This window comes from Giraffa tippelskirchi, chromosome 7, assembly GCF_054371585.1.
Source record: "Giraffa tippelskirchi isolate mGirTip1 chromosome 7, T2T-mGirTip1v1.2.pri, whole genome shotgun sequence".
Classification (NCBI taxonomy): domain Eukaryota; kingdom Metazoa; phylum Chordata; class Mammalia; order Artiodactyla; family Giraffidae; genus Giraffa; species Giraffa tippelskirchi.
Genome location: NC_137281.1, coordinates 82,788,050 through 82,932,228, shown reverse-complemented (window position 1 = coordinate 82,932,228; position 144,179 = coordinate 82,788,050). Strand labels below are relative to the sequence as shown.

Below are 144,179 nucleotides of genomic sequence, written 5' to 3'. Positions count from 1 at the left end.
TGAGGATGCAGTGAGAACATGTGTCTTGCACATAGAACATTCTCAGCAAATGTGACTCTTGCCAGCACCTACCTCAGTATCAGCATTATTAACGTCAGTTAATATTTGAGCATACTGATATTTTTAAAAGCTAGAAATTCCAAAATTTGGCAGCCCAAGTATATACAAACCCTCAATACCTTTAAAACTTCTCAGCAACTTTAGATAACAAACAGCCAATCAGTACCACTCATAATTTTATTTTGCTTCCATAAAATAAAAAGCTTTTACATGTCACAACTTTCTAATGAGTACATGCAGTATCCCAGAAAGCATCTCTGTTTTCAGTTTAAAACACTGTATTAAAGTGAATCAAAGTCTTGGGAAGAAGAAATATTCTCATTTATCAGAACTCCTGTAGCTCTTCTGGTTGGTTCCACACACATAAGTCAGGCCCAAAATTTTATCCAGGATCTTGTCTTATTCTTCAAGTTTTTCTATGTCGAAGTCTTCCCACTTCAACTAAAACCTGAGCTCCAAGAAGCTGAGAGTGTATCTACGCTTACCCCAAGTCCCCCGAAACAGTCTTCCTGGGTGAATGTTCTGATTTGGCTGGCTGGCCCTGGTAGTCTGGTTGGCCGGCCCACTGTCTGGCCGTCCGGCTGACTGACAGTGAAGCCTGGATCCCGGTAGCTGGCAGAATTCCCATCTGTCTGCACAGCCCACACACCCCCAGCCCCCTGCCAACCAGGGCTTAGGCTCCGGCCTTTAGAGACTCCATTTGTGCCATTAACGGCAACTTCAGCGACAGCTGCCGGCAGCAGGTGCAAAGCCAAACAGAGCCCGGCTCTGGAGAGAAATCTTTTGCTCATCAAGCCAGCTGTAGAGACAGTGAAGAGAAGTGGGAGGGGGAACAGTTCTTCCTGAAAGCCAGCTCAGAGCAGGGAAAGTTTGGTCTGGGCCTTTTTCATCATTGAGTCAATCAGTCGGATGGGCCAGCTGGATGGACACCCAGCCACACCAGAGCCAAACGCCCCTCATCACGGGAACTAGGATCATCCCACCTGCTCCTCTCACTCCCAAGGAGCCCTTGTCCCACCTCCAAATCCAGATCACCCTCCTTCTAGAGAGAGGAGGGGACACCTGGGACAGAAGCAAAGAGACAAGAATTTAGAGCCTCCAGCCATCACCTGAAGCCTTGTACATGAGAACTGCAGAGTCCCAGTCTCCACCCCAGAACTCTTGAGTCAGAATCTGCAGTTTAACAATTTCCCCAGAGGATACATGTGCACATCCAAGTCTGAGAAGCGCTGATTTGGAGACTCAGGCAGTTATTTAATCCTTAAAAATTTTTTAAAGTATTTATTTATTTGGCTGCACTGAATCTTAGTTGCAGCCTTCAGGATCCTTCATTGTGGCATGCCAGGTGGCGCAAGTGGTAAAGAACCCACCTGCCAATGCAGGAGACATAAGAGACACGAGTTCAATCCCTGGCTCAGGAAGATCCCTGAAGGAGGGCATGGCAACCCACTCCAGTATTCTTGCCTGGAGAATCCCATGGACAGAGGAGCCTGGTGGGCTACAGTCCATGGGGTCACCACAGAGCACTAAGTTCCCTAAGATATATAGTAGGTTCTCATTAGTTACCCATTTTATACATGATATCAATAGTGTATGGACTTCCCTATAGTTAAGATGGTAAAGTATCTGCCTGCAATACAGGAGGCCTGCGTTCGATCCCTGGGTCAGAAAGATCCCCTGGAGATGGGAATGGCAATCCACTCCAGTAGTCTTGCCTGGAGAAAGAATCCCATGAACAGAGGAGCCTGGCGGGTTACAGTCTGTGAGTCTCAAAGAGTCAGATACAACTGAGCAACTAACACTACTATGAATAATGTATATGCGTCAATCTTAAAATCCTTGTCTCCCAATTCACCACTTCCCCCTCCCCCCCATTTATAAGAAGTCTAGAAATCTAGGACATAAAGCTCTTCTAGACTTTTTAAGGGACTTTGACACTTCTTTTGAGCTGGGAAACCATCACCCATGACATGAGTTGGCATTTAATAGGCTGCTAAGTTGAAAACAAATTGAGAGAGGAGGGGGACCAATTAAGAGGCCTGATTACAATCCAAGTGAACAAAGATGGCGACTGCTGGTTTCGGGCCGGTCACGATAGAGGTTGTGAAAGCAATCGGATTCTAAACATATTTTTAAAGGTGAGTGTGGGTTTAGGGTGTAGAAACCAAGTCCCTGAGGAGATAAGTACATGAGCTACTTTTCACAACGTGCTTTCTCTTACATTCACCTCCCTTGTATTTCTTGCAGTAACTTCCTTCCTTTGCCAACATTTGGCGGGGTTTGGGGAGAAGACTGGTTGCTGGAAGTCCCTGTGCTGCTGGAATGAGGCCAGGTCCATGTGATATGCTCTCTGGTGAAGAAAACCCCAGGGGCTCCAGGAGTCCAAGGGAAGAACCACTCAGTCTGGGTGGGGGTGGGGTTCAGGGAAATGTTCCCCCAAAGGACTTGTTCTCACAGCAAAGCTAAATCTCAAGGAACCTGAGGCGAAGGAGGTTGCAGATGCAGGAAGCAGCCCCTGTGAGTCCCCAAGGGCAGGAGAGAACATTCCCAGATGTGGGATCAATGGGGTCACTCTGGCCCTGGGTCCTCAAGTCCCCACAGCCTCCCCAGTGTCCATAGAAACAAACGTAATCTCTGTAGCCTGAAGTTCAGTGCCATCCTCATTCAAGCCTAAATATATTTTCAATTTTATTTCCCAGCTCTCCCTTCCAGATCTAACTTGCCCCTGTGACCCTACGTGGACATATCCACTCCTGGCTCCCCACCAGTACCAGCCCTCCACCTGGGCAAGAAGGCCACTACTCTGGGCTCGGCTGGCTCTTCCTGTGGCCCCTCTCTGCCCACACCCTTCTCCTTGGAGTGGACAGTCTATGGGGTCACAAGGAAGTGTCCACCTGAGCCCACTTAACCCCTCAATGCTGTTACCAACCCAGGTTCTTGGGCTCTTTAATCAATAGCAATTGATTAGAGTCCAGACAAGAAATTCAGGCTCGGCTTTACTGGGACTCGTGCTGCAGATGGGGGCAAAAACAGGTAACAGGTGACCTTGCTCGCTCTCCACTCTAAGGAGGGCGGCCTCCTTCCTTAAGTGGCATAAAGGTGGGGTGAATCAGTGGGTCTGGGTCGGGTGAAGGGGCAGCTTAGGTGGTCTGCCCACCCCCTTGGTGGTGCTGAGATCATACACAGGGATCATACGCAAGGATCATACACAGCACCCTGCTTTTGCTCCCAGCATCTCAGAAATGGGAGTTCATCTATGGCCTTTTCTTATCTTATTGTTCATAATTGCCTGGACTGCGCATGCGTGTAGTTATTTGTAGTCCCTTATAGATTCTTTTGTAGTGTTGCTTGAGGAGACATTTGTCCAGGTGAAAGCACATAAGTAGAGGGTTTCAGGTCTTAGCCTATCTCAGTGCCACATTTCAACATCTGGAGCCACAGAATTCACTGCTCAGACAGCCTCAGCCTCCTTCCACGGCCTGCACAGGCCTCTTTCCAGGCCAGTGCCCTGAAGGTGAACAGGAAGGGTCAGATGTGCACCCCAGGCCAGCCATTTGCAAAAATTCAGACTTTGGATGTATGTGTGCTGAGGTGTATACTCGATGTGGGAGGGACTCAGGTGTGAAAAGAGAAAGTGAAAGGCTACAGGCTTGCTCTGCTCCATCTCACTCCAGTGCAAAATTCCAAAGATGGTGAAAATTCTGAACAGGAACCTGCCTTCAGGTCATTATGAAAGTCCATGCGTCCAGATGAGCAGAGAAATATGTTTTATTTAACAGATTGACAGTGGGAGTTATGATTCTTTAATATTTAGCCATATGATCTGTGGCCTCCATCTGGGCTCTTGTCTTGGGCCCCACCAGAGAAGGCAATGGCACCCCATTCCAGTGCTCTTGCCTGGAAAATCCCATGGATGGAGGAGCCTGGTAGGCTGCAGTCCATGGGGTCGCTAGGAGTTGGACACAACTGAGCGACTTCACTTTCACTTTTCACTTTCATGCCTTGGAGAAGGAAATGGCAACCCACTCCAGTACTCTTGCCTGGAGAATCCCAGGGACGGCGGAGCCTGGTGGGCGGCCGTCTCTGGGGTCGCACAGAGTTGGACACTACTGAAGCGACTTAGCAGCAGCAGCAGCTTGAGCCCCACAAAGGTTCCAGTCAGGCCTGTGCCATAGCTACAACCCTGCAGTTCTCCTTGGAATGCTCCTCCCCTTCTCCACTTCTATCTGAACCTAAAATGCACTCAAGGCCCATGTGCAGATCATCTGTCACTTTAGACTGCCATGAATCCTATCTCCTTTCCACTCAGCTGGTACCTGAAACTTTCTCTTCTGGAAGAAACCCATTCACTTTGATTTAGATGGGGCTGAGCAACTAGGGGCTATCAAAAAAAGACCGTCTCCTTGTGATGGAGAGGCAAGCCAGCGCAGGGAGAAGAAAGCATAAACCATTGCGGAGCAGGAGGGAGACCGAGCTCAAGGAACCTTTGTCAGCTCCTGGATCCATCCATACCTGATCCTAGCACTCCCTTGGCCTTCATAATTACATCCAATAAATGCCCCCCTTTTTGATTAAGCTGGTTGGAGTTGGATTTCTGTTACTGGCAACTGAAAAGAGCCTTACTAATCATTCTAATTCATAGACTCGGGTGTCAGAGCCTGAAGGAGTCTTAGAAACCATCTGACCAACTTCCACTATTCAACATGTAACAAATCTGGGACTCAGAAAGGTGAAGTAGCTTGTCCCAGTTCACATAGCAAATCCAGGCCAGAATTGAGACAGGGATACAGATCTTATTTTTAAGCCATGACCCCGTGTTTCCTCTCCATGTCCCCTTCCTCAAGTGGCCCAAACCAGAGCTGTGCGACCTCCTTCCTCTCAGCTTGAGATGTGTTCCCATGTATCTCTGGATCTTGTCCTGCACTGGTATTATCACTTCATTGGTCCCAGTGAGTGCTGTATCCAAATTCAAACAGCAAATCCCTTAAGGGAGGAATCCCTACCTTCCCTCATTCTGAAACACCCCACTGGTCCAAGCATGCCTCCCAGCCCAGGGTAGACACTGAATGAGCCCTTGGTAATTTGCCAGTCAGAGGCCTTGATGCTTGATTGACCAAATCCAGCTTCCTTTTTCATCCAAGGCTCCATCTTTGAGTTAATGTTTCTCAGAGGCAAGACTTTCTCAGTTCAACAGGCTATTTCCCAGGCCATTAGGAGTGACTACAATCAGAGGTAGCAGTGCTCTGTGGCTTTTTTTCTCCGTTTCCTTTTGTTTTCAATTTTCTGCCTGTGGAGTCTTTTTTTTTTTTCTTTCTCCTTCTTTAACAGCCCAACTTGCTAAATTGCACATCGCCAGCAACTCCTGTGAGTTTAGTCCTTAAGTGTTACATTTCTGTAACAGATACTCCAAAAGCAGCACTTATTTTCAGGAGGGGGTTGGTGAGGCACGCTAAAATTACATTTCCATTTCTGTTCCTATGTTTTTAAGCTGTTATTTTAGCATTTCTGACTAGTTCACAGTTGACACCTACTGATGGAAAATTAAATGAAACTTGGCCAAGAAGGAGCCTTCTCTCTCCTCCCCAGGCTGAGAACTAGCTCCTTTTTATAACGAGAGGCAGCTGTGGAGGGGCCAAAAGACTCTTAGTTTTGAAAATGCAAGATCCTGCTGTCCTGTCCCAGCTCTGCTGCTCACTAGTTCTTGGACCTGGGTTGAGAACCAGGTGATTCAGAGGAATCACCTACACTCTCAGAATCTTATTGGTCTTCTCTGTCAAGTGGGAATCACACCTGCAGAAACTGGGTTATTGAGAAGCTTTCTGTTATGTGAAAATATCTGTCCAGACACTGACAACATGAGTCCGACACCATGAAGATTCTTGGCACACAGTAGGTGCTCAATGAATGTTAGTTTTTTGTAGGTCTTAGTTCTTTTTTCCTTAGCCATTTGATATCCTTTGAATTGGCTTATGCTCCAAACTGGCTACCCAGGTTGTGCTAGTGGTAAAGAACCCGCCTGCCAATGCAGGAGACATAAGAGACGTGGGTTCGACCCCTGGGTTGGGAAGATCCCCTGGAGGAAGGCATGGCAACCCACTCCATATTCTTGCCTGGAGAATCCTATGGACAGAGGAGCCTAGCAGCTACAGTCCATAGGGTCACAAAGAGTCTGACACAACTGAAACGACTTATCATGCACTAAACTGGCCAAGTGATTAAATATGGACATTAAAAAAATATATTTATTTATTTGGCTGCATTGTGTCTTAGTTGAGGCCTGTGGGATCTTTAGTTGTAGCTTATGAGATCTTTACTTGCAGCATGGGAACTCTTACTTACAGCATGTGGGATCTGGTTCCCTGACCAGGTATAGAACTTGGACACCCTGCATTGGGAGCATGGAGTCTTAGCCACTGGACCACCAGGGAAGTACCTCAATATGGGAATTATGGGATTCCTCTCCTTCTCGTTAAATTAGCAAACCATGCCCCTAAATATAGGCAACACTAAGGCCATGGGGTCAGGCTCAGTTAAAACCCTTCAGCCTCACCCTATCATTCTGGAGATCAAGCCTAGAATCTGTTAACACTACACACAGCAGAGGCAGCTCCCACCTTCCTCCTCCTCTCCTGCCACAGCCCCTCCTGGAATCTTAGTTCATACATTTCCACCTGCCCAATAGGCCCTTTCCCTGGCTAACTCCCCTTCAGACTGCAGGATAGTTTCATTACACCTTGTCTTTAGGGTTCCACCATGCCTTGCACCTCCCTTTTAGGACTAATATTGATGGTCTTGCCTGTCTGTGTCTCCCACTAGACTTTGAACCTAGCTGGAAAGAATTGTGTCCTGTTCATCTTTTATCTTTGGTGCCAGCAAAATGCTTGGCATACATAGGAGCTCAAAAAATAGTGAAGTATAAGCGGATTAATACATGAAAAATAAGTGAGGAAGCTTCCAGAAGTAAAGTCAGAAATTCTCCTGCAATTAATTTATGAATTCAATGTAACTCTAACCTATATTCTAATGGGGTTTTAATTCTGAAGTTTGTCTAAAGAGTAAATTCATAAGAAAAAGCAAAATAAACTCAAAAACCTATTCTGCAAAACATCAAAATATGTTATAAGGCTTTACCAATCAAAACAGTTGATTTTGGTAGAAGAGTAGGCAAGTGGATTGATGAATGTGACGCAAGAGTCCAGTTACTAACATATGTTAGTTGCTCAGTCATGTCCGACTCTTTGCAACCCCATGGACTAGTGCCCACCAAGCTCTTCTGTCCATGGGATTACCCAGGCAAGAACACTGGAGTGGGTTGCCATTCTCTTCTCCAGGGGATCTTCCTGACCCAGGGATTGAACCCAGGTCTCCTGTATTGCAGGCAAATTCTTTACCATCCAAGCCACCAGAGGGTTCATAGGTTCATAGGTATATACTAAAATATATACCTATGAATATGTGAGAATTGAGGAAGTGATAAGCATGGCATTTTATATCAGCGGGAAAAGATGGACTATTTTTAAAAAATAGAAAATAATCAGCTGTTCATATGGAAGAAAGCAAAGGTATCAGTCACAATAGGCTATACTATGCCATGGTGATAAACTGCCTCAAAACCTCAGTGACCTAACACACTAAAGGCTGAGTCATGGCTCAGGGCACATGTCTGTTTGCATGTTAGTAGGGTGGCTCTGCTCATTAAAATAACACAGGAACCAGCTGATGAAGCAGCCACCATCTCAAACATTGCCATGGAAGGGCTGGGCATGGATTGGAAGGTCTTGCATTAGCAATTAAGTGCTTGGTCATGAAGTGACCCCATCTGTTCTGCTTACAACTTGGGCTAGAGCTAGTCACACAGCCTCACCTGACCACAAGGAGTGCAGGAAGTGAAATTCTACCATATGCTGTGAAGAGAAGAGAACCAAAAGGGTGCTGTGGTGAAGAGCAAGATGACTATGTACTACCTTCCCCAGTTAATGCTTTGATCCCTCAAAAAAGTACTTTTAATTTTTTTAAAGCATTAGAAAATACGGGGTACATTTTTTTCTTTTAATCTTGGAGAGGAAGATGACTTCATGTTCAAAGCATTAAATTCAGAAGCCATAAAAAAATTGCAGATTTAATGGCATAAAAATGTAAAACTTTTGCATGTCAAAATATAAATGAAGATAAGGGATAAGTAATAGACCAAAGAAAACATTTGTACCATCATGCATAACTGACACAGTGTATATGTCCATAATATACAAAAAGTTCTTGAAAATCAATAAGAAGAATCAGTATGTAGAATAATAGGCACAGGGTAAATGGCCTTATTTAGAGGATTTGGAAAAATAGATATGTTCATATACTTGTTAGAAGTAAAGTGATTTTTTTTTTCTTTTTCAAGAGTAATTTGAAAGTACCTATGAACATGTTAAATGTACATACATTCAATGCAGTAATTCCTCCAAGAGGCTCTCTAGTTCTTCTTCACTTTCTGCCATAAGGGTGGTGTCATCCGCATATCTGAGGTTATTGATATTTCTCCCGGCAATCTTGATTCCAGCTTGTGTTTCTTCCAGCCCAGCGTTTCTCATGATGTACTCTGCATATAAGTTAAATAAGCAGGGTGACAATATACAGCCTTGACGTATTCCTTTTCCTATTTGGAACCAGTCTGTTGTTCCATGTCCAGTTCTAACTGTTGCTTCCTGACCTGCATACAGGTTTCTCAAGAGACAGGTCAGATGGTCTGGTATGGCCATCTCTTTCAGAATTTTCCACAGTTTATTGTGATCCACACAGTCAAAGGCTTTGGCATAGTCAATAAAGCAGAAATAGATGTTTTTCTGGAACTCTCTCACTTTTTCGATGATCCAGCGGATATTGGCAATTTGATCTCTGGTTCCTCTGCCTTTTCTAAAACCAGCTTGAACATCTGGAAGTTCATGGTTCACGTATTGCTGAAGCCTGACTTGGAGAATTTTGAGCATTACTTTACTAGCATGTGAGATGAGTGCAATTGTGCGGTAGTTTGAGCATTCTTTGGCATTGCCTTTCTTTGGGATTGGAACGAAAACTGACCTTTTCCAGTCCTGTGGCCACTGCTGAGTTTTCCAAATGGCATCTGGTCCCATCACTTCATAGGAAATAGATGGGGAAACAGTGGAAACAGTGTCAGACTTTATTTTTTTGGGCTCCAAAATCACTGCTGATGGTGATTGCAGCCATGAAATTAAAAGATGCTTACTCCTTGGAAGGAAGGTTATGGCCAACCTAGATGGCATATTTAAAAGCAGAGACATTACTTTGCCAACAAAAGTCCGTCTAGTCAAGGCTATGGTTTTTCCAGTGGTCATGTATGGATGTGAGAGTTGGACGGTGAAGAAAGCTGAGCGCCGAAGAATTGATGCTTTTGAACTGTGGTGTTGGAGAAGACTCTTGAGAGTCCCTTGGACTGCAAGGAGATCCAATCAATCCATCCTAAAAGAGATCAATCCTGGGTGTTCATTGGAAGGTCTGATGTTGAAGCTGAAACTCCAATACTTTGGGCACCTCATGCAAAGGGTTGACTCATTGGAAAAGACCCTAATGCTGGGTAGGATTGGGGGCAGGAGGAGAAGGGGATGACAGAGGATGAGGTGGTTGGATGGCATAACCGACTCGATGGACATGGGTTTGGGTGGACTCTGGGAGTTGGTGATGGACAGAGAGGCCTGGTGTGCTGCAATTCATGGGGTCGCAAAGAGTCGGACATGACTGAGCTACTGAACTGAACTGAACTGAATTCCTCCAAGTCCTCATACAAAATACTATCTGTAAATTTGTAGTGCACAATGTTATCATACAAAATATTATTTACAAATGTATTTAGACCCTGCTGATCATTACAGAATTACCAGTAATGGGGAAAAAGTATTACTTTTAAAACAAAATTTTTTAATTAACTAATTTATTGTTTTTGACTGTGCTGGGTCTTTGTTGCTGCATGGGCTTTTCTCTAGTTACAGTGATGTGGGTCTACTCCTGAGTTGCAATGTGAGGGCTTCTCATTGCAGTGGCTTCTCTTGTTGCAGAGCACAGGATCTAAAGCTCACAGGCTTAAGTAGTTGCAGCACATGGGCTCAGTAGCTGGGAAACATGGGCTTAGTTGCTCTGAGGCATATGGGATCTCCCCAGACCTGGGAGCGAACCCATGTCTCCTGCATTGACAGGTGGATTCTTTACCACTGACTCATCAGGGAAACCCCAAAAGTATTACCTTTAAAAGGACAAAAGGGCAAATATATTGCTTTTAAACAAATATAGTACCTGCATGCTTTGGAATACTATGCTGGCATTAAAAAGTGTGAGGTTGTGTTATAAGTATGGGTATGAGAAAATGTTCATGATACACTTATTGTGTGAGGTTTCTGGAACTCAATGATCACCCCTCCTACCCTCCAATTTCTTACATAGTTGTAAGGAATCCTAAGATCCAAGTAAGATCAGCTTTATCGACAATGATGTGGGATGAGAGGACTCAGTGAAGTGTCCAACCACATCCCATGAACCCAGACGTGACTCTTTACAAATGAGAAATCAATTTTGGCTTTTTCAAGAAGTCCCTATAATTATGATATTAGTTCTTCTGGAGTTTTTAAACATAGAAAGAAAAGGGCTCCAGGGGCCACTTAGCCTTGGTGTAACATGATATAATTAATTAGCTGACACAGGGTCACCCACCAGGTGAGTGGCAGACAGGGATTCAAATTCAGATCTGATAGTTGGACACCTCAAAGCACTTTCTCACTTCTAGGTTCCTTGTGTTAAGACAAATCACCAGGAAGCTGCACTCCTGGGGTCAAGTCTTTGATACCCTTGCTCCAAACCAAGTTCTGGCCTTAACAGTGTGATTTGACCTTTATGACTATTACCTCTGCTTTTGCTCTAAAAACTGAATCCCAACAGGTCCCTCCTGCTGGTCAGCTGCCCCTTGGGGAGATGGTGCTGGGTTCTTGGGGTTGTCCCTTTGTCTAGCAGTGAGAACTCCCTGGCCCTGCTGGTACCCCTCCCCTCCCCCACCAGCCTCCTCCCTTAGGAAGCACGGAATCATATTTTGCCTTTAACAGCAGAAGTCTCATCAGAGTTATGGGATGCAGTTTTCTACACCCAACTACCTCTTTTTTTCTCTATATTTTGTTCTTTCTTCTGTCTGGTGAGCTCCAAGCCCATGGTGCCTGTATTCTGTGACACTTCCTTGTGGCCCAGGTAGCCAGGGCTGAAGTCCAGCTCCGTGAGACCTAGGAAGGTTCAGTTCTTTATGCCTCAGTTTCCCTGTCTGTACAACAGGAGTGGTAGTCACAGTATCTCCCATAGAGGTCAAAATCACTATTTTATTCCACATGGTTGAATGTGGCAGTTTCATGTCACAAAAAACACCTAACTGCTTTTTGGACAAAAGTCAGCAGGCTATGAGGCTTCCCTGGTGGCTCAGCAGTAAGGAATCTGCCTGCCAGTGCAGGAGACATGGGTTCGGTCCCTGGGTCAGGAAGATCCCCTGGAGAAGGAAATGGCAACCCACTCCAGTATTCTTACCAGGGAAATCACATGGACAGAGGAGCCTGGTGGGCTACAGTCCAGGGGGTCGCAAACGAGTCAGACAACTTAACGACTAAAAATCAACAAACAACAGTAGGCTGTAAACAAAGGTGATGCACTTTCTCTTTTCTTGTGCAGTTTTTATTTTCTGTTGGAGTATAGTTGATTTACAGTGTTGTATTAGTTTTGGGTGTACAGAAAATTGATTCAGTTATATCTGTTCTTTTTCAGATTCTTTTCCTAGGCGGTTATTAGAGTATTGAGCAGAGTTCCCTGTGCTATATGGTAGGTCCTTATTGATTATCTATCTTATATATAGTAGTGTGGATATGTTAATCCCAACCTCCAATTTATTCCCCTCCACTTTTCCCCTTTGGTAACTGCAAGTCTGTTCTCTAAGTCTATGAGTCTAAATTTATCTGTATCATTTCTTAGATTTCATATATTTGATACCATGCTATTTGTCTCTGGCTTACTTAGTATGATCATCTCTAGGTCCATCCACGTTGCTGCAAATGGCATCATTTCATTATTTTTTATGTCTGAGTGATATTCCATTATATGTATGTACCACATCATCTTAATCCATTACTCTGTTGATGGACATTTAGCTTGTTTCCATGTCCTGGCTGTTGTAAAGAGTACTGCAATAAGCATCGGGGTGTATGTTTTCAAATTTTCATTTTCTCTGGGTATGTGCCCAGGCATGGGATTGCTAGGTCATGTAGTAGGTCTCTGTTTTTAGTTTTTTAACGGTCATGCAGTATTGCTATTTTAGTTTTTTAAAGAGCTTCATACTGTTCTCCATAGTGGCTGTACTAATTTATATTCCCATCGATAGTGTAGGAGGGTTCCCTTTTCTCCACACCCTTTCCAATATTTATTGTTTATAGCTTTTTTTAATGATGGCCCTTCTGACTGGTGTGAGGTGATACTTCAATATAGTTTTGATTTGCATTTCTCTAATAATTGGCAATGTTGAGCATCTTTTCATGTGCTTTTTGGCCATCTGTAAGTCTCCTTTGGAGAAATGTCAATTTAGATGTTTTTTCTCCCATTCTGTGGGTTGTCTTTTCATTTTCCTTATGGTTTCCTTTGCTTGCAAAAGCTTTTGAATTTAATTCGTTTCCATTTGCTTATTTTTGTTTTTGTTTTCATTACTCTAGAAAGTGGATCCAAAAAGATATTCCTGTGATTTGTGTCTAAGAGTGTTCTGCCTAAGTTCTCCTCTAAGACTTTTATAGTATCCAGTCTTACATTTAGGTCTTTAATCCATTTTGAGTTTATTTTTGTATATAGTGTTAGAAAATGTTCTAATTTCATTCTTTTACATATAGCTGTCCAGTTTCCTAGCATCATGTGTTGAAGAGACTCTTTTCTCCACTGTATATTCTTATCTCCTTTGTCATAGATTATTTGACCATAACTGTGTGGGTTTATTTCTGGGCTTTCTGTCCTGTTCGTTGATCTCTAAGTCTGTCTTTGTGCCAGGACCATACTGTTTTGTTTACTGTAGTTTTATAGCATAGTGTGAGGTCAGGGAGCCTGATTACTCCAGCTCCATTTTTCTTTCTCAAGATTGCTTTGGCTATTTGGCATCTTTTGTGTTTTCATAAAAATTTTAAGATTTTTTTATTCTACATCTGCAAAATTTGCCATTGGTAATTTTGTAGGGATTGCATTGAATCTGTAGATTTCCTTGGGCAGTATAGTCATTTTGACAATATTGATTCTTTCAGCCTAAGAACATGGTATATCTTTCATCTATTTGTGTCATCTTTGATTTCTTTCATCAGCATCTTAACAGTTTTCAGAGTATAGGTCTTTTGCTTGCTTAAATAGGTTTATTCCTAGCTATTTTATTCTTTTGAGGCAATGGTAAATGGGATTGTTTCCTTAATTTCTCTTTGTGATCTTTTGTTTTTAGTGTATGGAATTGCAACAGTTTTCTCTGTAGTGATTTTGTATCCTGCAACCTTACTAAAGTCATTAATGAGCTCTAGTAGTTTTCCACTGGCATCTTTAGGATTCTTTATGTATAGTATCATCCCATCTGCGAACAGGGACAGTTTTACTTCTTTTTCCATTTGGATCCCTTTTATTTTTCTTCTCTGATTACCATGTCTAGGACTTCTAAAACTATGTTGAATAAAAGTGGTGATTGTAGATATCCTTGCCTTATTCCTGATCGTAGAGGAAATGCTTTCAGCTTTTCACCATTGAGTATGATGTTATCTCTGGGCTTGTCATATATGGCCTTTGTTATTTTAAGGTATGGTCCCTCTTTGTCTAGTTTCCCTCTTTGTCTAGTATCATAAGCCAGTGTTGAACTTTGTCAAATGCGTTTTCTGCATCTATTGAGATGATCAAAGGATTTTTATTCTTCAGTTTGCTAATGTGGAGTACCACACTGATTGATTTGATGATACTGAAAAATCCTTGTATCTCGGGGATAAATCCCACTTGATCATGGTGTATGACTCTTTTAATGTATTGTTGGATTCAGTTTGCTCAAATTTTGTTGAGAATTTTTGCATCTATGTTCATCAGTGATATCGGTCTGTAATTTTCTTTTTGTGTGTGTGGTATCTTTGCCTGGTTTTGGTGTCAGGGTGATAGTGGCCTCACCGAATGAGTTTGGGAAGGTGATTCACTTCCTATCCCATGGGTCATGTTAGACATAGATGGTTTTCTATTTGGTAACTTTGGAGGCCTGGCCCACCTTGCAGTGACCTGGGGGTGGGAAGGAGGGGCAGCCAGGGGGCAGCTGAGAACCTGAGGACAGGAGATAGGCGTCTCTGGAGGGACCCTGGGAAGCAGCAAAGAAAAACTTTCTCAGCTCAGATGTTGTCCCAACACATCCCAAACCCTGAGCCTCTTCTGCTCCAGTTGTTCCCAAAGCCTGCCCAAATCCCAGCTGGTCTTCAAAAGGCAATTTACCAGGCCAGACTCACCCTTGCCACCCACTGGATGTATGCCTCACTCCCCACACCCCCATAGCATGGCTTTGCAAGGACCCAGGATCTCTGCCCCCTGACAAATGTGCCCGCCTCCCCATGGATGGTGTACTAGGACATGCAGACCCCTGTACCACCTGTGTATCCCTCTAAGGCTTAGCTTGGTGACTGGAACAGAGCAAGGACTTAGAAAAGAAAACGGTTGCTGAAATGAAACTTCACTGAGCTCACAGTTTTCCCTGGGGGCCAGTCCTATCGTCCGAGTGAGATATTAATCTTATAAAGATGTTCCACTTGGGAGGAAGGGAGGGAGCAGGGAAGGAGATAAAAGAACTCCTGTAGGCAGGCACCAGAGGCAGCTCAGAAATCTCTATCCAGAGAACTGAGGGGCATTCCCAGTTGGGAAGGGGTTTGCTTAGAACTTGTCTCAAAGCCGCATGGACATAGCAAGCTGACTGCTTTAACTTAGATGGCTTGTTTATTTGGGGTGGCTTGGAGGGCAGCTGATAGAAACTGCAGCTGAAGCCACCAACCCTTTCCCCAGCCATCCAGGCTCACAACCTGAAATGCATTCTTTAACGGTGGCTAAATGTTAATGCAATCCTTTCCCTGGCAGGAACCCTCCAGTGATTTTAGATAACAAACGCCAGCCTCTGATGGTAAACCAGGCTTCATCTTGGCCCCATCCATGCCAGGTGACCTTGGCAAACCCACTTAACCCCTGGGACCTCAATTTCCCCAGCTGTAAATTGAGCTCAGATTCTGTGGCCCTCCTTCTCTGCATCTTGAGCCAAGCCCAAGAATCCTGCAACCCACCTCCTTGGAAACCTCAGCACAAAAGGGAGCGATTTAGAACTGGAGCCCTGGTCTATGGTATCATGGATCTGAGACAGCATTCCACCCCTGTGAGAGGCATAGGCTGCAGCTGGGGGATTACAGAGACGCCTCCGGAGGCCACCACCGGTGGCACCGCCAGCCCAAGAGGCCCCACTCTTGTCAGAATATTAACACCCTGGATGCATTTGTGTGTTACTCATGATTGCGACCACGGTTCCAAAAGGATTATGCAGCATGCATATTTATGAGACAAGCCCAGACAAAGACTACCACATTTTAAAAGATGCAATTATCTCTAAAAAGTTCAGCTTTATTTTCATGCTAATGAATACAATATTTTTAAGCAAACCTAATTGGTTTGCCTGGGCTCCCATAAAAGCTCTCAACTCATTAGAGCTCCAAGGTCCCCTTCAAAGGGGGCTTTAGAGGGAGCTGGGGGGCCGAGGAGGGGGCTGGCACCCAGGCAGCGTGTTTTCAGAACATCTCAGCCCATGCATGCTGCAGACCGCCGCCTCCTCCCCTTCCCAAACCCTCCCGCTGGATGGATGGCTGGTGAGGCCTTTCAGTAGGGGCCACCCCAGGGGTCTGGACCCTGGGAATGTGGAGAGCCTGGGGGCAAAGGGAAATGTCCTCCCTTCTCTCTGCAGAGGGAGCAAAGCTGCTGTCCCCATTCTACCCGGCCACCCCCTCAACACTCACCACTGTCACAAAACCTCTGGCTCCCTGGTGAATGCTGGAATTCCACCCAGAGACTGGGTCTTCTACCCAGCCATCGGTTCAGTCCTCGGGCTCGGAGCGAGGCAGAAGGAGTGCTCCTCAGACCCTAAGCCTCCATCCCATCCCAGATACCCCTGTGCTGTGACATCAGATCATTAGCTTTGACATCCCTGGCTTTAGCCTTCTATTAGATTGGCCAAAATGCTCATTCGGGTTTTTCCCTAAGATTGTACAAAAGACCAGAAGGGTCTGAAAGAAAGGCTGTCTTGTCTTATTTCCTGCCTGAGTTCTTGTCCAGCTTCTTTCCTTGTCTTAGCTACCTCCCTGCACTTGGGTTGGGTCTTTTCTTTACATGCTTATGTATCCCCACTGGTTTGCAGGGCACAGTGTACAACTGTGTGGGCTGTGCAGTGTGTAATGCCAGGGGCAGAAGAGTCTATGAGTGGTGCCCCCTGGAGTTGTGTGGCACTATGTCCTCCCTGAAATGCAGCCATGAAATTAAAAGACGCCTGCTCCTTGGAAGGAAAGCTATGACCAACCTAAACAGCATATTTAAAAGCAGAGACATTACTTTGCCGACAAAGGTCCATCTAGTCAAAGCTATGGTTTTTCCAGTAGTCATGTATGGATGTGAGAGATGGACCATAAAGAAAGCTGAGCACCAAAGAATTGATACTTATGAACTGTGTTGGAGAAGACTCTTGAGAGTCCCTTGGACTGCCAGGAGACCCAACCAGTCAATCCTAAAGGAAATCAGTCCTGAATATTCATTGGAAGGACTGATGCTGAAGTTGAAGCTGCCATACTTTGGCCACCTGATGCAAAGAACTGACTCATTAGAAAAGACCCTGATGCTGGGAAAGACTGAAGGCAGGAGAAGGGGATGGCAGAGGATGAGATGGTTGGATGGCATCACCAACTCGATGGACATGAGTTTGAGCAAGCTCCAGGAGTTGGTGATGGACAGGGAAGCCTGGGGTGCTGCAGTCCATGGGGTTGCAAAGAGTTGGACACGACTGAGCGACTGAACTGAACTGGACTGAATGTCCTCCCTACTCAGAGTCCTTACCTTCCACTGGCTTCCTGCTGGGCCATTTGGGGATCTTGGGCCTGTGAGTTGAACAGGAAATCCAGGCAGCTGGATTTCAGAGTATTGTTTAAGCAATGACCAGCAGGCTCAGCAAAGAGCAAGGAAGAATTGGAACAGAACAGAAACAATGGAAAATACAGGTTGGGATAAATTCTGGCCCAGAAGTGAAGAGATAAGGGAGCCAGGCCTGACCCCACCACTAAGTGGCTTCATGACTCCATTTCCTCCTCCATGAATGAGAACATTGGGCCTGCTGATATCTGAGAGCCCATCCGAAGGAAACATCTTTTTTTTTTTTAATATTTATTTATTTGGCTGTGTCGGGTCTTAGTTGAGCCACACAGGATCTTTTATTGCAGCCCAAGGGCTTAGTTGCTCCATGCAATGTGAGATCTTAGTTCCCTAAACCAGGGATCGAACCTGCATTCCCTGCCTTAGAAGACAAATTCTTAACTACTGGACCACCAGGGAAGTCCCTAGAAGAGACATCTTTTGATTCTACAGCAGATTTTCCAGAGAATCCCTGAAAGAAACAATGAAATAAAACTAGAATGTTTTGTGTCTTATAAATTAACCACATGGAGTGTGATTCCATATACCCATCCCCACTCCTGGCTGGGAACACAATTCCAAGGTCAGGCTCAAGGTGCTCAGGGAGGTGGCCCAGGGGCCAGCAGAGCAAGTAGGAGAAGCATCTAGGAAGGTGGGCACTGACTGAGCCTGAAAGCCTAAGCCAGTTTACCCGAGAGGAGCAGGTAGGATGTTCCAGAGAGGGCTGCACAGCCCCAGCAACAAGGGGGATCCAGAAATGGTGGTAAGCTGAGGGACCAGGCCAGGAAAGCTGACCAGCTGCTAAGAAAGGGGGAGAGAGCAGCAAGGAAGTCTCAACGGGGGAGCTGTGGTTTCTAAAGCTCCATAGTCATAAACTCCTGTGATCCTCACAACTGTCTGAGAAGGGAACTACTGTGTTTCTCATTTTATAAGAGAGTAAATGGAAGCCCATGGGTCGCAAAAAGTCAGACACAGCTGATCTCCTAACACGCACATGAATGGAAGGGCAAAGAGGTGAAAGGGCCTGAGAGGACTCAGCAAGCGCTGATCCCCAATTTTGTTATCATTTTCCCTACATTACCAGGAGACCAGATTCGAACGGTCTTGAATAATAAGATCAAGGTCTGGTATACAATAGAAGCTTATGGTGGAGAAGGTAAATGGCACCCCACTCCAGTACTCTTGCCTGGAAAATCCCATGGACGGAGGAGCCTGGTAGGCTGCAGTCCACGGGGTCGCTAAGAGTCGGACACGACTGAGCAACTTCACGTTCACTTTTCCCTTTCATGCACTGGAGAAGGAAATGGCAACCCACTCCAGTGTTCTTGCATGGAGAATCCCAGGGATGGGAGAGCCTGGTGGGCTGCCGTCTCTGGGGTCGCACAGAGTCGGACACGACTGAAGCGACTTAGCAGCAGCAGCAGAGGCTTATGGGCAATAGGGAGACCCTGAAAGTCTTGGAGGAGAGAAGTGACCTGGTAACCCAGAGTTTAGGAATGAGCGTGAATGGCTGGAAGGGTAGCAAGAAAAACGGAGGCAAGCCTACTTAGGAGGAAAGTTGTTTCAGATTTAGTGAGAGATCTGTCCAAGTCCCTGTACGGTTTTGCCTTGAAGAAGCTGAGTTACGTGCTCTCCATTGGGCCTTCAAGAGGTTCCCAGGGGCATGGCCCAAAGGGCTTAGAAACTGAATTCTGGACCCAGGATGTCACTGTAGGGACCCAACCTAAGCTCAGAGCCAAACCCCACACCCTAGTTGCTATGCCGCCTAATTGGCTTAGATTTATCAAAGTAATTTTTAAGGGAGAATTTTATATGAAGGTAATTACGCTCAGCTGAACTAATTTTATTAAACAATGCTGCCTTAATGACAAACAAATCTGTTATTAATTTGTAACCAAGCAGCTATTTCATTCAATTTGTAGCATCAGTAATGAGCCCTGTGGCCAGAACAGCCCATAAACACCCCTTTCGAAACAAGGCAGCATGACCTAGAGGCCAGAAGCACAGCCCGGCCCCAGCTCAGCTGTGGCCTTGGTGTAGCTCTCCCTGGCCCTCTTCTCTCTGGGCTGTCTCTCTGTAAAATCAGGGCTTGGAAAAGTTCCCAGAAGAAATTCCCACTTAGCTGCTTCAGGGCCTGAGAGTCTGTTTGGATGGCCAGGACTTTCTGAGTGCCTCAGTCTCCTCATTGGTAAAGTGGGGAGAATAATAGTGCCCATCTAATTGTGAGGATTGATTTAGTCCATGTAAAGCATTTCAGCCAGTGCCCAGGCTTGTTGTTTTGTTACTGTTTAGTCGATAAGTAGTGTCCAACTCTTTGCGATCCCATAGACTGTAGCCTGCCAGGCTCTTCTGTCCCTTAAATTCTCCAGGCAAGAATACTGGAGTGGGTTGCCATTTCCTTCTCCAGAGGATCTTCCCGACCCAGGGATTAAAACTGCATCTCTTGTGTCTCCTGCATTGGCAGGCAGATTCTTTACCCCTGAACCACCTGGAAAGCCTAGACTCGTTATATAAACACTTCTTATTTTTATTAATATTCCCAGAAGCAGGAATGTGGCCTGGGAAAGGCCCAGAGCCCACTGCCATAGATGGCATGAGTGAGTGCTCCTGCTTCTCCTAATAGCTATCATCCCTTGACTCTGGGCTTTCTTAGCTCCAAGGCCTCCCACCTGCTCCTAGGAGGGTGAGGAGCCTCACTACGGCCAGTGGAAAGAGGTGAGGGAGTGAGGTTCCAGACTCCACCCTGCCCTCTGGTGACCCTGGGCATTGCCTTGGCCTCTTTAGCTGGTCCATGTGGGTTAACCACCCTGCATGCCCAATTGCTGAACCATCCCAGAGTATGACAGACTCTTCAGGTGGCACTTGAATGTGCAGAGTGGGTCAGGATAACCTGGAGCACTTACAGGAAAATGTGGATTCCTAGGCCTTGTCTCAAGAGACTTGATGACATGGAGGTACCCCAGATCTATGCACCTGGTATACCTTCTTCTTGAGAACCACTGCACTTCTGACACCCTCCTGTAGGTCTGCAGGGCACTCCATACCCACTGCCTTGGGGTCTTACTGCCCACATTCAGTTGAGGAAAGAGTAGTTTCTTGGAGTTAACTAACTTGCATAGAAAAGGGTCGGGGGGGTGCAATACCCATCACCAGATCCATGGGTTCCCCATCCTTCAGAAAGCATTGGAGTGGGAAATGGGCAGGAAGGTTGTGCAGATGTCAGTCACCTTGGGGCCATGCTAACATGACACCTCTGAGTCCACCTGCCTTACAGACTCGTCGTCTTGGTGGCTGCAGAGCATGAACCACTTGAAAGTCAGCCTTTCAGTGAGTGGCTATTTCCATACCATCCATGGGCTGACACACAGTCTCCTATCCAGGGTCCCAAGAGCCCCCAGGCCATCATAGTGCCTGACCTTCTGCAGTTAGGGGAGGAGTATTATATCTCTATTCCATCCCAAGATATAAATGCACATATAACATTTAGCCCCGTAGCAAAATCTCAGTTTTGTCCAGAAAATTCTTCCTGAAGTTCATTGCCTAGAGCCGCACGGAGATGTAGAGCCAGCTTCACACAGCACCCTTTACCCAAATGCAAAGTGAATTCTGCTCAAGAGCATAGGCTGAGGTTGAGAGAACAATAGAGACTCCCATTGACCCCTCAGCACTGGGGACAAGAAGCAGACCATGAGAATTTGGGGGCATCTCACCTCAGCTGGGACCACTCTGTCATCAGAGAAGTTTTCCCGCAAGGCCCTGGCTGTCGTGTGCAATTGGCTGGAAATGAGGCAGGCAGACGCCTCCAGACCTGTCACTGGCAAAGGAAGACAGGAATTCTATGACTGGCTTGGACCAATCATGCATCTTCCAAAATCTGCCCTGAGAAAGGTGTTTGCTTACTTTGCTCTGAGTTTTGTCCCTTGGGGCAGCATGGTTTCAGATGCAGAGGATCTGGCATGGAGTCCCTGCTCTATTACATCGGCTACACGAGCTTGGACCATGGGGTTGCCTGTGCAACCCAGAACGAGTTCAGTTATCCTCTTTGTGAGAATTCCTACTTCACAGCATTCTGAGGACTAGTTGAATGTGCTTTATAATCTGTTGAGTGTTAGTCCCATGTACATTCTGATCACTGCCATTTGCCCTGGGTTTTGGGTGAGGGGCCAGATACCACCAGAGGTTGTTTTGTCTCCTCTTTCTTCTCATCTCTAATTTCCAACACAGAGCACTCAGCCAAAAAGAGGAGAATTGGGCACAGAGGCCAAATCCCCAGCATAGAAACAGTGGTGCCATTGTAAACGCCTCCAGCAACAGCACCCCACCCAGCTGAGGGAGCCTCGTTCCCAACCCCGCTTAACAACGCACAGCCTGATTTAATATGAGCAGCTGATCTCATTGCTTCCATAGCAAGTTTAATTTGCTGGGAAAGCGAGTTGGTGAAGTTCTAATAATGCAGAGCTGCAAATAATACCAAAGAGAGTTTGCATTATGATAACTTTCCAATTAAAATGGATTAATGGAGGAGAAACGGCAGCAGTAGTGTCTAGACAACATATTACTAAATCCTTGGAGAGGGAGATGGAAAGGAGTTGGGGGAACAGGAGAAATAAACAGGGGAACTTCATGAGTTGGAGGCACCCTTGTGTGATGTGACAAGAGGTACCAGGAGTGGCTGCCTTGTCCCTGGTACCCCATCTGTTACAGTGCCTAGAGTTGCCATCAGATGGGAGAATCAGCCTTTCAGGGCTCAAACAAAGGCCTTTGGTCTTTGGACATCCTTTATTAAAATGCAAATAGCACCTTTAGTTTCCTTGGCTGGGCTGTCACTGGGATTAGACAGCTGCAGTGACCTGACAGGGCCGTGTGCGACAGAGCAAAAGCCCTGACTGAGAGTCAGGGGGCCAGCCTAGACCAGAGGTGCACACCTGTGCTGGCAGATGTGTCTGGGCTTCACCGTAGCAACTCCTCCACCTCTGCTTTGTGATGCTGACCCCTGACCACTGCTGAGTGATCCCGGAGGGTCCATTCAGGACCTCTCTCCCAGGGACCTGTATCTTAAACCGGAGAGAAACAAGGCCTAGAAGGACCTAGAAGCAGGGCTTGGTCAGGTAGGGGCTTCCAGGAGACAAAGGGCCACAGCCACTACCTATGGTTCTTTTGCAGCCTTGGGCCCCAGCCTTCTGGGCCAAGCCAGTCAACTCTCTTGCCATTCTGTAATATGCCCCAGGATCCACCTTCCTCCCCTTTGTTTAAGCTAACTAGTCATTTCTGTTGTCTGCAAACAAAAGAAATGTAACTTCTTACCTGTGGGACCTAGGGAAAGTCACTTAACCTCTCTGAGTCTCCATTTTCTCTTCTGTAAAATGAGGATATACACACACCTGCCTTACCAGGTTGCTCGCCCCCTGCTTTGGTTAAAATGTATTAGGGTTAGATCTCCATCTAGGTTCCTCTCAGGTCTGAAACTGGGAGATTTTATAAGTGACTCCTTGAGGGACTGGAAAAGAGGTTGCCTGGAATCACAGGGACCAAGAAGCCCAGGAGCCCAATTTAATCAGCATCACTACCTTACAGGGCAGAATCATGAACGTCTCAACATTAGAACTGAGGTTCCTTCCAGAAATTTCCTTCCAGAAATCCTCAACATTCCCCTGTGCCTGGGGAGTCTCTGATTTCTTGCAAAGCCCATAGGCCCCTGAGCCAGTCCCTCATGCTGAAGTACTGGCCAGGTGCTGCCCCCTGCAGGCCTCCATTTCTCATCAAATAAGCAAAGAAAAGGCCTATTGGATTAAATACAGTTGCGTGTGTAGTGTTTGGCGTGCATTGTCATACCCCATTTTATCTCATTCTCCCAAGTCCTTCACTGTCCACAGGTGGATATGAAACTACCATTGGAAACAAATAATTCTGAGGATAAGAGAAAATCAGTTCAGTTGCTCAGTCATGTCCGACTCTTTGTGACCCCATGGACTACAGCACACCAGGCTTCCCTGTCCCTCACCAACTCCTGGTGCTTGCCCAAACTCATGTCCATCGAGTCAGTCCATCCATCGATGCCATCCAACCATCTCATCCTCTGTTGTCCTCTTCTCCTCCTGCCTTCAATCTTTCCCAGCATCAGGGTCTTTTCCAACGAATCATTTCTTTGAATCAGGTGGCCAAAGTACTAGAGTTTCAGCTTTAGCATCAGTCCTTCCAATGAATATTCAGGACTGATTTCCTTTATGATTGACTGGTTTGATCTCTTTGCAGTCCAAGGGACTCTCAAGAGTCTTCTCCAACACCACAGTTCAAAAACCTCAATTCTTCGGTGCTCAGCTTTCTTTCCAGCCCAAGTCTCACATTCATACATGACTACCAGAAAAGCCATAGCTTTGACTAGATGGACTTTTGTTAGCAAAGGTCTGCTTTTTAATATGCTGTCTAGGTTGGTCATAGCTTTTCTTCCAAGGAGCAAGCCTCTTTTAATTTCATGGCTGCAGTCACCATCCGCAGTGATTTTGGAGCCCCCCAAAATAAAGTCCCTTACTGTTTCCATTGTTTCCCTATCTATTTGCCATGAAGTGATGGGACTGGATGCTATGATCTTAGTTTTTTGAATATTGAGATTTAAGCCAACTTTTCCACTCTCCCCTTTCACTTGCATCAAGAAGCTCTTTAGTTTTTCTTTGCTTCCTGCCATAAGGGAGGTGTCATCTGCGTATCTGAGGTTATTAACATTTCTCCCAGCAATCTTGATTCCAGCTTGTGCTTCATCCAGCCCGGCACTTCGCATAATGTACTCTGCATAGAAGTTAAATAAGCAGGGTGACAATATACAGCCTTGACATACTCCTTTCCCGATTTGGAACAAGTCTGTTGTTCCATGTCCAGTTCTAACTATTCCTTCTTGACCTGCACACAGATTTCTCAGGAGGCAAGTAAGGTGATCTGGTATCCCCCTCTCTTTAAGAATTTTCCACAGTTTGTTGTGATCCACACAGTCAAGGGCTTTGGCTTTCTCATAAGGGAAAATATGAGACAAAAAATCCTGAGGGGACACAGATCACCACTTACTTCATATTTAAGTCACCCCACCATCCCACCTACATACACATATACACACGGAGTCAGAACTGGGTCCAGTGCAGCCTTGAGGGGGAGAGAGGGGTCACATTTATTGCACACTTGCTCTGAGCCATGCATGATATCCTCCATCATCTCATTGTTGGCATGATCTTTCAAGACAGGTAACACCAATCCCCATTTTACAGATGTTGAAACTGAGGCTCAGAGCATTGAACTTGCCCAAGGTCAAGCAGTTCACAAACACATGATATGTTTGAATTCAAAGACTTCCCTCTTCACCAAAGGTTTTCAACTTCTTAAATGTGGAGGCTGTGTTCTCAAATTAAATCTCAGGCCCAGCGCATAAAGAAATAATAAAAGCAGAACTTTCTAGTTGACTGGGTTGGTGGTTGTCTGCAAAAGTGAAGAGGAGAGCTTATCCACCCCACCTGTCTCTCAACCCTCCCCTTTCCTGTGTCGTTTGGGCTCATATGCTGGGACTCAGAGTTTAGGGGGAGAATGTCTGCTTCCCTGCCAGGCAGGTTTTGTTGGAGGTCCTAGATCAAACCAACAAGGTTTTCCAATTAACCGAAAAGAAAGAACTCCAGCTTTGGGTATCTAGGTTGAAATTCTGGTTCTGCCACTTACTAGCTACGCAAGTTTCTCAGCTAACCTGAGCTTCCTCAGAATACTGTACTATCAATAGAAAGATAATATGAGCCGTGTACATATAATATTAAATTTTCTAGTAGCTTGATTTTTAAAAAAGGCAAACAGGGATTTTTCCCTGACTGTCCAGTGGTTAGGGCTCTGTGCTTCCACTTTCATTGGGGCACAGGTTTGATCCCTGGTCTGGAAACTAAGATCCCACAAGCTGTACTCCAAGGCCAAAAAAACGGCAAAAAGGTGAAATCAAGATTAATAATATTTTTATTTAACCCAATATATTTAAAACATTACGTCAACATGTAATCAGTACATAAAATTATGAGTGAGCTATTTCACATTTTCACATATTAAGTCTTCAAAATTTGATACATGCTTTACCCAGTACATCTCAACTCAGACTCTAAATTGGCATTGGAAATCTTTGATCTGGACTTAGATTTTGTAAAATTTGTAGTGAAAGAAGTAAATTCAAGAAACAAAGTTGTTCCAAACATTTTTTAAAGTTTTTCAATAATTGGCAGAACTATTTGTTTTTAAATAGAAATTAAAATTAAAAAAAATTTGTTTGAGGCAAGAAACAGAGACCCTGTAAAAACGTCTTCCTACAATGGTCTGAGGGTGGGAAGGCTCTAGGAAGCTACCATGGGGACCCAGGATAGGAGCTGAAGTCCAGCTGAGCCTCCGATACCTCTGGAGAAGGTAGGGGCAGGTGAGGCCATGCCAAGTCAGCGCCTCTGACTCCAGGGGGGCCTCCAGCTCCTCACATGTCTTTGACCCATCCCCAGAGGTCTCTAGATACTGCCTCCAGATTGCCCAGTTTCCCCAGTAAGTACTGCTGTCCTGGTCAACCAGTATGTTCACAATACCTGAAGAATATGGCAGAAAAGGCTCCACTTTTGAAGAATGGGCTCCTCTTCTGCTTGTTTATTTGGTTTTTTTTCAGTTTTTAAAAATTGTGGTAAAGTATACATAAAACTGGGCTTCCCCAGTGGCTCAGCAGTAAAGAATCCGCAATGCAGGAGATGCAGGAGATGTGGGTTCAATCCCTACGTCAGGAAGATCCCCTGCAGGAGGGCATCTCAATCCACTCCAGTATTCTTGCCTGGAAAATCCCATGGACAGAGGAAACCGGAGGGCCATGGTCCATGGGTTGCAAAAAGTTGGACATGACTGAAGTGATTGGGCCCACACGGGCATACATAAGATTGACCATTTTAACCATTTTCAGGTGTACAGTTCTGTTTCATTAAGTACATTCACATTGTTGTGCAAACATCACCCTCTCCAAAACTCTTCCATCTTTCCCAATTGAAACGCCATATCCATTAAACTCAGATTCCCCCTTCCTCCTCCTCCTAGTCCTCAGCAACCATCCATCTATTTCCTGTTTCTATGGATTTGAGCATTCTAAGTACCTCATACAATGGAATCATACATTTGTCCTTATTTCACTTAGCATAATGTCTTGAAGATTCATCCATGGTGTAGTATGTGTCATAATTTCCTTCCTTTTAAAGGTTGAATAGTATTCCATTGTATACATATGTTACAATTTGTTTTTCCATTCACCCATCAGGGGATACTTGTATTTCTTCTACTTTTTGAGTAGTGTGAGAGTGCTCCTATAAATATGTGTGTTTGAGACCTTGTTTTCACTTCTTTGGGGTATATACCCAGAGTGAAATTGCTAGATCATGTGATAATTCCATGTTTAATTAATTGAGGACTTGCCATACTGCTTTTCACAATGGACACACCATTTTACACTCCCAAAAGCAATGCATAAGGATTCCTATTTCCCCATATTCTTGTCAACACTTATTTTCTGTTTCTGCTTCTTGATGAAAGTGAAAGAAGAGAGTGATAAAATTGGCTTAAAACTCAACATTCAAAAAGTATGATCATGGCATCCAGTCCCATCTCTTCATGGCAAATAGATAGGGAAGCAATGGAAACAGTAAGGGACTTATTTTCTTGGGCTCCAAAATCACTGCAGATGGTGACTGTAGCCATGAAATTAAAAGATGCTTGCTCCCTGGAAGAAAAGCTATGACCAACCTAGACAGTATATTGAAAAGCAGAGATGTTACTTTGCTAACAAAAGTCCATCTAGTCAAAGCTATGGTTTCTCCAGTAGTCATGTATGGATGTGAGAGTTGGACTATAAAGAAAGCTGAGCACCGAAGAATTGACACTTACGAACTGTGGTGTTGGAGAAGACTCTTGAGAGTCCCTTGGACTGCAAAGAGATCAAACCAGTCAATCCTAAAGGAAATCAGTCCTGAATATTCATTTGAAGGATTGATGCTGAACTGAAACTCTAATACTTTGGCCACCTGATGTGAAGAACTGACCCCTTAGAAAAGACCCTGATGCTGGGAAAGACTGAAGGCAGGAGAAGGGGACGACAGAGGATGATATGGTTGGATGGCATCACCAACTTGATGGACATGAGTTTGAGCAAGCTCCAGGTGTTGGTGATGGACAGGAAAGCCTGGCGTGCTGCAGTCCGTGAGATGTCAAAGTGTTGGACACGACTGAGCAACTGAACTGAATCGTCATTCTGATAGGTATGTAGCATTGTAGTTTTATTTTTGATTTGCATTTTCCTAATGACTAGGGATATTGAGTATCTTTTCATAAGTTTATTAGCCATTTGTGTGTTTTCTTTGAAGAAATCTCTATTAAAGTCTTTTGCCCATTTTGATCAAGTTGTTTTGCTATTGCTGAGTTGAAAGAATTGTTTATATATTCTGGATATAAATCCTTTTAAATATATGATTTGCAAACACTTTCTCCAATTCTGTGGTTCTCTTTTCACCCTGTTGATAGCATCCTTTGATGAACAAAAAATTTGAATTTTGATGAAGTTCACCTTATGTTTATCTTTTATTGCCTGTGCTTTTGATGTCATATCAAAGAAATCTTTGCCAAATGCAATGTCTTGAAGATTTTTTAATTTTTTTCTAAGAGTTTTATAGTTTCAGGTTTTACATTTAGGTCTTTAACCTGTCTTAATTTCATTTTTGTAGATGATGTAAGGTAAAGGTCAACTTCATTCTTTCACACATGGATATCCAGTTTTTCCAGTATCACCTGTTGAAAGACTGTGCTTTCCCCATTGAAGGTTCTTGGCACCCTTATCAAAAATCATTTATCATATATGCAAGGGTTTATTTCTGGGCTTTCTATTCTATTCCATTTGTCTATTTGTGGCACACTGGCACACCATACTTGGTAGTAAGTTTTGAAATCCTGAGGTATGAGACCTCCAACTGTGTTTAAGATTGCTTTGGCTATATGGAATCTCAAGAGATTCCATATAAATTTTAGGATGGATTTCTCCATTTCTGAAAAAAAAAATCACTGAGATTTTAATGGGATTTGCACTGAATCTATACATCATTTTGGGTAGTACTGACATTAAAAATATTAAGTCTGCCAATTTATGAACATGGGATGTTTTTCTAGTTAGTTATGCCTACATTAAGTTCTTTCAGGTTTTGTAGTTCAGAATGCAGATCTTTTGCCTCTTGATTAAGTTATTCCTAAGTAATTTTTATGCTTTCACTTTCAATTTTTACCCTATTTTAAATAAATGGTTTTCTTGATTTTCTTTTCAGATTTTTCATTGATAATGGATAGAAATGCAACTGATTTTTGCATGTTAATTTTTTATCCTGTAACTTTGCTGAATTTGTTTGTCCCTCATTGTTTCTCATGCAGGGTGGTAGGTATATGGTTTTGCATGTCTGGAATATTTTATTAAAAAACAAATACCCTGAGCCCAAAGCATGTTCGTGCTAATGTAACTTTCTTACAACTACAATTGGAGGAGGGGTCAACCTTTGAGTTCTTATTGGCCCCATAGAGAGCCTATCACTTTTTTGTACCCTGGAAGATACCAACTTCCCAAAATGTAAAGAATGCTACTTGAGGCTGAGCAACACCACCAGGGAACTGTCTAAAGAGGCAGAGGGGCCTCCTGACCAGAGTCAGATCTCTGGGTGGGAAGATGGGCTCCATCACTGATGACTGTGGAGCCCTGACAAATCCCTTCTTGGGCCTTAGTTTCCTCCTCTGCCAAATAAGCAGTTAAGACTCAATGGTCTTTAGGGCCTTTTACCTATAAAGTCAGAGGTTGGGCAGATGGAGAGAGTATGGGTTGAGTCACCAGGCTCTGGTGGCAGTGAGGTTCCTGTCCACAGCACTGCTCTGCAGGGTCCTCACTCACTGAAGGAAAATGCCCCACAATTTTCTGCAATTTGTTACTCCTTTATTCAATCTTCGTGGTTTTAAAATAACAATAAATTACTTGTACTATAATTATTATTACAAGAGCCGCTTGCTCTACAGTTTGTAAAGCACTTTCACATCCATTACTCATTTGACAAATGAGGAAACCAAATCCCAGAAAGGTGGTGTTCCCTGCCCTAGCTGGACTGGTAAACAGCATATCTGGCCTGGATTAAAATGAATCCTAGCTCAGCTGCCCAACATGCTGTGTCAGTTCAGTCACTCAGTCGTGTCCGACTGTTTACCACCCCATGGACTACAGCACACCAGGCTTCCCTGTCCACCACCAATATGCGGAGCTTGCTCAAACTCATGTCCACCGAGTCGGTGATGCCATCCAACCATCTCATGCTCTGTCATCCCCTTCTCCTCCTGCCTTCAGTCTTTCCCAAAATCATAGTCTTTTCCAATGGATCAGTTCTTCACATCAGGTGGCCAAAGCATTGGAGTTTCAGCTTCAGCATCAGTCCTTCCAACGTATATTCAGGACTTATTTCCTTTAGGATGGACTGGTTGGATCTCCTTGCAGTCCAAAGGACTCTCAAGAGTCTTCTCCAACATTACAGTTCATAAGTGTCAATTCTTCAGCCCTCAGCTTTCTTTATAGTCCAACTCTCACATCCATACATGACTACTGGAGAAACCATAGCTTTAACTAAATGGACTTTTGTTAGCAAAGTAACATCTCTGCTTTTTAATATGCTATCTAGGTTGGTCATAGCTTTTCTTCCAAGAAGCAAGCCTCTTTCAATTTATGGCTGTATTTGCCATCTGCAGTGATTATGGAAAAAATAAAGTCCCTTACCGTTTCCATTGTTTCCCTATTGCCATGAAATGATGGGACTGGATGCCATGATCGTACTTTTTGAATGTTGAGTTTTAAGCTAACTTTTTCACTTTTCTTTCACTTTCATCAAGAAGCTCTTTAGTTTTTCTTTGCTTTCTGACATAAGGGAGGTGTCATCTGCATATCTGAGGTTATTGACATTTCTCCCAGCAATCTTGATTCCAGCTTGTGCTTCATCCAGCCCAGCATTTCACATGATGTACTCTGAATATAAGTTAAATAAGCAGGATGACAATATACAGCCTTGAGGTACTCCTTTCCCGATTTGGAACAAATCTGTTGTTCCATATCCAGTTCTAACTGTTGCTTCTTGACCTGCATACAGATTTCTCAGGAGGCAGGTTAAGTGGTCTGGTATTCCCATCTCTTTAAGAATTTTCCACAGTTTGTTGTGATCCACACAGTCAACGGGGTTTGGCGTAGTCAATAAAGAGAAGTAGATGCTTTTTGGAAACTCTCTCATTTTTTTGATGATCCATCAGATGTTGGCAATTTGATCTCTGGTTCCTCTGCCTTTTCTAAATCCAGCTTGAATATCTGGAAGTTCACAGTTCATGTGCTATTGAAGCCTGGCTTGGAGAATTTTGAGCATTATTTTGCTAGTGGATGAGATGAGTGCAATTGTGCAGTAGTTTGAACATTCTTTGGCATTGCCTTTCTTCGGGATTGGAATGAAAACTGACCTTTTCCAGTCCTGTGGCCACTGCTGAGTTTTCCAAATTGGCTGGCATATTGAGTGCAGCACTTTCATTGCATCATCTTTTAGGATTTGAAATAGCTCAACTGGAATTCTATCACTTCCACTAGCTTTGTTCACAGTGATGCTTCCTAAGGCCCACTTGACTTTGCACTCCAGGATGTCTGACTCTAGGTGAGTGGTCACACCATCATGGTTATCTGGGTCATTAAGATCTTTTTTGTATAGTTCTTCTGTGTATCCTTGTCACCTCTTCTTAATATCTTCTGCTTCTGTTAGGTCCATACCATTTCTGTCCTTTACTGTCTCCATCTTTGCATGAAATGTTCCCTTGGTATCTCTAATTTTCTTGAAGAGATCTCTAGTCTTTCCCATTCTATAGTTTTCCTCTATTTCTTTGCACTGATCACTGAGGAAGGCTTTCTTTCCTCTCCTTGTCATTTTTTTTGGATTTCTGCATTCAGATTGGTATATCTTTCCTTTTCTCCTTTGCTTTTAGTTTTTCTCCCTTTCTCAGCTATTTATAAGGCCTCTTCAGACAACCATTTTTCCTTTTTGCATTTCTTTTTCTTGGGGATGGTCTTGATCCCTGCCTTCTGTACAATGTTGCAAACCTCCATCCATAGTTCTTCAGGCACTCTATCAAATCTAATCCCTTGAATCTGTTTGTCACTTCCACTGTATTATCATAAGGAATTTGATTTAGGTCATACCTGAATGGTCTAGTGGTTTTCCCTTGTTCTTCAATTTAAGTCTGAATTTTGCAATAAGGAGTTCATGATCTGAGCCACAGTCAGCTCCTGGTCTTGTTTTTGCTGACCATTTAGAGCTTCTCCATCTTTGGCTGCCAAGAATATAATCAATCTGATTTCGGTATCAACCATCTGGTGATGTCCATGTATAGAGTCATCTCTTGTGTTGTTGGAAGAGGGTGTTTGCTATGACCAGTGTGTTCTCTTGGCAATACTCTATTAGCCTTTGCCCTGCTTCATTTTGTACTCCAAGGCCAAATTTGGCTGTTACTCCAGGTATCTCTTGACTTCCTACTTTTGCATCCCAGTCCCCTGTGATGAAAAGGACATCTTTTTTGGGCATTAGTTCTAGAAGGTCTTGTAGGTCTTCATAGAACCGTTCAACTTCAGCCCCTTCCACATTAGTGGTTGGGGCATAGACTTGGATTACTGTGATATTGAATGGTTCGCCTTGGAAACAAACAGAGATCATTCTGTCATTTTTGAGATTGTACCCAAGTACTGCATTTCGGACTCTTGTTGACTGTGAGGGCTACTCCAATACTTCTAAGGGATTGTTACCCACAGTAGTAGATATAATGGTCATCTGAGTTGAATTCACCCATTCCAGTCCATTTTCATTCACTAATTCCTAAAATGCCAATGTTGACTCTTTCCATCTCCTATTTGACCACTTCCAATTTACCTTGATTCATGGACCTAATATTCCAGGTTCCTATGCAATATTGTTCTTCACAGCATTGGGCTTTACTTCCATCACCAGTCACATCCATAACTGGGTATTGTTTTGGCTTTGGCTCCATCTCTTCATTTTTTCTGGAGCTATTTCTTCACTGTTCTCCAGTAGCATATTGGTCACCTACCGATCTGGGGAGTTCATCTTTCAGTGTCATATCTTTCTGCCCTTTCATACTGTCCATGGGGTTCTCAAGGCAAGGATACTGAAGTGGTTTGCCATGCCCTTCAGTGGACCACGTTTTGTCAGAGCTCTCCACAATGATCCAACCATCTTTTGTGGCCCTGCACAGCACGGCTCATAGTTTCACTGAGTTAGACAAGGCTGTGGTCCATGTGACCAGTTTGATTAGTTTTCTGTAATTGTGGTTTTCATTCTGCCTGTGAGGCCATGCCTGAATAATAGGTCATTATAGGCAAGGGGAACTAGAGAGAATGAGGGAGCAAAGGAAAAAATTAAGAAACTCAAATCATCTATTGATTTAATACAGTTAATTTTCCATAGCATCTAAAAGAAATGGTAAATCAAGAGATAGATTCAGAATGTAATGAAATAATATGCATATATGTACGGTAGTCCTGATCCGGTTTTGAAAGGAAGGAACAAGCCTACCCTCCTCTCCCACTCCAGCCCTGAGGCTGCTCCTCCTCTCTGTGGGAAAGCAGTTAGCTGGTAAGGAATGGCAGGCCCAGTCCTTACATGGCATCTCTTCATCTGGCTGATCACTTTCCCCAGGGCACACCCAAGTTCCATCACTTCCCTTCCACTTATAATGCTAGAGTAGGAAAGCAGCAGGTAAGGAATGTAGATAAGTAGACATATGTCTACAAGGTAAGAGAACAGTGGAAACAGGGAGATCCCGTGAGAGAGACAGGGAGACAAAGAAACAGAAAGAGACTGTTATTGGCAGAATTTCTGACAAGTGTGCCAAGCTTATTCAGTGGGGGAAAGAGTAGTCTCTTCAACAAAGAGTGCCGGGACAACTGGATATTCATATGCAAAAGGATGGAGTTAGACCCTTACCTCACCATATTTATTGCTGTTGTTTAGTTGCTAAGTTGTGTCAGACTCTGTGCAATCCCATATAGCCCGCCAGGCTCCTCTGTCCATGGGATTTCCCAGGCAAGAATACTGGAGTGGGTTACCATTTCCTTTTCGAGGGGTTCTTCCCCACCCAGGGATCAAACCCACGTCTCCTGCATTAGCAGGAGGATTCTTTACTGCTGAACCACCAGGGGCTTTCCACCTCACTCTATATTCAGAAATTAACTCAAATGAATGGACAGCTTCAATATTAGAGTCAAAACTTTATAAAAAAAACAATTAGAAGAAAACGTAGGGTAAGTCTTTATGGAATTGGATTTGGCAACGAATTTTTAAACTTGACACTAAAAGCATGAATAACAAAGTAAAAGATTGGTAAATTGGACTTCACAACATTTAAAAATTTTGTGCATAAAGGCATTATCAAAATGTGAAGAGACAACCCATAGAATGGGAGAAAGTATTTGTAAATCATATGCTTGATAAATCTCCAGAACGTATAAAGAACACTTTGACACAAGGACAACAAGATAAGCAACCCAATTAATAAAAAAGCAAAAGGGACTTAGCTGGCAGTCAGTGGCTAGGACTCCATGCTCCCAATTCTGGAGGCCTGGGTTCTATCCCTCATCAGGGAACTAGATCCACATGCAAAAACTAAGATCCTGCATGCTGCAACTAAGACCTGGCACAGCCAAATAAATAGAAATAAATAATTTTTAAATGTGAAAACCATTACAAAATAAAAGGGCAAAATATTGGAATAGCCACTTCTCCAAAAAAGATATACAAATGGCCAACAAGCACATGAAAAGATTTTTAACATCATTGGTCATTCAGAAAATGCAAATCAAAACCTCAATGAAATACCAAGTCAAACCCATTACTAGAATTTTTTTTTAGGATGTGGAGAAATAGAAACCCTCACAACATCGCTTACACAGGGGGCTGGGGTTACAAAATGGTCCAGCTACTGTGGAAAACAGAATGGTATTTCCTTATAAAGTTAAATGTAGAATTAATATATGACCTAGCAATTCCACTCTTATGTACCCAAGAAAAATGAAAACATATGCCCACATATAGCTTGTACATGAATGTTCACAGCAGCATTATTCATCATAACCAAAAAGTGGAAACAACCAAAGTATCCATCAATAGATGAATTTAAACAAATGGTGGTTCATCCATACAGTAGAATATTATTCAGCTATAAAGAGAAATGCAGTACTGACACATGCTAAAATTTGGATGAACCTCAAAAACATGAGTGAAAGAAGCCAGACATAAAAGTTCACAAGTTATCTGATTCCTTTGATAGAAAATATCCAGAATAGGCAAATCCATAGAGACAGAAAGTGGATTAATGATAACAGGAGATAGGAGAAGGAAGGAACAGGGAGTGATTATTTAATGGGCATGGGGTGTTCTACTGAGAGGGTGGGTGAAAAATTTTGAAACGAGAGAGAGCTTGGGTTACACAGCATTGTGAAGGCGTGGAGGCACTAAATGCCACTAAATTGCACACGTTAAAATGTTTAAGTGTAAGTTGTATGAATTTCACCACAGTTTTTCTAAGTGATGTAGAGATATCTGGGCCAAGACAGAAGCAGGGACCTGGAGAGAGGGATGGAGAGAGAAGAGTTGGAGAAACCAGGACAAGCTGCGACCTGTTACAAGAAATTTATTAGTACCATTCTGTCAGCGGGTTGCCAGCTAAATTTAATATAGGTCTATATACAAAGAAAATGCCTCTTTCTACATAATGAATATTTAATAATGCATGGGTCAGGCAATTCCACAGAAGTATTTAAAAGCAGTCTTTTGTTTATTGCTCAGAAATGATAGTGACCCACTGACCGGAGCTCCAGACACAGTGACATATTGAAAACATTACCTACTGACATGTGTTATTAAAGAGGAATTAAGCATCACTTTGTTCCCCTCCCCTTAAAAGCTAATCTTTCCTAAGCCTCCTGTCTGCTTACATGCAGAGGACAGCTCCAAGGGGGTCCACCTCCCAGATGAGGCTGGAGAGCTAGGCTGGCCCCCCTCCATCTACAACCTTCCCTCCACAACCATAAATTGAAACAGATGAGATGGTTATTGAGAAGATCATTGAGAGGAAATAGATGTGGAGTCTCTATGCAAAGTTCTCCCCACTGTTCTGCCATATCCAGCCAGTTACAAAAACCTGTTAATCCGACTAATTCTACTCCAGTGATACTTTCTCACAGTGTCTCATCTTTGCCCTTGAGGTTTTGTTCCTCCCTGTTCCAGTCTACTACTGACTCTTCCTGGATCTGTCAATCAAGGCACTACTCCACTCACGCACCTCCCATAGCTCGCCATTGTCCATCCTCCTCCTCACCCTGGCATTAAAGGCCCCATGTCTGGCCATGGCTCCAGCTGACCATTCTGCATCAAGGTTCTGGGTTGCCAACAGCAGAAAGTGACTCTGTCTGATTTAAGGCAGAAAGAACTTGTTATGAGGACATTGGGGGACCCATAGAATCGATGGGAAACTGAGAGGTCAGCCAGCAAAGGGCAGAAATAAACTCATGTGGACCAGGGGGTGGTCCAGCCAGGATGCCACTGCTGACACCACCCCTGCTGCCATCATCCAACATCCCTGCTGCCTCCATGAATCACCCCTAAGCATCTCCACCTCCTCATGTCAACCTCCAGACTCCCTAGGTGGGAGTCCTAGGTGGGAGTGTCCAACCAACAGAGCCTGGTCTCCTTCTGCAGCCTCATCACCACCATCCAGGGAGAAAGGAGCTGGTCCTCTTTGCTTCCACAGGGAGAGGCAAAGCCCTCACTTTCCAGACATACTGCCTGTCCCACAGCTAAACCAACATTTCCTTCCTACGCCCTGTCTTCTCAGTGCTCTCCCATCATCCCAACTCTGCTCTTGTCTTCTCTCCCCATGGGATGCCTCAGCCTCACCCCCTCACAACCAGTTGGATCATTCTTCCAATGACATGATCAAATATCACCTCCTCTAGGAAGCCTTCCCTGATTGCCTCCACCATCTCTGATCTAGTTGTGATGCCATCTGGTCTCTCTGGTGACACCGAAGTCTCTCCACTGTGTTTTATAGCTTGTCACACTCCTGGGTGACCCTCTCACACTGGATGAGTCTAAACTGAATCTGTAAGTTCCCTCCTCACCTTTCCCCTTTTCAACTGCCCCCACTCGCTGCCGGGCAGGTGGGCTAATATCATGTCTGGGAAACAGCTGTCCCTGCATTCGCTTCTAAATCATCAAGTCCCAACTCGCTTTGACTTTTAAAGACCTGCATGCCTCCCCTCATAATGTTTGAATTATAGTTCAGTTCTTTTGACTTCCTGGATAAATGTAGTTTTCTCATATAGTCTGCTGCAGACTGCCTCTCCCTAGAATAGAAAACCCCAGAAAGCCATCCCAGGTAAGCTCCCTCTCCATCACCTGTAGCCAAGGCCAGTACCACCAAGCCTTCCGCACAGAGCCCCCCTGACCTACCTTTGGGCTAAGGAGAGGCCAACGTGGGAGCAAGGAGGAGCTATTCTTATATCCAGCATGGAGATGTGGCCCATATATAGCAATGCAGCCATACCAGTTAAAACATTGAGATGCTTCCCAGATGGCGCTAGTGGTGAAGAACCCACCTGCAATGCAGGAGACGTGAGAGATACAGGTTCAATCCCTGGGTCAGGAAGATCCCCTGGAGGAGGGCATGGCAACCCACTCCAGTATCCTTGCCTGGAAAATTCCATAGACAGAGGAGCCTGGTGGGCTACCGTCCATAGGGTCACAAAGAGTCAGACTCTAAGTGACTTAGAACACATGCTAGGTTTGTCATAGCTTTGGGGCTTCCCTGTAAAGAATTTGCAATGCAGGAAACTCAAGTTCAATCCCTGGGTCAGGAAGATCCCTTGGAAAAGGAAATGGCAACCCACTCCAGCATTCTTGCCTGGGAAATCCCATGGACAGAGGAGCCCGGTGGGCTGTCGTCCATGGAGTTGCAAAGAGTCAGATACAACTGAATGACTAACACTTTCGCTTTCACTTTCCATGAATAACCACTGCCCCCAGGCCACAATGAGTCCAAGGCGTCACCAATTCAATGCACATGAGTTTGAGCAAGCCCCAGGACATGGTGAAGGACAGGGAAGCCTGGTAGCATGTTGCAGTCCATGGGGTCGCAAAGAGTTGCACATGACTGAGCAACTGAACGACAACAGGCCTCCTCTGAATACCCCTAGGCTAGCCACCCCACCATCTCCCATCCTTACCTGGTAAGGGACATCCACACAGGGCAACAACAATGTCCATATTATTATTCTGGATTTTGTGATGCTTGCGGTATTTGTCAGCTTTTTTAGTTTTTTGTTTTGTTATAATTTATTCTCTTATTCTAAATAAGCATTCACTCTTGTATTCTTTTTATGAAATGGTCAGGAGGAGGGTTCACCATGCAGGGCCACATGGGAAGCACCAGGCTCAGAAGACAGGAATGAGGACGTGCTCACACCATGGCCTTTATTGAGGTTTCCATGGCAAAGGCAAGGTAGGGAAGGGTGAACGGCTCAGGATTGGCAAGTTTAAATAATTCTAGCAGGTTTAAGCCATAGGTCTGTCCCTACCTACCTGAACGATTGAGGCAAGAAATATCGCCTCTGGGATACAAGGGCCAGGCAGAGAAGGTCTGACTCTGCATTGGTGAGTTCACATATCAAAGGCCTGCTCTCCAAGAATTGGCTAACCCCAAGGAATGGCAGTCTCTCCTCAGCCAGAAAGGTTTTGGAAGATGTCAGAACGTCATAAGATATAATAAATAAACTATAGATGGATATAGGTATAGGTACAACTTTATACCTATTTTTGTATTCATATCTGTGTACTCTTTTCCTTAAAGTGAGCCCCCATGGGGAGGGAGGATTAGGAGTTTGGGATTAGTAGATACAAACTATTATATATTGGATGGATAAACAACAAGGTGCTACAGTACAGCACAGTGAACTATATTCAATATCCTGTGATAAACCATAATGGAAAAGAATGTGCAAAAGAGTGTATGGGCATAACTGAATCACTTTGCTGCACAGTGGAAATTAACACATGATAAACCGATGGATAACAATATAACTTTTAAAAAAAGACAGCCCTCAAGCAGCATGGGCCTCAATCCCTACGAAATCCTGGATACCTCCCACACACACCTTGGTGATCATTGGCCACAGGGTGCAGATAATGGAAAGGTACATACACCCGAGGGCAAAACATCCGCCCACATTCCCTCCATCCATTTGGTGAGTTCCACGTCTTATGGGTCATAGATTAATCTATGTCCCCCAAAAAGATATGGTGAAGCTATAATCCCCTATACCTCAGAGTTGGCTTCCCTGGTGACTCAGACGGTAAAGAATCTGTCTGCAATGCAGGAGACCTGAGTTCAATCCCTGGGTCAGGAAAATTCCCTGAAAAAGGGAATGGCTACCACTCCAGTATTCTTGCCTGGAGAATCTCAGGGACAGAGGAGCCTGACGGGCTACAGTCCATGGGATCATAACGAGTTGGACACGACTGAGCGACTAACACCTTCACACCTCAGAATGGGACCTTATTTGGAAATAGGGTGGTTACACGGGCCACTGGTGGAGATGAAGTCACACTGGAGTCAGGTGACCCTGTTCCATAATCTAATATGATTGGTGTCCTTATAAGAAGAGGGAGGGAGACACAGGCGAGGAAAAGACAGTCAAGTGACGAGGGAGGCAGAGGTTGAAAGGCTATAGCTGCAGGCCAAGCATCGCCTGCATCGCCAGACCCTAAGACAGATTAGGGACAGAATCTGGACAGATTCTGCCTAGCTCTTCAAAGAAGTGGAGTCCTGCCGACACCTTGACCGTGAGAGAATCTGTTTGTTACTGTAAGCCCCTCTTGTTTGTGACGCTTTGTTACAGCAGCCCTAGGAAGCCAATACACTCCAACAGGAAGCCTCTTCCTGGGTGATATTCAGAGAACTTGTCTCTCCAACTGTTAACAGCACAGATGACAAAACAGGCAGAACACAAAACAGATGACAGACAGAACGAGGGCAGTGGGTTTGAGGAAATAGCAAGGGGCTGGACAAGCCATTTAGGCCCTCAGCTCAGGGCACTAGATGGGAAGAGTCAGGAAGGATTTGACTGCAACAGGAGAGTGAACTCTGAAAATGGCCCACTGTGCTCCGGGAGGCACCCAGTCCTTCCTCTGGACCAGGCTCCGAGGGGGTGCTGGGCCAAGTCCAAGGTCAAGTTGCTCCTGTTGGCAGCTGGAGCCACCTTTGTACCCAAGGTTTGAGTGATCTCTGCTTCCTAGGTGGCACAGTGGTAAAGAACCCACCTGCCAATGTAGGAAATGCAAGAGACCCAGGTTCAGTCTCCAGGTTGGGAAGATACCCTGAAAAAGGGAAATGGCAACCCACTCAAGTATTCTTGCCTGGAGAATTCCATGGTCAGGGGAGCCTCGTGGGCTACAGTTCATAGGGTCGCGAAGAGTCGGACATGACTGAGCATGTACTCACATGTCACTAGGCGCCAGGGAGCACAGTGACCCAGGCAGCTGGAGCCCAGGGAGAAGTCCACATGTTGCTCATTCAGAGCCCACAGTCAGGGAACCGGTGGATGGAGCAGCCAGGCCATTGAGTCAGAACTAACCAGGAGCACCGCACGGCTGACCTTTCTGCTCACGGCTCTCCCAGCAGCCCGGCTGTACATAATTGAGGTCTGTGAACAAAGAAAGATGCCAGTTACATGAGCTGGAAAGGGACTTTAATGTGTGATACCTGAGTGTTCAGGGTAGAGAAGGGGGTCACACTCATGACCAGTGGGACCTGCCCTCAGCCCAGTTGTCCTCAAGATGAAAATGAAAGAGATCAATTCAATTATCTCAAAGGTCTTTTCTGCTTCAATTTTCTCAACTATGGTACCCCACGCCCTGCCAGGGGTCTTGCACTCTCATGCTCCCTCATAGCTTCCCAGCCCTTCATCCCTGCGTTGCAGATCTCACATCCTTAAGCACATCATTACAACCTGCCAGGCCCCCATCCCAGCCCAGGTTCTGTTCTGCTGAAGAAATCCTGCAACAGCCAGAAAGCCATTAAACTAATCAAGTCATGAAAGTGGGATACAGGCAACCTCTCGATAAGCTTTTGCAATTAAAAAGGAGGCAGACTGGGGGACTTCCCTGGCGGTCCAGTGGTTAAGACTCCATGCTCCCGATGTGGTGCACAGGTTTGATCCCTGTTTCAGGAACTAAGATACTGAATGGCATGCCAAAAAAAAAGGAGGCAGACTGCTTGAGATCAGGGGCCATGGCTGCTTTTATTCACCACTGAATCCCTAGCGCCAGCCACAGATATGACAAGCTGCAGATGTTCAATAAATATTTGTTGAATGAATGAATGGGAATCTCAGTCACTGCAACAGAATGTGCAAAACTGGTATGGGGAGGAGCAGAGGCCTTCCTAGGACCCTTCAACTCAAACTGTTAAACACAGGGTCTGCTGTCTCCCCCAAAAGCTGGAGATTAGTATTGAGCCCATTAATGCTCCAGCCTCTCTCTCTCACCTCCAAGGGGCCAAAAAGATGCTGCCCCAGTGCCTGACATCAACCCAAAAGAAGTGGTGAGGCTTGTGTGGTTGCACGCATTGCATATTTTCTCAACCACCTGGGGCCAAATACAAAACAATGAAAATGAAAAGAGGTGGGAAAGGAGGCTTGTTGAAAGGAGAAATCAAAGAGGAACCAGCCATCAGCTTATGTTTAGCAATAAGCAGGATAATCACATAGGAAATTAAAAGCAAGTCTCCTTGAAGAAGAAGGAGGAGGAGGGGAAAAAAAAAACTATAATTGGTTCCCTCTGTTCTGAAGTCACAGCACCTGCTCTCCATCTGCATGCAGAGGAGAAGTGGCCAGAGGTCAGGGATTGGATCTGCCAAAACTCTTTCAGGCAGTCTCGAAATGCAAACACACACACATGCTGTCCATGTATAATTTAAAGTGCACAAAGCTGGACTTCTCTGGTGGTCCTGTGGTAGAGAATCCACCTGCCAATGCAGGGGGCATGGATTCAGTCTCTGGTCTGCGAAGATCCCACTTACAATGGAGCAACCAAGCCCCGTGTACCACAACAACTGAGTCCCTGTGCCACAACTACTGAAGTTGTGTGCTCTAGAGCCGATGCTCCACAGCAAGAGAAGCCACCACAATGAGAAGCCCATGCGCTGCAACAAAGAGTAGCCCCCACTGGCCACAACTAGAGAAAGCTGGTCAACAGCAACAAAGACCCAGCACAACCAAAAAATGAAATTTTTTAATTAAAAAATTAGTTTTTGAAAAATGTACTAAGCATCAGTACTTAGAGGCCAATATTAGGACCTATCCTCCCATCCTTTATTTTTTACTAACCCTTCAATCACCTGGAAGGAGAATTTACAGGTGAAGTATGGGGACCCTCTGATAGGCAGTTATGGGCTGTGAAGCATGGTGCAAATGATGTTACTGACAATTAGATGTCAAAGTTCAGGAATGACTTATTTAATTGTATAAATTGGAGAAGGTTCAGAGTTATAACTATAGCAACATCACTTTTTTAAATTTAAGTATAGTTGATTTACAACATTGTGTTAGTTTCAGGTGTACAGCAAAGTGAATTTTTTCAGATTATTTTTCCACCATAGGTTATTACAAGATATTGGATATATTTCCCTGTGTTACACAGTACATCCTGTTGCTATTCATGTATAGTCGCTTGTATTTGCTAATTCCATACTCTTAGTTTATCCCTCCCCCACGCCTTCCCACTTTGGTAACCGTAAGTTTGTTTTCTGTGTCTGCAAATCTGTTTGTTAATCGCACATACGCCCTTCTACTTTCTCATAGGACAGGCAGGGGTGGAGTCGACAGTCAGGTTGCCAAGAATGCGATTTACTGACAGGGGTGAGCAGTCCTCCTTGATGGTCTCAGCCATGGGTTTGTAGTGGGCAAAAGATGTATAGTCTCTAGTCCAGAAGGTGGACCCCAGGAGGCAGGCAGAGTTGAAAACACATCTGAGAGAGGGGAACTGGCCCATCAGCAACCAATTTTAATTAAGGACCTGGGACCAGATGCTGGTGGAATCAGCTGATCTAAAAGTGAGCGAGGGAAGGTCAGAGGGAGACAGAGAGAGGTGGGGAGAGGGAGGGAGCGCGGGTCCCTGTCAGCTACAGGCCTTGGTGAAGCTATCCTGCCCTGTGTTGTGACCCACCTTGCTTAAGCCAGTTTAGTAGAATCCTGTGACTTGCAAACAAAGGTGCCTCGGCCAAGGCCCATTCCTCAGCTCACCAGCTGCAGAGGGGTGGATAAGAGGGCTCAGGGGATCTCCCAGGGCCACGAGAAGTTAGGAAAACAAGTGGAGCTCCCTGGGCTGTGCAACTGAGCTCCTTGGAGCGGTCAGGGTTCTAGAGACAACCCAAGGGACCCACCCATTCTATCAGCTAAAGTTTGATTTGAACAAAAGTTCCCATGGTTGGACTTCTTTTAAAACCCACTGGGCTCAAAACACTGTCAAGACACTGGCAGGAAGTCTGGATGGTTTCTAGCTATTCCACGCCCTCTCTCATTCATTTTACTTAAGCAGAGGGACTCTCCAGCTGCCAATGATTTTAAGTTGATCGGTCTGGGAAAGGCTTGAGCCAAGGTTTGAAGGAGGGTAGCCATGTAATGCATGGCCGGTGATGATGCCAGTGCCATGTCTCTGTGGAAGGTGGCCCGGCTAGACCCTCGCCAATAGGCAGAGAAGGCCACTAGGATCCTTGGCAAGTGGAACCCCCAGAAGCAGCAGAACCACATTATCAGCCTCAGACCCAGAGAGCAACGTGGAACAAATGCTCCTCACAGAGAGGAGAGCCCAGGTGTGAAGACCCGAGCCAAGTGCAGCATTGACCCCACCTCCCCACACCGCGGACACTGCGGACAGTGCAGAGTCTCAGGGCTTCTGTCAAGGAGGAGCTTTCAAAGACCTGCTAAGCCAGCGCCCATCTCACAGAACTAGAGATCAGAGGCCCAGGGAGGGAAGGACTTGCCTAAGACCACACGGTGAGTAACTTGTCACCTGCCCCTCCCTCGAGACAGTGTCTCCTGAAGAGCCAGCTGGGTCTTTCTCTAGGTCACTGAGCCAAGTGTCCAAAAACTCAATTTCCTTCTTCCAAAGAGTTGCCAGTGAGATGCAGAGGGAGGTGGGAGGGAGGTTTAAGATGGAGGGGACATATGTATACCTACGGATGATTCATGTTGATGTACGGCAGAAGCCATCACAATATTGTCATTATCCTCCAATTAAAAATTAAATTAAATTAAAAAAACCACACAAAGGGTTGACGAGCACTGTCACCCTTCCCCTCTAGCTTTGGGAATCTGTAATATGAGGCCAGAGCCTGGTCTGGGCCTTGGCAGCTGGTCTGTCTCTACAGGACATCATGGGACAGTAGAAGGAATACTAGGATTGGTGTCCAAGACTGTCTTTTACCTGACTCTTCTGTGTAACCCCAAAGACATCACCCAGTCTCCTTGTTTGCACAGTGGGTTATACAGTCTGTTCTGCTGGTTTCTCAGGCCATGAGAATTAAGTAGGATGGAGTCTGGGACTAGGCCAGCCACACCAGTGTCAAGGATGGTTGGTTACTCTTCCTCCCCCAGCAGAGCCCTCAGCTCACCTGCCTGATGAGGCATTCCTGGTACCATGCCCATCTCTTACGGAATTCACCTAAAGCAAATGACTTTCCACAGTGTATAGGGCATGGGCCCTATACATCAATATTCAAAACACCCCTCTCTTGTTCTTATGGGATATAGGGACCAGGAACCATCTTATCTGAGGCTTCTAAATATGGGATCCCATGCTGCCAGGGACCCACAAAACATGGCCCTGGTACCTCCAGCCTATTATCAAGTTTTCAAAGTCTTACAGAAGATACTTCCCTAGGTAAACTCAAAGGCAAGTTACTTTGCTTTGAGCTAGAATGTTCTTTCAGAGTGTAGTAATAACATCATTATCTCATGTTAGTCAGAAGATCAGCTTGGTAATACAGATGTTTCTGATTAATGTAAATGTGCACCATTAACTAACTGTTATATGTCACATGAGGTTTGTTTGGTAGGAAGACCTTTTTTCAAAAAATTTACAATCCCCAGCAATTCCACTTTCTGGTATTTCTACTAAGAAATAACTACAAATACATGCAATGATTTATGAACAAGGCTATCTGTTGATATATGGTGTACAAATATTTTTTTAATTCAACAATTGGTTAAAATTTATGGTGCCTTCAAATGATGGGACTATATGCAGTCACTAAAAATCATCTTATAGAAGAATATTTAATAACCCTGATAATTACAATTTGAATATTGTTGAGCAGAGGAGCTTACAAAACAGTATATATAGTCTGATTTCAAATTTGTGCATTAAAATGAAAAATTATACAAACCAATGTTAAAATCAATTATGAGATCAAAAGTGACTTTTATTGTACTTTTCAAGTTTTTTACAAAACATATGTATGATTTTTATAATTTGAAAGGAAAGGCAGTAAATGTCCTTTTGGAAATCTCTGCAAAAATAAAGTCTCTAAAAAGGTCTTGAGAGCTGAGAGGTCAAGGAGACCCCAAGGGCAGGCACTGGGCAGCCTCCTCCACAACTTGTAACATAACAATTGGTTTTCAAAGCTTTCATACCGCCATTTGTCAACATCACAAGCTGAAACACCAAGTGTTAGTGAGGATGTGGATCTGTGATATCCTTTACACATTGCAGTGGAGTGTAAATTGGTGCAACCACTTTGCAAAACCCTTGACTTTTATCTCCTAAAGCTGAACACTCACATACTTAACACTCAACAGGGAACACGTGTTTGTCAGTAGACATTACAATAGTGATCGTAGCAGCACCATTTACAGTAACAGAACCCTGGAAAGACCCTTGTTCATCAACATATGAATGAATAATCTGCGGTGTGTTCCTACAATGTGCAGTGGTGTAAAATCAAGTTAACTGGCATTTCAGTTTGAGCAGCCGAAAAAGTTCTGGATTTGGATGGTGGTGGTGGTTGTACTGCACTATGAATATACTTAAATGCCACTGAATTTGACATTTAAAATGGTTAAAATAGTAAGTTTTACATTATAAGTATTATCATAATAAAAAACAAATTATTACATATAGCTAACTTAATCATGATAGCCCACCAGGCTCCTCTGTCCAGGCAAGAATACCGGAGTGGATTGCCATTTCCTCTTCCAGGGGATCTTCCTGACCCAGGGATCAAACCCACGTCTCCCGCATTGCAGGCGAATTCTTTACCGCCGACCCACAGAGGAATTCCCCCCACAAAAAAATTACTATATATAATTAATCATGATAATACCAAGTAAAAAGTTGAAATTGCCAAAAATGACATACAACATGATGTCTTCTTTGTGCTTAGTTGCTCAGTTGTGTCCGACTCTTTGCAACCCCATGGACTGTAGCCCACCAGGCTCCTCTGTTCATTGGGATTCTTCAGGCAAGAATACTGGAGTGAGTTGCCATGCCCTCCTCCAGGGGCTCTTCCCAAACCAGAGATCAAACCCAGATCTCCCACATTGCAGGCAGATTCTTTACCAGCTGAGCCACCAGGGAAGTCCTTTATAACATTAAAACAACTAAAATTTAAAATAGTCTTTTTGAGAAAGCAAATAAAAGACAGTACAACAAAATAAGCAAAGCAAGAGAATGATGAACATATTTAAAAGTGGGCATTTAATTTCCATGGGGTTTTTAAAGTATCCTTGATATTAATTTCTCCGTTTGATATTAATTTCTCATTTAAATATTTTCTTCTCTGTGATAACCCTCTGTGTTTTTTCAGTCTTTTAACATTCTTGAGGCTTTCAATGGCTGAGTCAAATATCTCTCTGGTAAATATCACATTGCATTGAAAATATGTGGGTTGTTTTCAAATCTTTTGATATTGATTTCCAACATAATTTTACAGTGCTAAGAGAACAGATTCTATGATTTCAATACCTATAGACCATGAAATTTTTGCACCTTATTTTATGTCCCTGGATATGTTCCAGTGTCTCCTGGTTTATAGTCTATGGGAATTTGAATAGAATTTTGTACCTTGCTGTGGTGTGAAAATTGTGTAAATCTTAATTATGTTGAATTGGTTCATAGTGCTTTCCAGGTCTACTATCCCTTTCTACTTTCTGTCTATTAATTCTATTAATTTTTGAGAGCTTGACATTGAAACTCCAACTAAAAATCTTTATCTACTTAAAAAATAATTGTAATATATAGTGGAACTATGAAACTTTGTTCTGTATTTTCCAAGTCTCCTGTAAATGTGTTATCATACTTTCATAATTTAAAAAATTAAAAAAGAATGACAAACATAGAAGTCAGGGTGATGGTTATTTGGATTAGGGAGGGTAGCTTGATACAGGTTATTATTAAGATCCTGACGTTTGTTGGGTGGTGGAGCCACAGGTGCTTTTTACACTAGAAGAAAGAAAATGAAGGGGTGTAGAGAAAGAGAGGATGGGAGGGAGGGAGGAGAGGAGAGAAAAGTGTTGTACATGGGCCAGAGATGAGGGTATCCCACGAAGCAAAGATTTTGATTCATCCAATTCTGGTCACCTAGGGTCCTTTTAAAAAAAAAAAGCTAAATGAAAAATGGAACTATCATATGACCCAGTAATCCCACTACTGGACATATACCCAGAGAAAATCACAATTCACAAAGTTACATGTACCCTAATGTTCACTGGAGCACTATTTACAATAGTCAGGACATGGAAGCAACCTAAATATCCATCAACAAATGAATGATCAAGAAGATGTGGTATGTATATATAGTACAATATTACTCAGCCATAAAAAGGAACGAAATGGTGTCATTTGTAATGATATGGATGGATCTAGAGTCTGTCACACAGAGTGAAGTAAGTCAGAAAGAGGAAAAATAAACATTGTGTATTAATGCATATAATGGTACAGATGAACCTATTTTCAGGGCAGGAACAGAGACGCAGATGTAGAGCATGGACTTGTAGATGGGAGCTTGGAGAAGGTGGGACAAATTGAGAGAGTATCATTGACATACATACATGTGCGTGTGCCTGCTAAGTCACTTCAGTCATGTCTGACTCTGCGACCCTATGGACTGTAGTCCACCAAGTTCCTCTGTCCATGTGATTCTCTAAGCAAGAATACTCCATGTGTAAAATAGATAGCTAGTGGAAAGCTGCTGTATAGTACAGGGAGCTCAGTTTGGGGTGGGATAAGGAGGAGGTGAGAAGGAGGTCCAAGAGCGAGGGGATATATGTATACTTACAGCTGATTTACACTGTACAGTAGAAACTAACACAACATTGTAAAGCAATTATACTCCAATAAAAAACAAAAACGCTAAACAGAGCATATAATGTATTGTTTAGTATATAAGTGAAAAGCATTTGTAAAAATTAAATGGGTAACTTTGGGGGAAGGTGTTCTAGAACAGTGCCTGTGCACATAATAGGTGCTCAATAAATATTTGCTGTTTGTTGGAGAGGGAAAAAGTAAATGGATGTTTAATACAACATTTAGGATAGTGATTGCTCTGGGATGAAGAGGAGGATATGTTTGGGGCTTCCCTGATCCTAGCATTCAATATCTTAAACTCAGTCATGGATACACAATTGTTCATTTTATTTTCATTCCTAAAACATACACAAGACTTCATATGCACTTTTTGTATGTATGATTTATTTCACAATTTAAAAAGTGAAAAAGGAGAAAAGAAGCATAAATTAATCAAACAGAATGAATGCAAAGAAACAAGAGAATTTTTAGTGTTCTCTGAAAACACTAATAAATAATCAAAGCTCTGGCAAAATGGATCAAAAAAGAAATAGAGAAGGCACAGATATTCAGAATGAAAAAGAAGATAAAACCAGATACGGTAGTTTTTTTTTTAACTCCTTATACTAGGACCAATTCTGGGCTTCCTTGGTAGCTCAATAGTAAAGAATCCACCTGCCAATGCAGGAGATGCAGGCTCAATCCCTGAAGAGGGAAGACATCCAAGAAAAGTAAATGGCAACCCACTCCAGTATTCTTGCCCAGGAAATCCCATGGACAGAGGAGCCTGGCAGGCTACAGTCCATGGGGTCACAAAAGAGTCGGACATAACTTAGCAACCAAACAACAATTTATCTATGGCAATAAATTTTCAAACAGACTAAATAAGTCATGCTCTAGAAAAGTGTGTAACAAGATATCAAAATGGGACTTTCTCCATCTCACCTTCAGCTGAGGGTCCTGAGACCAAGAACTAGATGCAGTTGCAAAATGCTTTCCCATTTCTAAACAAGATGCCAAACCACCTCACCTCTGTAGGGTGAGCAAAGGTTTTGTGAAACCAGTTCTGCCAGTACTGGTCTTCACCAGGTAGAGCTGTTTGTTGTTGTTGTTCATTTACTCAGTCACTCAGTCGTGTCCCTTCTTTGCAACCCCAGGGACTGCAGCATGCCAGGCTTCCCTGTCGTTCACCATCTCCTGGAGCTTGCTCAACCTCATGTCCATTGAGTCAGTAATGCAAGCTGCTAAAAGGGTACCAATTGGAAAGGCCTGGAAGAAAGGGTATCTTTGGTGATGGGCGGGTAGGATCTTCCTCTTAACCTCGAACCAAGTGAGCTTGACAAGGACCACTCAGAGGGCTTGAAGGGCTCCAAGGACGAGGAGTCAAAAAGGCTTCTGTGTACCTGAAAATCCTAAAGCCAGCCATGGTGAGCTAGCATCAGAGGGAGTGTGAGGAGCAAGGACTGACTTGGGGAGCTGCACTCTGCCAACAGTGGGCAAGCAAGCAAACGGTCAGAGGGGAGGACATGAAGGGAGTGGAGTCTGTCCTCTGGTGGACAGGCTCAAACAAATAGGGTCTGGCAGAGAAAACCAGAGAGCCAGCTGGAGTCAAGATGTCACCATGCCAGAGGCATTGCACCTGAAGGCCCAATGGAGTAGACAGGGCTCTGAGACAATCCAAATAGAGAAAGAGCCTGCTTTAGACATCAGCAAGCCTAGAAAGTGACAAGCCCTCATAAAAGTACCTGTATGAGGTTCTTACAACAGTGCCCTTTCCCCTGTGGCCCCCGCCCCAGGCAATCCTGCAGATTGAATGTGATAACCTATCCATCCGTCTATTTATATGTCTGCTGCTGCTGCTCAGTCGCGTCAGTCGTGTCCGACTCTGTGCGACCCCATAGACGGCAGCCCACCAGGCTCCTGCGTCCCTGGGATTCTCCAGGCAAGAATACTGGAGTGGGTTGCCATTTCCTCCTCCAGTGCATGAAAGTGAAAAGTGAAAGTGAAGTCGCTCAGTCGTGTCCGACTCTTCTCGACCCCATGGGCTGCAGCCTACCAGGCTCCTCTGTCCGTGGGGTTTCCCAGGCAAGAGTACTGGAGTGGGGTGCCATGTCTATCATCTATCTATCTATCCTGGCTAAGTGACACTTATCCCAGAAATGCAAGGAAGGTTCAACTTCAGGAAAATGTTTAACATAATTCAACATATTACTGGAAAGAGAGAAGAAAAACTATATGAAAAAAAAGTTTGATAAAATTTAAACCTGTAAAGCAACTATACACAAATAAAAAATGAAAAACATAAAAGAAGAAAAAAAGCTCTTAGGAGACTGTGTGAATCAGCTCCAGCACAACACTGGAAGGGTGCATTCCTTATAACAATTCATTGAGCTGTACATTCATATCTTTTTTTAATATTTTGAAGTTAAAAAGATAAAAAATAAATTGCACTGGATAAATGGCTGATTCTAGGACTAGAATGGGAAATGTATAAAATGAGCCTAGAGCATCTTTAATGTCAGTAAGTAAAGAAAAAAATTCATACTTACTTATACTTTAATTCAAAGCTTCATGTTAAAAACAAAAACTCCTAGAGCATTAGGGCTACTGAGATCTTCCCTAACTTCCCAAAAGGGTATCTATGGAAAACATGCAGCAAATGTACTCAGTGGTGAAACATCAAATGTATTTTCTTTACAATGACAAATCATGTTATCTGGTGTTATATCTAACTAAAATAAATGCTCAAGACCTAGAAGGAGAAAAATGTAAAACTGTATTGAAGGGAAGAAATAGACAGTAGAAATGACACTTGTGTGCAAAGTCACTTCAGTTGTGTCCAACTCTTTGCAACACTATGGACTGTAGCCCACCAGACTCCTCTGTCCATGGGATTCTCCAGGCAAGAATACTGGAGTGGGCTGCCATGTCCTTCTCCAATGGAAGTGATAGAGCACATCTATGGATGGAAGGACTCTACATCTTAAAAATAGTGCACTTCCCCACTTCTATCTATAAATTCAATGCCATTCCCACTAAACTCTCAAAGGGTTTTATCACAGAACTTGATAAGATTATCTTAAAGTTAATATGGAAGGAAAGAGGGCCAAGAAAAATTTGAAAGAACAAAATTGAGAGACTTACCTTGCCAGATATAAGGAATTATTATAAATCTATTATAATTTAAAGTGGTGGTATTGCTCCAGGAATAAATAAATAAACCATGGAATAGAATATGTAGCCCAGAAATAAACCCATAAACGTAGCTTATATGTAACAGAATTACAAATCAGAGTAATGAATTATTCTATAAATAATAGATGATTAGATGAATTATTCTATTAATGGTACTGGAAAAATTGGCCATTTGGAAAAAAGTAAAATTAGGCCTTTTCCTCACATTGTACACACACACGCATGCACATGATAGGAACACACAATCCAAGGAGATTAAAGATCTAAATGTGAAAAAAAATCTTTTAATTTTCAGAAAAAAAGGAAAAACATAGAATGATATTTTATACTATCAGCATAAAATTTTTAATCAAATTTTTATCAAGACACATTAACTACAAACTATAAAGGAAAGTTTTGTAATGTTGAAATACATTGAAATTTAAAACTTCTGTCTGACAAAGACTTTTATAAAAGATATTTGAAAGACAAGTTGCAGATTGAGAAAAGATTTTTTTTAATTTTATTGAAGTATAGTTGATTTATAATGTATTAATTTCTACTGTACAAATGGACTCAGTTGTACATATATAAATATATTCTTTCTTATTCTTTTCCATTATGATTTATCACAGAATATTGAATATAGTTCCCTGTGCTATACAGTAGGACACTGTTATTTATCCATCCAACATTTACTAGTTTGCATCTGCTAATCCTAAACTCCCTATCCTTCCCTCCCCTCCCTACTCCCTTCCTCTCAGCAACCACAAGTCTGTTCTCTATGTCTGTGAGTCTGTTTCTGTTTCATAAATAAGTTTATGTTATATTTTAGATTCCACATATAAGTGATACCATATGGTATTTGTCTTGCTCTTTCTGACTTACTTTGCTTAGTATGATAATATCTAGGTCCATCCATGTTGCTGCTAATAGCATTGTTTCATTCTTTTTAATGGCTGAGTAATATTCCATTGTGTATATGTACCATATCTTCATTCATTCATCTATCAAAGGCTATTTAAGTTGTTTCCATATCTTGGCTATTTTGAATAATGCTGCTATGAACACAGAGGTGCCTATATCTTATCAATATAGTTTTGTCTGGGTATATGCCCAGGAGTGTGATTGCTGGATCATATGGTAGTTCTGTTTTCAGTTTTTTGAGGAACCTCCATCCTGTTCTCCATAGCAGCTGTATCAATTTACATTCCCACCAACAGTGTATAAGGGTTCACTTTTCTCCATACCTTCTCCAACATTTATTATTTGCAGACTTTTTGATGATAACCATTCTGACCAGTGTGCAGTGGTACTTCATTGTAGTTTTGATTTGCATTTCTTTAACAGTTAACAATATTGAGCATCTTTTCATGTGACTATTAATCATCTGTATGTCATCTTTGAGAAATGTCTATTTAGGCCTTCTGTCCATTTTTTGATTAGGTAGTTTGTTATTAAGTTGTATGAACTGTTTGTATATTTTGGAACTCAAGCCCTTGTTGATCACATCATTTGCAAATAATTTCTTCTGTCCATAGGCTGTCTTTCACTTTGCTTATGGTTTCTTTTATTGTACAAAAGCTTATAAGTTTGGTTAGGTCCCATTTGTTTATTTTTGCTTTTAGAGAAAAGATATTTGACCACCAAAAGATTAGTATCAAGAAAATATAAAGAACTCCAACAAATCATTAAGAAAAAAACAACCTAAGAAATGGGCCAAGCATATGAACAGATAATTCACAGAAGATGAAGAAACAGCGTGGTGAATAATCATATAAAAATATGCCTAAACTCACTAGGATTCAGGAAAGCAAACTGCAACAACAGAGAGATTTCATTTCACACTGATTAGGTTAGCCAAATCTTGCAAGTCTGATAAGAGTTATAAGCAACGTGGGAAAGGAACTCCTATACTTGTTGATGGGAGAGTGTGTTGGTACAGTCACTTTGTGGAGGAATTTGAGACTCTCTAGTAGATCTTAAGATCATCAAACCTCACAACACAGCAACACCAAATCTGAGTAACCACTCTGAAGAGAATTTCAGGCGCACAGGGAGACAGGTGTGATAATGTTCATTGCAGACCTATTTGTAATAATGAGAAAGCAGAAATAACCATTAGGAAAATGGAAATCTAAAAATGTGGTTTATTCACTCAATGAACTATCATACAACAGTTAAAATGAAATTAGATGTATGTATATTACCTCTCACATTTGCTCCTTACGCTTTATAGATTCCACCTCTTTGATGTCTGTAAGATCTATTTCCTCCCTTCCACCACTCTGACAATCCCCTGCCACTATTTTTGCTTAGATGATGCAACAGACACCTAACTGACCCCCACTCCCCACTGGTCCTGGGCAGCCAACCAGCAGCCAAGAGCATCTTTCTTAGGTGTCCATCTGACATTGTCACTTACCTGCTTTAAAACCTTCCAGTGACTGTGGCCTAGATGACAAGTGCAGATGCTTTAGCAGAGCTTATGAAAACCTCAGCTTTCATCTCATCCACCCTTCTAATTCAGCCTCACAGGATTGTTTGTGGCTCACCAGACAGGCCAGCTATTCTGCCACCCTGCCTGGATCACATGACATGCTCCATCCACCAGAAGGGAGCTTTCCTTTAACTCAACACCTTCCTACCTGCACTGATCCACCTGGCAAAGTGGATCAGCCTGCAAGCATCCATCTTCAAAACTCAGCTCAAGTATCTATGTGAAGAATTTGTCCACACATGCCCACACACCCCTCTCCCCACTCTTTGTTTCCCCAGTGATCCCCCCAGCCCCACACTTGCAGGCATAAGACTGAACTCTCTTCATTGTGGGAACCAAGCCAAGTCATTTCCCACCCTGAGTCACCCATCATTCCTTCTAACCTCTCTGTAGGCCAGTGCCTGCTAGAGAGCAGCGTGAGAGGCCAGTTCTCACCTGGATGCAGGTGTTCCTCCCCAGTCTTGTCAAACGACATCACTTTTCACTTTCCCTGGCTGTTTCCTTGTTTCCTTCTTTCTCATCCCTGCATCAAGTTCATAGTCTGGGACCAACCCTGAAGACCCAACAGCTGAGCCCAAAGATCCAGGTGCTCATCACAGGAGAGCTTCAGTAGGGGAGAACCCCTGAACCCCACCCCAGGAGGATCCCTGAGAGCAGATGCTCAAAGCTAAACTCCATGTCCTCCTCCACTTCCCAAAAACATGGCCCAGAGAATCAGCTGAGGAGGAGGAGGAGAAGGAGCCTGGCTCATGAGGACAGCCAGCAGAGTAAAGCTGGACACAGCCAAGCTGGAAGGAACAGTGTCACATCCTAGCACATGTTCTCCTAGGACATCTGCCTAAAAGCACAGGGTCCAGCTGATAGACAATGAATCAGAAGTATGTAGTATTGTCACCCCAATCCTTCCCAAGTGGTGTTGGACTGTAGCCTTGTACAGTAAAACCTTTAAATCTTTACTTACTTATTTTTGGTTGTGTTGGGTCTTTGTTGCTGTGAATGGGCTTTTTCTAGTTAGTGAGCAAGCGGGGGGCTACTTTTCATGGTGGGGCATGGGCTTCTCATTGCGGTGGCTTCTCCTGCTGCAGAGCACAAGCTCAGTAGTTGTGGTGCATGGGGCTCAGTTGCCTGGCAGCTGGTGGAATCTTCATGGACCAGGGATCAAACCCGTGTCCCCTGCATTGGTGGGTGGATTTTTAACCACTGGACCACCAGGGAAGTACAGTAAAAAACCTTTTTAAAAATCCTGTTGATGACACCTTCTGTCTATAGAAGGTTGGTCCTATTAAGTAGAAGTCTCTTTGCCTGGCAAGTACCCTGACAGGTTTGATGCATGCACTCAGAGGCTGGAGCAGCTAAGTGCTAGAACTGCTCTGCAAAATAGAAGGAAATGAATTTGGACATCTAGGGAATGGAGAGGAGGAGTGTCAGAAAAGAAAAGAGAGGAAGAAAACAGTAAGTGGGGGAGGTTGGGCAGTTGGGGTGAGAAGGTGAATCAGTGTTTTAAAATAAGAAAGATCAGGGTGAAAAGATTCTAAACCCCCTGCTGTAGGATGCTCCGTGGGACCCCTCTCTGGAGGTGGGAGAGGTGGAAGAATCTGTTACATTCAAAGATATTGGTGCAGGGATGGAGTGACGGATCATGTGGGGTGAAAGAGATGTGTCTTGGATCTGTAACTTGAGAGCCTAGGGTTCATTTGGGATCCGTAGAATTCTTCAGAGAGGTGGAAGGGGCTTCAGAATTGGATTTCAAGACAGTCTCATCTCAATCTTAAGTGCCTTCAGCTGACATCTGGATCACTCATTAATTGCACAGCATCTAATAAATTTAGAAAACACCATTCACCTTTCCCAAGTCCATCAGAGCCCTCTAACCCATCATTTCCTCAAGAATAAATGGATGGATGTAAAAAAGAAAGACTTCCTTGATGGTACAGTGGATAAGCATCCACCTGCCAGTGCAGGGGACACAGGATCAACCCCTGGTCTAGGAACATTCCACATGCTGTGGAGCAGCTGAGGCCGTGTGCTTAGAGCCTGTGCTCTGCCGCAAGAGAAGCCACCAAAATGAGGAGCCCACACACCACAGCAAAGAATAGGCCCTCCTTGCCACAGCTAGACAAAGCCCACGTGCGGCCACTAAAGCCCAGCGCAGCCATAAATAGATATGATTTGTAATGGATAAATGTGCACATCTACCACGCGTGGTGTTTAACCCCCCTTCCTTGCACTTAGCCACAGATCACAGTTATTCAGAGTTGTGGAGGCAGGAGAGATAAGCCAGGTGAAAGCCTATTTAAAGACTGGGCAATGGAGACCCAGAGAGGAAGAGCAACTTTCTCAAGACCACACAGCTAATGGGGGAAGAGCTAGGGCTTATTTTTTTCTGCCCCCAGGTTTGAGCTCCCCCTCCCCTCCCTGAGGACTGCAGCTGCTGTGAGTTAGGATGGAGCCAATTTGGGTCTGAGAGCAATTCATTAGAACGTGTCCTGAGAGTCAGAGGGGGAGACAAGGAGGCCTTGTTTTCTAAGGGATTCTTCCCAGGGCTCCAAGCTCCAAGCAAACACATTCCTGAATCTTTGCCACCACATTTAAAACCAGGGGAGAAAAGTTATAAATGGGCTTTTTCTCTCTGTAGATAAGAGAACCACAGGATATCAGGTCTGTGAGAGACAGGCTAGCGAGATGTCTCCCTGCCCAGACTCCCTTCGGCCTAAGAATCTGAATTCTCTCCATGCACCTTTAGAGTTCCATAGGCAGAGAGGTGTGTTTTTAGTAGCTTCTTCAACAAATGCTGTAAATATTCTTTTAATTTTTACTTCTTTTATCATAGAAAAACAATATATATTGAATAAATTACATTGAATGTTTTGAAAAATTCTGATTTACTTATCTTGGCAAATTTCTTGGGACCTGGACACATTGGAGGGAGGGTTATTGTACTAGTCTCTTTATTTTTATGCATGTTTTCAAAATTTTGTAATAAAAAGTTAAAACTTTTCATTTTTTAAATAAAAAAATAATATATAAAATAATGTATATTTTTAAAATCTGTTTCTTAAATGTCAGAAGAACTTCCATTGTAGATATTTTGCATGTTGATTTAAAAAAAACACACCAATTTGCTATCAACAAACTCCAGTCTGTCGACCTGTGCTTATATCAAAGTTCTCATTTTAAAGTTACAATTAAAGGAATTCCCTGGCAATCCAGTGGTTAGGACTCTGCACTCTCACTGCTAAGGGCCCGGGTTCAATCCCTAGTTGGGGAACTAAGATCCCACAAACCAAGCAGCACAGCCAAATAAATAAAGGTGCAATTAAAAGTGTTACCTTTAAAGTGGCAATTTGGGGCACTGTATAACCTGTAGCATAAGTTGAGGCAGCAACTAAGTCTCATTACTCCTGTCACAATCACTTCACACTTGTGGGCGCACACACGTAAAATATCGGCAGTGTGTGGATGGAGCCCATGATCATTCACACTGCTGGGCTCTGTGTCTCCCAACAGAAGCAGGTGCCCCACAGCAATGCATCTATCCTGCTAACCGGTACCTGCCACACGCTCTTAGAATGCCTTATCACTCATCTGTTCCCCAGCTACCTGCTGAGCTACATGAAGGCAGGCCCCTCTGTGGGTCCTGGGCTGGGACCCTGCCCTACACAGAGTGGGGACTCAATAAATAAATGTTAGATGATATAAAAGTCAAGTTGTGTAGGATTCTGGGCTTGGGCTAGAGAGTAGGGAGAAAAACAAGAGAGAAGTGACCTGGGACATGGAGCAAGATCAGGGCTCCTCATTTCACCTGATTATCTGTGGGGCCTCAGTCTCTCCATCAGCAATATGGGAATAATGATCTTTACTTTGCAGAGTCACAGTGAAGAAGAAAGATGATGGCTATGCGGTACCTGGCACATGGTAGGTGCTACAGAAAAGGCTGCTGTACCTACAATGATGACCCTGGGATGAAGATGACATCTGATGCAGAGCTTGGGACAGAGGTGAGTGTTTTAAACACAGGCAATGAAGGGTTACGTGCATGTTCAGTCGCTTCAGTCATGTCCCACTCTTTACAACCCCATGGACTGTAGCCCGCCACGCTCCTCTGTCTATGGGATTCTCCAGGCAAGAATACTGGAGTGGGGTGCCATACCCTTCTCCAGGGAATCTTCCCAACCCAGGGATCGAACCCTTGTCTCCTGTGTCTCTTGCACTACAGGCAGATTCTTTACCCACTGAGCTACCTGGGAAGCCCTACTGAAGGGTTACCAGGCTGTAGTTAGCTAAAACAACTCAAGATCTTTGAATAAAAGTCAGGGAGGAGAGAGAGAGTTCGCAGGCATTTATTGTTTTGTATGCTATGACTTTGACTAATCCTCAAATCAACCTATGCAGTGTGTGGTTTGTGCCCAAGTCCACAGGAGGGGAAGAGGAAGCATTAACACAGGCAGGTGCAGCCTCCCAGGGTGGGCAAGGCTGGAATTCCTGGCATCTGGGGCAGGAAGTGTTTCTGGGCTCCTGGTACTCTCCCTATTCTTTTTAAATCAAATCAAGTCCTGGAAGCAGCTCAAGGTTCACCCCCTTTGGGGCCCAGTCCCTGTACCTTTGTTTAACAACAAACACGGATTCATTCCAGGCTGGCCTAGTTCAAGTTGACCTGGTCAAAGCTTTGCCTGAGAGGTAGACAGAGCCTCCCAGGCAACAGTCCATCGCCCAGTCAGAGGACACGACCTGCCGTCTTCTCCCACCTCTGGAACCCTGCTCACCTTGGGTTCAACTCCGAGTACTTGACCCTGGGAAGCCTCTTACCCCTTGAAACATGGAGTATAGAGCTTCCAGGGGCTCCAAGGACAGAGAGGGGCCTTGCAGACACACCTTGAGTCAGGGGATAGGACAGACCTGGGTGGACATCTGGTCCTCTACTCCCTGGCATTGTGACACCTGGTTGAGTGACTTTACCCCACTGTGCCTCAGTTACCTGCAAAATGGGTACAATGTTGCCTGCCTCAAAGGTTGCTGTCAGTCTTTAAGATGACAATGTGTAGAGCATGCCTAGTGCATAGTAGGGACTCGATAAACATCCATTTCCTGGTTTGTCATCCTGGAATATCCCACGCTTCCATCATGGTGGCCTTTGCCATTTCTGTGCACACCAATATGAGTCTCACTTTTTTCTATATTGATTCATTTTTTAAATATTTATGTTTATTTGGCTGTCCTGGGTCTTAGTAGCAGCATGTAAGATCTTTGGTCTCTGTTGCAACATGCAGGATCTTAAGTTGCTGCACACAAACTCAGTTGCAGCATATGGGATTTAGTTCCCCAACCAGGGATCTAACCTGGGTCCCCAGCATTGGGAGCGCAGAGTCTCAGCCACTGGACCACTGGGGAAGTCCAATGCATTGATTCACTTTTAAAACTCAGTCTCACCTCTGCAAGTAGAAAACCAGCAGCACTTGGGAAACATTCCTCCCTTTGTTTAGTCAATATTTGTTGAGGGCCAATCATGTACCAGGTACTGGTCTGGGTGCTCGGGATATAGAGTGTGCATTCCTGTGGGGAAGACAGAAAATAAATAGAGATAGAAGGTGACACCTGGTAGCATTGCCCCATCAAGAAAAAGAAACCAAGGCACAGGGCTAGACCAGAGAGAGATGAGGGGAGAGGGAAGGGGGAACCCTATTTCATTTAGTGGGGCTGGCAGAAATAGATTCACCTCGAAGCTAATAAAGCTCAAGCTTCAGGCTCTTGGTTTGCTCAGGTCCCCTCTTGTTCCCAATTCCAGAACTTCCTTACCAAACTTTGTATCCACAGTCCTAGATTCTTTTTCCTCAAGAGCAGTCTCAAAAATTAGGTAAGCTTCAGGCCCCACAACGTCTGGTCTGCCCCTGGTGATCAGGACAGACCTCTCTGAGAAGGTGACATCTGAGGAGAGACCACAATAAATAAAAAGTTGCCATTAACATGAGCAAAACAAAATTATTGGCCCTGTGGGAGCCAGTGATTCTAAAAAGGCCCCAGTTTATCTCCTTCGCTGAGTTGAAAGACTGCATTTGAAATTCCATCTCAGGCCAGGTCTCCAAAACAAGTTGAGCCTAAAAGTTTCCATGTCTCCCTAGACGCCACCCAGGCTACTGGCCTACACCAGGCCCGAGAAGCAGGGCAGAGAGGGTGGGAGAGTCTGGGAGAATGGGAGGCATTGACTGGAAGGCTTTCGGGCTCCGGGAATGACAGGGAATGGAGGCCAGTAGGAGGAGAAAGGAACCCAGACAGACAATATCAAGTGCTGATAAAACTATGGAGCAACTGAACCCTCATCCACTCCTGGTGGGAATGAAGAGTGGTACAGCCACTTTGGAAAAGAGTGTAGCAGTTTCTTACAAAGCTAAACACCTACAGTTGACCTCTGGACAACGCGGGTTTAAACTACATGCAGGGGTCCACTTATATGTGGATTTTTTCAATAATAAATACTAAGTACTACACGATCCATGATCTACTGTTTGTTGAATCCCTAAATGCATAGGACACTTGAGGGGTTGGTGCCCCAACCTCAACACTGTTCAAGAGTCAACTGTATACTTAACATAATGACTCAGCAATACCCTCCCTGGTATTTACCCTAAAGAAGTGAAAACTTTGGTTCACACAAAAACCTGTACACTGATGTCATAGGAGCTTCATTCATAATAGCCCAAAATTCGAAAAAAGCCCAGCACAGCCCAAACGTCCAATGACAGGTAAAGGGATGTATAAATTGTAGTGTATTCATGCAATGGAATACTCCTCAGTGTCACAAAGGCACAGGCCACTGACACATCCAGCGACATGCATGAGTCTAACAGGCATGCTGACTTCTGGAAGAAACTAGACATGAATGAGTTTATCTGTAGGATTCCATTATATGACATTCTAGACATAGGAACATAAAGCAGGGGAGATTAAAATGAATCTTGTAATATATGCATTTGTCAAAAGTCACTAAATTGTGTGCTTAGAATGGGCACATTTTATCATACATAAGTTACAGCGTAACTCAGATATAGCTTAGTAAAACTGATTAAAAAAAAATCATATCCCAGGCTTCCCTTGTGGCTAAGCTGGTAAAGAATCCACCTGCAATGTGGGAAACCTGGGTTCGATCCCTGGGTTGGGAAGATCTCCTGGAGAAGGGAAAGGCCACCCACTCCAGTATTCTGGCCTGGAGAATTCCACCGACTGTATAGTCAATGGGGTTGCAAAGAGTCAGACACGACTGAGCGACTTAAAAAAAAAATCACATTTCTACACATTGTCCACTGGAAAAACCTTCCTTGAGGTCAACAACCATCCACTCCCCTCATTTTGCATGTCAGGAAACAGAGGCCCAGAGAGGAGGGTGGCTTTTCTAAGTCACTCTCTAAGTGTCACATTGTGAGTCAGGACTATTGACAATGCACAAGGGAATGGGGAACTGAGGTTCACAGGGTGCTTTCTCAACCTCCTCTGACTTAGTGCCCACTACAGCTTTGGAGGCAGCAGCTGTGCCATTATGCCCAGGTTACAGAGGCACACACTGAGGCCCAGAAGGGTTGGAAGACTCGTCTGAGGTCACACAGCCAGCTTTTCCATGACCTAGACTATCAGGGCAGCTGCCAGTGCAAACTCAGGTCCTCAAAGCGCAGATCTCCGCTCTTCCCCACACATCCGTCTTCTCGCATTGGGGGCGTGAGGTGGAGACCCTTCACTGCCCAGGGGCTGGCAGCGGAGGGAAAAGAGAGTGTGGAGCACTTATGAGCTTTCCGTGGTGAGGCTGTGGGCTGGGCAACAGGAGCCACTTCTGTTCCCAGTGGGGCACACCCAATAGGGCCATGGATTGGGTGGGGAGACAGCCTTGGCTGTGCTTAGAAAAATCAGGTTTCCCCTGGATGCTTTTTCCAGCGTGGCCTGCCAGGAGAGATTTCGATCGCAGAGAGCAACATCATGCCCTGGAGAAAGAGATTAGTGGGTTCCGGGGTGTTTGTGTCTCTGAGAAAAGCAGTTCGTTTGGGAACCGACTCCAAGTCACAGATGAAACTGTGCCAGGCCCCACTGGAGCTGACATAAGGGACGAGAAGGCCCCTTAGGCAAGGAGGCCAAGCACAATGGAACGGGGCCTTCCAGAGTCCCAAGAGGTCCATGGAGGGGGCTCTGGGGTCCCCTGTAAGCCTCGCTCCAGCGCCTGCTGTGGAGGAAGGGCTCCATCACAGCAGACTGCTGGGTTTGCTGAGAACACAGATGGCCTTCACCCTGCAGAGCTAGCCTGAACCAGGAGGAACCTAACTTGTTTTCTCCAGAGTGGGAGGATCAAGACCCAGAGGGTAGAGAAGGGCTGATCCCAAGAGAGAGAGGGGGAAGAATAGCCGATTAGCTTGGAAGCTGGCAAAACTTTTAAAAAACTGAAATGTGTAACATGAAATATTACTGAGGGTACCATCATATAGGGCACAATGAGACACTTCCTGGTGATCCAAGAACCTTGAGTAAGGTTTCTACTGCTTGAGTGACTTTGGCGTAAAAGATATAGGAGAATGGCCCAGGCTCTATGTTTGGGGTAACTCCAGGGGACAGAGAGAGGGAACAGCTGCAGGAAAATTAGATCGCATGGAGGCAGGTGGTGGAGGCAGTGGATGGTGACAATTTGTAGGAATTTGCATCTTAGAGGGCTTTGGGTTCCCCAGGGGGTAGAATGAGGTTTCAGTCTGTCTCATTCAGATTTTCAGGAGCTGGGGACTCTGGTTGCCATCTGAGTTACACATGCTCCTGCCAGCCACACAGGGTAGTGGGGCTGGGAGAAGACAGGAAAATGGAGGTGGCTTGTCTCCTGCCCTCAAGAGGCCCAGTGGAATTCAGCAGATAACACAAAGCACACAGCCAGGGTATGGGAGTAGAAGAGGGCGCACAGGGGGAGCAGAGAACCATGGAGGGAGACAGAGTGGGAGTGAGGAAGAGCCGGGGAGACAGACTGACATTTTTCTGGCCTGGACATGGTAACATAAGGAAGTCTTCTGGAGGACATCACATTTAGGCCAAACTGTTCAAAGGGTAGGATATGGCCCCGGGGATATGTGGCAGGGGCACTCCCTGCAAAGAGCACTGCCTAAGCAAAGGCCCAGAGGGGCGAAGGCTGGGCGTCTCCAGAGCGCTGAGCAGCCGAAGCAGTGGCAGCACAACCGGGAACCACTTGTCCTTGCAGGTCATGCCAGGAGCTTGCTTGAGGCTTGCAGTCTAGGGAAGTCAACACGTATTAAACAATTGCACAAATAAATGCAAGGTTATAAACAATGGCAGTGTTACAAAGACACAGTCTAAAGAGGCATTTCAGAGCCAATAACAGAGAGTGCTGATTTATCCAGGCCCTGATGTCTGTGTTCAAAGCTGATGGATGAGCAGAGTTAAGGGGGCGAGGAGGCAGGTGGGGAAGAACACTCCAGGCCGAAGGAACAGCCCATTCAACGACCTCGAGGCAGGAGGGAGAATGCCCCACCCCCCACCTGCTGTCCAGAGACTCCAAAGGAGTTTTCTTCTCCTCCCTCCCCCTAGGCGCACAGAGAATGTTCTGGAATTCACACAACCCCCCCGCCAAGTTTATCCCTTTCAGCCACCAGCCACCTGTACTGATCACCACCTGACACCACCTTCCCATCCCCTTGACTTCATTTCTTACCCCTCTGGCCCCAAGGCCACCAGCTCCCCACAAGATGTGCTCCATTCTGGGAAGGTGCTACCAGCCTGAGTCTGGCTTGGGTCCCCCTCACTCCCCCTCCTCATTCATCCGGCCCCAGCCCTTCCCAGGATGCCTGGGGAGCCGAGTGGCATGAACATGCCATGGTAACCCCGGATCAAAGGGGGATGAATAGATGGCATCCCTCCTTCCCCCACAGGACGTTCTGAGACTTGTTCTGTGGATTTTGCAGATGGGCCCATGATACAGAGCAGAGGCAACACCAGCTTGCATCCAGTACTGGTTACCCCTGCCCTGCTCCACTCTCCCACCCTGCACGCTGCTTCCTTGGCATCACATTCCTAAAAAAACTCCTCCAACACAAGCCTCTCACTTGGGCTCTACTTTAGGGTACCCAAGTTTAGACCCCTCCCCATCAGGAGGAACCTGCATCTCTGAAGTGGGGTGGGAGCATGACTCTCCCCATTTCCTGCAACATGTGCTTCAGTGGGCTTTTCAGACCTCTGGGTTCCAAGCCCCCAGCCTCTCTGCTCGGCTGCCACGTCCCTGACGTGATCATGTTCAAATGCCCAGTCTCATCCCTGTGCTGATTTCTCTAAATAGCCAGGCAGCATGTTTACCAAGAACACTTTGACACTTACTTTCCAATGGCAGGGACAGCATGGTAGCTTACTTACTTGTTGTCTGGAGGTTGCTTGCTCAAAGGCACAGTGACCAATTCCCCAAACTTATCTGGCGGCCTATGTTTCCACAGGCTGCTCCAAAGCCAGCCTGAAGTCTTGGGGTAGAGCCCTGAGTCACTGCTTGGATACCAGCAGCCTGGGCTGCCAGCCAGATTCTGCCACAGGCTCTCTGTGATCTTAGACAAGCCCTGGGTTCCTTTGTCTCTTCCTTGTGAACTGAGTAAGGAGAGACTTTCTCCAAGGTCCTTTGAGCTCCAACCAGAGAGTCATGTTCCCTCCAGTGCCCAGAGAAGATCAAGTTCAGGTCTTCCCTACACACCACGCCCCTGGTTAACATTTTTCCTGTAGATCATTCCTTTATAGAACATGTGTGTCTTCAATACGATCCTTTCTGGCTGATAATTTTACATGGGAGAAAATAAAATAACTGTACATCTCCAAAATTTAATATAACTTTTTTTTTTTTTTGGCCATGCCTCATGGCTTGCAGGATCTCAGTTCCCTAACCAGCGATTGAACCCAGGCCATGCCAGTGAAAGTGCCAAATCTAACCCCTAGGCCACCAGGGAACTCCCTAACACAACATTTTTTGAGAAGAATCAAGGTACATCCCAAGTACAATTAGTATAAGAGTCGAATCAAGTTGTGTTTTGAAAAACATGAAAGTGATGAAGTGGATGGTGTCTCTTGGCTGTCACTGGCACTGGGGCCAGATTCCTATGTACAGAGCAACTGCTTAGTTTTTCTTGTTGTTGTTTGTTTTTTTTTTTAAAGAGGATTTTATAGTCCTGTTGGAAAGAAAATACATAAGTACAAATATCAGCATAGCAAGCCACATGGTCTGGTTGAATGAAGATTGGATTTATCTGACAAAGCTTGTAGGGGGCACATTTTTTTTGTTGTTGTTGAGGTATAGTTGATTTACAATGTGTTAGTTTCAGATGTACAGCAAAGTGGCTCAATTATTTATATATATAATATATATTATTCTTATAGATGTTCTTTTTCAGATTATTTTCCATTATAGATTACAAGATATTGAATTTAGTTCCCTGTGCTATACAGTATATCCTTGTTGTCAATCTATTTTACAGAATAACTGCTTGTTAGTGTCCCTATTAATTATAGGCAACCAGGAAGCAGAGTTTTAAGCATCTTACAACCTAACCTGATCCTCTGTTACATATATAAGCATTTTGTACTATTATAGGTAGACCTAGGAAATCAGTTAAGGGATTGGGGTTGGCAAATAACAATATAATCTTCCCCTTTAAAAAAGAAAGGAAAGAAAATGAAAGATGTTCCCAGAAGCCTTTCACAGAGAGCTCTCATTTTCAGGACTAGATAACTGACATTAAGCAGGAGATGACATACAATCTTCCCAGTTCACACAGTAGTTGTATTCCTGGGAAATTCAGTGGATATTAAAATCTTGAAAATATACTTGGTGTTTATTACGTAAAGCAGAGTTTGGCTTTGAGCTCAGATAATCACCTACATCAATGTCCTGAGAGACACTCAGAAGTCTTATAGAGGGTACATTTAAAAAAAAGTAGGGGGGGGAACCTCCCTGGTGGTCCAGTGGCTAAGACTCCACACTCCCAATGCAGGGGGCCTAGGTTCAATCCCAAGGGGGGACTAGATCATGCCACATGCCGCAAGTAAGACCCAGTGCAGCCAAATAAATAAAAATAAATACATATTAAAAAAAAAAAAGTCTTATGGAGGGGAAGGCAGTTCTTCACCATGAGCTGGCCCAGGCATTGCAAAGTGTCGAGCATCCCTGGCTCCTCACAGCCCCTCCCCTACCCAGCAGTGCTCTCCTCCACAGCGGGACCAATGGGAGAAATACTCCCATTGTTTTCAGTGCCCCCCTGGGGCATTTCTACTTTCATGGAGAAATTAACCTTAAAAAAAAGTATAAATGGTAATTTTAGTATATTCACAAAGTTGTGCAGCTATCATCACCACCTAATTCCAGAGCACATTCATCACCCCAAAAAAGAAACCCTGGACCCATTAGTTGTCACTCTTCATCCTCTCCTCCCCCAAGTCCTAGCAACAGCTAGTCCACTTTCCATCTCTGTATATGCCTAGTCTGGACATGCCATACAAATGGAATCATATGATATGTGGCTTTTTGTGTTTGGTTTTTTCACTTAAAAGAATGTTTTCAAATTCATGTATGTCATAGCGTGTATCAGTACATCATTCCTTTCAGTGGTGGAATAATATCCCATTATATGCTGCTGCTGCTGCTGCTAAGTCGCTTCAGTCGTGTCCAACTCTGTGCGACCCCATAGACGGCAGCCCACCAGGCTCCGCTGTCCCTGGGATTCTCCAGGCAAGAATACTGGAGTGGGGTGCCATTGCCTTCTCCGCCCATTATATGGATAGACCACAATTCACTGATGCATCTGTTGAGTGGTTTCCTCTTTTTGGCTCTTATGGATGTTTAACTGTATGTTTTTTTCCCTCTATTTTTACTGAGACATAATTGACATACACCACTATATAGGTTTAAAGTATACAGCATAATGATTTGACTTACGTACTTGAAGTGATTACCACAATAAGTTTAGTGAACATCCACCATCTCATAGAGACACAAAACTAAAGAAATAGAAAAAAAATATTTTTCCTTGTGATGAGAACTCTTAGGATTTACTCTTAACAACTTTCACAAATAACATACAGCAGTGTTAATTATATTTATCCTGTTGTACATTACATCCCTAGTATTAACTGGAATTTTGTACTTTTGACTGCCTTTATCCAATTCACTCTCCTCCCACCCCTCATCATGTAAGTTTTTGAGTGAGGTGTGTGTATTCAATTCTCTTGGGTGTATACCTAGAAATCGCTGGGTCATATGGTAGGATATGTGTTTTCAATTCTCTTAGGTGTACACCTAGAAGTTGCTGGGTCATATGGTAACTCTATGCCTAACTTTTTGAGGAACTGCCATACTTTTTCCAAATAGTGATTACACTATTTTAAGATTCCACCAATTTCTCCACATCCTCACCCGCACTTGTTATTGTCTGCCTTCTTGATAATCGCTGTCCTAGTGGGTGTAAGGTGGTGTCTCATTAAGGTTTTGATTTGCATTTTCCTAATGACCAATCACATGGAGCATCTTTTCATGTGCTTACTGGTAATTTGCACATCTTCTTTGGAGAAATGTCTGTTGAAGTCTTTTGCTCATTTTTGCTCATATTAAATTGGGTCATTTGACTTTTTGTTGTTGAGTTGTAAAAGTTCTTTATATATTCTGGATATACGTCCTTTTAAGACATATCATTTACAAAATTCTCTCCCACTGTGTGGAATGTCTTTCCACGTTCTTGATGATGTCTTTTGAAACACAAAAGTTTTTAACTGTGATGAAATGCAGTTCATCTATTTTCCTTTGATTGCTATATGCTTTGAACCCGTAGCCCCAACTCAAGGCCAAGGCCAGGAGACAGAGGCTGCTGTGACTGAGTAGAGGCAACATCCTTCCAGCTTCAAATGGTCCTGATGGGATTCCAGAAATAATTTCTCTAGATTAAAAACCCTATCCCTGCCAAGTTCAGTGCCCTCCAAATGGGTAGCACCAGACCTCCTAGTCACTCATAGCTTAGAGATATGAGTCCTAGAGCCTATCAGATGCTTTTCTAAGAGCAGACCATGCTAGTGGTGGAGAGAGTATGGAGACCTTGAACTCTACCACGTGGGTAGAGGAACACAGGAGAGGCAAGCTGGACGTGAAACCAAGGTCGCCTCTTGGGTGAGGGAAGTCACCACCCACTGTTTCCTCCATAAGCATCAGCTTGGAGCCTCCCCATTCCCTACCCCAGGCCCATACTTTAGGTTTTGCAGCAAAGGACCCTGCTCCAACGTAAATGTTTGCAGGATGCGGACACAGTCCTAGATGGCTGGTGCTAGACTAAAAGGATCCTCCATGCTTATCTCCTGCAGCCCCTTCAACTGTGCATGGAGAAATGGAGGCCCAGAGAGGGCAAGGGGCTTGCAGCAACTCCAGGGCAGGGCAGGGACCCCATAGCCCCTCACACTCCCAACTGCCCTCCGGTTAGCATGTTGGCCCAAATGGGATTCACAAGCCTCTGGGAACAAGCAATTCCCAGACACAAGCAGTATCCTTAGGGCACAGGCAGTTTGCTTGGGCAGGAGGAGGCCCAGATAGGTCAGTGTCCCAGGGGTGTGAACCCATGAAGGGCCACAGTAGGGGCGCAGAGCAGCAGAGGGCCCTAGACCTTGGGGGCCAGGGATATCACCTCTTTGGGACTACCCCACCAATTGTGTATTTCTTACTAATAGCTGCCAAGCCCTGGATGCTCATGAGGTGCCAGATGCCATGCTAAGAAATGTACCCACCTCATTACATTGACAGCCCCGTGAAATAGGTTTTTTGTTTTTGATGAGGCCACTGAGGCTCCAAAGAGGTGAAGAGACTTGCCCAGGATCACATAACTAGAAAGAGCTGAGCAGACTTTCAAATCTAAAGCTGCCAGCATCAAAGTGAGTGCTTACAATGCCCATTCTGACTGATTTCTGGAGACACCCTCTAGTTCTCAGCTCTCAGGTAGAAGATCCCCCGGGAACCTATAGGCTCACGTCTTCCTGCCAGCCTAAGGCAGCTGAGCTTTGCCCTGGGTCTGTTCCCAGGGAAGCTGTAGCCCTCTTTCTGTGTCACAGCGCCCCCTGCTGCTCACTCCCACTCTCTTCTGCAAGACCGTTTAATGCCAAGGGGCTGCTGGTTAATAGACTCTGGTGCATTTTTTTGACCCCTTAGGTACTGACCAAAAAGCCCAGAAATAACATCAGACTTTTCTCTCTGATTTGCCCCAAACCTAAAGAACTTTCAAGAAGACAGTTCATGAGAGACTGGGGTTCCTATTTGGGGGAATCCCCAGGCTTCCTTGGTGGCTCAAACGGTAAAGAATCTGCCTGCAATGCAGGAGAACTGGCTTTGATCCCTGGGTCAGGAAGATCCGCTGGAGGAGGGAATGACTACCTACTCCAGTATTCTTGCTTGGAGAATTCCATGGACAGAGGAGCCTGGCGGGCTACAGTCTATGGGGTCGCAAAGAGTTGGACATGAACGACTGAACACATACGAATGCTGCTGCTAAGTTGCTTCAGTCGTGTCCGACTCTGTGCAACCCCATAGACGGCAGCCCACCAGGCTCTGCCATCCCTGGGATTCTCCAGGCAAGAATACTGGAGTGGGTTGCCATTTCCTTCTCCAGTCCATGAAAGGGAAAAGTGAAAGTGAAGTCGCTCAGTCGTGTCCGACTCTTAGCGACCCCATGGACTGTAGCTTACCAGGCTCCTCTGTCCATGGAATTCTCCAAGCAAGAATACTGGAGTAGGTAGTCATTCCCTCCTCCAGGGGATCTTCCTGACCCAGGGATCAAAGCCAGTTCTCCTGCATTGCAGGCAGATTCTTTACCGTCTGAGCCACCAAGGAAGCCTGGGGATTCCCCCAAATAGGAACCCCAGTCTCTCATGAACTGTCTTCTTGAAAGTTCTTTAGGTTTGGGGCAAATCAGAGAGAAAAGTCTGATGTTATTTCTGGGCTTTTTGGTCAGTACCTAAGGGGTCAAAAACCCCCACATAGTCCGATCTTCCTGTTATATAGTAGGCAGAGAACTCTGGACTTCATGTAGACCCTGGAGGTCAGCACACCAACTCCAATTTTTCATAGTTCTACAGATGTGTATAAACTGCGTGTCAGTTCCCTGATCTGCCAGCTGGTGACAAAAGTGCCCGCCTCTCTGCCGGGGGATGTCTAGAATCTAATATACGGCAAGGCACCTCCTTCCTAAGCCTTGGTTTCCTCATCTGCTGATGTTTACTGGTCACTTGGCCTTCACCCACAATACCTCACTCGATTATCACAGTAATACATAAGGTAGAATAAGGAGAGGTCAGAGGAGTCAAGCAGGTTGTCCAAAGTCACACAGCTGGCAAGATGTGAAGCCAGGATTCCAACTCAAACAGCCTGGCTCCAGGTTCGAGGTTCATAACCACAATGTCACAGGGCCTTCCAGTAGTGCGATGCCTTATATACTATGAAATGTGCAGAGTCTGTGCAAAGCTGGGGAGATGTGGACCAGGAAGAAGTTAGGGAAAAAAAATAGCACTTAGAAAAATAAAGCCACAAAAGGAAGACTCTAGCGGTTTGCATCTATCTTCCCCAGGAAGAAAGTCCCTGGCCTGGATCTACACTTTCCTGCCATTTCCCTTTGGCCAGCCCTACTGAATGTTCTTTCTGGTAACTCTTCTCTCAGCTGGGGCAAAGAGAAAGAAGAAAGACCTCCTTTCTCCCCACATCCCAGCATCCAGAAGTGGTCAAATGGAGGATACTTGGGGAATGAACCAGCCTTGCTTGGGGAAAGAGAGATTACCTATGTCTCTGTCGCCCCCTCCTGCCCCAAAGGAGAACTTCACCAGACCACAGCCCTTGGGGAACACCCCAGGGCAGGGGGAAAAAGGGGTCAGGTGCAGAGCTTCCTAAGACATCCGTGAAGAAGGACCAAACTGTCATTTTTTTTCCACTTTAAATCTGTCATAGATCAATACTTCTTATTAAAATTCAATAAAAACAAATTACTTTTTAAAAATGCTGCTTGAATGATGCAGCAATGTCAAATTGCTATAAAAGTTTCTAAATGCTTCCTCTCAAGTTCTCAGTGAGTACCTCTGGTTCCTGACTTCAAGTAACAACAGTCTGTGAGCCAGCAGAGTTCAGGGACCACACTTTGAGTGGCGCTGGTCCAAATGGCCACCAGGCGAAAAGGTCTGCCTGAGGTCCTATGGCCAGGTATAAGGAATCCATTCCCTGGGGCACTGACTCAGCAGAGGCAAGGACTCTGCCATGCTGAGGCTTGGGTCCTGATGATGACTCAGGGTGCAATCTTGGATGGGCAGCTGGAGCAAAGGGATAGCTTAGGCCTTAGGGAGCCCCGGGGCAGACCCCAAAGACAGTGCTTAGAAAGCAGATCTCTCCATCTGAGAGAGACTTGAGCAGGAAAGCTGAGGCTGTCGGGGCCAAGGAGGCCAGTGGGGACACAGATCCTTCCCCTGGCAAGCTGGGAGGCATAGGGTGGGGGTCTCAACCTGATGTAGGGCAAAGGGGAGTTTGAGTTCAGAATTATATGGTCTATGCCACACAGCGCAACCAAAAAAACAAAAATGGCCTTACTCTTTGGGACTTCCGTGGTGGTCTAGTGGTTAAGACTCCTCAGGTCACCAGGAGTCAGACATGGCTGAGCACATATGCACAAGAAAAGCACTTCCAGTGCGGGAGGCACAGGTTCGCTCACGGGTAGGGGAGACCACCAGTGAGTGCTGTACACGAGGCAAAAAATCAATAGATGGTCTCATCACCCTGCCACTCTGAGCTTCCTCTTCCACAAATGCTCTCTGGGATCCCTGCTAAATCTAACGTGCTGCTGGTCTGGGGAGATGGGCAGAAAGGCTATTCCACTGCCAAGAGGAGAAACCAGACCGAGAGGAATGAAAAGGGACAGTAGTCGTGCCTGGCAGGCTGACCCCAGAGGGCAAGGGCTGGAGAGGCCAGGGAAGGCCTCTGGGCAGGGTGCGCCCAGGGAATGCCTCGGAAGGGAAAGGTGCTTTGGATCAGCTGAGAAGGCACCTGGTGAAACTGAAGGAACACTTGAGGGAAGCAAGGTTAGCCCTCTCCACGTTAGCACCAGCCACCTACACACAGCCACACTCAACTGGCCCTACTGTCTCTGGCCCCACCCCCACCTCTAAGTAAAGCAAACTCAACAGCTTGAAAGAAAGCAAACAGCTGCAGAGCGGGGAGCAAGCTTCCCACCCCTTCCCAGTCAAGGTGAACAGGCTGCAAGTTTGTTGACAGAGAAAAAAAGTCATCAATTTTTCATGAGCCAGCGCAGGCAACAGAATGTCTTGGGATGTCAACAGTTTCCAGGCAACAAAGACAAACCAAATACACAGTCCCCTCACCTGAAAAGATGTTTCCTTTACAAGCATCAGCTTGGATGGGGAGCCGGAGAAGGTGGGAGCTGGAGGCAAGCAAAACCCCTTGGCAGCAGCACCGGCTGGTTCAGACGTCGGGGGTTTGTGGTTGTCTGCAATGACCCCATTAGCACATCTTGTCAGACGATGACTCAAGGCCAAGCCAGTCTTCAGGGAGGATTCGGGCACTAGAGCAAGGCAAGAGGGATCAGGTGGCATGTCTTATTCATTCGTTTATTCAACAAACATTTTTGAGCGTTCTTAGGACCTGTGCTTGGGCCCACGGCCCAGTCTAGCTGGGGAGATGAGAGAGGAAAACACTTTCCCTCACCTACGGATGAGGAAACCAAGAGCCAGAGAAAGGAAGCAACTGTCTCAAAATCACAGGGCCACCTAGACACCAAGCTGTACTTGAATGCCCAGCTCAGGTTCTTTGCAGCTGTGCCCAGAAGGAGGCTGGTACAGACATGGTCCCATCCAGAATGAACACGGCAAGCTTCCTAGAGCCCCTTAGCCTAGGAGTTCAGTCACTAAGTCGTGTCTGACTCTTCGAGACCCCATGGACTGCAGCATGGCAGGCTTCCCTGTCCTTCATTGTCTCCTGGAGTTTGCTCAAACTCATGTCCATTGAGTTGGTGATACCATCCAACCATCTTATCCTTTGTTGTCCCCTTCTCCTTTTGCCTTCAATCTTTCCTAGTGTCAGAGTCTTTTCCAATGAGTCGGCTCTTTGCATCAGGTGGCCAAAGTATTGGAGCTTCAGCTTTGCCATCAGTCTTTCCAATGAATATTCAGGGTTGATTTCCTTTAGGAAGTATGCAGATACTGAATCTAATAATGAAAAGTAGCGGGGTTCTTCCCTGGTGGTCCAGTGGTAAAGAATTTGCCTTCCAAGACAGGGATGCAGGTTCAAACCCTAATCAGGGAACTAAGATTCCACATGCCTTGGAACTAAGCCCATGTGCTGCAACTACTGAGCCCATGCACCATATGCCTCAACTAAGGCATATGAGGCAACCAAAATAAAAAAAAAAATTTTTTTAAAGGGAGATCATTAGAATGTCGTGGTGCAGTACATGATTGTTGTTTTTAACTCTCGAGGTGGTTCTAACCAAAACAGAAAGGATGGCCTTTTCCAGAGCGCTCTGTCAGGCCTGCAGCTCCCAAGATGTCTCCTGTGTTTGCATTAACGTTTCCCAGTGAATGTCAACGGAGACTCAAGAATAAGTCAACACAGGTCCTCACAGTAAATGGCAAGCCTTGTTAGCAGAGTAAACCGTGTGCTTAGCCTGTCTTAAAAGAATCTTTGCTGAGTAAACAAAAGGAAGGCTTTACTTGAGAGTAAACAGAGCCAGGAGCTGAGGTGCGCCCGAGGGCTGGAAGGCAACTCTGCTGGCATAGGCTGCTTTGTGGGGCCCTGGGAAGGAGCTGGGATTGGCCGCGTGTGAGGCAGAAGCATCTTTGCAAGCAGTTCATGCAGGCTGTTCATGCCGGGAGGGGTGTAGGGTGGGAGGATCAGAGAGGTCATGGGACTTACTGATTATCACACAGCCAGCTGAAGCAGAAACAGACCACTCTTACCCAACAGCCTCTGCTCCCTCAAGGAGCCAGTTCTCTTGATGAGGAGGCAAAACCCCAGACTCTGAAAGGACACTTAGAAAGGAGAATCTGGAGGTCCATCTCATTTGCTCTGACGTGTCAAAGAGCTGATGTCTTAACCTTCCCAGGACAATTTTTATACTTAGAGACAACTTCAAGGAAGTGAAGCCCTAATGAAGACAGAAGTGGGAAAATATTTTTGGTCCAAATAGGTGACCAACTTTCTGTCTCCAAATATTAACACTGATTCAATATTATCCTTAATGGTAGTGGCTATGGAAACAAACCTTAATAGCTTCTGGTCCTTTGCCCACACCACATAACTTCCTTGACAGCCTTGTTTACACGAGCTTCTCATTTTCCCAAGTGGAAGAAAAAGAAATTGGGGTATGAAATCTTTGACCCATAAACTTGTTAGTCTCCAAAACCTAAGTGCAACCACTGACTTAAAATCGTCTCAGATAACTCCACACACATACACACACACAAACCTCAATCAACTTGAATCATTCCACTTTTTGTTTAATTTTTGGACTCCTTTCCTTGTTCTTGAAAGGGTATGAGAACAGAGATCAAAGTATGCTGTGAAGTTATTAGAAGAGCCACACACAAAAAAAATTTTTTAAATCAATACCAAGAAGAGGATGAGGAAGCAAGTCCATTATCCATTTAGGTCAATTTAATTGCCACGGTTGGGCATCAAGCCTGGTGTTGTTTCTCAGGCACAGAAGTGAGCGTGATAAATCACAGGGCTCTTTTATTATAAAGGAGGTATGGCTACCAATTCCCTGGAGGATACAAACTTTCTACTGGATACAAATTTTCTAAATTTAAAAGAATTTTTCATACAAGACCCTATTTGGGAGACAGTAACAGCACAACAGCCTCCATAAGTTTTATGGCAAAAGCAGAAGCTGTTTTCACAAGATTGTTTCTTCCAACAACCTTGGAGAAAAGCCAAGCCTACACCAGCTTGCACAGCAGCTCAGTAACGTTCTTCCTTGTTTTTAGACAAGAAATGAACTTAAGCATAGTAAGAGGAAAAGTCAGATGTGCTAAGGAAATTACACAGGCGGCAAAACCATATGAAAATGTGCATGGTTTCCTCTTAACTGGATCACTGGTGGGCACACAAATATGCCTTTCCTTTCAGATGAGTGGACTGACTCACTCCCCATGGACCAACAGCCTGCACCCCTACCTGCCTACCTCATACTCCCCAGCCCACCCAAGCTCTCCTATCAGAGGCAAACTTATCCATGTAGTTATTCCTATGATTGACCACATGGTAGCAGCAATGAACAAGCATCTGGAAGAAAAAACTTCCAAAATTGCCTTTGTAAGCAAAGCCATCCAGCATGAATGCAATTCTACCAATCTACTAATTCCATTAATCCTGATAATCCAATATATGACTCTTTCCATAAATATTTAAAGGGTGTAAAACTAAAACAGCTGCTCCAGTAGTAGGAATTATTTCTCAGATGCTCTTTTTAATTTTTTAACTGTCAACCCATCATATGAGATAGCAAAGAAATGCTAATATTTTTTAAACAGGAACTGTGCTAAGTGTTTTACATGTGCCATCTCATTGAATTCCTCAAGAATTCTATGAGGTCAGTATCACCATTAACCCCATCAAGCATATGAAGAAATGGAGGCTCAGAGAGGTTAGACAACTCACCTAAGGTCACACAGTCCTGTTGAGAGGCAAAGTGGGATTTGAGTTAACACAGGTAGTCTGACATCAGAGCACTTAAGCTTGTATCCTAAAAGACCAATGGGATATCATGGCTGGAAGAAGTATCAATCCACACTCATTCCCTAAACAGAGGTTGTCTTCTTTATATCAGCCTCAGACTAAATGCCCAGCAAAGTTTTTCCTTATTTTGACCTAAAACTCTCTCAAAATTGGTCACAGTTCTTCCCTCCAGGGCTCTTTGGAATAACATGAGTTTCTCTTCCATATTAAAGCCCCTTTAATTTTTGAAAAATTAATAATAACATTCACTGTTGCTCCCTAGCCCTCAACCAGCCCTACTGCAAGAACAGGGTCATTATTTCCCATTTACAAATGCGTCCTAACCTGCTGGCTAATGAAAGTGCTGGATGATCCTGACATAGAGGTTTCACAACAGATTAGCTGCCTTAAGCCACTCACTAGCACCAGCGACCACATTACCATTACTAAACCAGACTTAAGAGCTATTAAAAGTAATGCTCTTTTTTAAAAGGCATTTTTAAATGCTCATGGTTTTTTAAAACGTAAGCAATATGGAAAAAGATAAATTGAAATGGAAAAAAATCTCTCTCCTGCCCCATCCAATCTATCCTCTCAGAGGTAATCACTCGTTACTTTTGAATCTTTCCAGAAATTTTCTTTACACACATAAACATATGCATATGAAATTTTAGGGTCATATTATGTATAACACTCTGCAACTTGCCTTTTTCACTTCAGGTATCATAGATATCTTTCAATAGCAGCTCTCCTGTTAATGGCTACATAAAAGCCTCCTCTCATGCCCTTAAAAAAAGCCTCCTCTTGCAAATAATGCTCCAGTGAAACTGTACATATGTTTTTGGATGGATTCCTGTAAGTGAAATTCCTGAGTGGAAGGTAAGGACACTTATTAACTCTGGGAGAGAGAACCCAATTACACTCCTTAAAAAGTTGTAGTCATTTCACTTACAGCAACAGTCCGTTTTCCAAGTGCTGACAACATAGTTTATATTCTGTTAAATCTTCCTTCAGTATCTGAAGACAGTTATTAATTGTCATTCTTTTTGGGTTTTTTTTTTATTTAATTTTTACTTTATATTGATTTACAATGTGTTACAAGGCTTATTACCAACCGTTTTCATGGCAGGCACTGCGTAGGTGGGAGCTGGGTTTGTCCAGGAGTTCCCAACCCTACTCAGGAAGCTGTTTAGTTGTTTGTTTCATTCAGGTTTTTTGTTTTGTGTCGTTTTAACTTCTCAGATGACTCAGCGGATGATAAGCAGCCAAAAGTGAAGCAAATCTCGCTTCTTTCTCTGGGCAAAAAATGGAAACCATTTTCCTTGGTTTTCCTTGGTTTCCGTTTCTCTGGAAACCAAGGTGCTGGGAATAGTCAGGATCCACTTCCCCCAAAATAACAGAACAGGGAACTAACTCCGTTATATTAACTAGTAATACCCGAACGCCAATATCTATTATTGCTCCCAATCCCTCAAAAATAGAGCCTTGTGGCAGGTACAGGCTCATTATTCCCAGTTTACAAATATGCCCCATCCCATTCCTGTTGGTTGATGAAAGTGTAGGAATCTCCTGTTTCACAACAGATTACTTGCCTCGATCCAGTAACCAGCGCCCGCTACAGCGATACTGTCCTTAATCCAGACTAAAAATTGTTGGTGGAATTGATGCTAATGGGCATGCGTCCCTCGTGGCTCAGCTGGTTAAGAATCCGCCTGCGATGAGGAAGACCTAGGTTCGATCCCTGGGTTGGGAAGATCCCCTGGAGAAGGGAAAGGCTATCCACTCCAGTATTCTGGCCTGGAGAATTCCACGGACTGTATAGTCCATGGGGTCGCAAAGAGTCGGACACGACTGAGCGACTTTCAGACAGATCAGAAAAGCCCAGAGGAGGCGTGCGCGCCCCTAGCGGTCAATAGGTCCCAGTGCAATTGAGGAGTTCGGCTTGCCTGGGCCACAAACGGCTTCTATCCCCGCCTCCCGTCCCGCCCCTTCCTCCCAGCGCGGAGGTTGATTGGCAAGAGGCGAACTACAAGCCATTGAGCGCTGGTGTTCCGGGCCCAGCATCAGTGCCCGTTGAGGGAAACGGATTTCTAGGGAATCTAAGGCTGAAGTGGGTGGGGAACACTTCACCCGGCCGCCTGGTCTCAGTCCGCAAGCTTTGCTGCATATTCCTCTTCATCCTAGGGGATGTGAACGTGAGAGGGGAAGTGACAGGTCACCGTGTTCAGAGGAAGTTTGAGGGCTGCCGGGCGCCACGCCTTGCTTCCGCTGTCCTACCTACTGAGAATTCCACGTTCGTCAATATGGGCTGGCCGGGCATCACCTGGGGGAATGACGAGACGCTCCCGTTTGAGTCGGAGAAACCGGGTCCTGCAGGTTTAACAGTTAAGGAATGTGTAAAGCCAGACCTGGTATAAGCATCATCCGGGTCCCTGGGTTCCCACCTCAGGGCATGAACATCCACACGTGTACGTGGCAACCTGGAAGGTGAGCACTAAGTGTGAATTGACTGAATGAGGTAGGAGTAGGCCTGCTGCAGTGGAAAGGGCATTCAGGGACCCAGAGACGGGTTCCAGTACCAGTCACTGATGCTGAGCAAGGTCCTCCTCCTAGCTGGGCCCTGATTACCTTCTGTGTGAAAGGAGAGAGCTGGGCTGTGATAAATAGTAAATGCCAACAATGAGCCAGGCGGTGTGATAACTACTGGGGGTGCAGGTGAGCAACACAGGCAGCCTGATCCTGGAACTATGTGGAGGTAAGATATTGAAGTCATAATGCACAATTACACATTTACTTTTAAAAACTGGTATACAGGGAACTTAGAGCAGGGATTTAAGATAGCCTAGGGTGGGCTTCCTGAGTCTGGAAGGAGTAGAATTAACTGGGGTGGGCAGTGGATGGCCCAGAGAGATGGGGGACACAGCAAGTACAAAGATCTGGAAAGTGAAAAACATATTTCTTACCTTAATTGGACATCATAATAACCCTCAAAGTATACAAGTAAAGGGAGTAGAAGCTTCAGTGAGTTAAACTGAGCAGCTTTCTCCTTTCACATGGAAGGTAATCAGGGCCCAGAAAGGAGGAGGACCTTGCTCAGAAGCAGTGACTGGAACTGGAACCCGTCTCTGGATCCGTGAATGCCTCTTTCCACTGCAGCAGGCCTACTCCCTACCACCAACCTCATTCAGTCAATTCACACTTAGTGCTCACTTTCCAGGTTACCACGTACACGTGTGGATGTTCATGCCCTGAGGTGGGAACCTAGGGACCCAGATGATGCTTATACCAAAACTTGATTTTTTGGAAGCCCGTAACTATTTAAGCTATCCTGTACAACCATGAGATGGCCCCTGTGCCTGTGGACATGATGTGACGAGGAAGGCGACAGGTCATTGTGTCCAGAAGGAAGCTTCAGTTCAGTTCAGTTGCTCAGTCGTGTCCAACTCTTTACGACCCCATGGACTGCAGCACGCCAGGCCTCCCTGTCCATCGCCAGCTCCCAGAGTTTACTCAAACTCATGTCCATTAAGTTGGTGATGCCATCCAACCATCTCATCCTCTGTCGTCCCCTTCTCCTCCCGCCTCCAATCCTTCCCAGCATCAGGGCCTTTTCCAATGAGTCACTTCTTCCCATCAGGTGGCCAAAGTATTGGAGTTTCAGCTTCAGCATCAGTTCTTCCAATGAATATTCAGGACTGATTTCCTTTAGGATGGACTGGTTGGATCTCCTTGCAGTCCAAGGGACTCTCAAGAGTCTTCTCCAACACCACAGTTCAAAAGCATCAATTCTGCGCTCAGCTTTCTTTATAGTCCAACTCTCACATCCATACATAACTACTGGAACACATTAATATTTGAGAAGATTGTTGAATCCGATCTGAACAGTCCAAGTTCCATGAAGCATTCTCTGTGGTGCCTGTGTTCTGACTTTGAGGGGGCACTTCCGGCTATTTCAGAACTAAAAACATCAATCTTCTCTTAAAAAAAGCTCCCAGCTCAAGCTTATGTGTCCAGGCTTGATTGCAAAGATAAGGAGATGAGAGAGAAGAGGCTTGTAAAGTGACAGAGAATCAAGTGGATTGCTGTACCTTACAAAAGCACATATGTGGAAAGGATACCAGGTCTGGTAGAACAGCTAATTTGAGACAAATGAGGTGGCAGGCCCTGTACTAGCTGCGTGAACTTGACCGGGCTCTCAAACTCTCACAGGAACTGGTTCTTGATATATAAGCAGGGCTACTTAAGTTCTGACATGCAAAGTTCAGAATGGGAGAATGTGTGAATTATTTATAAAGTCCTGTCCAACCAAATCAGCAATCACCTGGTCATACTGCTACCTCAGAATTTTACTGTATACACTCCTTCAAATTATGGGGAAGAAAGGATTTGATATATAATATTTAAATTTGTAGTAATACACCAATTTGTTGTATAAATATTTTGAATTCTTTCAATTCCTTTTCTCCTTTCCAAAAGGTGGTTTTAAAATCTCACATTTTACACATGGATCCTTCCTCATCAATTTTTGTTGAGAAGACCACCACCAAGAACAAAACATTAAGAGTATTAACAGTTGACAGGAAGGACCTTTAGTTGTTTTTTTTTTTAACCTATCCCATTGTGCAACACATTCAGTGAAAACATGGATTTTTTGTTTGTTTTCTTAGATGGTTTGTCAATGAGCATGTCTGTTCCTAAAATTCTTCTAAACAGGAGGATTAGAGCCCATATTGCTCCTTGGAAGAAAAGCTATGACAAACCTAGATAATGTATTAAAAAGCAGAGGCATTATTTTGTCAACCAAGGTCCACCTAGTCAAAGCTATGGTTTTTCCTGTAGTCATATATGGATGTGAGAGTTGAACCATAAAGAAAGCTGAGTGCCGAGGAATTGATGCTTTTGAACTGTGGTGTTAGAGAAAACTCTTAGAGTCCCTTGGACTGCAAGATCAAACCTGTCAATCCTAAAGGAAATCAGTCCTGAATATTCATTGGAAGGACTGATACTAAAGCTGAAGCTCCAATACTTTGGGCACCTGATGTGAAGAACTGACTCATTGCAAGAGACCGTGATGCTGGGAAAGATTGAAGGCAGGAGGAGAACGGGACGACCGAGGATGAGATGGTTGGATGGCATCACCAACTCAATGGACATGAGTTTGAGCAAGCTCTGGGAGTTGGTGATGGACAGGGAACCCTGGCATGCTGCAGTCCAGACTGAACAGTTCAGTTCAGTCACGCAGTCGTGTCCGACTCTCTGCAACCCATGGAATGCAGCATGCCAGGCCCCCCTGTCCATCACCAACTCCCCGAGCTTGCTCAAACTCATGTCCATTGAGTCGGTGATGCCATCCAGCCAACCCATCCTGTTGTCTCCAACACCACAGTTCAAAAGCATCAATTCTTCTGCACTCAGCTTTCTTTATGGTCCAACTCTCACATCCATACATGACTACTGGGAAAACCATAGCTTTGACTAGATGGACCTTTGTCAGCAAAGTAATGTCTCTGCTTTTCAATATGCTAAGTTGGTCATGGCTTTTCTTCCAAGGAACAAGCGCCTTTTAATTTCATGGCTGCAGTCACCATCTGCAGTGATTTGGGAGCCCAAGAAAATAGTCTGTCACCGTTTCCATTGTTTCCCCATCTATTTGCCATGAAGTGATGGGACAGGATGCCATGATCTTAAGTTTTTTGAATGTTGCATTTTAAGCCAGCTTTTTCACTTTCCTCTTTCACTTTCATCAAGAGGCTGTTCAGTTCCTCTTCACTTTCTGCCATAAATGTGGTGTCATCTGCATATCTGAGGTTATTAATATTTCTCCCAGCAATCTTGATTCCAGCTTGTGCTTCATCCAGCCTGGCATTTTGCATGATATACTCTGCATATGGTTGGATGGCGTCACCGGCTCAATGGACATGGGTTTGGGTGGACTCTGGGAGTTGGTGATGGACAGGGAGGCCTGGCATGCTGCAGTTCATGGGGTCGCAGAGTCAGAAACGACTGAACGACTGAACTGATACTGACTCTGCATACAAGTTAAATAAGCAGGGTGACAGTATATAGCCTAAACATACTCCTTTCCCAATTTGGAACCAATTTGTTGTTCCATGTTCGGTTCTAACTGTTGCTTCCAGACCTACATACAGGTTTCTCAAGAGGCAGGTAAGGGTCTGGCTTCCCATCTCTAAGAATTTTCCAGTTTGTTGTGATCCACACAAAGGCTTTGGCATAGTCAATAAAGCAGTAGACATTTTTCTGGAACTCTCTTGCTTTTTCTATTGGCTTCCTGCTAATGCAGCACTAGAGGGGTGAGTGAGCTGTCCATGGACCTAGATACACTTTCAGTGGCCACAGAAGTGAATAGAATTTTAACAATGCAACTGTTTAAACAAGTATGCTTGGTGAACAAGTATGATGTGTGAAACTAGCTATGAGACACCAAAGCTGCTGCATGATCCAGCAGGGTCAGCAGGAAAAGGACTTGGGGAGCACAAGGCTTGCCTGGGAAGCCAGCTGTGTTCTTTATACCTTATGCAGAAGGGAAGTTAACATCCATGTGCCAGCAAGTGTTACTTGGTTCATTCTCCAATATGAAGTAGGTGATTCTCACTTTGCAAAGGAAATCAAGGCTCAGGGAACTGGAAGCTGGGTGGAACTGGGCAGGCTTTATTAATTGGTTATCAAATGAATAAGACTGCTATGGCCTCCTAATTTGATTATCAGGACATTCTTTGGAAAAACTTTTTAGCTCTACTATTAATAGATTTTTACTATATTAAGATTTCTTTTGGGACTTCCCAGGTGGTCCAGTGGTTTAAGAATCTGCCTGCCAGTGCAGGGGACACAGGTTTGATCCCCGGTCTGGGAAGATTCCACACATCTCCTATCAACTAAGCATGCACAATTAAAAGCCTGAGCAAAGCAGTGAAGACCCAGCACAAACCAAAAGTAAGAATCAATTTTAAATGTACTACTTCCTTCACTACATATGAGAAAGCTGATGCATGAGCAGCAGGGGCAGGAGCATGGGGAGCAATGCAGTTAAAGTTGGCTTTGGAGTCACTGCTTCCCTGGACGCTCAGTTGGTAAAGAATCCACCTATAAGGCAAGAGACCCCAGTTTGATTCCCGCGTTGGGAGGATCCCCTGGAGAAAGGAAAGGCTACCCACTCCAGTATTTTGGCCTGGAGAATCCCTCAAAGAGTTGGACACAACTGAGTGGACTTTCACTTACAGTCATTGTGTGGTTTTAATACATGAACTTACTGTGCCGATTACCTATTAGCACAATGCTGGCCTTCATTTAGGTTAGCATTTTGTATGTCTTCAAAGTTTGAATGACATTTTCATTTTTCTCATTGTACCCCACCTGCCTCAAGGCCCTAAATTATTTACACCTTCCTTACCATCTTTTGTCAGATATGTCTTGCTCTTTTAGAAGTGTTTTGAGCTTTACATAAACGGTAATATGCTATATATATTTACGTACTTTACTAGGACTTGCTTTTAAACCTCACCCTGTAGGAATTCCTCATCTGTGGTTTCCACTGACAGTCTGGGGCCACTTATTTTGTTTGAATGTTGTTCAATCACTAAGTTGTGTCCAACTCTTCAATGGACCATTGAGACTTGTTATTTTTCAGTGCTTTAAACATCCCCAGAGGTCTATCTTTATGTCCAATTTTGCAAGATACACTAGACATTTGCTCAAATGGCTACAGTAATGCATACAAAGGGGTCCTATACACTGGAGTGAAGATGTTTAGGGCTATGGGCCAGAAAGTCCTACAACTCCTCAACCTCATGCCCCTACTAAATCCACAGATGTCCCAAGTGCCTAGCACCTATCAGATGCTCTGAATATACATTTTATATGAATCCAAGTTCTAGGGTGGCCCTGGCATTTTGAAAAGTGAACCAATTTACCCTTCATACCATTGTTCAGTCACCCCTCCCCACAGAGCTACATTTTTCAAAAATCTGAGATCTGGATCACACACCCCCATGCCCAACAGTGACTCTTATTCAGGTCTAGAGAACAAATCCTGTAATCATGAAGTCATGTGGGTAATCTGGACAAGGGGTATGCTCTGAGCCTTTCTCCTCCAGCCTCCCCATGCAGTTCTCAATGTTGCACCCAGCTCCTGTCATGGCAGAAAACAACGAAAGCCAAAGTTCATCTTTACACAACACACCCCAAGAACTATCAGTTAAGACCAACAGCAGCAAACAGCTCAGCTTTTTATTGAATGTGTTACTAAAGAGGTTTAGTCAAAAAGACCAAAGCCCATGTCATCATCAGACTCTTCAGATTCTTCTTTCTTTGCTTCTACTTTCTTCTCCTCAGCTAAAAAACAAAGCAAAAAACAGTCAGTTACCTCACTAAAATTCCAAAGAGCTCCAGGCCCTACAAGTCACACAGTCAAAAATATCCTAGCTTTCCCTCATCAAAAGAGCAATTTTGCCCCTACTACCTTTTATCTCCACACTCCTCCCTCCAATACCAAGTTTCCTACCTGGGGCAGCAGTGGTGGATGGAGCAGGACCTCCTCCTGCTGGTGCAGCACCAGCTGCTGGGGCAGGTCCACCAGCCCCCACATTGCAGATGAGGCTCCCGATGTTGACATTGGCCAAAGCCTGCAACACAGATGCATATTCAGGTAAATGCTTAGTTCTGGCCTTCTGTTATAACACCGAAATGCTGGCTTAACTTACAAGTACAGTTCATGTCTCCTCTTAACAGCGAATTCTATTTTTCAGACTATGTAATTCTATGTAATTTTCCCAAGGGAATTCACTAATAGAGATATAGGTACAGTGTTTCCAATCTTTCCAATCTCAAGATTGAAGAACAGGAGGCGAATAGTTAGAGGCTATTAGTTTCACTTGCCAGAGATTAAGTAACCTATACTGTGGAAGGTGGCCAGTGCTAAATTCCTTGGTCTTTTATATTCCAATACAGAATAAGCGATCAATAAAATATCACCACTATGCTGGCAGAATTTACTTGGAACAGCATGGATAGTATATCTTGGATGACACTTTTATAATGAAAGAATGACCTGGTAATATATTTTCCTCATAATTTTAGAACGGAAGAAGAAAGCAGGGTATGAGACCAAGAGAAAAAGACACCGCAGAGCAAAACCGTAACTAGCTCCTAGAGATAGAAATATGAGGAAATACCCCTTCTGTTTGGACAAGTCCAGTGAAACATGGGGCCTTCTAGCATTTTTTGAGGTTAGAACGAGCACCTGACTTAATAAATCAGTAGGTCTTCCAAAATTTGCTTCTCCAAATCACCTTTTCACCATCACCTTACCTTTGCAAACAAACCTGGCCAGAAAGGCTCAACATTTACACCGGCTGCTTTAATGAGGGCATTGATCTTATCCTCCTAAAACAAATAAAACGGGCAATCCATCAGAGAGTACTTTCGTAAATGTCTCCAAAATACTGCAAATTGAAAGCAAATCAATGATAACCTGGGTACAAAAGTATCGTTTACCAATCCGAATACTCGATTGGCACTGCATGTATACTAATCTAAGACGACCGTTTCTCCCACTTTAAAGGCAAAACAAATGCTTCTGCTCTCGTGCGCCAGGTACTTTGCAAGGCCTCGAGTTCATTACTGCCATTTCACAGGCTGGGACCTGCCAAGTCACACTGCTATTTTAAGCTGTGAGGCAAGGCCAGAGGTGGAGCAGAGCGCAGTTCCTCTCTCCACACCACCCAGCCAGGCCCCAAAGACCTACTCAGAGAATCAAAGGAAACACAACCAAAGGAGGTATAAAGTGTCCTGGGACACGTACAACTGCGGATGAGGCTACCCACGGGTTGCACACGTTTCTCTAAATAAAAGTTCTCAAAGCCGGAGCGCTCCGCTGTAAGTGAAACTCACTCCCTCCAGGGCGGGCACGTGGCCGACGCCCCAGACAGCCCGCACGTGGACCCATCAGATGTGCGCCCGTCCCGCTTGACCGCCCCTCAGCCAGGGTGTCGATCGATGGCCGCCGCTCCCGCCGGAAGGGCCTGCCCCGGACTCCTGCGAGGGTGGGGAACCGGCCGCCGGCCCAGGTCCGCACTCACCGTGACCGTCACCTCATCGTCGTGCAGAATGAGGGCAGAATAGATGCAAGCGAGCTCCGAGACGGAGGCCATGGTGCGAGCGAGTGCTAGGTGGGGGCTGCCGGACGCGGTGCTAGTCGCCGGATGAAGTGAGGGGCTCACCCCAAAACGGCCTTAGCTTCCTCGGAAGAACCGAGCACCTTAGCGGCAGCGGAGGAAAGAGAGCCGCGCGCCTGCGCGGCAGCTTCTTATAGTGGTCACGCGAACCAATCGGCTCCCGGGATTTCCGGAAGAGGCGGGGCCGGAAGAGGCGGGTATAGACCCTATCGCGACTTCCCGCCGAAGACGTCTGCGCAAACCTATAAGTAGCTCGCGGGTTCAGAAAGTTGTCAGGCAGTTGTGAATGCTAACTTCTTTGTTTTGGGTTAAAAACTCACGGTTTGTGAACAGTAAAACTACTTTTACGAAAAATTTCGTAGGGAAATAGGCGTCACTCCCACCTACTGTAGCCCGTGTGACACTTCTTAAGCAGTCATTTAATGACGTTGTCAGCCCACTCCCCAGTCCCCACCCTCGGCGGGCAGCGACCTGCTGGAGGGCAGCAACTGAGGTTTAGCCGGGAGGTCCCGGTGCTTAAAACAGCGTCTCCAATAAAATATTGAATATAGGAGAAAATGGGAAATCTGAAGCGTTGCAATAGCAGAGGCATTTGAGCGACTACTATGTCCCAGGCACTGGGCCACACTCTACAAAGATTCAGTTAAGCCTCACCCAGTGTAAGAGGTAAGTACTATTATCTCCATTTTGTAATGACAAAACTAAAATGTAGTCCTGGTTTCCCGAGATTCCGCGTTACCGCCAGACGGAACCTGGATTTGAAATCTGGGAACCTAAATTCAGTGCTTCCTGCTTCTGTTTGCAGAGAGGGATGGGTTTGGGGGTTATGAGTAAATTTTGTCCTTTTTTTGTTTTTTCTTTCCTTCCCGAAGCATTAAAGATATATTAGGAATATAGGGGAACTTGCCGCTTCAACTTCATTTTTTTTTTTTAAAGGACCTCCTAGTTTGGTGTAAAAGCACTTGTGATGTAGCTGCTGTCTCGTTAGGTGCTGTACTGCTGTTTTGTGTCCTTTGAAGCTAAGAAAACTGGTGTTGGATTCATACTGAGAGGTTTTCTTTAGAATTTTTTCGGTTGAGGTGTAATTGACGTTTGTTTCAGGTATACAGCATAATAGATACTTGTTTATATTGGGAAGTGACCATCATGAGTCTAGTTAACATCCATCACTATACATAAACAACAGTTTTTTTTTTCTTGTGATACAGTCTACTCTATAAGCAACTTTTAAATATGTGATACAACATTATTAACTGTAGTCACCATGCTGTACCTTACATCCCTATGACTGACTTATTTTATAATTGGAAATTTGTAGTTTTTGACCCCCCCTTCGCCAATTTCTCTCACTCCCCTCCCCATCCTCACCTGTCGACCACCTGTTTTCTGTATCTATGAGCTTGTTTTGGGGTTTTTTATGTTTGTTTTTTTAAGATCACACGTACAATGAGATCTTATGGTGTTTGTCTTTCTCTGTCAGACATTTCATTTAGCATACTGCTCTCACGGTCCATTTATGTTGTCTCAAATGGCAAGGGTTTATTCTTTTTTAACACTTCTTAATGATAGCCATTCCTAACAGGTGTGAGTTGTGGTTTTAATTTGTGTTTCCCTGATGATTAGTGATGGTGAGCACCTTTTCCAGTACCTGTTTGGCCATCTGTATGTCTTCTTTGGAAAAAACCTCTATTCAGATCTGCCCATTTTTTAAATTCAGTTGTTTGGGGGCTTTTTTGTTACTGAGTTGTATGAATTTTTAGCATGTTTTGCATGTTAACTGTTTATCAGACACATGATTTGCAAGTATATTTTCCCATTCAGTAGGTTGCCTTTTCATTTTGTTGATGGTTTCACTTTCTGTGCAGAAGCTTTTTAGTTTGATGATGTTGTTCAGTTGCTAAGTTGTGTCCAACTCTTTGCTACCCCATGAACTGCAGCACTCCAGGCTCCTCTGTCCTCCGCTATCTCCTGGAGTTTGCTCAAATTCATGTCCATTGAGTCAGTGATGCCATCTAACCACCTCATCCTCTGCCGCCCCCTTCCCTTTTGCCTTCAGTCTACTTTTTCTCCTATAAATGACAAATAACACCTTTACAGGGTATCAGAGACTGAGCACCCAGTTAACTACAGCTATTCTTCGTAACTATTTAGAACTGTTTAAGCAAAACATCAATTGCTGATGCATTTCCCTTTCAGAGACTTAACTGGATTCAACATACTCTTACTTCAGACAAATTCTACTACCCTGCGTTCCCATATCATAGTCAAAACTTCCGGTTAAGATCTATTTCATGGGAATTCTAGCGTTTCCACTGTTAGAGACCCAGGTTCAATCCCTGATTGGGGAACTAAGATCGCAAATGGCATAGTGAGGCAAGTATTTCAAAAGACTAAGCTATGTGACATTTTAAAAAATTAAAAATAGTCAAGAAATAGAGTAGCATCTATCGAGAGAGGTACTCTGAAGCATTCTAGAAACAAACATATGACCTTGCTTACAAATAGTGGATTTTGTCTTTTCCCCTAACCTTTGGATCTGCTTTTTGCTAGGAATAATATCACACCTTCACTATTAATAAAAAAAAAAAAAATGAGGTGGGAGGGAGTTTCAAGAGAGAGGGGACATATGTAGACCTATGTCTGATTCATGTTGATGTATGGCAGAAATCAACACAGTATTGTAAAGCAGTTATTCTTCAATTAAAATTAAATAAAATTTTAAAAAACAGATAAACTGTCATTTTGTAACGGAGCAAGATGAGCACAGTCCTTAGGAGGTAGCCATTGCTGTGCTCTTTATTCTGCACCCTGTTACTGGGCGACAGGTCTTGCTCAGCCATTGCTCTGGTGCCTCAGTGGGCCCTGCCCACTGGCAACCAGCTGTCAGTGACTGACTGTTAGTGTCCTGCTCAGCTATTGGTCAGCGCCGCAGTGGCCCTGCTCACAAGTAACTGTTGATGGGGGACCATTAGGGAACTGATTTAGCCAAGGGTTGGTGGGGTGGTGGTCATCAGGTGGAGAGTGAGTTAAGAGGCAGATTCAGGCCTTCTCCTAGAGGCCCTCCAGCTCACCCAGCCTTGGGCCAACAGGTGAGCTGGAGGGCCCAGGGAACAGACTGGGGACTACGTCCTGCAGAGCTCCAGAGCCCTCCCTAAGGGCCCTCCATTAGCTGTGGCCCAGACCTTGAGGAGCAGTGAACCTCTCCCCCGTCCCTGTCTCTGTGACCTTCTAGCAGTGGCCGTCTGCCCGGGTTGCAGATCTGTGAGACCTGGCGTCCCCCATTTGGGCAGCCTGAGGAGACTGAGGGCCAGTGTGGGTTGGGTGAACTCAGGCACGACAGCTGGGCAGGATGTGGGAACCTGGCCCTGAAGAACCTGCCAACTGAGATCTACCTCCTCTTAGGCAAGACGGGAACCTTGGAGGGTGAAAGTTGTGCCTTGAGACTTTGCCGTTTCTGATCAGGACAGAGAATAACATTCATCTGGTAGAGATTTACAGGAACATCATTACCTGACCATGACCAGACTTCAAGAACAAAGGATTGGACGGACACCAGGAAGTTTGCAGCAACTAACCATGCCCCTCCCTCATCTTTTGCTTTGAAAGGTGCTTGCTGAATAAAGGGGCTTGCTGAAAGCTTTCAGTAACTTTGGGGTTCTTAGGGCACAAGGTACCCATCTTCTTGTGTGAATCTGTAATAAACTTTTCTCTGTTCCAGACTGTAATTAGTATTGGTGTTGGTTGGCCTCACTGTGTGTCATGTACACAAACTTGAGATTTGGTAAAAATTTTAGTAATTAAAAAAAGAAAATCAGCCTCAAAAAAAAAAAAAGAGGAAAAATGTTCACTCAGCTAAAAATGGCTGTTTCATCATGATGTTCCATAGTACTATTTCTGATTTTGTCCCCAAACCATGTTTATTGTTGAAATGTCGAGAAGAGCATAGTTAATACATAGATATTCTGGGCTTCCCAGGTAGCACTAGTGGTAGACAACCTGACTACAGTGCAGGTGACCTGGGTTCGATTCCTGAGTGGGAAAGATCCCCTGGAGGAGGGCATTGCAACCCACTCCAGTATTCTTGCCTGGAGAATCCCATGGACAGAGGAGCCTGGCAGGCTACTGTCCATAGGGTCACACAGAGTCAGACGTGACTGAAGTGCTTTAGCACATATGGGTGTCATGAAAATTCACTGAATTTGTCAGTTCGTGGCAAATTATTTTTATATTATCTAATGCTTTCTCTTTTTTTTTTACAATTGCAAAAATCTACTTTTCATTTTTTATTGAAATACATTGTACATGTAACATTGTGTAAATTTAAGGTATACAACATCTTAAAATGTATAATTAGATCATTTATGTATTGTAATGATTGCCATTGTAGTAATAATTGGGTTTCCCAGGTGGTGCAGTGATAAAAGAATCTGCCTGCTAATGCAGGAGATGCAAGAGACACGGGTTCCATCCCTGGGTGGGGAAGATTTCCCTGGAGAAGGAAATGGCAACCCACTCCAGTATTCTTGCCTGGAAAATTCCACGGATAGAGGAGCCTGATGGGCTGCAGTCCATGGGGCTGCAAAGAGTCAGACATGACTGAGCACATGTGCACATAGTAAAAATTAGCACCTGTATCACATTTCATAATTGTTTCTTTTTACTAGTTGGAATAATCAAGTTCTAGTCTCTTAGCAAGTTTGACATTTATGATACAGTGTGTGCATGCTGCGTGCTCAGTCGTGTCCAACTCTTTACAACTCTGTGAACTGTAGCCCACAAGACTCCTCTGTCCATGGGATCTCCCAGACAAGAACACTGGAGTGGGTTGCTATTTCCTTCTCCAGGGCATTTTCCTGACCCAGGGATTGAACCTATGTCTCCTGCGTCCCCTGCATTGGCAGGTAAATTCTTTACCACTGAGCCACCTGGGAAGCTCCTTACAGTACAGTACTGTTGTCTATATTCACTGTACTGTGCATTATATCTCTAGGGCTTATTTATACTTGTTGCATGTAGTAAACTTAACATCTGTCAGGTCCTCCCACCTCCTATGCCCAAGTAACCACCATAATACTCTTGAGTTTTACAAGTTTGGATTCAGTCACTCAGTCACGTTCGACTCGTTGCAACCCCATGGACTGCAGACGCCAGGCTTCCCTGTCCTTCACCAACTCCCGAAGCTTGCTCAAACTCATGTCCATCGAGTCAGTGTTGCCATCCAACCATCTCATCCTCTGTCATCCCCTTCTTCTCCCACCTTCAATCTTTCCCGGCGTCAGGGTGTTTTCTGGTGAGTCAGTTCTTTGCATCAGTAGCCAAAGTATTTGGAGCTTCAGTATCAGCATCAGTCCTTTCCAGTGAGTATTCAGGACTGATTTCCTTTAGGATTGACTAGTTTGATCTCCTTTCAGTCCAAGGGACTCTCAAGAGTTTTCTCCAACAACACAGTTCAAAAGTATCAATTCTTCGGTGCTCAGCTTTCTTTATAGTCCAACTCTCACATCCACATATGACTACTGGAAAAACCATAGCTTTGACTATTATAGATTTTTGTCAGCAAAGTAATGTCTCTGCTTTTTAATATGCTGTCTAGGTTAGTCATAGCTTTTCTTCAAAGGAGCAAGTGTCTTTTAATTTCATGGCTGCAGTCACCATCTGCAGTGATTTGGGAGCCCAAGAAAATAAAGTCTCTCACTGTTTACATTGTTTCCCCATCTATTTGCCATGACCTGATGGGACCAGATGCCATGATCTTAGTTTTTTGATTGTTGAGTGTTAAGCCAGCTTTTTCACTCTCCTCTTTCACTCTCATTAAGAGGTTCTTTAGTTACTCTTCATTTTCTGCCATAAGGCTGGTGTCATCTGCATATCTGAGGTTATTGATATTTCTCCCAGCAGTCTTGATTCCAGCTTGTGCTTCATCCATCCTGGCATTTTGCATGATGTACTCTGCATAGGGTTAAATTAGCAGGGTGACAATATACAGCCTTGACGTACCCCTTTCCCAATTTGGAACCAGTCCATTGTTCCACGTCGGGTTCTAACTATTGCTTCTTGACCTGCACTCAGATTTCTCAGGAGGCAGGTCAGGTGGCCTGGTATTTCCATCTCTTTGAGAATCTTCCACAGTTAGTTGTGATCCACATAGTAAAAGGCTTTACCATAGTCAATGAAGCAGAAGTAGATGTTTTTCTGGAATTCTCTTGCTTTTTCTATGATCCAACAGATGTTGGCAATTTGATCTCTGGTTCCTCTGCCTTTTCTAAATCCAGCTTGAACATCTGAAAGTTCTCAGTTCACAGACTGTTGAAGCCTAGCTTGGAAATTTTGAGCATTACTTTGCTAGTGTGTGAGATGAATGCAACTGTGCGGTAGTTTTAACATTCTTGGCATTGCCTTTCTTTGGGATTGGAATGAAAACTGACCTTTTCCAGTCTTGTGGCCACTGCTGAGTTTTCCAGATTTGCTGGCATATTGAGTGCAGCACTTTAACAACATCATCTTTTAGGACTTGAAATAGTTCAGCTGGAATTCCATCACCTCCACTAGCTTTGTTCATAGTGATGCTTCCTAAGGCCCACTTGACTTTGCACTCCAGGTTGTCTGGTTCTAGGTGAGTGATCACACCATCGTGGTTATCTGGGTCATTAAGATCTTTTTTGTACAGTTCTTCTGTGTATTCTTGCCACCTCTTCTCAATATCTTCTGCTTCTGTGAGGTCCATACCGTTTTTGTCCTTTATTGTGCCCGTCTTTGCATGAAATGTTCCCTTGGTATCTCCAATTTTCTCGAAGAGATCTCTAGTCTTTTCCATTCTATTCTTTTCCTCTCTTTGCATTGTTCACTTAGGAAGGCTTTCTTATCTCTCCTTGCTATTCTTTGGAACACTGCATTCAGATGGGTATATAAGTTACATCAGATAGTACTTGTCTAACTTACCTCACTTAACAAAATATGCTCAAGGTTTATCCATGTTGTCTCAAATGGCAGGATTTTATTCTTTGTTAATAGTTGAATAGTATTTCATTGTGATTATATATAACATGTTTTCTTTGTCCATTCATTGGCTAGTGGACTCATGTCTTGGCTATTGTAAATAATGCTGCAATGAACGGGGGTTAGATATCTTTTCAAGGTAGTGTTTTCATTGTATTCAGATAGATTTCTTTGTTTTGCCTAATTATTCTAGCAAGGGCTTCCAATACTATATTGAATAAGAATAATGAGAGTAGCCATCCTTGTCTTATTCCTGATCTTAGAAGAAAAGCTTTCTTTCCCCAGTGAAAGTATGTTAACTGTTATTCATGATCTTCATTATTTTTAGGTATGTTCCTTCTGCACCCAGCCTGCTATGGTTTTTAATCATGAAAGGATGTTGTATTTTGTCAAACAGTTTTTCTGCATCTATTGAGATGATCGTGTGATTTTAATCTTTTATTAATGTGTGTTACACTTATTGATTTATGTATGTTGAACCATTCTTACATACAAGGCATAAATCCCACTTGGTCATGGTATACAGTTCTTAAGTGTTCTTGAATGCAGTTTGCTGATACTTTATTGAGATTTTCTGTTCTATATTCATCAGGGATACTGATCTGTCATTTTCACTTCTTGTGGTGTCTTTATCTGGCTTTGGTTTCAGGTTAATGCTGGCCTCATAGAATGAGTTTGGAAGTATTCCCTTCTCAATTTTTTCTAAGAGTTTGAGAAGGATTGATGTTGATGATTCTTTGAATGGTAGAATTCTTCAGTGTAGCCATCTTGTCCTGTGGTTTTCTCTGTTAGGAGGTTTATGATTACTAATTTAATCTATTTGGTTATTATGGGCCTGTTCATATTATCTATTTCTTCCTGATTCAGTCCTCTTTTAAAAATTTATGTTTTATATTGGAGTGTAATTGATTAAGAATGTCGTGCTAGTTTCAGGTGTACAGCAAAGTGGTTCAGTTCTGCATATACATGTATCTATTGTTTTTCAAATTCTTTTCCCATTTAGTTTATTATAGAGTATTGACCAGATTTCCCTGTGCTATACACAGTAGGTCCTTGTTGGTTATCTATTTTAAATATAGTGTGTATGTCAGTCCGAAACTCCCAATTTATCCCTCCCCTTTGGTAACCATAAATTTGTTTTCTAGTCTGTGAGTCTGTTTTGTAAATGGGTTCATTTCTATAATTCTTTTTTTCTTCTGCCTATAAGTAACATAATGCATTTGGAGTGATTATTGATAAGGACTCACTATTGCTATCTTATCATTTGCCTTGTTTTTTTATCTTTTTCCTGTTTCTACCTTTGTAAAGTAGTAGTTTTCCTTAGTGATTTGCTCAGTCTACCCCTCCTTATTTTTTCTTTATAAGGTTTCTTGCCTCTGTTTTTTTGCTTTGTGGTGGTGGTAGTTGTTCAGTCACTAAGTCGTGTCCAACTCTTTGTGACCCCATGGGTTGCAGCACACCAGCCTCCTCTGTCCTCAGCCATCTCCCAGAGTTTGCTCAAACTCATGTCCATTGCGTCCAGTGATGTCGTCTAACCATCTCATCCTCTGCTGCCCCTTCCCCTTTTGCCTTCAATCTTCCCCAGCATCATCAGGGTCTTTTCCAGAGTTAGCTCTTCACATCAGGTGGCCAAAGTATTGGAGCTTCAGCTTCAGCATGTCTTTCCAATGAATAGTCAGGGTGATTTCCTTTAGAATTGACTAGTTTGATATCCTTGCAGTCCAAGGAACTTTCAAGTGTCTTCTCCAAGTTCAAAAGCATCAGTTCTTCAGCGCTCAGCCTTCTTTATGGTCCAACTCTCACATCCACACATGACTACTGGAAAAACCATAGCTTTGACTATGAGGACTTTTGTTGGCAAAGTGATGTCTCTGCTTTTTAATATGCTGTCTAGGTTGTCATAGCTTTCCTTCCAAGGAGCAGGCATCTCTTAATTTCATGGCTACAATCACCATCTGCAATGGTTTTGGAGCCCAAGAAGATAAAAATCTGTTACTGCTTCCACCTTTTCCCCTTCTATTTGCCATGAAGTGATGGGACCAAATGCCATGATCTTAGATTTTTGGATGTGGAGTTTCAAGCCAGCTTTTTCACTCACTTCTTACTTTGTAGCTTTCATAATACATCTCATAAGTTAAATAGTCCTTTTCATGCTGATAGCTTCTTGTTTTCATTCTCCTGTAATGGTTCAACCCTTTTTATACCTCCCCTTTTATACTTTTGATGTCACAGTTTACCTCTTTTTATGTATACTTTCATTTGTTTCTGTGTCACTAGTTAGCATCATTTTATTTCAACTTAAGAACTCTTTTTGGCATTTCCTGTAAGGCAGGTTTTGTGTGTCTGGGAAAGCCTTTATTTCTCCTTCATAGCTGAAGGTCAGCTTTGCTGGATAAAGTATTCTTGGCTGGCCATATTTATCTTCCACACTTTGAATATGTCATTCCACTTTGTCCTGGCCTGTAGAATTTCTCCTGGGAAATCCACTGATAGCCTTGCAGGCATTCGTTTGTAAGTTACTTTTTCTCCCCACTGTTGCCTTTATGATTTTTTTTTAATGACTTTTGATGTAATTGGAGAAGGTCTTTTGGCAGTTAGATAATAGGGTGTCCTATTGGCTTTTAGGCTTTTAGGTCCAATTTCCTCCCTGGCTTGGGAAATTCTCAGCTATTTAAATACACACTCTCGGCTCCCCTTTCCCTCTCTGCTCCTTCAGATAGACCATTCTTACTTTTTCTCATCTCATCACGTATGAGAGTTCGCTTAGGTTTTCTTCACTTTTTAAGAAATCAAGTTGCTAATTCTTTCCCAGATTTCATTTGCCTGATTCCCTAAGCTTTCTACACATTCTTGATCTCATTCATTGAATTCTTCAGCTGAAGATTCTTTTTGAAAATTCAATATATTTGGTTAATAACACCTATATTTGGTAAATAACTGCCTAAGTTTTCTTGTACCTTCATCACAGTTGTTTCTAATTTTTATCAGATCACAGTATTCTGCGCCTGTGGATGCAGTTGCTGAAGAATTATTATTGTTTCTCTCTTTGGGATACCATGTCACCATGATTTTTCAGTTTGGTAAAATGTGCCTCTGCCACTGAGTTTGAAGTAGCACACCTCTTTCTTACTGGTTGTTAGATGTTCCAGTTCAACAATGACCATTAGAAACCTTTCTTTTGTTCTCCACAAGGTGGCGGCATAGCTCAATTTTTGGTTTCTCTTCCTGAGCTGGCTCTAGGGCCATGCTAGGGAGAGCATGTGAAAAAAAGCCAGCCTAGAAAAAGCTGGCAGCAGAGTGGGGCAGGTGTGGGCTTAGCCCCTGTGGTTGTCCACAGCAGGCAGGGGGAACCCTCCACTGCGGTAAGCCCCCCAGAGGGCCATGCGCAGACCTCCTGCTGAAATCCAAGGCAGACAGCAGGGAGTGAGATCCTTCAGTGACCTTTGTTCTTGTTGCCCTCTCCCCACTCCCACTAGTCGCTCCTGAGGAATTAGTGCTGCTGGAGAGAAACAGGTTCCTCCAGCTGTGCCCAGCCAGGCAGTTAGGCAGTCACTTTAAGACCTCTGAGGGAGGTGGCTGTGGTCTCTGGCAGTGGAAGCCACTGGAAGCTCCTCTTCGGCCTCCAAACTGGATTCTCTCCCCGCACCTTTTGCCTGGTTCTCCACAAATGCTCTCGCCCACCTGTCCGCCCACACTCTCCGTCTTGCTTCCCGCCCCTCCCCCTAGCAAGTGGGAGTGAGGCAGGCTCAGGAACTCTTGGGTTTGCAGTCCTGCTAAGGTCTCCCCACTTATGTTCTGAAGCACTTTTTGGTAGAAATCTTTTGCGTGTTCTGGTGTAGTGTACAGAGAAACTTTTGTTCAGTTATGAATGACTCAGGGATCGAACCCAGGTCTCCTGCATCACAGGCAGTCTTTGCTGTCTGAGCCACCAGGGAAGCCCATGAACAAACCAGTTAGTTGTAAATAAAAGAAGAAAAGGAACAACTCACACTGCCATGATGCCGCCATCACTTGCTCCTCTACTTTTTATCTGCACATGTAAGTTAGGTATAATAATACCAAAAATTTAAAATTTTCATACCTGGAGATTGAGTGCTGTTCTTGAAACCCGAAGTTAGTTAGTTGAATGAAGTAAAAAGAGGATTCCAAGTCAAACACAGTTTATGTACGAAGGATGGCCTGTGGACCGCAGTACACCAGCAGGTTGTGTGGGCTGGGAGGGTATTCTTGGTTTTCAGCAGAGTAAATAGTCCCTTTCAAACCTGTTTCTTTGCATGCTGAAACAAGTATGCTCAGCATGGTGACAGCAGTTTCTAGTGCTTTTGTTTAATCCCTCCCACAAATGATTGCCAGCTGAATGAAAAGCACGATGCTAGGTTCTGGGAGTATGTGTTAAATTATCATCACGTAACCTTGTATTTCTTAGTGCTTTTATTTCATTTCTTTTGGCATATCTAAATGTCAGAAAGTACATACATACAAAATTCCAAATACCTTACTAAAATGGTTTTAGTATTGGCGAGTCTCTGACATCTCAGGTTGAATTGTCCAATATATGTCTAAAGTGCATTCTCACAGCTAATCAATAGCAGCATTTGTTTTGTTTATAAATCCTTAAGAAATAGACAGTAGGTGGAAAAGTCACAATAAAAAGCAAAGCGTGATCTAGATATATTTTTCCTTAATCGTCCAATACAAATACATGCATGAATTAGTTTATAAGTATACAAGAAATATACAAAAAAAATAGCAATATAAAAAAGTTCATACAGCAACGAGAAAGAGGGGTCTTTCTCTGCTATTAATATTAAATATGGCAAGGTGTATAATATAAAAAGTTTGTAGAGTCCTAGATATCTTTGGAGCCACAGGGGAATCCCTGATAAAGGCCAGTGTGTGATGACATATGAGGTCTGTGATTTTCAACAAAGCTGGAGTTTTATAAGATGGTTTTCAGAAGGCACTGCTTTGGAGAAATCGCCAACACAAATGATGAAAATGTTCTTTTATTGAAACTGTCAATTCATGGCTTCTTGCGCCTAAAATGAAAGCCAGCATTTAGTGTTGAATTTTGCAATGAATCTCTAGGAGGGCTTTGAGAGAATTCCTGTTTTATCATGGGAAAAGTTAAAGTCCTAAGAAAGCAAATAAAATATGCTTATCTAGTCTTTAATTAGACTTCCCATCTTTATCTTGTTGCATGGACCTGTATAGTTAGATATTTGAAAAAAAGGGGCTTAAAATAGTAAAAGAATGGGCCAGACTCTTGGGTATGTCTTTAATATGTGATTGCTTTCCCTACCACAGATTTCACCATCCCATTTTATTTTAATGAACACTTCTTGCTATAACAAGAGGTTAGGAAAGAATGAATTATGTGAAGAGCTGTCACCTCTGACGCCAGCCTCCCCTCCTTATAGGTGATCTCCCTTAGGCCTCTGAAAGCTTTATGCTGCTGCTGCTGCTAAGTTGCTTCAGTCGTGTCTGACTCTGTGCGACCCCATAGATGGCAGCCCACCAGGCTCCCCCCGTCCCTGGGATTCTCCAGGCAAGAACACTGGAGTGGGTTGTCATTTCCTTCTCCAGTGCATGAAAGGGAAAAGTGAAAGTGAAGTTGCTTGGTCGTGTCTGACTCTTAGCGACCCCATGGACTGTAGCCTACCAGGCTCCTCTGTCCCTGGGATTCTCCAGGCAAGAACACTGGAGTGGGGTGCCATTGTCTTCTCCGAAAGCTTTATGAACACTCACAAATTAGGAACAAGAGTGAATGTTCTTACAGCTCTAATTGCTCTTATCCAACCCCCCAGGGTTCTCAGCACTGTTACTGCCTACTGTAGTCTGCCAGTAGGGCCAGGATATTCCAGAGGGTAAACAAAAACCTCATAGATCCTCTTTAAAAAAAAAGGTGGCTGTAGGGAGAAGGGGTGGTGGGGAAGGAAAAGAGAAAGGCCACACTTGGTCAGTACTCACTTGGGCTGTGCATGGTGCTGGTACCCAGGCCCCAGCTGAGAGCCTGCCCTCATCTCTACAGCCACAGAGCACTGGGGAGAAAACCACAGAGGAAAACTGTGAGGCAGGAGGGTCTTTAGAGATCATCTAGGTAATCTCATTTTCTACCAGAAAGAGTTCTTGAGAAAGTTAGTGGCAAAGGCTGGAGCCTGGCCCCCACCTTCCCACACTGTTTATTCGAATCTGTCCCCAGGAATAACCGTTCTGCTCCTGAGAGGATTCCCATCAGCTTGATGGACATTCTTGTTCTTCTAGGGTGATGCTCTCTTACTTCATTCTTGGGCACACGACACTACACTACACTACACTAAAAACAGGGGCTTCGAACTGAAGAGCTCCATCCAGTAAGACCAGAGCAGAAATACAAATACCTTCTCTAATCTGGCCACAGGCTGCACTGGCCATGTGAGATCAGACTTTAGCTGTTTGTTTCAAAGACCATGAAAAGCTATAGCTGTGCGGCTTAATATATGACACCCCTACAAATATTTTACTCCTACCCTTGTTTCTACATCAGTCCACTCAGACTCTGTTCCATCTGGTTGGGCAGGTGCTACTGTAGATGATCTTCGTTTTCGACTACAGAAAAAGGGAACGACGCAAAAGTTATTTTTTACATCTAAGAACAGGAAAAATATTAGAAATAGAGAAATACCATATATACTCCTTCAGAGAATTAATGACACGTTTTTACAGGCTAGTCTGTTCCTCAAGAATGAGCAGCTAAGAAAATTACAGCCCTCTAAAGAAAGCAATTTGATCACTCACCTAGTTGGTGATTCTTGTTTTAAAGTCTCTATTTCAGTAAACTGGACGGATTGTCCTCCACCTCTTGTTTTATAAACATCACCCTACAGCCAGGAGAAAAGATCACCGTTAACACTTTTATACATCCAAATGATAAACATATATATATATTTCAAACTGATTTTAAGACTTTTATGAAAACTCCCATCTACAAAACCAGATGGTGCTTGGACTGCTGGGTCTGTACCTTAAAATACTTTGTCTCGCTAAACAAAAGTTCAATGCAGTATAATTAATAGCATTCTTACTTGCAGAAAATAACATTCCTTTTTATTCAACCAGTAATTTAAAAACTACACTAAAGATCAAGCAGTCTATCAAATTTCTAAATGTTCTAAGGCAATATACTTTCCTCTTTGGATGTTCCCCTTCTCTCATACACAAGTGACAGTACAGTCTTTTTTTATTTTTTTGGCCTTTATCGTGAGATTTTAGTTCCCAGACCAGGAATTGAACCTGGGTCCTTGGCAGTGACAGCACAGAGTCCTAACCACTGGACTGCCAAGGAATTCCCTCGAATGACAGTACTCTTAAGCAAAGGCAGGAGTTCTTTGTTTGATTTAAAACAAAATGCACATTAATTAAAAGAATATAATACCTCTGGAGTTCCTCTAACAGGTTTAGCAGATTCGAACCCAAGGATTAACTTGAGTTTTCTAACAAACAAAAAGGTTTAATCAGATACCCATTTATCTTCCAGTTGACAATGCCTATGTGTCATCAAAGGAACAGAAGAGTAAATGGTTTTTTGTTCTTTGAATATTTCCTTCTCTTGTGTAAATTTTTTACCTTAATTAGCTTAGTTTCAATCTCCCCATCGGAGGCTAGTTCCTGGTGTGTCAGCATGTACTTCTCACACTTAGCTAGTGCCTTTTCATTTGCAACAGACACAGTGATGGCACGGGGGACATGTGGCTGCATGACTGTCTCAGTTTGCAGGTTAGTGGCAGGCTTATGATCTACCCATCTGTCTCCCGCAGAGCGTGATCGTCTGTGTCGCAGACGAATTGGTGGTGCGTTCTGATCAGATTGAGAGAGGAATCAAGAAACAAGCATAACCCAGAATTAATTTAAGGGTACTATTAGAAGTGCAGCAGTTTTGGCTACTTTAGTTGGTGACAGTATGAAAACAAATGCATGAACCTTTTCAAAAGCTATGTTACTCAAGCAGTTTAAATGTTCTCTTTGTATGTAAACACAAAACGAACAAACATCTTTAACACCAGTTTATGTATGTATTATATATTCTACTACAGAGCTTCCCTTTCAACAAAGAGTGGAAGGGAAAGTTCTGGTAATGCTGCTAGTCTTTCCTGTGTAAGTGGTGTTTAGGACAAATAATTCATTTTTGCATTCTTGATCAAAAACCAGTATTTGTTCCTGCTATTGTGAAGTACACTGTTAGGTCCACAACTATGTTAAAAGCTTCAAAAAGATCAATAAAAGCCCTAAACATATCATAGGCCTCTGAACAAAAGTGAAAATACTCCTATTAAAAAACCAGATCTCTCCCCCCAGCAAAAGCTGATGGAGCTGTATAGTACATATATGCTAAAAAACATAAGGTATTTTAAGAACCTTGTTATAAAATGATTAAAAGAATGTAAATGAAGTATTTCTGCATACTTTTTAAAATCCCAAAACATAACTTTACGAAAAGTTCACAAACATTTCATAAAGATTCCAAGAATCAGATAAAGAATTCATTATCAAATCAGTCTCTATCATGCAATAAAAAACTAGATACTTCCAGTAAAATGTTATATAAATTTAGGAAAGTTAAGTTTAGCACATTCAACCTAAGGGGGGAAAAATCACATACAGAACATAGTTAATAGTTTCTTTGTAACTTTGCAAAGTTTTTGTTTGCAAAACTGAAAGCAAATCAAATGGTCTGTCACGGGCCAAATCCTTCAAAACCGGTCAAGTGTGGACACCTAATTTAAAATGTGTATCTGGAGAACTGAAGTATTTCCCCTGTACAATTATAAGAAACAAATGCACCAGTGACAAAATCATGACACCAAAATATGGGCAACAGCGTTTGACACTAAGGATACCAAGCCTCACAACAAGCAGGAAACATCCCATTCTTAAAATGGCTTAATGCTGAACAAGGAAGAAAAGAGGTTCTCATGACCTGCTACTGCTACTGCTAAGTCGCTTCAGTCGTGTCCGATTCTGTGCGACCCCATAGACGGCAGCCCACCAGGCTCCGCCGTCCCTGGGATTCTCCAGGCAAGAATACTGGAGTGGGTTGCCATTTCCTTCTCCAGTGCATGAAAGGGAAAAGTGAAAGTGAAGTCGCTCAGTCGTGTCCGACTCTTAGCGACTCCATGGACTGCAGCCTACCAGGCTCCTCCATCCATGGGATTTTCCAGGCAAGAGTACTGGAGCGGGGTGCCATTGCCTTCTCCGGTCTCAGACACTACCCTCCCCATAAAGCTATCCTTCTTTGCTCATTCCATAAATATTTCTTGAATGGCTAGAATGTGCCATCCCCTGTTGTAAACACTTAAGACACAACAGTGAGCAAACCAAAAATCACTGCCCTCATAGAGCTACACCCTAGCAGAGGGGTTGGGAGGGAAAGCAATATATCATTTGTTGCTGTTCAGTCGCTAAGTTGTGTCTGCCTATTTGCCACCCCATGGACTGTAGCCTGCCAAGTTCCTCTGTCCATGGAATTCTCCAGCCCAGAATACTGGAGTAGGTAGCCATTCCCTTCTCCAGGGTATCGTCCCAACCCAGGGATCAAAACCAGGTCTCCCACATTGCAGGCAGATTCTTTACTGTCTGAGCCACCAGGGAAGCCCCCAGCCCAGCACTGGTCATCTGAATATATCATAAACATCCTGTATATTTCAATAATGTAGTCAATGTCACAGTCAAGTGCTATGCAAATAAAAAAAGAGCAGAGTCAGAAGAGCCCAGAGTGTAGGAAACACAAGTTACAGAATTAAAAATTAAAGTAAGCTAACTGACATGATAAATTTTGAGCAGATTTGAAAGTGAAGAATATTTCAAGTAGAAGGAACAGCAAATGCAAAGGCCCTGAGTCTAAAACATGTCTGGCCTGCTTGAAAACTAGCAAGGAGGTGAACAGAGTGATCAGGGAGAACAACGGTGGATGAGGCCAGACAAGTAATGGGGTCAGATGACATAGGGCCTTGTTTGGCTATCACTCTTGGATTGCAAGGAGATCCAACCAGCAGATCCTAAAGGAAATCAGTGGAAGGACTGATGCTACAGATGAAACTCCACTACTTTGGCCACCCGATGCAAAGAACTGACTCACTGGAAAAAGACCCTGATGCTGGGAAAGATTGAAGGGGGGAGGAGAAGGGGATGACATAGGATGAGATGGTTGGATGGCATCACCTACTCAATGGACATGAGTCTGAGTAAACTCCGGGAGTTGGTGATGGACAGGGAAGCCTGGCGTGCTGCAGTCCATGAGGTTGCATGACCTACCATTTAGCAAAGGTGATAGTTTTCTCAAACGCATTTAGCAATAGAGACATTGTGAAACAAACTTTGGAAAGATGACTGTCTTTACACTCTACTGTCATTTATGAAATAAATAATATTTAAGTTTTATTCCTTGCTGAAGTATATAAATTGAGTCCGCCTGATGTAATTTTTGACCAACAAACCTAGATGTGTATTCTGCTGCACTTCTAAAGAGATTTTGATTTCAAATGAAGTTAAAGGATCTCTAGTAAATTCTCCTAAATATCTCATAGCCAAATTAGAAACATTAATGTTGACTAGGCATAAGTAGGCCTTGAATTTGCATGAAATAAGGAGGATTTATTAGAGTTGATCAGAAAGACCAGTCACCATATTAATTTGCTCCCCAAAAAGGTTTAAAGCAAAATCTGCAAAATCTGCAAAGTAAAGAACTTAAGCTTAAGCAACTTTAGATTTATCTGTTGCCTTTGGTAAATACCTTGTAATTCATCATCATCCCTTAATAATCAGGAATGCAGGCCACTTAAATGAAATATTTTCTGTACCCTAAATTATACAATAAGAAAATCTAAAGCAAATATTTACTATAAGATTATTTAGAAGAAAAATTCTTAGATATAGTAAAATTTTACTAAATGTAGATTCACAATATTAACTTTGTCAACTTACTCAGATTCAGAAGAAAATTTTACCTTAATCTTTAAGAAGAAAATATAAACAGGAATTTGTTTAAATAACCTTGAATGAGGCAGAGCCGTTCTAAATTGAGACAAAGGCCTTGAGATTAAAAGCTATTTATTGGACATGTAAACCTTCCTTTGGCAGTTATAAACTGGCCTGGGCTCCTCAAAAAATAGTATCATGAAAATAAAAAAAATGGGAGGATGGACTATTTTATATTAAAAAGATTAAACAGATAATAACCACCTATAATGTATTCACCTTGATAGGACCAAGGTTTGAAAAAATGAAAAGCCATTATTGGGACACCACCTTCTCAGGTGTGATGAAGATTGTGGTTATGAATGTAAGACACAAAGTCTATGACTTATTGTCAAAGGCTGAAGAAAAAAAAATATTTACATATCTTTTAAAATAAAGGTCTGGGAAAGCAGTTTTAAAAATGGAAATTAAAAAAAAGTAAAAAATCCAATTTGAGGAAGAAAAGCCAAAAAAAAAAAATGGAAAATGTGTTCTAAGACAGTCACTGATTTTGGGATGCTCATCAGTTCATGCAGCTGAGGAGCACGTGTTCACTGAACACGTGGCACTTTTTGTGCCAGATGCGGCTAGGCTTTTTTCAGATGAAGAGCTAGGCCTCAGCTTCAGGGTGATTTGATCTTTCAAACTAAGAGAAAAATCAGACCTTGCTTATATTACAGCTCAACCATCATTCCGGTGAACTTTCAGAACCAAGTTATAAAAACACAGAACATTAACATCTATTGCTACAATGCTTTAAAACGATAACTGGCACTGACCCTGCTGCAGTGATCCTCTTCTATCTCATTTCTGAACGAAGGAACCACCTCCCTGCCTTCATTCCAGTACATCCCTCGCCTTCTGTCTGACACGATACAAGTTTTACTTTGTCCGGGCTCCTGCTGCCTACGCCTCGCAATAGATGTGACATTGAGAGGTGTGTTGTACGGAGGAATTTTCTGCTCCCATTCCGAAATACAGGAAGCTACAGAAATGCTGCTGCAAGAGTTAGAGCGCCTATGTAGCTGTTGACTCATGAGTTGCTGGCCATTGGAAATCTGAGCAATATAGTTACTAGAAAGCTAAAAAAATTGAAGAGAAATTAATGAGCAGGAGTTGAAAAACTGAGAAACAATTCATTAACTTTGCTATAATTTTAGCTCATGAAGACATAATTTATAACTTTAAGACAGTTTTTGTACTGAATTGCTAATTTTACACTAAATTTGTGTTTATACTAAATTTTTGAGTATAAATAGAAATTTGAGAAATATAATAAATTTAAAACAAAAAAATTGATTCTCACAAATAGTCAGCTAATCTGAACAAATCTTCTCTAGTACTATGAAGTTACTACACAACTACAAACAACATACAGGTACGGGTGATGGAGAAACAGATCTTTGAGTAACTTTTTCTCGATCTCGCTCCCGAGAGGGTCTCTCTGGCTTTTCAGTTTTGGGCTCAGTAACGATGGCCTTCAGTTGTTTCAGTTTCTCATCTTTCACCCAGAGTTTATTTTGCATCTCCAGCTGTTTGGCTGCCACTCGACGCTCCTGAAGATTCATGAATGGCAGTAAGTAGTCTAATTCAGTTATACCAAACCAACTGCACCAGTTCACCTAACATTTTATTTCCTAGAGATGACAGTTCTTCATAATGCTAATTTGCTGTGACTTGTAAGGGCAGAGAAAAAAAGGAAAAGGGACTGAGTAGTGGCTGCTGTTGCCACCACCACTAAAACACTGTGTGTGTGTCATTCAGTCGTGTCTGACTCTTCAAGACCCCATGGACTATAGCCTGCCAGGCTCCTCTGTCCCTGAAATTCTCCAGGCAAGAATACTGGAGTGGGTTGCCATTCCCTTCTCCAGGGAATCTTCCCGATCCAGGGACTGAACCCAGATCTCCCGCATTGCAGGCAGATTCTTTACCATCTGAGCCACCAGGGACCCCAGTACAAGTCATTCAGAATCCTACAGTTAGAAATCAGTCATCCATGAGATGAGTGCTGTAGGAATGACACTCACGCATTCTTTCTCCCACTTCATGGTTGTTTCTGTCACCATGCCTTGCAGCCTGGCTTCTAGTCTACGTTTGTCAGAAAACTGTCGCTGAAGTTTTTGATTCTGGGTTTCAAGCTCCTGTTGCAGATTGCGCTTATCTTCCTCATAGATGGTCGTTGTTTTCTCTAAAATCTCAACCTGGGAATGTAGAACATTATGTTCAACATTTGATGTGTAAACATTTCAAATAGCTTTCAAATAATCTCTCTCATAATCTGCCTGTGCAAACATAGTTATGGAAAGAAGAATCACGGAGAAAGCCTTTCCCTCTAAACTTTCATCTGAATGCCCATCTCTGTTCCTAAGAATGAGGACTCTTAAACAAGCTCCTCACTGAAAGATGAAGTTATAATTGATTTCATGTGAAAATTACTGTTCCCTAAAATTAAGGCCTAAAATTTTGTTTTTATACAGGCCACTTTTAGAATAGAGAACACTGTATTGGTTGACATTAGCTTCTCTTTAGAATGAATCATGTAGCCCCTAAATTATTCTCAGTAGTAAATCAAAACTAAAACACCAGAACATTCTCTTCAATTGGTAAGGTCTGTCTCATAAAGAGAATTCTACCCTTTTATTGCCTTTCACTAACAGTTCTTCTTTGGGGGAAATGGGATGAAGATTAGTAAATAACCAAGTGGTAACTCCCAAGGAAGCAGCAGCTGCAGGTCCGTATAGCAGAACAGCTAAATCAAAGACCAGTGTTAAATGTCCAGCACGTACATCCATTATAATAATCCTCAAACCAACCTTATATTCTAAAGTTTTGTTTTTCTTCTCCAGTCGTTCTATTTCCAGTTTCTGTCCTGAGATCACCTTTTCTTTTTCATTTAGTTTTCCTTGAATATAGTTTTCTTTATTTAAAACAGCATTGTCAAATTCTTGCAACAAAGCCTTAAAAGTAATAGCTGAAACAAAAGCATGCAGGCCAAGTTTACTCCAATTCCAAAATAACTGATGAAATCAACTTTTATAACTAATATTTATACAAAATGAAGCTCTTCAGCAAATACCTTTTTGAAAGTCTACAATCAGAAAACAAGTCTGGAAGGAAATCAAGAGTTTGATTCTCAAATCCACAGAAAAGACACTTTTGTTACTGAAAAAACACTTAACTCTTTCATTTTGCACTATAGCATAAATAATTTGTTTCAGAACAAATGCAGAAACAGAAGTGACACTAGCCTTAGGGCCAGTTAACCCGAATTGGTATCCCTGCGCACCACTCACGAGTCACGTGACGCAGGCAGGTCATTGGTTTCTGAGCACGTTCCTTCATTTCAGAATGGAGGTCTCAGCACCATTTACCTCACACTTCTTACGATGGTGATAAGAATACATACGTTCAATGAGCACTTCCTACGTACCAGGACGTCATACATAATTTTCATACATTATATCATTTATCCTTATATTTAATGCCCTCCCTCTGAGGCAGGAACAATTACAATCCCATTTTGCAGACAGGGAAACTAGAAATAAAGGATTAAGTAATCTTCTCAAAGATACAGTTATTAGATATAATACATGTTAAATGCCTTGCATATCAATAACTGGTAGGAGCTAAGAAGTAGCTCTTACCCCTTTCATCATGACTGTTAATTTTTAAAAGGGAGAAATTCACATCCACTTTGATCTTCTGCTTTACATTCTTAGGATATAAAATGATGCCTTGGAGGCTACTAAGTTCAGAGACAAAATAACCCTTCCTTGAAGATGCTGTCCCAACACAGAACTCCCTACAAATTTCTCATGTTAAAATGACTATAAACAGTTTGCACTTACACTGCTTGTTAAACTCATCAATCATCGTTTGTCGTAGGTGATGTCGTCTCTCTAATGCTTCAATCAGCCTGGGAAGAGTCTGTTCATCATTGACGTCCAAAAGTTCGCAGGATGGCAAAGGTGGGAAACTCTGTAAAACCACTTCTGAAACCAACGGTTCTGTATGGAGTTGTTTAAACAAAAAAAAAGTTACACAGGAGAGAAAGAGTTAGTCAAACAAGTTTAACACTGGTAAGAGCCCCAGTCCAGTTAACAGTGTACTTTGTTGGGCTCATCATAGTTCCTTAAAAATGAGTTATATGAGTTGTAAAGAAGAAAAAATGAAAAAAATATCAGAGTATATAATAAAAGAAATGTGGTTTATACTTTGGTTCAGACGTTTTTTGCACTTCTTTGTTGAGGGGAAAGAAAGTGAACAGTTTTCTTAAGTGAAATAGATTTAAAAAAAAGAGAGACAGACAGACTCATCAGCAGGCAGATGACGCCACAGCAGCTCATACCGTCTCCAACAGGACCTGCCCGGGCCTGGTTTCTGTATCGCCTCCCCGGTGTTAAACCGCATATGGCCTTGTCTGTTGGTCTTGCTACTTCAACTTCTTGGGTCACTTCTGCAAATCTCATTACTTGCTAAGATACAAAATAGGGTTTGATTTTGCTTTTATATATAAGCATTTCCAGTCTTTCTTCAGAAATTAGTAAATGAGACAGTAATAGATTGGTCATTAGTTCACTTCTGTAACCAGTGGTTCTGTATCAGTTTTTAAAATGTTCAAAATGTTATTCTTCACATGTAATTGGTTTTCTCTACAGAAACTCAGATTTCATAAAGGCATTAAAATTACCAAGCTTTCTTCATAATCTTCAGCCTTTGGATTCACACACACGATCAGGCGTACTTTCCCCTCCCCGTCAAAGTAGTTCTTGAACAGATGGGTTAACTTTGAATCTCGATATGGAACCATCTATAAATATATCCAAACCCAAACACATCAGGCAGAAACTGCACACAAACAAAACTATACAAAGTATACAAACAACCAAAGGCTGCTGCTCACCTTGTTAGTACCATAAGTTTGGTTCTCTCTCAGGACCTCCATGCATGTTCTCAGTGTCATTAGTGACTGGTTAATGTTACCTGACAGAAAAATGTACACAGAGGTCATTTGAAGACACCAGTGGAGTAGCTAGAGTATGGTCTGTTTGTCTGTGAATATCTACTTCATAGACTCTTAGATGGAAATTACAAATGACAGATTTTAGTGGGCTCAGCTTAAAGAACTGTCCATATCTGCCAGTGCTGCAGGAGAGTGTTAGTACCAGGATTCTTATGTAAAGACTCTCCACTGAATGTAACATTATACTTCATGACCCATAAGGTTTCTTTCAAATCTTAAATACCATGAAAGAGTATATTGAATACAGATGTTTAATATCCTCTAAAGCATGCCCATATTTCAGGCTACAGTTGGCTCCATGCAGACATTGATGTCTCCCTTGCACCAGAAGGAGCTCCTGTTTCTACCAGTCAGGTGTCTCATGAGCCAACTAAATCTGTTCCCTCTATATCTAAAGAAGGTTTCTTAGGCAGCCTGCTTGTTAGTCCTGGCCACTCGGTTGAATTTCTGAGTCAGGGCAAGTCTGACAGATCTATCAAGCCAAAAATACATATCTCACCTGCAGAGACCCCAAAAGTATTACAACACAGAAGTTTTTTCATTTTGAAACCATCCTTTCATTCTTGGCCACCTTTCAAAATACAGAGCTCATCTGTGCCTCCATGATATTCCATGATTCGTGCTTTCTCTTCCTTGACCTCAACTCTCAGTTCTTCCTCCTTTTCTTTCATGTGTTCATCAAAACCCATGTCCCTGTTAACAGACTTGCCATAGCCTCAGACCTCTCACAGAATGATCCATTTTACCTCCTTCTCTAATGGCCACTTGAGATCTGGATGTTGTCCATGGGTACACTTCAGGAAGTGTGCATACATGGATGGGAAGAAGTAAATACATCTTTTTTCTTACTAACCTCTGAAATTTAGCTGTTTCTTCAATTATGAATGTAGGCCAAACATCTATAGTAATGGTTGTAGTAGTACTTGCGGTTTTTAAGCAACAGAAGTCACAGATACTTTTATAACAGTCAGTTTATTGCTTATCTCAAGATACTTACGGAGAAGGCAGTGGCACCCCACTCCAGTACTCTTGCCTGGAAAATCCCACGGACAGAGGAGCCTGGTAGACTACAGTCCACAGGGTCGCTAAGAGTTGGACACAACTGAGCAACTTCACTTTCACTTTTCCCTTTCATGCACTGGAGAAGGAAATGGCAACCCACTCCAGTATTCTTGCCTGGAGAATCCCAGGGACGGGGGGAGCCTGGTGGGCTGCCGTCTATGGGGTCACACAGAGTACTGAAGCGACTTAGCAGCAGCAGCAGCAAGATACTTATATTCACTACTACTTTGAAATTATGTAGTTATAGACACGCTGTCAGGTTTAAGGCATTAACAAAGTACATAAATTACTGTATGACAAAGGTTTTAAGAATACTTTTAAAAACACATTTCAGTCTAATTGGTTTCTTTTATAATCCTGTATTTTATGTTATACATTCTAAAATATTCTGAATCGGGTCCACAGGCTTCACCCCACCCATGACGCAAAACCCTACAACCTTCTCCTGGGTCAACTTCAGCATCTAACAGGAAGGTCGCTCTAACATGCCATCAGAGGGCCCAGACCTCAAGTCGAGGAAATCTTTCTCTCTTTACCATTATAGCCACACCCTGAACCTTGTCACTCAGAACTCCAAAACCTCTAGAAACCTGAGGCTGTCATATGCCCCAGCCACAAACTAGCCCCAGTATAGTTTTAACTCCGTAACCATGCACCTCTTCCCCACCATGTCAACACTGATATGGTTTCTGTTCTTGTCTCCAGAGCATCAGAACCCTCAGGTTTCTTGTTTCCTTCCAATTCAGCTAAACCTGCTTTCCCAAGGTTAATCCTTCCTCTTGTGATCTGGATTCTAGATGCTTTGTCTTTTTATATAGACATATATAAAGTGTGTGTGTTTTTAGTTCTGGGCAATTAAACCCGGGGCTTCCTAGGTGGCCAGTGGTAAAGAATTTGCCTGCCAATGCAGTAGACACAAGAGACGCAAGTTCAATCCCTGGGTTGGGAAGATCCCCTGGAGTAGGAAATGGCAACCCACTCCAGGATTCTTGCCTGGAAAATCCCATGGACAGAGGAGGCTGGTGGGCTATCAGGTCACAAAGAATCAGACACGACTGAACACGCACGCAGAACAACTAAGCCAGTGCGCCACAGCTGCTGAGCCCTTGCACTGCAACTACTGAAGCCTGTGCGCTCTAGAGCCCCTGCTCCTTAGCAAGAGAAGCCACCACAATGAGAAGCCTGCACACTGCAACTGGAGCATGCCCTCACTGCAACCAGAGAAAACACGTGCAGCAACGAAGACTCAGCACAGCAAAAAATAAAAATTGTTTTAAGAAGTGTGTGTTTAGTCATTTCATAACTCCAAGTCACCTAGCTATCCCCCCCTACTCTCCTTCCCAGACTCAAGGATCTGTTGTCCTCGAGGCCCTGCCCTCAGTATGTTCCTCTCTGTACTCCATGAATAATCTTATCTTCCCCATTGCTTCAATCTTGTCTTCACTGGCAAAACCTAAACCTATAAACCTCAAATCAAATCTTTCTCCTTCCATATCTATCTACCTCTGCATCCAATTGCTAGGCACTACGCTTGAATAAATTGAATTTGTTCAACCCAAAACTCTTAGCTGCCCACACCTGCACCTCAAACTACTTCTCTTCAATCAAGATTTTCTTTGATTTATCCTCCTCTCTTCCTCTCCATATCCAGGTGGGCCTGCTTCCAAACTAGCTCTTAGTTTTGGCTGACCTTTGCCTCCAGGTGACAGGACCGCTCGTCTGAATTACTGCAAAAGTTCTCAACTGCTTTTCGTCTCTCTAGACTTGCCTCTGATAAATTAATCTACTATACTGGGAAAATCTTTTTAAAACCAATCCTTCCCTGGCTGTGTAACAGCAGAAAGATACACATTTTGGAAGTTCAACCAACCTGGGTTCGAACCAGGCTCTAACCTTGGAAAAATTACTTAACCTCATCCAGTCTGACAAAATGGGTATGATCCAATCCTGGAAAGTCAGAATCAAGAAATCAAGCCCATATATACTAGATTCTATGATAAATACTTAGCCCTTAATAATTGGTAGTCACCATTATTCCTTCAACAAGAAATTCACACTAATATGATAGTAAAGGGTCTTCATGAACTTGCCTTGCCCTCCTGCCTCAGTGGTCACAGTTCACCAACCCACACCCTCCACTTCAGCTATCCTGACCCTGCCATGTTCTCCCAGGGATGATGACTTGAATTCCATCGCTCTTCTAAGAGCTCATGCCTCATCAGCTCCACGCATTCTTCCCCAAAGCCCCATCTCACATACAGCCCCAGAATGGATGGAACAGCCCTGCTCTGTATTCCCGCAGCACCTGCTGCTCACCTCCCTCACAGTCTACTAGCAATTTGCCTCTTTTGTACTAGATATGCGTTCAATTCCTGTAACACAGTAGGTACTCCATAAATGTTATTAGCATAAATCATATCATAAATGGCTGTACTAAATGAAAAATTAAAAAAGAAAAACACAGATTTCAACTGGCTTTTGTGTTCAAAAATTTTTCCTCTCTCCAGAAGCCAGTTTTTACCACTGTGAATGTTGGAGGAACTATTAAATCACTCAATTTTATGGACCCAGTACTGGCACTCTAGCCATAGATATAACACTTTCAACAGGAATATAACTTACTTTACATTTAGTCACTTTTCCTCATTCTTAGGCTTCCCTGGTGGCTTAGTCAGTAAAGAATCTGCCTGCGATGTAGGAGACCACCTGCAGCTTAGGAGACGCAGGTTTGATCCCTGAGTTGGAAAGATCCCCTGGAGAAGGAAATGGCAATGCACTCCAGTATTCTTGCCTGGAAAACCTCATGGACAGAGAAGCTTGGAGGACTACAGTCCATGGGGTCACAAGAGATAAAAAGCACTAGTCACTTAGCCTCTAAATTCTTAGTCAAATTGAAGACAGTTAGGCTTAAACCTTCAGTAAGCAGGCAATAAACCAGCACTGCAAGTTTTTGAAAGTTGTAGCAATAAGTAAATACTATGCTTTGCTCACCAGCTTCACGTAATCTGTTCCCTTCTGCTTTTGTCCGGTTAGTTCTTTCACTTCCAGCAAGATCTACCAAGGACAACTGGCTAATAGTGATTTGTTCTTTTTCCTGAAAGGAAGATAATGCCAATCACATGAGTTATAACTGGTTTACAGTGTTCTTTAAATATATTCAAGTGAAATTAAGTCTTATGAATATAAGGTTTGCATAACACAAAAATGCATAGTAAGGAGGAAGGATACATGTTTTGGGGGAACAGTTTACTAAAAGCATATGATAAATATCCTCATGACATTACTTGCAGACTATGTTATACTGTAAGCTCCACAAGAATAGAAACTCTGTCTTTTAACCACTTCATCTCCAGCACCTTGCACAGTTTCCAGCACTCAGCAGGAGGTCAATAAATGTCTGCTAAATAGTCTAGAGCAAGACTAAATATCTGTATAATGACATATTTAATAATCTTCCAGCCTAATAATTTCATAATACTCTAATAACTTTTACAAGAAAGTCAAGAGACACATAACTGATATCACTAATACATTAGATGTGATTCAGAGGAAAGCAAGTATATACAGACTTAACTTAAAAGCATTTTCTAGCTAACGTTTATCAAGTGCTGACTGTAAGCCAAGCAGTGGACTAAGAACTTTACATGCATCACCTCCTTTAATCCTCACAGCATTACGAGGAGTTTATTACAGCTGGGTAAGACAGCTAGTAAATGCATAGAAATCAGAATTCAAATCCTGGTGGTCTTTTGTACCATGCCGAACCATCTGCTGCCATCTGAAAACCTTCATGATACACCACAATTTCATGGTATGTTTTGAATGGGATTACATTTTAATTCCTTAAACTCATTAAATGATTTTTACATTCAGGCTCAGATGCTGTTACTAATTAATACAAGCCTTACAGCATGACAGGCCCAGCACTAAACAGCGACCAGCAGCTGCAGGCTCCACTGGCCTGTCACCAAGAGAGAACAGCCTAGAACTGACCACTCCTGAAAAGTTTGTTGGTAAAATTTTAAAACCAGGAATAATTTCTACATACAAAATGAGTCTTCAGAGAAAAACAATGAATCATAACATTTTATCTCCTCTATTAGATATTTATAAAGATTTGTAAACCTTTTCACAACAAAATTCCAGGTTCTAAGATTTAATGGCCGGTTTCCTAGAACAAAAGTTTCCCCGGTGGCTCAGATGGTACAGACCCAAGTTCAATCTCTGGATCGGGAAGATCCCCTGGAGAAGGGAATGGCAACCCACTTCAGTATTCTTGCCTGGAGAATCCCATGGACAGAGGAGCCTGGCAGGCTACAGTCCTTGGGGTCTCAAAGAGTCGGACATGAGTGACTAACACTTCCTAGAACTATACTACCTAATTAATAGAACATTTTTTTAAAATGTCATAACCTACACATAAGATAATTCTACCGCAATATTCAGTGTAATGAAACCTTCATGATTTAAATCTTAATTCCTAAATGAAGGATTCAGAACAGGAAAAACTCCACACATTAAACCTTTACCTGTAAGACGTTGTCTCCATCTGCATCCAAGGGAGCCTGAACTAATTTAATGTTGAACACACTATGGGAACGGCTGGACTCATGATTCAAATGTGTGTTAGCAATTCGTCGCTTTTTCTGGCCTACAGTGACAGAGAAATCATTGCTTATTTCAGTATATATACTTTCTACCAAACCTAAAAGTATTGTCAGCAGAGTAGTAACTTTCAGGATTATATTTATCACTTTATATAATTTGTACTTCTAATTCTGCTTCTAACCTCTCCAAAAAACTTCAAAAGCCTCCTCAGTAGCTTTCACTTCTACTTCTGTACATCCTGCAACGTACATGTTATGGTTCTTGTCTTCACGAAGCAGTTTAGATTGTGGCGGTCTAGGGGAAAGAAAAAAACATTAGTTTCCTAAACTATCTCAGGACTTAAGACTAAAATGTCAGGCAACATGATATCCACTCTTACAATGGGAATAAGCCTAAGCAAGACTCCAGAAGAATATTACACTTGGATAAGAATAACGATATACAGTTAAGATTAGTTACATAACAGGAATTTATTTTGTTATAAAAGCTTTGCTCTAATTCGTTCCTACAAAGCACATGAAACAACACTTACTAAACAGAGATCAAAGTAGTGGTAAGCACCATCACATGCAAAGGTTAAGCATCAAAATCTAGCATTTTCTGAATTTTAAAAGATCAACAGATCAAGCTGGTTCTGTCAAAAAAAAAAACAAATTCAGAAGGAGTTTGGTATATACCAGGAGTGGCAATGCTTTCAAAGTGGCTGCTCAAGTTTTACTCTTAAGGTAGGATGAAGATGGGAAAGATGCTGCCTGTTTGGCCTCAGTCGTGTGAATAGTGGGGGCAAAAACAGTTACCAGCCACCATTATTCAGCCAACGGCAGATTTCTCAGGAAGGAGGGGCTTTAGAGGTAGCAGCCGGCCCAGGACCAATGAAAAATCACCTACATGCGAACATGCCACAAATGCCAACCACTAGTATAACTGCACCCTTCTCCTTAAGAAAAGAGTCAACACATCACATACACAAAATCTGTGTTCCTCATGGGTGTGCTGCAACTGTTCCACCTACCAAAGGAATAAGGCAGAAGTTACTGTTTCTACAGCAGCCATCTCATAACAACACATTCAGTCTAGAGTATGTGACAGTTACAATGAGTCATATCTTAAAAATTCTCCTTCATTGTATTAAAAACTAAATCTTAAATCAGATCCGAAGGAAAAAAAAAAAACAGGTTTAACACCACCCTAACAAAATGAATTCACTACCAAATAAGCACCCTGTGAGTTCATTCAAGGTGTTACCAGGAAGGTTACAAGGCATACAGTCACATTTGTCAGTCTTCATTTACATAATAAAAGCAAGATAGGCTTCTTAGAAAAAAGTCTCATTTGGAACAGATCAAACAGAAACTTGGTGTGCAGACATGAAAGTGATTGGTAGCAACAAATGACATCAAAAAGTTTAGGAAAATGGGTACACACAACCAACACTTTGAAACAAGTAAGTAACTAGTCTGTGGTAGTTTAGTCGCTAAGTTGTGTTCGACTCTTGCGGCCCCATGGACTGTAGCCTGCCAGGCTCCTCTGTCCATGGGATTTCCCAGGCAAGAATACTGGAGTGGGTTGCTATTTCCTTCTCCAGGGGGTCTTTCCAACCCAGGGATTGAACCCAGGTCTCCTGCATTGCAGGTGGATTCTTTACTAACTGAGTCACCAGGGAAGCCTGATAATAATTAGTCTATAAAGTCTTTAATATAAATATTAAATTAAAAAGTAATTTAGTCTATAAACTCTTTAATACATATATTTATAAAGTGGATATACTGACACCTCAGTGTAATGGTTTTCCAAATCTAGCTGTTCCTTCAGTAATACCTGATTGAGTCATATACACAAAAGTTAAACATATAATACAGGTCTTCACATTAGTTATGTCTTAAGAGGCCCTAACAAAGCACTGAAGACAAGCATTTAGCAGGTGGCTCAGAGGGTAAAGTGTCCGCTTGCAATGTGGGAGACCTGGGTTCAATTCCTGGGTTGGGAAGATCCCCTAGAGAAGGAAATGGCAACCCACTCCAGTACTCTTGCCTGGAAAATCCCATGGACAGAGAAGCCTGGTAGGCTACAGTCCATGGGGTCGCAAAGAGTCAGACACGACTGAGCAACTTCACTTTCACATGAACAAGATACTGTTATTAGACATGAGATTCCGGAGTCCACTCTGGCACAAAGGTAATTTGTAATGCCAGACTGTAATTGGCCTTCAGTCTCAGCAGGGTAAGACCCAAGGAAATCTAAGGCATAGTCTTTTAACTCTGGTGCAATGACAATACGGATGTCACTTCTGATTAATCAATGATGGAAGGTATGTGACTACTAGTTGTGCAGACAGCAGCTTTAGGCTCCATTCTGTGGCGATCACCAGGACACAGATTAGAGGCTGCAAATTCCCAACATTAAGTGTTAGGTTCTTGAAAGGTAGCCCCAACGCACATCTATAAGAACACTTCTTTATACAATTAAGATCCTCCTCAAAATACAGCCCAGGGCCAAGAGTTTTCAAAAGTAAAGTCTAAGGTGAATATTCTCCTTAGATGCTTTAACCCACTGGTTTTCCTAATACAAATAACTACATATCAAGTAAATAACAGAACTATTCACCACACACCAACTGCATGATATATGAGTTATAGTTCATTTTGAAAACAGAAGTAAGCTTTATCCCCATTTATAGCTAAGGAAACTAAGGTCACTGATGTGAAGTGACTTCGTCAAGGTTAGTCAGCTAAGAAGGGACTCTCTCTACTACTTACTTAGGCTTTATGGGATCAAACGGCACCTCTTCCAATAGATCATATATGTAATTATTATATATTTCAATATAAGAGACAAATACACCATAGACACTATCTTCATCAACCTCTTCTGCTTTGCAAAATTCTTGTACGTTTATCATATCTGCAAACTCTGGATCTACTTGTCGTCTGAAAAAAGAAAAAAAGGTCTCAATCTCATCTTACATGTTATGAGTCATAAATGACCTCTATTACAAGCAAGAATGCACAGAGCAACTTTATGCATACTCATGGCTGGACCAACAGTTCTCCCATGTCTTCCCAGATACACAGCACAGACTTTTACACCTTCTTTCACCCAGAGTGGCACCTTTTCCCTACACAGTGATTCAAGGGCAGTGCATTCAAAACCAAATAGAACATCTGAGCAAACATAATTAAGAACGTCCCTCAACTTTTATCTCACTAAAGTCAACTGTCAGACCAACTTCTCCACTTCTGACCACCAGACAGGGTTCCCATGAGGCCAGTATTACAAAATATAATTACTTACTTGCTAGAGGGGGTCTTTGGATTGGGTGTGGCTTCTCTTTTCTGCCGTTCTAACAAAGCATCAACTTCACATTGTATATCCATACTATTCCTATCATTAGATTTAAAAACCTAAAGTGAGGGAAAAAGTCAGATCATAATTTTTAGACTTTGTCATAAATAGTAAGAAATATATTTAACAAACAAGACAGTTAACATTTAAACATATTTAAGGTTTTAAAAGGTATTCAGTGCCTTGTGTGCCAAGTCGCTTCAGTCGTGTCCGACTCTGTGCGACCCCATAGACGGCAGCCCACCAGGCTCCGCCGTCCCTGGGATTCTCCAGGCAAGAATACTGGAGTGGGTTGCCATTTCCTTCTCCAGTGCATAAAAGGGAAAAGTGAAAGTGAAGTCGCTCAGTCATGTCCGACTCCTAGCGACCCCATGGGTCTGCAGCCCACCAGGCTCCTCCACCCATAGGATTCTCCAGGCAAGAGTACTGGAGTGGGGTGCCATTGCCTTCTCCGATTCAGTGCCTTAGTTCTCCCTTAATAATATTATATTCACAGGTATTTTGGCACCTATGTCTTTTAGTGAGAGTCACAATACAATTTAAAAACACACACACACACACTTACATATCGTTTAGCTTGAAATGACCCTATACTGTTAAAGAGCATGTTCAAACAGCGAGGAAGCAGCCCTCCTTCCCCTGGAGAACCAGTCATAGTGTGAGTTTTTCCACTTCCCGTCACACCATATGTAAAAAGGAGACCTACAACATAACAAGTCACAATTATATAGTAAAAGTCACAATGGGTTGTATCTTAAAAGTTCTTCACTTATAATATTTCTAATACTGTATTAGAAAACACTTAATATTAACTACTCAATACCTCAATAAATAAGGTAAATGCTGACAACCATAAATGGAGAAATCACAGTAAAACAGTAAGAGCGGGAGCCTTTGACAGCCCACTTACATCAATGGACAGACCATCCACACAGAAAATCAATAAAGAAACACAAGCCTTATATGACACTTTACACCAAAGAGACTTAACTGATATTTATAGAACATTTGGTCCAAAGGCAACAGAATACACATTCTTTGCAGTTGTGTGTGAGACATTCTCCAGGATAGATCATATGCTGGATAACAAAATAAGTCTCAGTAAATTTAAGAAAATTGAAATCATATCAGGCATGTTTTCTGACCACAACACTAGGAGATTAGAAATCAATCACAAGAAAAAAAACTGTCAAAAAAACCCAAACAAGTGGAGGCTAAACAATGCTACTAAACAACTGATAGATCACTGAAGAAATCAAAGAGAAAATGAAAGAATACCTAGAGATAAATTACAACAAAAACATAATAATTAAAAACCTATAAAGAAATCAAAAAGAAAATCAAAGAATAGAGACAAATGACAACAAAACATAATAATCAAAAAACTATGTGATGCAGGAAAAGCAGTTCTAACAGGGAAGTTTATAGCAATACAGTCTTATCTCAGAAAACAAGAAAAATCTCAAACAACTTAACCTTACACCTAAAGCAACTTTGTAGCTCATTTGGTAAATAATCTGCCTGCAGATTCTTATGTAGGAGAATTCAGGAGACCCAGGTTCAATTCCTGGGTCGGGAAGATCCCCTGGAGAAGGAAATGGCAACCCACTCTGGTGTTTTTGCCTGGAGAATCCCATGGACAGAGGAGCCTAGCAGGCTACAGTCCATGGGGTCGCAAATGTCGGACACAACTTAGAGACTAAACCACCACCAGCACCAAAGCAACTAGAGAAAGAACAACCAAAACCCAAAGCAAGTAGAAGGAAAGAATTTATAAAGATTAGAGCAGATTTAAATAGAGATGAAGAAAACAATAGAAAGGAGCAATGAAACTAAAATCTGGTTTGCTGACCAATCACAAGTACTGAAATTGAAACTGACTGGAAAAATCCCAACAAAAAAAGTCCAGAAACAAGATGGCTTCACAGGTAAATATCAAACATTTAAAGAAGAGTCAATATCTAACCCTCTGAAACTATCCCAAAAAAATTGCAGAGGAAGAAATAATCCCATTCTATGAGGCCATGGTAGTCCTGATAAAAAAGTCAAGAATATCTCAAAAAAAGAAAAAAAAAAAGATTACACAGATGAATACGCTGCTCATCTTTTGATAAACAAAGACACAAAAATCCTTAGCAAAGTACTAGCAAAGCGAACCTAGCAATATATTAAAAGGATCACACACCATGATCGAGAGGGATTTATCGCAGATATGCAGCAATTTTTCAGTATCTGCAGATCAGTCAGTGTGATACACTGCATAAACAAACTGAAGAATAAAAGCCATGTGATCATCTCAATAGGTGCAAAAATACCTTTGAAAAAATTCAACAAGCATTTGATAAACTGTCCAGAAAGTGGGTACTCAGGGAACACAATAAAGGCCATATGTGAAAAACCTATAGCTAATGTCAACTTACTCAATGGTGAAAAGTGGAATGAATTCCCATTAAGCTCAGGAACAAGAAAAGGATATCCACTATCGCATTTTATTCAACATAGTTTTAGAAGTCCTAGCCACAGAAAACAGGGAAGAAGAAGAAATAAAAGGAACCCAAACTGGAAAAGAAGATCCAGCAATCACACTACTGGGAATATACCTGGAGAAAACTATAATTCAAAAAGATACATGCCCCTCAGTGTTCACTGCAGGGCAATTTACAATAGCCAGGACATGGAAGCAACCTAAATTTCCATCAACAAAGGAAGAGAGAAAGAAATTGTGGTATACATACACATGGAATATACTCAGCCATTAAAATGAATGAAATAATGCCATTTGCAAAACATTGATGGACCTGTAGATTATCAGACTAAGTCAAATTAAGTCAAATATCAAGTGAAATTAAGCAAATGACATTGCTTATATGCAGAATCTAAAAAAAATAAAAATGATAAATGTACCTACTTACAAAACAGAAACGAAATCACAGGCTTAGAAAACAAACTTAACAAGGTTACCAAAGGGGAGGGGTGAATTGGTAGTTTGGGATTGACATACACACACTACTTATTTAATATAGATAATCAACAAGGACCTACTATATAGCACAGGGAACTCTAGTCAATATTATGTAATAACCTAAATGGGAAAAGAATCTGAAAAAGAACACATACAAGTATACGCAGAAGTGAACCACTTTGCTGTACACTAACACGACATTCTTAATCAACTACAATCCAATATAAAATATAAATTTTAAAAAGAGAACTAAATCAGGAAGAAATAGAAAATATGAAAAGACCAATAATAACCAAATAGGATAAATCAGTAATCATAAACCTCCCAACAGAGAAAACCCCAGGACAAGATGGCTACACTGAAGAATTCTACCAAACATTCAAAGAATCACCAACATCAGTCCTTCTCGAGCTCTTCGCAAAAATTTGAGAAGGGAACTTTCAAACTCATTCTATGAGGCCACCATTAACCTGAAACCAAAGCCAGGTAATGATACCACAGGAAATGAGAACTATAGACCAATATCCCTGATGAATATAGGAACAGAAAGTCTCAACAAAGTATCAGCAAACTGAATTCAAAAACAGTTAAAAAGAATTGTACATAACAACCCAGTGGGATTTATGCCTTGAATGTAAGGATGGCTCAACATATGGAAATCAATAAATATAAACATATTAATAAAATAAAAGATAAAAATCACACGATCATCTCAATAGACACAGAAAAACCATTTGACAAAATACAACATTCTTTCATGATAAAAACCCTTAGCAGATTGGGTAAGAAAAAACATACCTAAACATAATGAAGTTCATGTATAACAAATGCACAGCTAACATTATATTCAATGGAGAAAGACTGAAAGTTTTTCTTCTAAATTCAGGAATAAGACAAAGATGTCCAGTCTTACTATTCTTATTCAATATAGTATTGGAAGCCCTACCTACAGTAATCAGGCAAGACAAAGAAGTAAAAGGCGTCCAAATAGGGGAAGAATAAGTAAAACTTATTCTTTTAGTAAGTTTTTCTTATTCTTTCTGTATATAGAAATGTAGGCGATATGATCCTGTATATAGAAAATATGAAAGACTCTACCAAAAAACTGTCAGAAATAATCTATGTTGTCAGTAAAGTTGCAGGATACAACATCAACATATAGAAATTAGTTGCACTTCTATATACTCAGGAGAAACATATGATAAAGAAGTAAAATTATTCCATGTGTAATAACATCAAAACAGTAAATTACTTAGGAATAAATTTAACAATGGAAGTAAAAGATCTGTACAACAAAAACTATAAGACTGCTGAAAGAAATAAAAGACACAACAAACAGAAAAATATCTATGCTTATGGTCTGAAAGAATATTGCTAAAATGTCTATAATACTGAAAATCTACAGATTGAATACAATCCCCATCAAGACATTAATAGTATTCTTCACAGAAATAGGAAAAAAAAAAAAAAATCCTAGAATTTGTATGGAACTACAAAAGACCCCAAAAGCCAAAGTAATCCTGAGGAAAAAGAACAAAGCTGGAGGTATCACATACTTCAAGACTTCAAGCTGTACTATAAACCTACAGAAATAAAAACAGTATGGTACTGGCACAAAAATAGCCACACAGACCAAGAACAGAATAAAGAGCCCAGAATAAACCCAGACCATACAAGGCAATGGCACCCTACTCCAGTACTCTTGCCTGGAAAATCCCATGGACAGAGGAGCCTGGTAGGCTACGGTCCATGGGGTCGCTAAGAGTCGGACACGACTGAGCGACTTCACTTGCACGTTTCGCTTTCATGCACTGGAGAAGGAAATGGCAACCCACTCCAGAATTCTTGCCTGGAGAATCCCAGGGACGGCGGAGCCTGGTGGGCTGCTGTCTTTGGGGTCTCACAGAGTCAGACACGACTGAAGTGACTTAGCAGCAGCAGCAGCAGCATACAGTCAACTTATACTTGACAAGGGAGCCACCCAAGAACACCCAGTGTGGAAAAGATAGCTTCTTGAACAATTGGTGTTGGAAAAACTAGATAAACACATGTAAAGCAATGAAACCGGACCCCTATCCTACACAACTCACAAAAGTTTACTAAAAATGGATCAAACATAATTTACTCAAACATAAGACCTGATACTATAAAAAAAATCCTAGAATAAACTTAGGAGAGAAGTTCCTCAACATTGGTTTTGGCAGTTTTTTAAATATGACAGCAAAAGTTCAAAAAACAAAAGCAAAAATCAACCAATGGGACTACATCAAACTTAAAAGCTTTTGCACAGCAAAGGAACAATTAACAAAATGAGCTATCACCTCATGCATGTTAAGGACGGCAATCATCAAGAAGATGAGATAACAAATGTTTGGCAGGATATGAAGAAAAGGGAACCCTTATGCCCTGTCAGTGGGAATGTAAATTGCTGAAGGCACTGTGGAAAACAGTACGGAAGTTCTTCAGAAAATCAAAAGCAGAACTTTTCATATGGCCTAGACTTTAAAGATAAATAATACATAAGTCCTTGTAGGTATCTATCTGAAGAAAATTAAAAACTACCTTGAAAAGATATTTACACCCCCCCCATTCATTTCAGAATTATTTACAATAGCCAAGACATGGAAACAACCTAAGCGTCCACAAACCAATGGACAAAGAAAACATGTTATATAGACACAATGGAATATTATTCAGCCATAATAAGGAATGGGCTTCCCTGGTGGCTCAGCTGGTAAAGAATCTGCCTGCAATGTGGGAGACCTGGGTTTGATCCCTGGGTTGGGAAGATCCCCTGGAGAAGGGAATAGCTACCACTCCAGTATTCTGGCCTGGAGAATTCTATGGACTGTATAGTCCATGGGGTCACAAAGAGTCAGACACGACTGAATGACTTTCACTTTCATAATAAGGAATAAAATCTTGCCATTTGAGACAACCTGGGTAAACCTTGAGCACATTATGCTAAGTGAGCTAAGTCAGATAAGTACTCTGATATCACTTATTTGTGGAATTTTATAAAGCCAAACTTGTAAAAATCGAGTAAAACAGTGGTTACTTGGGAACAGTAAGTGGGAGAAGAGAAGAGATGTTAAGTTTACTACTTACAACAAGTGTAAATAAGACCTAGAGATATAATGCACAGTACAGTGAATATAGACAACAGTACTATATTATAATGGAGATAGAAATGGCAATCCACTCCAGTATTCTTGCCTGGGAAATCCTGGCAAGAGGAGCCTGGGAGGCTACAGCCCATGGGTCGCAAAGAGTTGGACATGACTTAATGACTAAATAACAACTGTATTACAAATATCCAACTTGCTAAGAGACTAGAACTTAATTATTCCAACTATGAAAAAGAAAGAATTATTATGAAATATGATAGAGGTGCTAATTATTGCTACAATGGCAATCACATTACAATATATAAATGATCTAATTTTACATTATAAGGTGCTGTAACCTTATAAATTTATACATTATATTATCATATATATTTTAATTAAAAAGATAAGTAGCTTTTTGCAATTGTAAAAAAAAAAAAGCACTAGAAAATACAAGAATAATCTTAAGTAAAGAACATAACCTGATATCGAAAGCAACTAGAGAAAGAACAGAACTCAGAGTAGAAAGAAAGAGAAATCATAAACGTTGGAGCAGAAATAAACGAAACAGATGAAGAAAACAACAGAAAAGAGCAATGAAACTAAAAGGTAGTTATCTGAAAAGGTATACAAAATTCACAAACCTATACCCTAGATTCCTCATGAAAAAAAGGGCAAGGGATCAAGTCAAGAAAATTAGAATTGAACAAGGAGACTAGAGAAATACATACAATCAGAAGAGACTACCACAATTAAGTGTCTGCCAATAAAATGGGTAACATAGAAGAAATGGACAAATTCTTAGAAAGGTATAATCTCCCAAGACTAACCAGGAAAAAATAGAAAATATGAAAAGACCAATCATAAGTACTAAAATTGAAACTGTGATTAAAACCTCCAGCAAACAAAAGTCCAGAACCGCATGGCCTCACAGGAAAATTCTATCACACATTTAGGGAAGTGTTAACATCTATCCTTTTGAAAGAATTCCAAAAAATTGCAGAATTAGGAACACTCCCAAACTCATTAAACAAGGCCACCATCACCCTGATACCAAAACTAGACAAAGATACCACAAAAAAAGAGAAAATTACAACCCAATATCTTTGATGAATAAGGACACAAAAATTCTCAACAAAATACTAGCAAACTGAAATCTGACAACGTATAAAAAAAGTCATACAGCATGACCAAGTTGGATTCATCCCAGGATTCCAAGAATGATTCAACATACATAAAATCAATGTGATACACCACATTAATTAAAAAAAGGACAAAAGTCATATGATTAGGTCAATAGATGTGGACAAAGTGTTTGACAAAATTCAATATCCATTCATGATATAAATCCTTCTGAAACTGGGTATAGAGGGAACATATCTCAATATAATAAAAGCTATTTATGACAAACCCACAGAAAATGGTGAAAAGCTGAAACCCTTCCCACTAAAATCTGGAATAAGACAAGGATGTCCACTCTCACCACTTCTCTTCAACACAGGATTGGAAGTGCTAGTCACAGCAATCAGACAAGAAAAAGAAATAAAAGGTAATTACATTGGTTGGGAAGAGGTGAAATTGTCATTATACACAGATGACATGATAACATATATAGAAAACCTTAAAGTGGTTCTTCCACACAAAACCACTAGAACTGATAAACAAATTCAGCAAGGTAGCAAGGTACAAGGTTAATCTTGTATCCATACAGAAATCAGTTGCATTTCTTTACACTAACAATGAAATAGCAAAAAGTGAATGTAAATAAACAAGAAATGGAGGGACTGGGAAGCCTGGCATGCTGCAGTCCATGGGGTTGTGAAGAGTTGGACACGACTTGGCATCTGAACAACAAATAAACAATCCCTTTTAAACTCACACCAAAAAACATAAAATGCTTAGGAATGAATCTCACCAAGGAGGTGAAAGACTTATATGCTGAGAGCTACAAAACATTAATAAAGGAAATTAAAGATGATTCAAAAAAATAGATATATCATATGGTCTTGGATTGGAAAAACCAATTTTTCTAAAATGGCCAGACTACCCAAAGCAATCTACAGATTTTAATGTGACTTCTATTAAATTATCAATAGTACTTTTCACAAAAATAGAACAAATAATACTAAAATTAACACAAAACCACAAGACCCAGAGTTGCCAAAGCAATCCTGAGGAAAAAGAACAAAGCAAGAGACATAACTCTCCCAGACTTCAGACAATACTACAGACAAGGCTACAGTAATCAAAACAACAGGATACTGGCACAAAAACAGAGATGTGGATCAATGGAACAGAACAGAGAACCCCAAAGCAAACCCACACACCCATAGACAATCTTTTTTTTTTAACAACTAACCTTTGACAAAGGAAGCAAGAATATACAATGGAGAAAAGACAGTGTCTTTGGCAAGTGGTGTTGGGAAAGAGGACAGCCACGTGTAAATCGATGAAGGAAGAACATACCTTACACTATACACAAAAATAAACTTGAAATGGCTTAATAATATAACTACTCATAAGACACTGGGAGTTCCTACTGGTTAGGATTTGGTGCTTTCACTGTGGCAGCCCAGGTTCAATCCCTGGTTGGGAAACTATCCTGCATGCCACACGGAATGGCCAGAAAGCAAACAAAATAAGAGGATATCATAAAACTTCTAGAAGAGAACATAGGCAAGATGTTTTTGACATAAACAGTAACAAATGTTTTCTTGGATTAGTCTCCCAAGGCAATAAAAATAAAAGCAAAAAGAAACAAATGGGACCTGACCAAACTTACACGTTTTGCACAGAAAAGGAAACCATCAACAAAATGAAAAGACAACCAACAGACTGGGAGAAAACATTTGCAAATGATGTGACCAACAAGGGATTAATCTCCAAAATACAAACAACGCATTCACCCTGCTTATTTAACTTATATGCAGAGTAAGTACATCGTGCGACATGCCGGGCTGGATGAAGCACAAGCTGGAATCAAGATTGCAGGGAGAAATATCAATAACCTCAGATATGCAGGTGACACCACCCTTACAACAGAAAGCAAAAAGGAACTAAAGAGCCTCTTGATGAAGGTGAAAGAGTAGAGTGAAAAAGCTGGCTTCAAACTCAACAATCAAACTAAGATCATGGAATCTGATCCCATCACTTCATGGCAAATAAATAGGGAAACAATGGAAACAGTGACAGACTTTATTGTCTTCGGCTCCAAAATCACTGCCGAAGGTGTCTGCATCCATAAAATTAAGATGCTTGCTCCTTGGAAGAAAAGCTGTGACAAACCTAGACAGTGTATTAAAAAGCAGACATTACTTTCCCAACAAAAGTCTATACAGTCAAAGCTATGGTTTTTCCAGTAGTCATGTATGGATGTGAGAGTTGGACCATAAAGAAGGCTGAGTGCCAAAGAATTAATGCTTTTGAACTGTGGTGTTGGAGAAGACTCTTGAGAGTCCCCTGGAGTGCAAGGAGATCAAACCAGTCCGTCCTAAAGGAAATCAGTCCTAAATATTCATTGGCAGGACTGATGCTGAAGCTCCAATACTTTGGCCACCTGATGCAAAGAGCCAACTCACTGGAAAAGACCCTGATGCTGCGAAAGATTGAAGGCAGGAGGAGAAAGGGATGACAGAGGATGAGATGGTTGGGTGGCATCAATGACTCAATGGACATGAGTCTGAGCAAGCTCCAGGAGATGGTGAAGGACAGGGAAGCCTGGCGTGCTCCAGTCCATGGGGTCACAGAGTCAGACACGACTGACCAACTGAACAACAACAACATGCATCTCTTTTACAAAAACAATCAACCCAATCATAAAATGCACAGAAGACCTAAATAAACATTTCCCCAAAGATGACATACAGATAGCCAAGAGGCACGTGAAAAGATGATCAGCATCACTAGTTATTAGAGAAATGCAATTCAGAACTACAATAAGGTACCACTTCACACCAGTCAGAATGGCCCTCATCAAGAAGTCTACAAATAACAAATGCTGGAGAGGGTCTGGAGAAAAGGGAACCCTTCTATATTGTTGGTGGGTTTGTAAATTGGTATACCACTAAGGAGAACAGTATGGAGGTTACTTAAAAACCTTAATTAGAGCTATTATACGATGCAGCAATCCCATTCCTGGACACATATCTAAAGAAAACCGTGTTTTGAACAGATACACGCACCCCAGTGTTCACGGTTTACAATAGCCAAGACATGGAAACAACATAAATGTTCACTGACAGATGAACAGATAAACATATGGTGTACACATACGCACACAGAGATACTGGAATATCACTCAGCCACCAAAAAAAAGAATGAAATAATGCCATTTGCAGCAACAAGGATGGATTTAGAGATTACCATACTAAGTCAGAAAAAGACAAATAATATGATAAAACTTATGTATGGAACTGAAATATGACACAAATCAACATATCTACAAAACAAAAACAGACTCACAGATATAGAGAATAGATTTGCGGTCTCAGAGGGAAGGGAGTACTAGAAGGAAGGAGTAGGAGTTTGGAGTTAGCAGAGGCAAATTATCATACATAGGATGGATGAACAAGGTCCATAGCACAAGGAAATTATTTACTATCCTGTGACAAACCATAATTGAAAATATAAAAAATAATATATATACGTATAACTGAGTCACTCTGCAGTACAGAAGAAATTAACATAACATTGTAAATCAACTGCTGCTACTGCTAAGTCGCTTCAGTCATGTCCGACTCTATACTTCATTAAAAACAAAAAAAGGCACTCCCAACAAACAAAAGTCCAAGACCAGACAGTTTCACAGGAGAATTCTATCAAGTGTTTAGAGAATAGTTAACATCTATTCTTCTGAAACTCTTCTAAAGCAATTGCAGAGAAAGGAACTCTCCCAGACTCACTTTATAAGGCTACCATCATCCTGATACCAAAATCAGAGAAGAATTATCACAAAAAAAGAAAATTACAGGCAAACATGACTGAGGAGTATAGATGCAAAAATTCTCAACAAAATACTAGCAAAGCACAACCAACAATACGTTATCAACTACAAACTGGCACTTGCCAAGAGCATTTGCCAGCAACTGAACAACAAGAAGAGCATTTGCCACCTGAACGCTGTGCTGCTTCCGCTGCCAACCTTCAACACCCCTGGAGGGGAATTCAGGGTGGAGAGTGAGTCACTCGGTGCTCTAGGGAAACTGGAGGAACAGGTATTTAGATAGTTAGATATTTTCAGGAACTGATTTCATGATCCAAATCCTTGCCTCTCTTCATACCTAGAAAATCACTAAATCCCTTCATAGTGACATTAGCTCCTCATGACTAGCAGAAAAGCTTTTGTAAAGTAAGCGCTTGATTACATTGAACTCCCCCTTCACCAAAATCTTATATATATTGACTTTCCCCCAGTACCTCTTTAAACCAGTCTCTCAGAGCTATCTGAGGTGGTATCTCCTGGGCTGCAGTCCTCATTTTGCCCCAAATAAAACTTAACTCCCAACTCTGACGTTGTTCATCTTTTCAGTCAACACATAAAAAGGATCTTAAACTATTATCAAGTGGGATTTATCTCAAGCATACAGCATTTTTCAGTATCCACAAATCAATCAGTGTGATATACCACATTAGCAAACTGAGTAATAAAAATCCTTTGATCATCTCAATAAATGCAGAAAGTGCTTTTGTCAAAAACCTCTCCAGAAAGTGGACAAGAGGGAACACACCTCAACATAATAAAGGCCATATATGACAAATCTGCAGTTTATGTCCATACTCAATGGTGAAAAGCTGAAAGCATTCCCTCTAAGATTAGGAACAAGATGAGGATGTTTACTCACCACTTTTATTTAACATAGTGTTAGAAGTCCTAGCCACAACAATCAGAGAAGAAAACAAAAAAGAAGTCCAGAAAGAAAAGAAGTAAAACTGTCACTGTTTGAAGATGACACGATATTACACATAGAAAACCCTAAAGATGCTACCAGAAAACTACTACAGCTCCTCAATGAATTTGGTAAAGTTGCAGGATACAAAATTAATACACAGAAATCTCTTGCATTCCTATACACTAACAATGAAAGACTAGAAAGAGAAATTAAGGAAACAATCCCACTTACTATCACATCAAAAAGAATAAACCTACGACTGAACCTACCTAGGGAGACAAAAGATCTGTACTCTGAAAACTATAAGACACTGAAGAAAGAAATTGAAGATGACACCAACAAATGGAAAGTTATACCCTGTTCTTGGATTGGAAGAATCAATATTGTCAAAATGGCTATACTACCCAAGGCAATCTACAGATTCAATGCAGTTTCTCTCAAATTTCCAAGGGCATTTTTCATAGAACTAGAACAAAATTTTTTTTACATTTATATGGAACACAAAACACCCCGACAGTCAAAGCAATCCTTTGAAAGAAAAGCAAAGTGGGAGGAATCAGGCTCCCTGACTTCAGACTATACTACAAACCTACAGAAATCAAAGTGCTACAATACTGGCACAAAAAAACACAATTATAGGTCAAAGGAACAGGAAAGAAAGCCCAGAAACACACACTTATGGTCAATTTACAACAAAGGAGGCAAGAATATACAATGGAGAAAAAAGAGTCTCTTCAATAAGTGGTGCTGGGAAAACTTGACAGCTACTTGTAAAAAAAAAAAAAAAGAAATTAGAATATTCTCTAACACCATACACAAGAATAAACTTAAAATAGATTAAAGACCTAAATGTAAGGCCAGATACTATAAAGCTCTTAGAGGAAAACATAGGCAGCACACACTTTGACATAAATCACAGTGAGATAATTTTTGGACCCACCTTCAAGGGTAATAAAAATAAAAACAAAAATAAATGTGACCTAATTAAAATGTAAATCTTTTGCACAGTAAAGGAAACCATCAACAAAATGAAAAAACAACCAACAGACTGGGAGAAAACATTTGTAAATGATGTGACCAACAAGAGATTAATCTCCAAAATACAGTTCATGCATCTCTACATCCAGAACAATCAAATAAAAGACGGGCAGAAGACCTAAATAGACATTTCCCCAAAGAAGATACACAGATATCCAAGAGGCACATGAAAAGATGCTCATCATTGCTAGTTATTAGAGAAATGCAAATCAAAACTACAATGAGATATCCCCTCACACTGGTCAGAATGGCCATCATCAAACAGTCTACACACAATAAATGCAGGAGAGGGTGTGAAGATGAGGGAATAGTCTACACACAATAAATGCAGGAGAGGGTGTGGAGATGAGGGAATAGTCTACACACAATAAATGCAGGAGAGGGTGTGGAGATGAGGGAATAGTCTACACACAATAAATGCAGGAGAGGGTGTGGAGATGAGGGAATAGTCTACACACAATAAATGCAGGAGAGGGTGTGGAGATGAGGGAATAGTCTACACACAATAAATGCAGGAGAGGGTGTGGAGATGAGGGAATAGTCTACACACAATAAATGCAGGAGAGGGTGTGGAGATGAGGGAATAGTCTACACACAATAAATGCAGGAGAGGGTGTGGAGATGAGGGAACCCTCCTACAGTGTTGGTGGGAATGTAAATTGGTGCAACACTAGGAGAACAGTATGGAGAGTCCTTAAAAACCTAAAAACAGCTACCATAGGATGCAGCAGTACCACTACTGGGGCACATATTCAGAGAAACTATGGTTTGAAAGGATGCACACACCCCAGTGTCCACTGCAGCACTGCTTACAATAGCCAGGACATGGAAGCCACCTCAAATGTCCATCAACAGAAGAATGGATAAAGGCACGGTACTCAGCCATAAAAAGAATTAAATGTCATTTGCAGCAACATGGATGGACCCGGAGATCATCATACTAAGTGAATAAGTGAAGTAAATCAGACAAAGACAAATATCACATGATATCCCTTATATGTAGAATCTAAAAGAAAAAAAAAATTATACCAATAAACCTATTTATAAAACAGAAACAGACTCACAGACTTAGAAAACAAACTTATGATTACCAAAGGTTACCAAAGGAGAGGGCTAAATTGGGAGTTTGAGACTGATATACACACACTATTATATTTAAAATAGATAACCAACAAGTACCTACTGTATAGCACAGGGAAATCTACTCAATATTCTGTAATAACTTATATGGGAAAAGAATCTGAAAAAGAATGGATATATGTACAACTGAATCATTTAGCTATACACCTGAAACTAATACAACGCTGTAAATCAACTATACTTCAATATGAAACTTAAAAAAATAAGTGAATTAAAAAATAAAATCAATTGCTCAAAAAAGTAGGTTTAACACAACCCTGACAAATTAACTGGGTTCAAGGCCAAACATAAAGTAACTATGTAAGTATCAAAAAAGTTTTATCAGAGGAGAAAAAGTAAAATTCAGCAAAACTCAAGAATCATACCATTTTTGCCATGAATGAGGTCATCTACCAAGGGATTGGCCACAACATCAAAGAGCTCCTTTTGGGTGGTATGAGTGCCAAATACTTGTTTAAATGAATACTGAGTCTGTGGGGAAGGAAAAAATAAATTATGAACACTTAAATCTAGACATGAAAAGAAAAAAATATCAATAGATTTTAAACTTGAAACCTTTAAAAAGTCATGACATACTTAAATGATACCAATTATAAACTGGTAAATATTTATGGTTATAGTACTTTAGTATGGTTACAACTACTGAAGAGTTTTATATACATATATATATCTAGAGAGAAAAGTATATATGTAGAAAAGTCTTAAGTCTACTTATGCTTCATAGACTAGGGCTGATTTTGTTTTAATTAAGTGACAAAGAAGGGGGGCGGTCCTAAGATGGCGGAGGAATAGGACAGGGAGACCACGTTCTCCCCCACAAATTCATTGAAAGAACATTTGAATGCTGAGCAAACTTCACAAAACAACTTCTGAACGCTGGCAGAGGACATCAGGTAAGTGACAAAGAAGATCAAAAGGTATTAAAGCAATTCAGTCACAGATTTGTGAAAATCCTCAAGCATTACTTCATACACTACTGCTTTTTAAATAAAGGTGTCATTTTAAAATAGCATAACAGTAAAAAATTAAGAGTTTTGATGTATTGCTTTTTTAAAACTAGAAGATAACTGTCAATATAATCTCATCTGAGTTTTGTTTGGTGTTTTTTTTTGGCCACACTGCAAGGCATGCAGGATCCTAGTTGCCTGACCAGGAATGGAACTGATGCCCTCAGCAGTGGAAGGATTGAGTCTTAACTAAATTGGACCCCCAGGGAAATCTCTGATCTGTGTTCTTATGTGAAATAAATTTTAAATAATTGTGACCTTTAAAATGCAGTAATACTTCAATTCTCAGATCTTTCAACATATGACATAAAGTATAGCTATACTATCGAAAATATTACCAAACTCCAACTGGAAAATAAGATTGGGGACTGGGGTAAACAAATACATTTCAAGGTAAACTAAAATGACCTAACTGTCCAAAGAATGGAATTCTATTTTTATTATTTCCTAGTTTTAGTAGCTTGTAGACATTGCAACTGTTCCTGTAGGTTTCTTGAATTTCTTGCAGTTTTTGCTCCATGCACATCAATTCTGTTGTTTGGTGCATGAGTATTCACTAGAATTTATTATGGATTATAGCCTTTATCACGTGGCCCCTTTTCCCTGTTTTATACCTTTTATCTTAAATTCAACCCACTCAGATATCAATATCGTAACCCTTATGAAAACTATTAGCAGTTTTGTCCCCCAAAAGGAGGCTAGTCTAGATTAGGACTAAGATACATCATCATCATTATTATAACAACAACAGCTCACACTTAATACTAATCATATCTCAAACACTGTCTAGCATATCACACACTTACTTCAGCTAACTCTCACCTTTGTCTTTATTCCAATGCTGTAAAACAGCTTTGAAAGTGAAAATCGTTCAGTCGTGTCCAACTCTTTGCAACCCCATAAACTTTACGTGGGGATTCTATCTAATTTCTTTACATGAAGACTCACGGAATTCTCCAGGCCAGAATCCTGGAGTGGGTAGCCTTTCCCTTCTCCAGGGGATCTTCCCAACCAAGGGATTGAACTCAGGTTTCCCACAGAGCTATGAGGAAAGCCCTCTAGAAAACAGCTTTAGAGTTCGAAGAAAGAACAAAGAATCCTGGAACTGAAAGGACACACACAGGATAATAGTGACAGGTCAATCAGATGACCTCCAAGTCCTCATGAACAACCCCCACCCTCTTCCAGGTGAAGAAAACTGAGGCCAAGAAGGAACTTGCCCAAGCCAATGAAGCTAATTGCTGTCAAAGCCACTTCCATTCTAACACTTTTTCCATTATCCAGTGTTGCCTTCTGTCACAAGACACTGAGAACTTCTAATCCTGAAGCTTTTGTACTATTTCCACATACATGAAATTAACTCTAATAAAAGTAAAATTCAATAAGTCACTTCTTAACTGTTTTACATTCTCAAAGTCCTACTCTTCCATGAAGCCTTCCCAAACCATTCCTTCATGCTTACTCCATATTTACTGAGTACTTGGCAAACAGGACACATAAGGTGCATATCCCCTAGAAGTGTATATTACACCTGGGGAAAGAGACCATAAACAAGTAAGTAAGTCTACGGATGGTGATAAGTGCTATTAAGGAAGTACAGAGAGTACAGACCAGGAGAGAAGTAGGAGTGGCGCTACTTCTGATGGGGGTGGTCTGGACATACTCTCGGAGAAGATGATTTAAGCTAAACCTGAGGATGAGGAGCCATCCTGCTAAGAGCTAAGGCAAAAGGCCTGAGGCAGGATTCTGGCTTATCCAAGCAATTCAGGATTGGATGAGTACTAAGAGGTGAGGTGGAGAAATTAGATAGCAGGCAGATTGAGCAGGATTTTCGCATTTTAAAACTTTATGTTTTAGAAGGCTTTAAAAAGAAAAATGGTGGTGGGGGGGTATAAATTAACAGTTTGGGTTAGGAACTACAAAGTACTAAGACCTTGATGCTGGGAAAGATTAAAGGCAGGAGGAGAAGGGGGCAACAGAGGATGAGCTGGTTGGATGGCATCACTGACTGAATGGACATGAGTTTGAGCAAACCCTGGGAGATAGTGGAGGACAGGGAAGCCTAGTGTGCCGCAGTCCCTGGGGTCACATAGAGTCGGACACAACTTAGCAACTGAACAACAACATATATAAAAAAGAGAAACAACATCCTACTTATAGTAAACTATAAAGGAAAAAAAGATGAAAAAGAATATGTACATATATGTATAACTGAATCACTTTGCTGTATACCAGAAGCTAATATAACACTGTAACTTAACTGTACTTCAATTAAAAAAAAAAAAGGAAAATAGTGAGGTCTGACTTCTGCTTTGACTGACTGCTCTGTGGCAATAGGTCAGAGAAGATTCAGAATGGAAGCAGGTGGTCCAATTGGCTTCAGCATAGTCTTGTCAATGCCACTCAAACTGTGGTCAGCAGGCGGGCCAGTGGCCCTCTGAGGGCTATCTGTCTCCTGTTCAGGGGAAGTAATTACAGAGATGGAGAGCAATTGCTCAGAACCTCTATAGTCATTTCACATGGCTGCAACATCCCAGCATGTGATCAGTGAGCTTACTCTGAACAGATTATAAACCAGTTCTCCTTTGTCTAATTTTGCCTAACAATTGTGTAAAAGTTTCTTGTGGCAAAACTGCATAAAAGTATCTGTCACAATGCACTGAAAATAAAAAAACTGCTTCTTCACCACAGACAGTTTGAGAAGCGCTAGTCTCCATAATTAATAACAGACCTCAGACAAGGGTAGCAGCAGTAGAGATAGAAATAAAAGGACAGTTTCAAGATACATTGGAGTAGAACTGATAGGATCTACTGATGAACTGGATATGAAGTCGCTCAGTCGTGTCCAACTCTTTGTGACCCCATGGACTGTAGCCTCCCAGGCTTCTCCGTCCATGGGATTTTCCAGGCAAGAGTACTGGAGTGAGTTGCCATTTCCTTCTCCAAGGGATATTCTCAACCCAGGGATTGAACCCAGGTCTCCCGCACTGCAGGCAGATGCCTTACCCTCTGAGCTACCAGGGAAGCCCAGCTGGATATGAGGGGGTATAAGAGAAAACTGAAAGTTAGTTACACAGTCGTGTCTGACTCCTTATGATCCCATGGACTGTAGCCCACCAGGCTCCTCTGTCCATGGAATTCTCCAGGCAAGAGTACTGGAGTGGGTTGCCATTTCCTTCTCCAGGGGATCTTCCTGACCCAAGGATCAAACCCAGGTCTCCTGCATTGCAGGCAGATTCTTTACCAACTGAGCTACTAGGGAAGCCCCCAAGAGAAAGGTAGGGACAAGGTTTCTGGTTTGAGCAAATAGATGGTGGTGGTGCTATTTACTAACAAGAAAAAACAAGGGAAGTACTGATCTAGAGGGGAAAAAGTATCAAGAGTTCTTTTGGACATGCCTATGTAGCATCCAAACAATGGATGTTCCAGTTTAGAGAAAAGATGTAGGCTGAAGATAAAAATTCCAAAATTAGCTTTTCTGGCCTCGGCTCTCGGTGCGGGTGTTCCTTTGCTGGAGGATCGGATGACTCGGGTCGTTCTGCAGCCAGGCCTCTGAGGGCCGGGGTGCCGGGCAGGACCATGCGGCCTCCCTGAGTCTTGGGAGGCTGCTGGCGCGACCGCGCCGGGCAAGATGCTCCCGGGGCCTGAACGCGTGGAGGGCAGCGGCCTGTTTTGGCCTCCGCCACGTTGTCGTTGAGACCTCAGGACGCTCCAAGCAGCCCCGAGTCTGCTTTTCCATGCCAGGAGACCGGGCGATGGGGGTGAAAGATGGACGCTGGAAGCATAGACTGCTGCCAACTGAATACTTAACTGTCTAGAAACGCAAAGATGACCTAAGGCTGTCCTTGGTGAGGAATTTGACAACTTGATCTTCAGGAGCTGCTTAGAGTATTTAAAGTTTCCAGGATTGCTTAAAAAAAAATAGTGGTTTTGGACAGCCCATAAATGTACATATAAAACAGTGGGACTGTAAATAAAATAATGTGCTTCTTGGGAAAAAAAAAAAAATTCCAAAATTATTACCATATGATCAATGTGTAAAGCTATGGATAAAAGACAGAACATGGAAAGTTCGAAGGGGAAGACAGGACAGTGCTGCTGAGAAACAGATCATAATGAAGACAAAGAGGCGTCCATCACATTTAGCAGCAAAGAGGCCACTGGTAGGCTTCTGACTAACAATCTCCCTGGAGTAGTGTACATAAAAGAGTAAAGGCAGCTACAAGAGTTGACAGCCTGAATTAATCTTTTTTTTTCTGCACTCCCAGAGTCCATTTCTTTAAGCACATCTGTCTTACCTATGAGCATTACTTGCTTAGCGTCTGTGCTCCCAACTAAGCTGTAAGCTCCATAAAAGCAAGGAGCATGTCTTTCTCATTTTTAAGTCGCTTTCCACCCTCCAGCTTAGCACACGTTTACTGAACTGAACTCTTTGCTTAACATTTTACAAAAATAAAAACACTTCATAAGAAATTGATACAAGTATACAATGCCTATTAAATGTTACTTCAATCCCACACATGGAACTATATATATGTATATATATATGTAACTGCCTAGCACAATCAGATATCATTCCACATTAAACTATCCCTAACATATGCTCTAAAAAGCAATAAGAATCCAGTATAAGAAATTATCACCTAAAAACAATCTTTTAACTTCAGTATACCAAAGGTATACCCAGAAATTAGACACTTTTAATATGGTAGTTAGACTGAAGTAAATAAGTCTTTCAGTAAAGTGGACATACAGGAATTTTGTCATATTTAAAAAATAGAAAACCAATTCAAGAAAGAACCTATCAATTAAAAACAGATGGTTTCCCTTTTGCTACCACACTGCCGCCATCATGGGTCGCATGCACGCTCCCGGGAAGGGCCTGTCCCAGTCGGCTCTGCCCTACCGCCGCAGCGTCCCCACCTAGCCCTACCGCCGCAGCGTCCCCACCTAGCTGAAGCTGACTTCTGACGACGTGAAGGAGCAGATCTACAAACTGGCCAAGAAGGGCCTGACTCCCTCACAGATCAGTGTGATCCTGAGAGACTCACATGGTGTTGCACAAGTACGTTTTGTGACAGGCAACAAAATCTTGAGAATTCTTAAGTCCAAAGGACTTGCTCCTGATCTCCCCGAGGATCTCTATCATTTAATTAAGAAAGCTGTTGCTGTTTGGAAGCATCTTGAGAGGAACAGAAAGGATAAAGATGCTCAATTCCGTCTGATTCTAATTGAAAGCCGTATTCACCGGTTGGCTTGATACTACAAGACCAAACGAGTCCTCCCCCTTAATTGGAAATAGGAGTCATCCACAGCCTCTGCCCTGGTTGCATAAATCTGTCTATTGTACTAAAGCAATAAAATCATTGTTTAACAGAAAAAAAAAACCAAACCAAATGGTTCCAATCAGAATTACCTCCTTATAGTCTCCATTTCTGTTGACTCTGTAACCCTCAGGAGTATGAAGCTGAACTGTTGTATTATTGATTACTTCTATGCAACACTCTTGCTCAGGAAGGCTCAGTGGGCGTACCCTACAGTACACCTGAAAATACAAGAAGGTGCTTAAAGAACAAAGGTTGACTTTTTACCTGACTTTTCCTTCATTCATTTATTCATTCATCAAGCAACATTTGGCATCTAAACTTAAGAGAGCTATATAAACGTAGAGCTATGAAAGCCAAAAATCTGATACCCAATTTGCTGATTGTCAAATGCAAACAGGTATATTATATATGAGAGAATTTTAAATGCACATAAAATCAAACTCTAAAAATCAAGAACATATCACACAATGAAAAATATCTGAAAAGCCGTTAGGATTGTTTGGAACTGGATGTCAGGTAAAACTTGCCAGCTTAACACACTATACTAAAGTGCGAGATTCAAAACATCTTCTTCTTAATCAGTGATAGGGTTGGGAGAAAACTGTTCAGCTGTATATGCAAAGCATCTGGTTCCCACAACTCAGATCAAGAGATAACACTCCAGTGCCAATGAAGGGAAAATTAAAACAAACAAAAAAAACCAGAGCAAGCCAACGTTCTTTTATTTGCCATTTGCTTTTAAAAGTTCCCAAGCCCGAAACTAGTGAAGTTCATAGGGTAGTCACGAGATAAATGAAACTGTTCTAAATCAGAGTCTATGAAACTTGGTCCCCAAAAGCATGGAGTTTGGGGCTTCCCTCTTGAAGTGTGCCGTAAGTCACTATATAACTGTCATCAAGATAGGAGAGGATGTTCATCCAAGCACAAAGTTTCCCCTCATCCTAGAGACTATGAAGAATATCTCCAAGATAGTTGAAGAATATTTTTTCATTATCTAACTTTTCAAATATAAGTAGTTATAGGATGCAACTGACAACCAAAGGGTTCATTTTATTGGACTAAGAAATCCTATATACAAACAAAATTTCAAAGCTGGAACCAGCCTTAAGCAATTTAGTACAGTCCTTTTAGCTAAATGTTCTTTGATTCCACTTCCACATCTCTGTCCCTTTCAAGCATACAAAACATAAAGAGACTGAAGAAAGAATACACAAATTCATGCGCAGACCTTACCCCAACTGGGTCTTTAAGACTTGTTTGGGATCCTTTTTTCACTGGTGGTTTCCTGGGTGTCTTAGTCCTCCTGGTCATAGAAACAAGAACATTTCAGTTCAACACTAACATATAAAAACCTAACCTATAATTCATACAGAGACAATCTTCCTAGTGGTTATAAAATTATTCTTTAGCAGTTCCAAAACACTATGCCCCAAATAATATGAATACGTACAAACTGCCTTAGTAGGAGAGTGTTTGTGACATGCGTAAGTTAAAAGTAATTAAAATTTGGCTTAGGAGACATTTGTGGCACCAAAAAAAGAAATAACAGGCCCAAAATGGAGTTAGCTGTGCTAAGTTCCATGTCACCAAATTGTGACTTAATACCTAACTTAAAGTTCCAACCACTCCCAGGAGTAGAATCTTAAACCAGTCAATCCAGAATTACCTGGTCAGCACTAGTAAAGTGATCTGCCTGATAGACCCCTGCCATAGATTAAAGGATGCTCACCTTGCTACAAACAATCCACTCATTGCTAGTATAATTCCTTTGTCCCATAACCCCCATAAAAATCTTCCATTTTATACAGCTCTTAGGAACACCTTTCTTTAGATAGGATGCTGTCTGAGTCATGAATCATTGAATAAAACCTGTAAGATCTTTACAATTTACTCAGTCAAATTCTGATTTTTTAAATATCTACTTAAAGTTCTGTATGTCAAGTAGTTTGCTTTCTTGACCAACAATTTTACAGGCATTACAAATTTGAAAACTCAACAGATAACTGAGCACCCTATCTCAAAAGGCATTTCGCATAGGTACATAAGCACACACGTTGTGCTTAGCCCATTGCCAAAGCAGACCAAGTGATTTATTTCTAAATTTTTCTAAATTATTTCTAAAAATGCAGATGGAGAAATCCACTCTTACATCAAGATTTATGTCTTTATTTTTAAAGAACAAGTGACTACTGAATTCTCAAAACTTTCATCCTTTGTTCCCAGACAAAATGTGGTCCCCAAACTGCAATTTTGTGCTCTCTTAAGTAGGGGCAGTAGAAAAAGATACTTTGGTTTATTTCACCATTTCTCTAGTATGACACTCCCCCCTTCCCCCCATTTATCTATAGTCGAGATAAACATTTAACACTAAGTGAAACTATTGGCTTGGACTATACAGGTTGTTAAAATACTTTCTCAGCACTTTCCCAATGAAACAAAACAAATTTGCGTTTTAAGTGCAAAATATTATAGTAGGTTTACTTAAACTCAACATTTTTATTTTTCCCCAAAGATAAAAATATTGACTTTAGTCTCTTAAGAAAACAAGCTGTTTTTTGCAAACGACTGCTACATCATGATGATGATTGTAAAGTCAACCTTCTTTGCACAAGTATTTCGTTACCCAGTAGCGGTCAAGGAATTAGGCTGCGGCGCGAATGTCACCAACTTCGTGAGGAATGCGGGCGTTTGTGGCCGGGGGCGGGGTTGTCTGAGACCAAAGAACAGAGCAAAAGTAACTGGCTTACACCCGGCGGGGTGGGGTGGCGGAGTCGCGGCCCCGAGGCTACCGAATAAGACTAGGAAAGGCAGGCAGTGCGCCCGGATGCCAAAGGCTCTTCAGGGGCTGAGACCACCTACCCAACCCCAAACCCGGAACACAACACCAGGCCCACCCGCGAGACGACCCCCGACCCGCACTAAATGGGCAAAATGTAACCCGCGGGTGCAGGCGGCCAGGGAGGGAAAGGGGAATTAGAGAAAGGATTGGAGGCGGCGGTCCCGGCCCAAACCTCCCGCCCCTCCCAACGTGGGGCCGGCCCTTCCCGGCCGAGTGTAGCCAGGGCGGGGAGCCAGGCGCCCGACTCGGGGAGGCGGGGAGCTAGACGGGGTGGACGAGGACGGGACTTCACGTCCGTCTCCCCCTGGGCGGTCCTGGTGGGGGGCTTGGTGGTCCCGGGCGGCACGGGGCTTGGTGCCCACGGCGCGGCCGGGGGCTTGCAGCCGCAAGGGGAGACGCCGGCCCCAGTTCCGCGGCCCAGTACTCACGCTGGCTTCATGGTAGTAAGCTCCGAACTGCCCAGACGCGCGCGCGGGGGATGCCGGACTCGGTCTGGGGTTGACGAGAACGGCGGGCCTCAGGGAGCGACCACAGGAACCGAGACTCGGCGGCTCAAGCGCGGCGCTTGAGGAATCTGGGAAACCAGCTGACGGCCCAGGTGAGCTCGCGCCTGGCGCATTTCAAACGGGCCAATCAGCGCCCGCCCGCGGGAAGGGGCGTGGCCTCAGAAAAGGCGCCTGCTCAGTAGGATGTGGTGCTCGTCTCCTAGGCGACCGACGCAGACAGTGCACTGGCAGCCTGGTGTCTGGGCTCCAGGGCTGGAGAGGGAAGCTAGGCTCAGATATTAGGAAATAAACCCCACCCATATACTCTGTGGACACTGAGAGTTTCTTTCCCTTATTCCAGTAAGTCCAATGGAAGGGCAAGTCCAGGACTGATTCAGAGATGAGCAGTGTCGTTCCGACCCAGGAGTGTCCGTCCAGTCCTTGGTCTGTACCCTATGCAGAGACAGACTCACTTCCAGATCATCACATTACTTTGGCTTCCTTTCTCTCTCTTCTTTGTCCTTCTGGGAATCTCCCTCTCTGGTTCCTCTAGCTCTTCCCGGAACCACTCTTTTCTAAGATGAACTGATTCTCACTTCGACCTTTGCCCCTAAACCAATGACTATCAAATACGCACCTACATCTTTGCTCACATGGAATTGTAGTCCCATTCTCCTCAACTTTCTACAGGACCAGACACCAGTAAGAATAGACATAATATCCTCAACCCATAATGTTCCACATAAAGATGGTTCCTGGCTTTGCTGTTACATAGTTACAGTGAATAAACTTGGAAATTCATCATTTTACAGAGAAGTACTGTGTTAAAGAGTATACTTGTCATACATAATGTTTCACAGATATTGCTAAATTGTCCTCCATAAATGTCCAAATGCACAATCCTGCGAGGCATGTATGATAGGACCTGTTTTTCCACATTTCTCAGACGGCAAAGTGTTACCAAACTTTTCTGTGGATGTTGATCTAATAGATGAAAAAAAAATCACAAATTTAAATTTTCTTTTATGATAAATGAGATTGGGTGTCTGTGCCTGTGTTCAACAGCCATTTGTATTTCCTTCTCTAAGAATCATGTTCATATCCTTTGCCTCCTTGTTCTGTTGGGTTGTTAGTTTTCTTGTTGATTTGTAAAAGCTCTTCACATATTAAGGAAATTAGTCCTCATCCAAAATCTGAGTTCAAATTTTTTATAGTTCATAATTTTGCTTATGTTGCTTTGTGACAGCTTAGGGAAAATTTTAAGGTACACAAAATTATCAGCCTTCTCTTTTGTGGCTTCTGTTTTGTGTCACACCAGAAAAAAGCCTTTTGTACTCTAATATTAAAAAAATGTTTTTAATCTTATATTTTTCCTATTGCTCTTTTATGTTTAAATCTTTGAACCACTGAACTTTGTTGTCAAGTGTGAGGTTGAGAAATAAAAAGAAGTGAAGTCACACAGTCGTATCCAACTCTTTGCGACCCCACGGACTGTAACCTATCAGGCTCCTCCATCCATGGGATTTTCCAGGCAAGAATACTGGAGTGGGTTGCCATTTCCTTCTCCAGAGCATCTTCCCAACCCAGGGACTGAACCTAGGTCTCCTGCACTGCAAGTAGACTCTTACCATCTGAGCCACAAGGGAAACCTGGTGTGAGGTTGGGATCTGCATTATTTAGGAATTGGCCTGGGCTGCTGGCCAATTACCTCTTAATTACACTGTAGCCTGACTTTGGCTTCAGTCTTTCCACTGGAACTCTTCTCACCAAGATAAGGTTTCATTGATGCCAAAACTATTTGATCCTTACCTTACTTGAACTCTTAACACATTAAAAAATATTTCCTCTCTTCTCATGTCTTTGTTTTTATTCCTAGCTTTCTAGCTCCTCTTTCTCAGCCTCATTTGTGAGTTCTTTTTTCTGCCTTAAATATTGTGGCTTAAGGTTTTCACCTGGTGTTCACTAGCTGTGCCCTCTTTGCAGGCACTCCCAACCATTCCTGTGGCCTCACATACCACTCATATTTGCTCTTCTGAGTTCCAGAGCCATATGTCCAACAGCCTGCTGAATTCACTTGGGTGCCTCACAGGCACCTCACATTGAACACCATTCTAATCTCTTCTCCTGAACCTGATCTCCCTCAAGCATCACCATCTATCCACCCACCCAAGTGCAAGGTACCACCTTTGACTTTTGCCTCTCCTTCTATTCCAACAATTAGTCACCAAATCTTGACATTTCTATCAACTAAATAGATTTTAAAACACTTTCTCTCCATCCCCTCAACCACTACCGTCTCTTGTCTGGATGACTGAAACAGTGTCCTAACTGGCTTCCCTGCTGCCATCTTTCAATCCTGGTTCCATTTTGCAGCCAGCTCACCGCCAATCACAGATCTGATCATGTCATTTCCCTGCTTGTAATACCACAGTAGTTCCCACTGCTGGACACCCTCAACAGGCCCTGAGGTTCTTCCTCTCCAACCTCATCACCTAGCATTTCCCCTTGCCCCCCTCCAGCCATGATGACCTTCTGTGCCCTGAACACACTGGGCTCACGCAGCTCTCCCTCTGCTGCCAAGCTCCCCTCCCTCTCTTCCTCTGATAATGCCTCCTTACCCTCAGTTCTCAGCAGATCTTCTGCCCACGACCCCGCTCTGGATGCTGGATCCCTGCTCTCTATCCATAGTCCTCTGCACACCTCCTCCAAGTCATTCCCTCTGATTTGCTTCAGAGCTCACATCCCAATTTGTGATTGCTCCTCCCTCAGTGGTAAAGAATCCACCTGCAAATGCAAGAGACGCAGGTTCAATCCCTGGGTAGGGAAGATCCCCTGGAGATCTTCTGGAGATCTGCCTGGAGAATCCCATGGACAGAGGAGCCTGGAGGACTGCAGTCCATAGGGTCACAAAGAGTCAGACACAACTGAGGGACTAAACCGCCACCACCAGCTTATCCCCACATCCTGACTAGATGGCACAATCATGTCCCCCATGCCCAGCAATGAAGAT

The 144,179-nt window shown here is 42.7% G+C and overlaps 2 protein-coding genes, 2 long non-coding RNA genes and 1 pseudogene across 25 annotated transcripts; 2 read left to right on the top strand and 3 right to left on the bottom strand.

The window, feature by feature from the left end:
- Positions 1-51,269: 51,269 nt before the first annotated feature.
- LOC145514333 (uncharacterized) lies at positions 51,270-77,430 on the bottom strand. Its single transcript, XR_014060063.1, has 6 exons — positions 77,294-77,430; positions 76,756-76,875; positions 71,812-72,011; positions 59,221-59,349; positions 58,855-58,977; positions 51,270-53,015 (listed from the first exon to the last, which is right to left on the bottom strand). It is a non-coding gene; the product is annotated as an uncharacterized LOC145514333 (long non-coding RNA).
- A 5,945-nt stretch (positions 77,431-83,375) lies between these two features.
- On the bottom strand, positions 83,376-85,462 carry RPLP1 (ribosomal protein lateral stalk subunit P1). 2 transcript variants are annotated; one of them, XM_081511933.1, is made up of 4 exons: positions 85,258-85,462; positions 84,488-84,562; positions 83,682-83,802; positions 83,376-83,512 (listed from the first exon to the last, which is right to left on the bottom strand). In XM_081511933.1, exons 1-4 carry the CDS (start codon positions 85,327-85,329, stop codon positions 83,433-83,435), a joined length of 348 nt encoding a protein of 115 aa, XP_081368059.1. In that variant the 5' UTR covers positions 85,330-85,462; the 3' UTR covers positions 83,376-83,432. The 2 variants fall into 2 exon arrangements, with proteins under 2 accessions (XP_081368059.1, XP_081368060.1); XM_081511934.1 differs by lacking the exon at positions 84,488-84,562.
- Positions 85,463-85,577: 115 nt separating this feature from the next.
- LOC145514330 (uncharacterized) lies at positions 85,578-107,554 on the top strand. Its single transcript, XR_014060061.1, has 2 exons — positions 85,578-86,019; positions 107,227-107,554. It is a non-coding gene; the product is annotated as an uncharacterized LOC145514330 (long non-coding RNA).
- KIF23 (kinesin family member 23) lies at positions 96,763-143,953 on the bottom strand. 21 transcript variants are annotated; one of them, XR_014060044.1, is made up of 24 exons: positions 141,113-141,244; positions 139,079-139,148; positions 137,935-138,063; positions 131,877-131,982; positions 117,942-118,078; positions 117,326-117,435; positions 116,791-116,961; positions 115,001-115,042; positions 114,216-114,328; positions 113,956-114,077; positions 112,418-112,520; positions 108,245-108,324; positions 108,032-108,151; positions 107,690-107,816; positions 107,190-107,348; positions 106,155-106,312; positions 105,369-105,542; positions 104,718-104,897; positions 104,117-104,423; positions 99,955-100,185; positions 99,127-99,209; positions 98,859-98,937; positions 98,320-98,390; positions 96,763-97,388 (listed from the first exon to the last, which is right to left on the bottom strand). XR_014060044.1 is itself a non-coding variant. In XM_081511892.1 (24 exons), exons 1-24 carry the CDS (start codon positions 141,121-141,123, stop codon positions 97,373-97,375), a joined length of 2,916 nt encoding a protein of 971 aa, XP_081368018.1. In that variant the 5' UTR covers positions 141,124-141,244; the 3' UTR covers positions 96,763-97,372. The 21 variants fall into 21 exon arrangements, 19 of the variants coding, with proteins under 19 accessions (XP_081368018.1, XP_081368019.1, XP_081368028.1 ...); XM_081511892.1 differs by having other exon boundaries at positions 99,955-100,205; positions 104,120-104,423; XM_081511893.1 differs by having other exon boundaries at positions 104,121-104,423.
- LOC145514328 (small ribosomal subunit protein uS15 pseudogene) lies at positions 137,368-137,853 on the top strand (annotated as a pseudogene).
- Positions 143,954-144,179: the final 226 nt, after the last annotated feature.

Bases quoted from the DNA above. Each gene is read 5' to 3' on its own strand.
- RPLP1 (XM_081511933.1), bottom strand. From the start codon at position 85,329: ATGGCCTCCGTCTCGGAGCTCGCTTGCATCTATTCTGCCCTCATTCTG. The intron at 83,803-84,487 runs GTAAGGTGATGG...TCTGTGTTGCAG, and splicing joins GGCCAGGTTTGTTTGCAAAG to GCTTTGGCCAATGTCAACAT. The intron at 83,513-83,681 runs GTAGGAAACTTG...TTTGTTTTTTAG, and splicing joins ATCCACCACTGCTGCCCCAG to CTGAGGAGAAGAAAGTAGAA.
- KIF23 (XM_081511892.1), bottom strand. The intron at 115,043-116,790 runs GTAAGTAGTAGA...TTCCTTTGGTAG, and splicing joins TTTGATCCCATAAAGCCTAA to GTGGAACAGTTGCAGCACAC. The intron at 104,898-105,368 runs GTGAGTGTCATT...ATGAATCTTCAG, and splicing joins TGAAGTGGGAGAAAGAATGC to GAGCGTCGAGTGGCAGCCAA.